The 101,930-nt window shown below is 43.4% G+C and overlaps 1 protein-coding gene and 1 pseudogene across 2 annotated transcripts; both read right to left on the reverse strand.

The window, feature by feature from the left end:
* Positions 1 to 4,486: 4,486 nt before the first annotated feature.
* sepsecs (Sep (O-phosphoserine) tRNA:Sec (selenocysteine) tRNA synthase) lies at positions 4,487 to 93,238 on the reverse strand. 2 transcript variants are annotated; one of them, XM_033026430.1, is made up of 13 exons: positions 93,233 to 93,238; positions 91,128 to 91,161; positions 85,376 to 85,494; positions 83,919 to 84,073; positions 77,149 to 77,267; positions 67,249 to 67,407; positions 61,314 to 61,467; positions 59,367 to 59,469; positions 47,361 to 47,490; positions 45,016 to 45,107; positions 19,213 to 19,306; positions 5,556 to 5,646; positions 4,487 to 5,268 (listed from the first exon to the last, which is right to left on the reverse strand). In XM_033026430.1, exons 3-13 carry the CDS (start codon positions 85,487 to 85,489, stop codon positions 4,950 to 4,952), a joined length of 1,530 nt encoding a protein of 509 aa, XP_032882321.1. In that variant the 5' UTR covers positions 85,490 to 85,494; positions 91,128 to 91,161; positions 93,233 to 93,238; the 3' UTR covers positions 4,487 to 4,949. The 2 variants fall into 2 exon arrangements, with proteins under 2 accessions (XP_032882321.1, XP_032882326.1); XM_033026435.1 differs by lacking the exons at positions 45,016 to 45,107; positions 47,361 to 47,490; positions 93,233 to 93,238 and having other exon boundaries at positions 91,128 to 91,439.
* On the reverse strand, positions 64,042 to 64,178 carry LOC116983642 (annotated as a pseudogene).
* Positions 93,239 to 101,930: the final 8,692 nt, after the last annotated feature.

A 101,930-nucleotide genomic window follows, 5' to 3' on the forward strand; every position in this document is an offset into this window, starting at 1 on the left:
AGCACAGAGACATTTAGGAAGAATATATTAAACATTTAAGTTATAGTACCCCATAATGTAAGTTCATTGTCATTTCTGTTTAGTGGATCAAAAATAACTTTTTATCAAGACTATGATATGTGGATGTTAAAGTATTTTTCAAATAATGTTAGACATATTATGGCAAAGATTTTGCAATGCTAACAAAAATGAATAATCTGAATCTTAAATACATTGACAGAAGAGGAGGGAATGTTGCATTTGTCTTTGATAGCGATCGAATAAGCAGTCGAACCGCTTGGGCACGGTGGCGCAGTGGTAGAGTTGCTGCTTTACAATGCTTGCAGTGCCGGAGACCCAGGTTCAATCCTGACTGCGGGTGCTGTCTGTACGGAGTTTGTATGTTCTCCGCGTGACCGCACGGGTTGTCTCTGAGATCTTTGGTTTCCTCCTACACTCCAAGACATACAGTTTTGTAGGTTAATTGGCTTGGTATAAATGTAAAATTGTCCCTAGTGTGTAGGATAGTGTTAATGTGGAGGATCGCTGGTCGGCACGGACTCGGTGTGCTGATGGGCCTGTTTTCGCGCTGTATCTCAAAACTAAACAAAAGAGCTTGGTGGGAATAGGAGACAATGGAGAGTTGCAAGCACAGGAGGATGAATGGGATTTGGTTTGAGTTAGCATTTCAACAGCGTTTTGAATGAGTCTGATCACAGAGCGAATGGAGGCAGGCCACGTGGGCACAACATCCCAATCTCAACTCAGATGGCACAGAAAATCAGGCAGATTCCTGTTATGTGCAAATAATGAAGCAAAATAAAAAATACCAGTGATGGTTAGAATTAGTTTCTCTGTTCAGGTTCCTGTATTGCAACACAGTAATCCAATGCCATCACAAATGTGGCGAGAGAGAAAGACTCCAGTTGTATTACAACCCACACTGTGACACAGATGCTGACTACCAGCACCACTTTTACTCTGGATATCTCTTGTTGTATTCCATCTGCATGTGCAGCACAATGATGCACATTGGCACTGTTTCAAAGCCCACAGTATCACTCAGATCCTTTATTACTAAACAGTATATGTTCTGATGGCAAGATATTGACCTGGAATCTTAATTCTGTTTCTCATTCCACTGATGGTATCCAACATGCTGAGTATCCCAGCATTTTCTGATTTTAGTTCAGGTCAGAGACTGCTTGCCTTCCAACATGTTTATTTCATTTTTATGGCACATTTGATGTAGCAAAACAGACAAAGATACTTCTTAGGAGTTTTGCATCAAGCAACAGGGAGATAATATTTTTCACAAAGCATTTGGTTGCAGAGATTGATCAAAGGGGACCGCTGAGGGGAGGGGTTTAAGGAGGAAATTCCTGAACACTGGCCGCAGCAGTTGAAGATCCAGTTGCCAATGATGCAGCAGGTAATTGCAGAGTTGAAGAATAGACTGTATGTACATATATATATTTTACTGTTCCATTATTCTATGTTTGCTCTTCTGGGTGAGATGCTAACTGCATTTTGTTGTCTCTGTACTGTACACTGCACAATGACAATAAAGTTTGAATCTGAATCTGAATCAGAAGTCAGACCTGAGCATGAAAGATATGGAAAGGCAGAAGATGTCTTTGAAATTCCAAAGATGAGGAAGGGTAAAGCCATAAAGGGTTTCCTGAGCACAGGTGAACTTCAAAATAAAAGTTCTGTGGCACAGGGAGCCTCTAGAGGTGGCTGGGTGAAAAGCACTTTGTGTGAGTCAGAACACAAGCACCACAAATTTACCGATGTCAAACAAGGGAAGCTAACTTGGATGATGCTCCAATAATCAAATGTAGAATCCAAAGATTGGCAAGGTTTTCAGATCTGGTGAACTGTGACTGAAGCAGAATTGGAAATCAAAAGCATTTTGGGAATGTTCCCTTTCATTTAGTTTAAAATACAATGCAAAAAATGGAACGACTACAGTAGCTTGCAAAAGTTTTCATACCCCTTGAACTTTTCCACATTTTGTCACGTTACAACCACAAACGTAAATGTCCCAACACAAAGTGGTGCATAATTGTGAAGTGGAAGGAAAATGGTACATAGTTTTCAAATTTTTTACAAATAAAAAACTGAAAAGTGTGGCGTGCAAAAGTATTCAGCCCCCCGAGTCAATACTTTGTAGAACCACCTTTCGCTGCAATTTACAGTTGCAAGTCTTTTGGGGTATGTCTCTACCAGCTTTGCACATCTAGAGACTGAAATTTTTGCCCATTCTTCTTTGCAAAATAGCTCAAGCTCAGTCAGATTGGATGGAGAGCGTCTGTGAACAGCAATTTTCAAGTCTTGCCAGAGATTCTCAATTGGATTTAGGTCTGGACTTTGACTGGGCCATTCTAACACATGAATATGCTTTGATCTAAACCATTCCATTGTAGCTCTGGCTGTATGTTTAGGGTCGTTGTCCTGCTGGAAGGTGAACCTCCGCCCCAGTCTCAAGCCTTTTGCACTCTCTAACAGGTTTTCTTCCAAGATTGCCCTGTATTTGGCTCCATCCATCTTCCCATCAACTCTGACCAGCTTCCCTGTCCCTGCTGAAGAAAAGCATCCCCACAGCATTATGCTGCCACCACCATGTTTCACAGTGGGGATGGTGTGTTCAGGGTGATGTGCAGTGTTAGTTTTCCGCCACACATAGCGTTTTGCATTTAGGCCAAAAACTTCAATTTTGGTCTCATCTGACCAAAGCACCTTCCTCCACACGTTTGCTGTGTCCCCCACATGGCTTGTGGCAAACTGCAAACGGGACTTCTTATGGCTTTTTTTCAACAATGGCTTTCTTCTTGCCACTCTTCCATAAAGGCCCGATTTGTGGAGTGCACAACTAATAGTTGTCCTGTGGACAGATTCTCCCACCTGAGCTGTGGATCTCTGCAGCTCCTCCAGAGTTACCATGGGCCTCTTGGCTGCTTCTCTGATCAATGCTCTCCTTGCCCGGCCTGTCAGTTTAGGTGGACGGCCATGTCTTGGTAGGTTTGCAGTTGTGCCATACTCTTTCCATTTTCGAATGATGGATTGAACAGTGCTCCGTGAGATGTTCAAAGCTAGGGATATTTTTTTATAACCTAACCCTGCTTTAAACTTCTCCACAACTTTATCCCTGACCTGTCTGGTGTGCTCCTTGGGCTTCATGATGCTGTTTGTTCACTAATGTTCTCTAACAAACCTCGGAGGCCTTCACAGAACAGTTGTATTTATACTGAGATTAGATTACACACAAGTGGACTCTAGTTACTAATTAGATGACTTCTGAAGGCAATTGGTTGCACTGGATTTTATTTAGGGGTATCAGAGTAAAGGGGGCTGAATACTTTTGCACGCCACACTTTTCAGTTTTTTATTTGTAAAAAAATTTGAAAACCATGTATCATTTTCCTTCCACTTCACAATTATGCGCCACTTTGTGTTGGTCTATCACATAAAATCCCAATAAAATACATTTACGTTTGTGGTTGTAACGTGACAAAATGTGGAAATGTTCAAGGGGTATGAATACTTTTGCAAGCCACTGTACCTAGTCATTTGGTTCCATTGTTCTCTTGCTTCTTTTGAACAGAGTTTGAGTTATAGCAAGATGTCGGATAGGGCGGGTCTTTTATTTGCCAGAAGTGAAGGTTTCTGAGGAGGCTAGACCTTTATAAAATCATGAGGGGCATAGATAAGGTGAGTAACCACAATCTTTTCCCTAGGGCAGGGGAGTCTAAAACTAGGGCCTAGGTTTAAGGCAAGAGGGGAAAGATTTAAAAGGGACATGAGGGGCAACTTTTCCACACAGAATGTGGTGCATTTGTGGAATGTGCTGCTGGAGGAAGTAGTACACACAGGTACATTAAAGGCTTTTAAAAGTCACTTCGATGGGTGAATGGATAGGGAAGGATTGGAGGGGCATGAGCCAGGCATATGGGACTAGCTCAGCTCAGCAGCTTGATGGGCATGGATGAGCTCGGCCAAAGGGCTTGTTTCCATCTTGTGCAGCTCTATGACTGAGTGGTTATATAGAGTAACGGGATTCTTCAAAAGCAATCACAGTCAGAAAATCATATTTACTTTCCTTTTAAACTAAATCTTAACTGCAAAAGACATTCCATAATGCAGAGAGAGGGAAAAAATCCACAATTTGGTCTGTATTCAATTGAGCCCCAAGAAGAACTAGGCTTCTGGTCTATAATCCTGTTGCAAAATGATAACTCACTTTGAGGGTGTTAACTCTGTCAGTATAGCCTGTTAAGTGTCTCAAGTGAAATGATGCCTGGCTCTTTTCCATGTAGTCTGCAGCGGATTTGATTTGACAAATGTCTGAAGAGCTGAAGCCCAATATTGCCCAGTGCAAAGGAGATAAGTGGTTTCTTAAGCAATTCTGGGCTACCAAATAATCCATTTGATAAGAAGAAATACATCATTCATCATTCCCAATCCTCATCATATGGAAGTACAGGAACTGCTCGTATTGAATGTATTGAATGTTTTTCGTACGCACCAGTTTTATATACACATATTCTAACAGTTTTTAATAAACAAAGGAAACTGCACAATGTTAAACAGAATTTATGTTTTCCACAGGAGAAAGCATTTATAGGATATTTCAGCAGTGGCAGTACAAATTCAAAAATACTATATAATATTCCAAATCCATTTTTTAATTTTGCCTTTCTTCCCTCTTCCCCCTGCCCCCCCAACACCCAATCCAAATTTCAGCTGCAATATATATATATATATATTAAACTGACAGCCAATTATTAAGTAGTTATAGATCACCGTAGTTAATTTATAGCTTCACCATTCTCGCCGGAATATGACAGAAGCATTAGCTCCTCATATGAATCAGAATCGTTCCACAATCCCACATCAGAATTATTTTTCAGACATGCACTTCGGAATGTTCACCTCTGAATTAAGCAAGGACGGTGATTCAATGGGTGTCAGACAGGCTGATTTACCATATCAGCCCCAATCTTTAGATTATTCTGGACGAATTCTGACAATTGCCCCATATCAGCGTCACTAGACTTTTCCAGCATTGCCGTTCCAGTTTCCATTTCTGCTCCTGAAATCACTTTCTCTTTCAGCAGGATCTTGAGACATTTGTCCAGTTTTTTAATAAAAAGGTCAACGTCTTGTTTTTTAATTCCAATGGCTGATGCAGCGTTCAAGTAAGGGCACTGATAGCAATTAGTGTGAGACATAAACCCTTGGAAAGTGTAGCCATTTATATCTTGTTTCGTGCCGACTGGAACAACTCTGGAGGGAAGGCAGAAGGAAACAATGTGGGTTTGTTTGACGTTGCTCAATAAGACCCCATTAAATTCATAATTTGAATAATATAACAAAATAGATACTGTATAATATTTTTAAAACATCCCTCTTCAACGAAAGCAGATTGGTGAGATGGCAGGGGACGGCTGCTATTTTAAAAAAATGACTTGGTGGATGAGGCTCGCATACCCAATTCAGACATTCATGATTCTCGTATGAAAAGGAAAACGAAGCTCAACTCAATAGCTGCATTGAGGGTGCCAATTACTCACCTGGCTCCAGATACCAGTCTGGTGAAAAGCATAGATCCAAGCTGAGTGACAGCCCTGTCACTGCGCTCATGGAATCTCTTCAAGGACATTGCTGAAATTTGCAGAAAGAAAGGGACAATGAGGACCTAGCACAGTACAGGCTTCATCACAGCTCTGTCTAACAGTAGAAAGCACGCAGGTGGGCTGAGGAATGGTTGATGGAACTTTATACAGAGAAATGTGAAGTGTGGCATTTTAAGAGCACTAACATGGGCAGAACCAACACAGTGAACGGTAGGGCTCTGGGGAGTGTTGTAGAGCAGAGGGATCTAGGAGCACAGGGACATGGTTCGTTGAAAGTGGCATCACAGGTAGATAGGGTAGTCAAAAAGGCTTTTGGCACCTTGACCTTCATCCGTCAGAACAATGAGTATAGACGTTGGGAGGTTATGTTGCAGTTGTACAGGACGTCGGTAACGCCACATTTAGAGTATTGTGTAGCAAGTAACTACAGATGCTGGTTTAAACCGAAGATAGACACAAAATACTGGAGTAACTCAGCGGGACAGGCAGCATCTCCGGAGGGAAGGAATGGGTGACTTTTCGGGTCAGGTCTGAAGAAAGGTCTCGACCCGAAACATCACTCATTCCTTCTCTTTGGAATATTGTGTTCAGTTGTGGGCACCATGTTATAGGAAAGGTGTTGTCAAGCTGGAAATAGTGTAGAGAAGATTTAGGAGGATGTTACCAGGACCTGAGCTATGGGGAGAGATTGAGCAAGCTAGGACTATATTCCTTGGTGGGCACGAGGATGAGGGGTGATCTTATAGAGGTGTATAAAATCGTGAAACTTACAAAATAGTGAAAGGCTTGGATAGGGTGGATGTGGAAAGGATGTTTCCACTGGTGGGAGAGTCTAGGACTAGAGGCATAGCCTCAGAATTAAAGGACGTTAATTTAGGAAGGAGATGAGGAGGAATTTCTTTAGTCAGAGGGTGGTAAATCTGCAGAACTCTTTGCCACAGAAGGCTGTTGAGGCCGTCAATGGATATTTTTAAAGCAGACATAGATAGATTCTTGATTAGTACGGGTGTCCGAGGTTATGGGAGAAGGCAGGGGGATGGGGTTAGGAGGGAGAGATCAATCAGCCACGATTGAATGGCAGAGTAGATAGCCTAATTTTGCTCCTATGTCCTTGTGAAAGAAATAGATAGGGTAAACAGACAGTCTCTTGCCCAGAGTAGGGGAATCGAGAACCCGAGGACATCAGTTTAAGGTGAGGGTGGGGGGGAAGATTTAATAAGAATCTGAGAGGTAACTTTTTCACGTAAAGGGTGGTAGGTGTATGGAATGAGCTGCCAGAGGAGGTAGTTGAGGCAGGTACTGTCACAATTTAAGAAACATTTAGACAGGTACATGGATGGAACAGGTTTAGAGGGATATGGGTCAATAGTGTGGATGGGACATGTTGGCCGATGTGGGCAAGTTGGGCCAAAGGGCCTGTTTCCATGCTGTATCACACTATGATTCTAAATACCGATATAGTAGACAGTCCCGACTTAAACTAAGAATTACTGGCTGTAATTCCATGGTTGTAGTAAATGTGAAACTTAATGGGGTTTTTTAAATGGTTTTAATGGTCAACCAAGTTGACAGCAACTTCTGAAGCAGCTACAGACATTTAAGCAAGGAGAACAACTTCTGGAGTAGCTACATGGACAGTTAAGCATAGAGAACATTGCATAATCTTTAGGAATCTGTAAACTGATGAGAAAGTAAAGCCCCTGTCCCACATGTGTCCTTGGGCACGGTAATTACGCAAACTCGTGGTCGCTTTGAGACGCAACGGTCCCGCGAAGGTCGCGCACGTCTTCATGCGCCCGCACAACCGCCTGGAGCGCATGACGTCATTTGAAGATGGACACAAAATGCAGGAGTAACTCAGCGGGACAGGCAGTATCTCTGGAGAGAAGCAATGGGTGATGTTTCGGGTCGAGACCCTTCTTCAGTCTGAATGAAGGACCTTGACCCGAAACGTATTCCATTGTTTCTCTCCAGAGATGCTGCCGGTCCCGCTGAGTTACTCCTGCATTTTGTGTCCATCTTCAATTTTCTTGGCCCCGCTCTGGGAGTAGAAGTGGGGGCGGATCCGGATCCGCAACGGCCGTGAGCCCCAGGCCGAGTTCGGCGATCGTTTGCGTGCTTCTGCTGCTGTTGGAGGTGACACGTTGCGTCGCGCCAGGGGCTTGGGCCTGTCCCACTTTGGCCGTCAGTTACGCGACAGGCCGGTGGCTCGCGAAGATTTCGTTCGCTACAAAATTTCGGAGCTCCGCGCGATATCGCGCACAACTCCATACCCCTCCGCGCTTCTCAGTGGGACCGGCCCCGCGCGGCCACACGATGCCCGTGCGCCTCAACGTGACAACGAGGTCGCGTAATTTGCATGCCAAGGACACATAAGTGGGACAGGGCCTTAAGAAATTTACAATAGGACTAAAACTATCAGTGTGAAACAATCACTGCCTGATGCCGAGGTAAGCTTTCACTGGTGTACTGATCCCTAACTGTAGTTTAGAAACCACTCTGGAACCTGACAGAAAAAACTATTTTCCAAAGTACATGTTCCAAATCATAATGGATTTTGAAAGTATTATTTAATATTTTAAACATAATAATGATATTTTAGCTTCTTTGTTCTATTAGATTTCCAAAACATGATCAGATACTCAGCCACTGAAAATGATCACAGAACTTGGATTCCATTGAACCAGTACTTGTCAGGGACCATTGCTTGGCAAGGGGTAATCCAGGACACCCACCGAGCTAACTCGATTTTTGTTGGCAGCTTTCTGCAAAGTCAGTAGCAAATCACTTCACCTTTGAGACACTGAATGGACACAAAACAACTTGACAGACATGGTGGAAAACATTTATCTCCACTCGAGATGGATGCTGAACTTCATGCTGAACTTCATCTACATCCTTTTTTGAATATTCAATTTATCAAAATGTTAGCATTTTAAAAAGGGATTGTGAAATGAAATAAATTAAATTTTGAGAAATTGAATATTCAAAAAATGCTGTAGATGCATTAACATTTTAAAACTGACAGAAGTTGTAGAAAGGGCATAAGATCTTGATTACTGGAGAAATCTGTAGGGTATGGATTAGATTCATGGACATCCTAAGTCCCATTAATGATTCCCTCTACCTTCACCTCCTTGGAGAATTTATCCTTGTTTTATTAAGAAGATGCAGGTTTAAAATAAATTTTCTAAGTTTAAAATTTTGATTTATAATTGAATTCAGTCAATATGAAACTAAAAAAATGCATAATTAACTTCTCAACAACAAAAAGTATCTGCAACGGATATTTTTATCTCATACACTGCACATTTGGCAGTGCTTCACAGTAGTTTTGACACTGCACTAAGATGAGGTTTGCAGTACAGCTGCAGCTCTCCTGGAATCTGTTTGAGATTTGTCAGGTGTGACACAACTTTGAGGGGGTGGTCTCACACCAGCTGTACTCAACCACAGGCATGGAAAAGTCTTCCTTGTAAAAAACATTTTAAAGCCCGTTGTGGTTGAAATAGCATTCATCTGGTAGTTTATTACATTTAAAGCCCGTTATTTAATGTTTCCAACTTCCCGACAGACAGGAAGCAGCATGTGAGGCTGGGAAAGCACATATCGGACCCGCAAACACTCAGCATAGGAGCACCGCAAGGCTGCGTACTCTCTCCTCTCCTCTCTCTACACCAACGACTGCACCTCCACAGACACCTCTGTCAAGCTTCTCAAGTTTGCGGACGACACAACCCTGATTGGACTGATCCAGGATGGGGAGGAATCTGCCTACAGACAGGAAGTGTCACAGCTGGTGCCATCGCAACAACCTAGAGCTCAATGCTCTTAGGACAGTGGAATTGATTGTAGACTTATGGAGAGCTCCTCCTCCCCTCACCCCACTCACCATCAACAACACCACAGTCACATCTGTGGTCTTTTAAGTTCCTGGGAACCATCATCTCCATGACCTTAATTGGGGGGCTACCATCGACTCCACAGTCAAAAGGGCACAACAAAGGATGTACTTCCTGCGGCAGCTGAGGAAGCACAATCTGCCACAGGCAATGATGGTCGAATTCTACACGGCCATCGTAGAGTCTGTTCTCACCTTCTCTATCATGGTCTGGTTTGGCTCAGCCACCAAGCACGACATCTGGAGGCTGCAGTGAATCAGCAGAGAAGATTATTGGCTGCAACCTTCCCTCCATTGATGAACTGTACACTGCAAGGGCCAGGAAGCGAGCGGGCAAGATCATCTCTGACCCCTCTCACCCTGGCCACAAACTCTTTGAATCACTTCCCTCTGGAAGGCAGCTCCGGACTGTCAAAGCTGCCACAGCCAGACATAAAAACAGTTTTTATCCACGAGTAGTTGCTCTACTCAACAGCCAAAAATCTGTAGCCTCCCTTTGATCTGGTATTTTGTTGGTTCACATGCTTGATCAATGGTGTTTTATCATTAATGTCTTATTATTATTAATGTTTAGTGTTTTCTGAGTCATTCGTAACTGTCACTGAATGTCATGTTGATACTTGTGGGCGGAGCACCAAGGCAAATTCCTTGTATGTGAATACTTGGCCAATAAACTTACTTACTTACTTCATTTAGCAAGGTGGCATGATTGCTGTTGGACGCAAATGCCATTGCAGCCAACTCCTCGCTAACATTATATACGGCGATAGCTGGGTGTGTCTTGTTCATAACTATGTAATCTGCTGTTGCCAGTTTCTACTTCTCATAATTTAGACAAACTCCAAGTGCACCATTTAAGAAAAACAAAAAACAAAGAAGTAGGGTTTCGACCCGAAACATTGCCTATTTCCTTCGCTCCATAGATGCTGCCTCATCCGCTGAGTTTCTCCTGCATTTTTGTCTGCCACTCGGTATTCAACTGGCTTAATCAAATTAGCATTAAAATAAACTGAGAAAACGAATCATTTTTAAGTTATAAATATGAAAGCTATGTACTATAATACTATGCTACAATGAATGTTTATATGGCAATCAAACTGGTATCTTAATGTCATAAAATTATAATTACTTTCTGGTATAATTTACACAATCCAAAGCAAAATCATCAGAGATGAAGCTTTTACTTTATTACTGCTGTGTTTAGAAAAAAATTAAATTAAAGCACTTCTCAGATGCGAGTACTTGAATTGATAAAAATCAATTAACAGTGAACAGCTGCAAAGCATCTTAAGTGCCACTATTATAAAGTGGAACAGCAGCATCACTCACTTCACTGGCAACACTCCTGTCAGTAGATTGAGATACAAGGTTGGTTTGCACGGAGCTGTGGGATGCGATTCTATACCAACAAACTGAAGAAGCCATTAGAACATCACAATGGTGAAGCAGATCACAACCACAGTTCCTTGTGCTACTACTGATTTCACTGAATTTTGGTGATACGCAAGAAACTGTGTGCAGTTTTGGTCTCCAAATTTGAGGAAGGAAATTCTTGTTATTGAGGGAGTGCAGCGTAGGTTCACAAGGTTAATTCCCGGGATGGAGGAACTGTCATATGCTGAGAGAATGGAGTGGCTGGGCTTGTATACTCGGGAATTTAGAAGGATGAGAGGATATCTTATTGAAACATTGATTATTAAGGGTTTGCACACGCTAGAGGCAGGAAACGTGTTCCCGATGTTGGGGGAGTCCAGAACCAGGGGCCACAGTTTAAGAATAAGGGGTAAGCCATTTAGAAAGGAGATGAGGAAACACTTTTTCACACAGAGAGTTGTGAGTCTGTGGAATTCTCTGCCTCAGAGGGCGGTGGAGGCCGCAAATGGTATGTTAGCATTCATAGCAAAAGGATTTGAGTATAGGACAGGGAGGTTCTACTGCAGTTGTACAGGGTCTTGGTGAGACCACACCTGGAGTATTGCGTACAGTTTGGTTTCCTAATCTGAGGAAAGACATTCATTGCCATAGCGGGAGTACAGAGAAGGCTCACCAGACTGATTCCTGGGATGTCGGGACTTTCATATGAAGAAAGACTGGATAAACTCAGCTAGAATTTAGAAGATTGAGGGGGGATCTTATAGAAACGTACAAAATTCTTAAGGGGTTGGACAGGCTAGATGCACGAAGATTGTTCCCGATGTTGGGGAAGTCCAGAACAAGGGGTCACAGTTTAAGGATAAGGGGGAAGTCTTTTAGGACCGAGATGAGAAGAACATTTTTCACACAGATTAGATTAGATTAGATTAGATTATTTAATGACCACACAGTCAAGCTGGTGGAATTCAGGTTCAGTACAGGATGTTACAAGGTAGGCTGATTCCCGTCAGACATAACATAAAACACAACATCTTACAATATACAGTTCATGCATGGGGAGGATATGTGCTGTTATCATAGTGTGTTCAGAATTCGGATTACGTGTGGGTAAAAACTGTTTTTAAATCGAGATGTCTTGGCGGACAGTGAGCTGTAGCGCCTTCCTGATGGCAGCAGGTGGAAGAAGTGGTGTGCTGGGTGGGAGGGATCAGAGATGATTTTCTTCACCCTTGACACAGACCGTTTGTGATGGAGTGATTCTATTGATGGAAGGGGAGTGCTGATGATTTTGGATGCTTTGTTAACTATGCGTTGTAATTTATTACGGGAGTGAGTGTCTAAACTGCTGAACCAGACTGTAATTGATGAAGTGAGCATGCTTTGGATGATGGCTGTGTAGAATTTGATTAGGAGGTGTTTCTTTACTCTAAACTTCTTGAGCTGGCGGAGGAAGAAGAGTCTCTGGTTGGCTTTTTTGTAGATGTGATTTGAATTGATTTTCCATTTGAGGTTATTGCTTATGTGGGTGCCTAGAAATTTGTATGAGTCAGTGGTGGATATGGGTTCGCCTGAGATGAGTAGGGGGGTCTTGGGTTGTGCCTTACGTCTGAAATCAATGATGAGATAGTGGTGAATCTCTGGAATTCTCTGCCACAGAAGGTAGTTGAGGCCAGTTCATTGGCTATATTTAAGAGGGAGTTAGAAGTGGCCCTTGTGGCTAAAGGGATCAGGGGGTATGGAGAGAAGGCAGGTACAGGATACCAAGTTGGATGATCAGCCATGATCATATTGAATGGCTGTGCAGGCTCGAAGGGCCGAATGGCCTACTACTGCACCTATTTTCTCTGTTTCATACATACATTTCTCCATTCCTATCCTCTGTCAATCCACCATTCTGTCCATCCTTCATTGCTAGGCTTGCCTTCAGTTATCTCTACTATAAACCCTGGCTTCCTCTTTCAACATCTTTGCTGCTGTCCTAATGTATTCTCCACCTTCATTACGTTTATCCCACAGTCCCCTCATCATTATTTGGCTATTTTTTTGTTTGATTAAACACTGGTGAGGCAACTTGTGAAATTAAAATTATATATATATTTTACTAATATCTCATTTCAGTCCAGAACCAGGGGCCACAGTTTAAGAATAAGGGGTAAGCCATTTAGAACGTAGATGAGGACACTTTCACACAGAGAGTTGTGAGTCTGTGGAATTCTCTGCCTCAGAGGGCGGTGGAGGCCAGTTCTCTGGATACTTTCAAGAGAGAGCTAGATAGGGCTCTTAAAGATAGCGGAGTCAGGGGATATGGGGAGAAGGCAGGAACGGGGTACTGATTGTGGATCATCAGCCATGATCACATTGAATGGCGGTGCTGGCTCGAAGGGCCGAATGGCCTACTCCTGCACCTATTGCCCATTGTCTAAACTATTGGGCCAAAACTTGGTTTTGCTGGTGTCAACTTGCCACCTAAAGTTATCCCATTCCAAAATACTGAGACCCAACATGGTAGGTTTGTCTTGCATAATACAATGCCATCGAGTAGACTGGCCAAAACAAGCCCTGCCCATTAAACCCTGATAATCATAAACCAGATCAAACCTGCTAAGGATTCTGAATGTGTTTGACATTCAGCAACAATAGACATGAAAAGAAATCTAAGTTTTTTTAATATTCTAAATGTAAAATAAGGATAATATTAAGCTAAAGTCAATGTATTTCTAAAAATATAAATTAACCAATTATTTTTCTCTCTAATTAGATGATCAGGCTCAGTGTTCGATCCAGATCGAGCCCGCTGCCTATCTGCTGGAAAATTGCAGCAAGTACTTGCTTGGTCACAGGACTTCATCAAACACCCAACTTCAGAGGGCAGTCAGGAAAATCCCAACACAGAGCAGCCAACAAGTTCAGGGTTTTATATTTGTGTGGGATTGCAAACGTCCTTACATTTACGGACCTATGTGCAAACGGTTCAGCACAGAACTGCCAGCATTTCCCAGCAAGTTTGGGCCAAGTCTATTCGTCAAATAGAAGTTGTGATTCATTGAAAAAAATGCCATCAATCTTGAGGCAGTGTTTTGAACACAGAAAAAAACTGCAGCTCAAATTGCTTTTCAATACGGACCAAAATTCAAAACGTGGGGCTAGAAATGGCTTTGCTACTGCAGTAGCTGACAAATGGTTCTGCAGGATCCATTAGTCTGTTGTAAAGGTCATAAAAGGATTGAGACCTGCAATAGGAAAGTTCACAGAAAAGTACTGGCATGTTTCTCTGCGTAACACTGTGCCGAATCAGACAATGCCGGTTTCAGCACAGCATTTCCCAAAGACATGCTGCAAGTTCTTGCGGCCGTCAGCTCTTATCTCATCGGAGTAATCTTTGCTGCCAGCTCTGAAAGGGACACGCCACAGTAAAATAAACAACACTCCTCCATCTTGAGGAGTGTTGCTACCAAATTAATTGTGGTTCTTTGGGGTGTGGAAATGAGGTTTAGTGGGGGCAAACAGGAGCCAAAGAGTCACATTTCCCAATGGATACGGAGGTATTCAGAAATCTGTACAACATTACTCCAGGTGTAACTAATCTTTGGAACTGTAGAAAGGAACTCCTGGGTCTTGCTTTAACTTTCATATGAAAATGACCACAGGAAATGCGTACCAGAAACTAATTGTCCTGTAACTTAATGCCAACACCCTCCAGGTTGTATCGCCAGGACAGTGTATCTTTAGAAATTATTTATCTATAACCTGAACGGTCAAATCAAGGACTTATGTCTTCATATTGATTAAATATTCATGTCACAACAATAATAGAGTCAGGTTCCAAATACATTTACTATCATCCATATTTATCGCCAATATTGCATATTATGAGTTCGTGCAGCATACAGAACTATTACCTAGCTGAATTGTGAGCTTGCAACTCTCTTGCAAGGATCCTAATGAATATGTGAATGAAGGTCAGCAGTAAAGCACAAACTGAACCAGGCCTTACCTTAGTTATATGCATAATGCATATCATAAACAGAGCGTCATATTCCTGGATGTAATTGTAAATCAATCCGTCACTTGTACAGCAATATTTTTGCATGTTATGTCAGAAATTGGGACAAACAACGGCTGTGACATAACATTATGCAGGAAAACAGGACAGCACAGAACTCCTGGGAAACACTAGCCTTGTTTGAAAATATTCATACACTGTATCCATATATCAAACTACAGTAAACCTTCACAATTATGGATGCTGGTTTAAACCGAAGATAGACACAAAATGCTGGAGTAATCCAGTGGGACAGGTAGCATCTCTGGAGAGAAGGAATGGGTGACGGTTTGGATCGAGACCCTTCTTCAGATTGAGAGTCAGGGGAGGGGGAGATACAGAGTGTAAGGCGTGAAAGGAGATTTCACAATGGAGCAGACTAAATGTGCAGGAAGGAACTGCAGATTCTGGTTTAAACCGAAGATAGACACAAAATGCTGAAGTAACTCAACGAGACATACACTTCCTTATCTCTGTATCTGCCCCTCCCCAGACATTGTGTGCCTGTATTCACAATTACGGACATCTATATAATGGATTTTGTTCATAGTGGACCAAGACGTCCGTCTGTGATGGCGGTTGGTGGGTGTCTCACAAATCAGCAGAAAGGTGGCAGTGGGCAGAGCGCGAACACTTGAAGAGCGTTGCATTGGGCATGGGTTTGCAGCGGCTGAAACAAAGCGAGGCCCTGGGGTGATGGATGCAGATGCAGCTACTGCACCTGCATCACCCTGACAATGCTAATTCGATGTATTCAAGAGAGAGTTAGATTTAGCTCTTAGGGCTATTGGAATCAAGGGATATGGGGAGAATCGTATATGGGGAGAAAGCAGGAACGGGGTACTGATTTGGGATGATCAGCCATGATCATATTGAATGGCGGTGCTGGCTCCAAGGGCCGAATGGCCTACTCCTGCACCTATTTTGGTTCTATGTTTCTAACATGAGCCTCCGTTGCCTGGTAACAGCGCAAGGCTCCCGTTGCACCGCCCCCCGATTCTGTCAGGTTACCCAATGAACTGGCACCACATGGCGTGCTTCTGGTATGTGGGAGTGGAGAGAGCGAGCAGCATGTAGAGGGTGTGAGTAGTGGCCTTGGTCCCGTTGCACCACGTGTGGCACTGGGGGCTCTGTGGCTCCCTGACTTGTGAATTCTCCCTGGTTTTCCCCCCATTCGTTGGACGCCACATTTCTTCCCACACAGCCGGGTTAAAATAGTTAATATTTACTCCTTCACTCGTTTATAGCAGACAATCGGCAATAACGGACATTTCTTTCATCCCCCGAACCCCCAACCTCTCCAGTCTGCTTTAATGTACAAGTAAACAGTGAGAAAAACACACATTGCTGTGTAGCAGTGACCTCTAGTGTAAAAAAACGAAAAATAAATAGAATAATTCTGACAAAACGTCACTATCAGGAAAAAATGGTAACTCTGTACAAAAGCTGCCGAACCTGACAAACATTTTCCAGCATATCTTGTTTATATTTCAGATTTCAAACATCCGAGGTACGTTATTTTTCCTCCTAGTGTTAACAGCTTTACTTATCACGCTGTTATGACTGCTTTAATAACCTTGTTTACTGTGGATAACTGCAGATGGAAAAAGATCCAGACTTATCGACTATAGACAATAGGTACAGGAGTAGGCCATTCGGCCCTTCGAGCCAGCACCGCCATTCAATGTGATCATGGCTGATCATCCCCAATCAGTACCCCGTTCCTGCCTTCTCCCCATATCCCCTGACTCCGCTATCTTTAAGAGCCCTATCTAGCTCTCTCTTGAAAGTATCCAGAGAACCGACCTCCACCGCCCTCTGAGGCAGAGAATTCCCCAGACTCACAACTCTCTGTGAGAAAAAGTGCTTCCTCATCTCCGTTCTAAATGGCTTACCCCTTATTCTTAAACTGTGGCCCCTGGTTCTGGACTCCCCCAACATCGGGAACATGTTTCCTGCCTCTAGCATGTCGAAACCCTTAATAATCTTATATGTTTCAATAAGATTCCCTCTCATCCTTCTTAACTCCAGAGTATACAAGCCCAGCCGCTCCATTCTCTCAGCATATGACAGTCCGGCCATTCCGGGAAATAACCTTGTAAACCTACGCTGCACTCCCTCAATAGCAAGAATGTCCTTCCTCAAATTAGGGGAGCAAAACTGCACATATAACACTCCAGGTGTGGTCTCACTAGGGCCCTACACAACTGCAGAATGACCTCTTTGCTCCTATACTCAACTCCTCTTGTTATAAAGGCCAACATGCCATTCGCTTTCTTCACTGCCTGCTGTACCTGCATGCTTACTTTCATTGACTGATGAACAAGGACCCCCAGATCTCATTGTACTTCCCCTTTTCCCAACTTGACACCATTCAGATAATAATCTGCCTTCCTGTTTTTGCCACCAGTGGATAACCTCACATTTATCCACATTAAACTGCATCTTCCATGCATCTGCCCACTCACCCAACCTGTCCCAAGTCACCCTGCATTCTCATAGCATCTTCCTCACAGTTCACACTGCCACCGAGCTTTGTGTCATCTGCAAATTTGCTAATGTTACATTGAATCCCTTCATCTAAATCATTGATATATATTGTAAATAGCTGCAGTCCCAGCACCGAGCCTTGCAGTACCCCACTAGTCACTGCCTGTCATTCTGAAAGGGACCCGTTAATCCCTACTCTTTGTTTCCTGTCTGCCAACCAATTTTTTATCCATGTCAGCACTCTACTACCAATACCATGTGCCCTAAATTTGCCCACTAATCTCCTATGTGGGACCTTATCAAATGCTTTCTTAAAGTCCAGGTACACTACATCCACTGGCTCTCCCTTGTCCATTTTCCTAGTTACATCCTCAAAAAATTCCACAAGTTTAGTCAAGCATGATTTCCCCTTGGTAAATCCATGCTGACTCGGACCGATCCTGTTACTGCTATCCAAATGTGCCACTATTTCATCTTTTATAATTGACTCCAGCATCTTCCCCACCACCGATGTCAGGCTAACTGGTCTATAATTCCCTGTTTTCTCTCTCCCGCCTTTCTTAAAAAGTGGGATAACATTAGCTACCCTTGAATAATGCAAAATAATAATTTGAAAATTGGAACTTCTCACTACTTCTTTGTACATTTTTCTAGTGTGACTATTTTGTATTTCCGGACAGTCCATTCCTTAGATCAAAGCTGTGCAATCTATGTTAATTCAAGTTCGAATAATGATGAGCTAATATCCTGCAGTCGCTTAATCTGAATTACTGAATAAATTGGGTTGTTATTGCTAGTGAATATACATAGAATATAGTATAGATTTCAAGGCAAGCAGACACAATAATAGTATGCTGCCTGACCCACTGAGTTACTCCAGCATTTTATGTCTATCTTTGGTGTAAACCAGCATCTTTAGTTCATTCCTACGCAATAAAGTAAAATAAAGTATCCTTTATTGTCATCCAGACTTTACAGTCTGAACAAAATTTCGTGCCTTGCAGTCATAACATAGAATAAAATAACAAAACACACAATAAACACAGATTTAACATCCACCACAGTGAGTCCACCAGACCCTCCTCACTGTGAAGGAAGGCAAAAGTCTTAAAGTCCTTGTCTCTTCCTTCCTTGCTCTCCCTCTGCGTTGAGGCGATCCAAGCTTTCGATGTTGGGCCCCACGCCGGGTGATGGTAAGTAAGTCCCGCGGCCGAATCCGAGCTCCACGAATGGGCTGGTTCAAACTCCGCGGCCCAGGGCGGTCGAAGCTGCCACCCTCCAATCCAGCGGACGAAGCTGTTGTTGCGGGAGCTCCAGAGAACAGATCACCAACCTGGGACCTGCGAGCTCCCGATGTTGTCGTCCACTGGGCCCGCGGCCGAGCCTCCGAGGCTCCGAAGTCGGGTCGCTGCCGCCGCAACGCCACCAGAGCCCCGAAGTCGGCCAGCCGCGTGTTGGGAAGTCCTGGCTCTGCCTCCGGAGCCTCGAGGTCGGTCCCATTTGGAGACCGCCAGCTCTGCCATTAGGCCTCAGCGCAGAGGGAGACGGTGGATACGACAAGAAAAGGTCGCATTCCCCCCCGAAGAGACAAAAAACAAGGTTCTCCCACCACCCCCCCCCCCACACCCACACACATACACAACTAAAATAAACTGAAATAAACTAAAACAACAGGACAAAGGAAACATTTAAAAAAAGACAAACGTTCTGCAGACGAGCCGCAGCTGCAAGGCAGCGCCACCACTTACATAATTTAAAATATATATGAAAAAAAAAAACAGATTTACCCAAAGATACAGGGTTATTTGGGGTCTCCAGAAGTCTTTCACCATGAGCTTCGGACAACTTCTTGATTTCACTGGAAAGATAACTGAACATTTCCTGCAAAAAACACAAATCACACTCATTAAAGTCATAAGTGATAGGAGTATTCGGCCCATCAAGTCTACTCCGCCATGCAATCATGGCTGATCTATCTCTCCCTCCGAACCCCATTCTTCTGCCTTTTCCCCATAACCTCTGACACCTGTACTAATCAAGAATCTATCTATCTCTGCCTTAAAAATATCCACTGACTTGACCTCCACAGCCTTCCAGATTCACCACCCTCTGACTAGAGACTTTTCTCCTCATCTCCTTCCTAAAAGAATGCCTCGTCGTCTACAAAATAATTTACAGGAATAACTCATAACTGTAACTTTCAATTAGGTTATGTTATCTGCCATCTTTTTTTCATTTAGTATTCACTCTACTGCTCCTGAAAGTTGACCTTTCTTTACTTCCACAGATGTTGCCTGACCCACCGAGTTCCTTCAGCAGTTTGCATTTTGCTCTAGATTCCAGCAGTTGCAACCTAGTGTCTGCTGAACAACTGAATGTCTACATAGATCAAACATATTGTCACCCTTCAATCACCCTTAACAAAAATTAAATATGAAGAAGATTAAGTAATTGTTCACAAACAGAAAATCACTGCCCAAATATTAGAAAGTCTGGAATTGTGAACTCAAAAGTATTCAAAGCTACATTGTCCCCCATGATAAAGCAGAAAATGAACAGGTAACTATTTTGACAACTGCTTACAAACTGATGTGTATGTAGCAACAATATCAGTAAGCTTACTGTGCATCGTAAATTAACAAAATTGAATTGTAATACATATACTTATTGATTCTTCTAACATGTACACTGATATATGTTGCAATGGAATGAAAATCAGATTGCATTACACCAATAACCCAAGGTATCAACATACACATCAAAATACTTAAATAAAAAGGATCAAAACCAGTCCTCTGTATACTTTTTGCTTTGCTGAATCTTTAGAATTCTTGCCAAGGTAGCATTTCCCAATTATAACACTTAATTTGTGACATTATACAAATTATAGAACATTGACTGTACTGTAGAGGAAACAGGCCAGGTCTGTGCTGAACATGATGCCAAGACCAACCCTTATCTACCTGCACTTATCCATATTCTCCAACTCCCTGCATATCCATGTACCAATCCCTTAAAAGTCATTGTCGTAACTGCCTCCCCTACCACTCCTGGCAGCACATTTCAGCCACATTTCCCTCGGTGCAAAAAACTTGCCCCACAAATCTCCTTTAGACTTTTCCCCCTCACCTTAAAGCTATGCCCTCTAGTATTTGATATTTCCATCCTGGGAAATAGCTCCTGTCAGGTTTTCCTCCAACGTTTGGTCTTGCAGAGAAGACAATCCAAGTCTGTCCAACCTCTTCCTCTAGTCAATACCGTTTAATCCAGGCAGCATTCTGGTAAACCTCCTCTGCAATCTTTCCAAAGCCTCCATATCCTTCCTGCATTGGGGTGACTAGAACTGCACACTATATTCAAAATGCAGCCCAACCAAGGTCCTATAAAGCTGTACGAGGACCTCCTGACTCTTATAGTCAATGCCACTATCTTCACCACTATCTACTGTGTTGACACTTTCAGGGACTTATTGACTTGGATTCCACAATCCCTTTGTATATCAATGCTGTTAAGGTTCATGCCATTAATTGTATATTTTTCTCTTGCATTGGACCACCAAAAGTGCAACACCTCACTTCTGAAGAAGGGTCCTGACCCAAAAAGGCACCTATCCGTGTTCACCATGGATGCTGTCTGACCCAATGAGTTACTTGAGCAAATGAGTAAACCAGCATCTGTAGTTCCTTGTTTCTGCAATACCTCACATTGCTCGGGTTAAACTCAATCTGCCATTCCTCCGCCAATTTCTGTAGCTGATTTATATCCCACTATATACTTTAACAGTCTTCCTCACAATCTGTGACCCTAGCCATCTTGGTGTCACCTGCAAACTTATTAACCAACCCATCCACGTTTATGTCCAAGTCATTTATATATATATATATATATATACACATATATAAATATATCACAAACAGCAGCAGTCCCAGCATAGATCCCTGCGGATCTCCACTGCTCACAGACCATCATCCGGAATATTACCCTTCCACCACATCCCTCTGTCTTCTATCAATAAGCCAGTTTTGAATCCATACAATCAAGTCGTAGTTTATCCCATGTATCTTAATCTTCTGGAAAAACCTGAACATGCCGGCCCTGAATTTCCATCAACAGTCCTTAAAATGACTCCCACCTGTCAGATGTGGACATGCATTAAAAACTGCTCCCAATGCACACTCCCGAGCTCCTGCCTAACATTAGTTTAACTTGCCTTACTCCAGTTTAGTACCTTCCTGCAAGGTCCAGCCTTCTCCTTATTCATGGAACAAGAAAACATGCACAGTCTTATTAATGTTTATTCCGTTTTGATGCATTTTCATCTCATTTTCTTTTATTCTCCCACCATACTTGGGTGAGGGAACTGCCCTGTTCTTGTGTTTGATTTTATGAGAAAGACCATTTAAACATCATTACTTTATTCAGATACGTTTATCACCTTATAAACCTCCTCACTTCCCAAATCATATTACTCCAACTTATTTATTTTTATATCTGCAGATTTTGGCAAAAAGTAGTTTTAAAGGCACCTTTCTTTAGATTTTCTTGATACCACATCCTAAACAATAATCGATGACAAAATAATTATCATAAATCTTTAAACGCATAATAAATAGTTCCTTTCCAGTACATTCAAAGAGGACAGTGCTTATTGTACATAAATACTAAAACAAATATAATTTTTAACAGTGAAAAAGTTGCTGATTATACTCAGAATGTGAGATTGCACAAAGTCATTCATATGCACTGGTCATGGAAAACAAATACTTTATCCATTCATGTATCATCATCTCCTGGTAAAACTTTGAGTACTGTTATGATTATTAGGAAAGTATGCATTCTTAAGCTCCGCCATACGAAAGCTGGTGTAAGGGCACACAACCATAAGTTCTTGTGAGCAAATTTCAAGGCTAAGTGCAGTTTGTTCCAAAGGTCATGTATGAAAAATATAAAGATTCCATCAGTTTACTCAGAAAGAGCATATTATTTTTCTTTTTTTAAGGTTCTATACCACCGGGTGGCGCCGCAGTGGCTGCCTCGCCAACAGTCTGTCTCGTCCTTTTCTTCTTTGTTGTTTTTTAGTATGTGTTAAATTGATGCTTTAGTATATCTTTAGTTTTGTTTTATGTGGGCGGTGGGGATTGGGGAAACTCATTTAAACTTTTTTAAATCTTGTACCTCGACGGAGATGCGATTTTTTTCCGTATCATATCTCCGTCCGCACTGCGACCTAACACCGTGGATCTGGCGGTCCTTGGTTAGGGACCGACTTTTGGAGCTCCACGCCGCAAGAGCTTCGACCGCCCCCAATGCAGGAGCTTCGATCGCCGGCTGCGGGAGCTTCGATCGCCCCGACTGCAGGTGGTACGACTGCCCCGTCCGCGGGAGATTAAGGAGGAAAGAAGATTAGACTTTATTGCCTTCCATCAGTGAGGAATGTGGGGAATCCGCTGTGGTGAATGTTTATGTTAACATTTATGTAGTTGTGTCCAAAGATCCTATAGCGGAGCAAGATGGATTACTCTCACGCAAACGTGTAGTACGCTCATGGGCGGATTCATGGGTGATTTTATGACCCATTTTAGCAACCTGCCCCCGCCATCTTGTTCCGCCATCTTGTTCCGCCATTTTGCTCCGCCCTCTTGCTTCCGGCCAAAGATTGGATCCGCAGCGGGGAGAAGGAGTGCGGGGCCCGGGGCAGCGGGGAGAAGGAGTGCGGGGCCCGGGGCAGCGGGGAGAGAGAGTGCGGGGCCCGGGGCAGCGGGGAGAGGGAGTGCGGGGCCCGGGGCAGCGGGGAGAGAGAGTGCGGGGCCCGGGGCAGCGGGGAGAGGGAGTGCGGGGCCCGGTGCAGCGGGGAGAAGGAGTGCGCGGCCCGGGGCAGCGGGGAGAGTGCGGGGCCCGGGGCAGCGGGGAGAAGGAGTGCGGGGCCCGGGGCAGCGGGGAGAGAGAGTGCGGGGCAGCGGGGAGAGGGGCATAGGAGGGGGGGAGACATTGTAGTGAGGGGGCAGGCGAGGGAGTGCCGGGGGGGGGGGGAGATAAGGCCTAGTGTGTGTGAAGTTGCGGGGAGGTTTACAATGTTTCTTATTTACAATGTTTCTTATTTAATGTCCCTTGTCTAGTCTGAAATAAAGTTCATTATTGGATCAGAAGAAATATAATTGTGTGTGTTATATGATTATATACATTTATATAATTTTCATGTATGTGTGTTTATAAACATTTTATTCTTTAACAAGAATTAACAGAATTATGAACTAACAGAATTATGAATCTAACCCTATATCACGCACAAAAACTTCCCCCGCAATGTCAATCACCCTGCGAGTCGGGTCGGTTCCGGTTACTACAAAATCAACTCAAACACTGCTTGTGAACCATTTTTAAAAAAATGATTTAAAAAACATTAAAAAAGACAATTACCAGAATCAAATTTTATTGTTGACAAGAAGTATGAACTGACAGAATTATGAATCTAACCCACACAAACTGTTGCCCCACAACATTGATTACACTGCGAGTCGGGTCGGGTCAGGTAGGCTCAGGTTACTAAAATGGGCGTGGAAAAATGCCCATGATCCCCTCCATAGCGTACTACACGTCAGTCTATTGCATTTCGCAGGAGTAGCCTATCTTGCTCCGCTATAGGATCTTTGGTTGTGTCTTGTTGCTTTTTTTTTGTATGGTAAATCGAATATCACTGTAACTTAAGGGTCTGTCCCGCTTGTGCGTCATTTGCGCGTAATTTACGCAACATAATTCACGTGATGTGCGCATGGTGCGCATTACGCGTGCATGGTGACATAGGCAGTGACGCGCGATTGCACGTGGCGCCCCAGGATTTTGGGATGTACAAAATTTTCACACGCCATCTGTATGACGCATAAATGACTCCCAAGTGGGACAGGCCCTTTAATTGGCACATGTGACAATAAATTACCCTTTGAACCCTTATACTCAACTTTGTATCTTAGTTGGCCAACAAACTTAACTGCAGGTCATTACATCAACCTTCTACTGTCTTACAATTTACATTGGCCTAGCAACTTTCATAACCAGCAATATAAACTGGTCGCTCAACTATCCCCGTCACATTCCGAGAATATTAAAAACCAAAACTTTGGTAACAGTTGTTCACTGAATTTTGGTTCTTAGTAGCAGTAATTATTTCTATAAATAGATTCGACTCCTTGCCCATAATATTAAAATAACTTAATCAATCATATTTTCGTTCATTCTTTGCAGTGCATTTCCGACAGTGTATGTTCTACACTGTAATTCAGAAACCGGTAATTATTTTTTTAATAAATATGCATTTCATTGCAACAGTTTATCGTTTCCACACTATTAAATCGCCATGAATTCTAAATAAAGAATGGTGACTGTCTGACTACAGGACATCTGTGTAAATGACGTCGTTAATGAACATTTAATGAGTCTTAGAAAATTAATCTAATTGTGCCAGTTTATCTTAATAGGATCCGTCCTCAAGTCAATCTGAATTGATCTCCTTTAAATAGGACAAAGATGATTGTTTATTAAGGACAAAGACTTTACTGAATACTAATTATACCAAAATGCAAGACAAACAAAAGAAAATCCTCTGTTCAATAAAAAGAAACAAGCTTGCAAAGCAGTAAGAGTAAATAGACATGCAAAAATCTTTGGATTTAGTTTACAGAAATATATCTTCTATTATCCATTGTCAGTTGTATGTTAGGACATACAGTATGTTCCGTGATATTTTAATCACCATTCAAGATTGCCAAATTCAGCATCTTGTGCCAAATAAAAGGTTTCCAGAGTTAATTTTTCAATGAGTTAAGCTGAAAGATGTGCACAGTTGTTTAATTATACAGAAATTGTAAATGAGCATCTAAAAGAACAGATTAAAAAATGTCGATATAAACAGGAACCGGTTGAAATCCTTCCTGCTGGCAAGTAATGCAAAAAGATAGTGATGAAAATCAAATAATATCTTCAGCTGACTGAAGTTACAAGGCACTTTGTAATTTCCTGCTCTTCTAATGCTGAAAAGATATTTATTAATTTGGATATTTTCAGGATAGCAGAAACTCTAGGTTCTTAAGTATGGCCAGTTGACTTAAACATGGCCCACTGTTTTCTTTAGCCAGGTTTCCAAACCAAAGTGAGAGGGGTAATCATTAGTAAATGGAGGGAAGTGAAGTAAAATGCTTCCTTTTTCATTAGCAGGACATTAGGGGGGAGAGAGCGAGGGGGGGAGAGAGAGGGGGGGGGGGAGAGAGAGGGGGGGGGGGAGAGAGAGGGGGGGGGGGAGGGACGGGGAGAGAGAGAGAGAGGGGGGAGAGAGAGGGGGGGAGAGAGAAAGGGGGGGAGAGGTGTGCATATATATATATATATATATCTTTTAGGTTGTTGATGAGTTCTGGAGGTTGTTGTTTCATGTTTTAAAAAGTTTAACAAGAGAGAGATGAACAAATACTGAGCTCAATCTAGTCATTGTATAATTAGGGAAAAATGCCTTTGCCGTTCATGGCCATGGTGAAGGAGTAATTGTACTGCAGCAGAACATATATATATATGTGTGTGTGTGTGTGTGTGTGTGTGTGTATATATATATATATATATATATACACATATATATATAAAATCTGTTATTCAATTCCGAATCTAGAAATAAAAATAATAGAAAACATAGAAAATAGGTGCAGGAGTAGGCCATTCGGCCTTTCAATATGATCATGGCTGAAAATTAACTCTGCTCATTTATCATCAATGCAGATTTATTGTTTAAATGAATTTAGGATGTATCGTGAAAGAATACGGATCACCCTGCTGTGTGGAATAATTAGTTGGCTTCTCATTTGCGAAGTCACAAGGCACTTGGACTTTAATCCAAGCTTTTCTGTATCTTTGGCAGACCAACGCGGCCCAGCTTGTACATATGCAGGAATTTATTGTGCAGCTTTAGCATCCAGGTTTTCCATCGGCCCACCATCACAGCTCAGTCAGGGATACTGTATGAATGCAGCAGTGCTGTGACAGCTGCCATTAATCAACAAACTTTCCACTGCATTAATCTTTTTTGTTGTAACTGTCATTTCTTTATCTTGTTGAATAAAAGATTATCTGCATCATACAAACCATTATGTATTCTATGTATTAAAAAAAAACATGAGACAATTCACCAGCAATAAGTCTATGAAAATCTCTTTAAACTCCAATTATCGGTCCTTCTCATGAAACATGAACCAAATAATTATTATTTCTCCTTGTTTCCCTTTGGATTTTTCATCTTATCTTTTCCTACAGATAGTGACCACAGAACATTAGTGATGCAGGCCAAGACCTATAAGAGAATGCTGGGAAAATATCACTCTCTTTACAGCTTTTCACTGTACCTCGGTAAACTAAACTGAAGCTTCGACATTGGCCAGTGATTTAATGGTCTCTGGTAGCTTTTGACATACACTTTTATGACAGAAATTAAGAATCAATTGGTTATTAACAAGGTGAGGTGGCTAGATTAGTACTGCCTGGGGAAATTGGGATAAAATTACTTTAGATCGATTAAATGCAAATCATCCATTTAAGTTGTGGAATCAGCACTGAATTTGTGACATCAGCATTTCAATTTTAAAACTGGCCGGGAATCATAAAACAAATTTGCTATTTAACTCAAATAACAACAATTGTACGATGTCTCCCTCATTCTTTTGCTAATTTTCTTCCGTTCTCTGTTGCTCATCTCATGAAGGCACCATCTTTATATCTATCTTGGTTCAGCAAGTCTCGGTAATGCAGCTCTGAGGGTGGCACGGTGGTGCAGTGGTTTAGTTGCTGCCTTACAGCGCCAGAGGCCTGGGTTTGATCCTGGCTACGGGTGCTGACTGTACAGAGATGTTCTCCCCAAGACCTCCGTGGGTCTTCTCTGAGAACTTCGGTTTCCTCCCACACTCCAAAGACATAAAGGTTTGGAGGTTAATTGGCATGGTATCAATGTAAAATGTTTTTTTAAATTGTCCGTAGTGTTAATGTGTGAGGATCGCTGGTTGGTACGTCCTGTTTCTGCAATTGTGGGCTGCATCAGTGAGGGAAGAGAAGCTGAATACAGAGGTGTAGTCTACGACTTTGTTGAGTGGTGTGGGCTGAAACACTTGCAGCTCAACACCGACAAAACTAAGGAGTTAGTGGTGGACTTTAGGAGGAGAGGAACACCCTTGTCCCCTGTCTCCATCAATGGTGTGGATGTGCAGTTTGCCAGGGAGTACAAATACCTTGGAGGGTACGTGGACAGTAAACTGGACTGGTCCAGGAACACTGAGGCTCCGTACAAGAAGGGACAGAGCCGGCTGTACATTTTGAGACTATACTGTCCTTCAATGTCTGCAGTAAGATGCTGCAGATGTTCTACCAACTGGGGGTAGCCAGTGTCATCTACGCTGTCGTGTGCTGGGGCAGCATGGCGAAGGCTGTGGACGTTAATAGGATCAACAAACTCATCAGGAAGGCTGGCTCCATCCTGGGGACGGAGTTGGATTAATCGGAGGTGGTCTTGGAGGTGAGGATGCTCCTCAAACTGCAGATCATCCTGAACAATACAGCTCACCCCCTCCATGACACACTGGTCAACATGAGAAGTACCTTCAGCAACAGACTGGTTCCATCAAGATGTAGGACAGACCGCCACAGGAGATCCTTCTTCCCCGTGGCTATCAAACTGTACAACTCTTCCCCTTCTGCCGTGAGGTAGACTGAGACTGACCCCTCTCCCCCAGATAATAATAACAGTGACTGAAGTATGATAGTAAGATGAAAGAAGGCTAGAACTACCAGATGACCTTAACGAGGGCTGGGAGCGGAGGGCACGTATACCCTCATCGTAACTCCTCATAAAATAAAGATCAAACTTCAAACTGGTAAGTTCTTGTTTAATCTTACTATTTTACTTCGGAGTCACGTGAGTGACTACGTGAAGATTTCAAAGCTCTGTGATTTCATGCCGAGAGAAAACAAGTCTACACAACCACAACTACCTCATTGACAAGAGGGAAAATATTCATAATGCATACAGTCATGACATAGATTTAAACATGCTGATGCTGTTAAATAACCAATAACAATAATCACATCTCTCATCCGGATGGAACCTATAACAGAACATAAAATAAATTGAGAATACCTCTGGTCTGGCAACGGGTTATTATAACATGTTTGAAATATTGTTTGTTTGACCACACTACAGCCGTTATGATGTGGTCCAGCGGAACATAATTAACCCTTGCTGCTGCTGTTATAGCAGCCCTGATGGAGCGAGATTCAGATCAGTATCTACTCCTGCATACCTCAACTCCGTTTTAACACCTGACAAGATCTGAGCAGATAGGTTCTTATAACGTCTTTTGTAACTAACAATCATAGTTAGCTCAGAGTCTCAAAGGCTCTTGGTGACCTTGACGTATTGTTGTATATGTGTGTCCCCACATAACGAGAAATCCCTGGGTATGTCTTGAGTTATTTTAAGACCTGACACCCCTACTGCTCTGCTTAAATTAATTATAGCATAAAATACTATGCATATATTTGCAGATGTAATCATCCTCTCCTGTCACAATAATGTAGCGAGTGACCTGTTGCGCTAACCAGCGTCAGGAGGATAACTACCTAATGAGGTCCGATCAAAGCTAAGAATGTAGCTGGAACCCCCTGGTTCAAATAGTGTTACACAATGTCAATCTCCCATACTGCATTGTACTTGTCCTGGGAAACCTGTGTAACAGATATCCTTTACTAACTCGATATCCGAGGTGAACCTAACAACTTAGACCTCGTTAGCTGCAGTTAGTCTGATGGAAAGCCCCTTGGCACAGTTAATGATCCTATAATTCAATATTGTTAAAGACCATTTAAATGAACTGCAATAACTCAAAATCTGTACCATTTTAAAATCTAACATGAGCATTAAACAAACGCTTCCCATCTCCTGAAGCAGCAAAATACCGCTTTTTGGTACCATTCCAGCACTGTGAATACATACAAAAATAGGCATGACAAACCCAAGCCGTAAGCAATCTATTGAGAATCTGTAGAACATATATTGATTTTATCATGCAACGGCTGATCTTTCAAGCCGCAGGCTGGACCAGCAAATTACGTTTAAATAACCATATAATGTTGCATTATTATTATTCCCGACAAATCGGGAATCAAACTGCATAGGCCAATTCCACAGCTGGAACCTAAAGTGACTCTTGATGACTATTCCAGGACCCGACTCATAAAGCAAATTTGGAGGAAGACATAAAAGACCATTCCTCATGCTTGTAGCGAGAATGTATCTTTCACCACTGTTATGCCACACATTTTACAACCTTTAATTAGCATGAAAACAATATATCTATATTCGGTGTGGTCCAACACCCATTCTGTGTTGTCATTGATCTGTACTTAATGATACTCCAGTGACAAATTAGATTATGTACCTTTTACAGGATCTTTTTCCTGATTGCACCCTCGTGCTTATCATATGCCACATCTTAGTGTATCAACATGAAGTTGAGCATGCCCTAATACATATTCACTCAATCACTCTTTAACCCATAATGCACAGGGTCTATAGATAGTTGATACCAATACTGAAGAGTTAATAACTCATTACAAATCTCCTGCACCTCAACTAGAGATGACATTCGCATGTTCCCACCTTAAGCCATAGCATCTTTTTTGCAATATAATGACATATTTATTGATCAACTACTGGAGCAATACTGAATACTGTTTGTCCATCATAGTGGCTTTCTTAGCTTCAGCTGGCAATAGCAATTTGTATTATCAATGATCTTCATGACCCTTATTGTTTGTCATTAAGCATGCTGTCAGTTCTCCCAAATGCACAGCTGCATCACATCTATTACATTGTCAGTTAATCTAATGAATAGGAACTCCTTTATAACCACAAGGCTGTTCCAGGGTTCTATTGATTGCAATCTATTGCCCAGGGCAGAGTCAAATGGCAACTATCCATTTGATAACAACCTAAGGGTACAGAGGGTAGTCGAGGCCAGTTCATTGGCTATATTTAAGAGGGAGTTAGATGTGGCCCTTGTGGCTAAGGGGATCAGAGGGTATGGAGAGAAGGCAGGTACGGAGAGAAGGCAGGTACGGGATACTGAGTTGGATGATCAGCCATGATCATATTGAATGGCGGTGCAGGCTCGAAGGGCCGAATGGCCTACTCCTGCACCTAATTTCTATGTTTCTAATGTACTGGATAGGAGAAACCAATTCCTCAATTAGCTTGAAACTGAGTGGATTTTAGTCAAATAGAGCATCAAAATATAATCCAGACAATACATCACAATTGTTTTTGAATTCTGTGTAGTCCTTTGAATGATTTATTGTTATCATACTGTTAACTTGCCTCATCATAACAATGCCTTCAAACATCTCTGATGATCATTGTACATGGAAAAACCCCTAGGAAATCAGTTTGATCACCCTTCTTTCTTAATGAACAGGCCACACCTGCCATCATTTCGAGTCTGCCCTGACAAGAACTCTGGCCCGGTTCTGATAATTCTCACATGTCCCAAGACAACTCTTGCCATAATTCTGACCTTGCCTTGAAAGACAATTCCCCATATCTCCGAGCCTGTCTCGAAGGCAACCTGGCTAAAAATACTGGACCTGGCTAAACACTCTTCTGGACAAATTCCAACCTTCTTGGAATACAAGTATTGTCCAGTTACCTGGTTAAAATGCCTCTGAGTAGATGACAATGTCTCAGTTATTTGTGTGTTGCCCAACCAATTGTAAATCTTACCAACTTGTTCGTGGTCACTTAGTTCCAGAGTAACTCTGGTCAGCTTAATGCTGCTACCAGCTTCAGTGAACTGCTTCCTGCCGATGAAGCCGTGGGGTGCGTTTTCCCCCTAAACTATGTGCTTCGCCCTTCAGGTTTTGCCTGTGGAATATGTCTCACCTGAATAGAATATTTGGCGGGTGGCTCTAATAGCGATATCCTGATAGCGGTGTTCACTGCATTGTTGTAATGGCAACCTTGCTGCCAGAATCGTACCTCTGACATGTGCCCTTCATTCCTTGAGGTATGCTCCACGCTATACTCTCAGCCTCCGCATCAGATTACACTGACCCGGCATGTTCTCCTCTTCCATAAGGGAGACATTAAGCAGCCCTAATACAAGGCGCTGCTGGCATGACCTCTCCAACAGGTCCACCCTTCAGGGTCAGAAAATACCCCAGTAAGCTCACCTCCTCCATGAGGGAGACATCATTGCAGCCCTTCTCCAGGTGCTGCTGCCATACATTTATACAAGGTGCTGCTGACACGGCTTAGAGCAATAAGTCGGCACTGCCATATATTCGGCATCCCCATTATGCAGCCCTGTTACAAGGCACTGCTGGCAAGGGCTCCCCATCTGCCCAACACTGCCATATCTCCTGAACTTCCACATTATTTATTTTTACCGGAAAGGAACCCTCCCGGCACCAGGACTGACCACTTGGGTCGATTTCCCCCATATCTTGGGGACCTCTGCGGTCTGGGCACCGCATAGCTGGTGGATTTCCACTCCCCCGGGAATCCCAGCACCCTTGTATATTACCGGAGGGAAAACCCCTACCGTCCCCAGGGCTGACCGTTCCGGTCCGTTTAACCCCTTTCCTGGGGACCCCTGCGGTCTGAAACCCGCATAATTACTGGATTCCCCTACCCGGGAACCCCAGCCTCTATATGTATATCGGGAAAAAACCTTCCGACACCCGGCATATATATTTATATCCCATCCTACTGGAGGTCCCCTCCACGGGAACCCCAGGATTAACTTTCATATCGGAGGGAAAAGCCCTCTATATTGTCGGAGGGGAAACCCCTTCCCGACTCCAGATCTACTCGTATCGGGGGGAAAGCCCTCACGGCCTACTGGAAATCCCCTTCCTCGGGACACCCCCGCATAAATTTTATTGTCGGAGGAGAAACCCCCTCCCGGCACCCAGCCTGCTGGCGGTCCCCTCCACGGGAAACCCCAGCATAAATATTCATATTGTCGGAGGAGAACCCCCTCCCGACTCCCGCTCTACTGGCGGTCCCAGAATAAATAATTATATCAGAGGGAAAATGCCCTCTCGCACCCGGCCTACTGGAGGTCCCTTCCCTGGGATCCCCAGCGTTTCTGTGCCTATCGGAGGGAACCCCTCCCAGCACCCAGAGCGCCTGTAAGCCACTGACCACCCGTCAGCGACCGACTTCGTGAAACCCGACAACCCAGCTACCCGCGCTTGCCGGCAAGAACCGAGGTTTCCCCACAGCCCATAGCTGGTTCCCTCGTCGGGCCTCACGAATCCTCCGGCAGGAAACCTCTGGAACAAGAGGTTCCTGCAGGGAATAAAACAGGTAAGAAAAACCAGCTTACCTTGTCTTTAAACTTACCGGGCTGGGGAGCTGTTGCCCCAACCGGTCGTCCTGCACCAATGCGTCTGACGTAATGACGCACGTGCGGCTGAACGGGCCTTCTTCACGTAGTCACTCACGTGACTCCGAAGTAAAATCAAATGCTAGACCCATAGCAATTTGATAACTATATAACCAAATTAGCATTTCAAAATAATTTCTGAATATAACTGAAAAATCTGCTCATATATTTCCTGCAAAAGTAAACAAATGCAAACACAGAATTTAAAGGAAGATTTATTGGATGACTAATCTGACATTTTAATGCAGTAAATCCTCTGTATCTATTGCAAATCTGCCTGTTCATCCGAATGTGAAATACCATTCTGGAAACAAACGTTACATGTGTACCTAGATTATATTCTTGAAAAAGGAAAGGAATAATTCTTATGATCTAATTTCCTCACAATCTAGCTATGGATATCTGAATTGTTATCAATTAATCAATTCATGACGGGAAAATCTCTGTTGTTGTTCTGGCTAAGTTTTCAACTTCTGCTTTTCACTGCTAATAACAGAGACAGTTGACAAAATATAATGCAGTCAAATTTTGTTTATACGGCAATGCAACGCTTAATTTTCTCATCTCAGGAATAGAGGAAAGACCCTTTGACCCTCCTACGCAAGAAAAATAGGTAAGGAATGTAAGCATGCAAACATCCTTGTCATGGCTTTCCTCAATGATTATATGTACAGTGCCCTCCATAATGTTTGGGACAAATGCCCATCATTTATTTATTTGCCTCTGTACTCCACAATTTGAGATTTGTAATAGAAACAAAATCACGTGGTTAAAGTGCACATTGTCAGATTTTAATAAAGGCAATTTTTATACATTTTCGTTTCACCATGTAGAAATTACAGCAGTGTTTATACATAGTCCCCCCATTTCAGGGCAATAGACAATAGACAATAGGTGCAGGAGTAGGCTATTCGGCCCTTCGAGCCAGCACCGCCATTCAATGTGATCATGGCTGATCATCCACAATCAGTACCTCGTCCTTCCTTCTCCCCATATCCCGACTCACCTGAATGCTTGCACACATGGCTACACAGGTGTTTGTAATTGCTCAGGTGTGTAATAATTGCCTCCTTAATGCAGATATGAGAGCCCTCTGAACCTAGTCTTTACTCCAGTCTTTCCATCACCTTTGGAAACTTTTATTGCTGTTTATCAACATGAGGACCAAAGTTGTGCCAATGAAAGTCAAAGAAGCCATTATGAGACTGAGAAACAAGGATAAAACTGTTAGAGACATCAGCTAAACCTTAGGCTTACCAAAATCAACAGTTTGAAACATCATTAAGAAGAAAGAGAGCACTGGTGAGCTTACTAATCGCAAAAGGACTGGCAGGCCAAGGAAGACCTCCACAGCTGATGACAGAAGAATTCTCTCTTAAATAAAGAAAAATCCCCAAACACCTGTCTGTCAGATCAGAAACACTCTTAAGGAGTCAGGTGTGGATTTGTCAATGACCACTGTCCTCAGAAGACTTCATGAACAGAAATACAGAGGCTACACTGCAAGACGCTAACCACTGGTTAGCCGCAAAAATAGGATGGCAGGGTTACAGTTTACCAAGAAGTACTTAAAAGAGCAACTGCAGTTCTGCAGAAAGGACTTGTGGACAAATGGAATTAAAATTAACTTGTATCAGAGTGGTGGCAAGAGCAAAGTATGGAGGAGAGAAGGAACTGCCCAAGATCCAAAGCATACCACCTCATCTGTGAAACACGGTGGTGGGGGTGGTATTGCCTGGGCATGTATGGTTGTTGAAGGTACTGGCTCACTTATCTTCATTGATGACACAACTGCTGATGGTAGTAGCATAATTAATTCTGAAGTGCTTTGACACATCCTATCTGCTCAAGTTTAAACAAATGCCTCAAAACACATTGGCCGGCAGTTCATTCTACAGCAAGACAATGATCCCAAACATACTGCTAAAGCTACAAATGAGTTTTACAAAGCTAAAAATGGTAAATTCTTGAGTGGCCAAGTCAATCACTCGATCTGAACCCAATGCTGAAGAGAAAACTGAAGGGGGCGAGCCCCCAAAACAAGCATAAGCTAAAGATGGCTGCAATACAGACCTGGCAGAACATCACCAGAGAAGACACAGAGCAACTGGCGATGTCCATGAATCGCAGACTTCAAGTCGTCATTGCATGCAAAGAATATGCAACGAAATATTAAACGTGACTACTTTCATTTACATGACATTACTGTGTCCCAAACATTATGGTGCCCTGAAATGAGGTGACTATGTGTAAAGCAGCTGGGGTCCAGTGCCCACTTAAGGGCCCTGGAAGCTCTGGGGTTTTAGATGCTCTCTGGTGCATTCTGAGCCTTATTTTGGAGCATTTTGTACCAAATTTATGACCAATATTTCAGGAATAATTTTGGTTGAGTCAAGAGCAATGAGTGGGTGGAATGGGATGATTGGGGTCATTGTTGTACACATTATTTTAAATCAAGAATTGTCCTTGTTTTAATAATCAAGTTGTACTGTTGTAAAATATTATGTAAAATGTTATAAAGGAGCATGCAAAAGCGGCAAATAAAATACTGTACGTTTTTGCAGTAAAGAAAACCTTTTTTTAGCAAATGTTTTGTCTGTTGATTTGATTGCCTGTTACTGTTAGACTGTGTTAGTGTGTGCAGTGCACCTTTAATGGTCCTCCTGACCTAACAACACATCACATCAATTTCAACATGGAATAGTGATGTGAATACAATTTGCATCATGAAAATTGAAGGCAAACTAAATGGTGCATTTACATTATTTTGACCACTTTCAAACTCCTATTTTACTGTCATACTATTATAACAAATTCTAGTTCCATGACGACTCATAAACAAGATCACAAATCACATTTTGAATTCTCAAACATAATGTGATTGTGAATAATTGCAGCTGCCAAGTTTCATATTTTGATGGCTGAAAATCTGTATTTTGTTGGGGAAATCGGTATTTCTCACATAAATGCAATAGAACGTACTACACAGAAACTGGATTTTTGAAAATCAGTATTTTGATGCAACCTCATGTATTCTCAAATATCAGTATGGAATAATGAAAATCAGTACTACTGAATTGTGAAACCAATTTTGAAAAGTGAATTTATAATTCTTGATTTTGATTCCATAACATATAAAAATATATAACATAACATAAATTTCACAATTCATCATATAGTTTACCAAACAATCAAACATGCTGGCATGATGCTGCATAATCATTCAGGTGCTCCTGGTAAATGTCACATAAAGGTGAGTAGCATGGTATGTACAATTTTTAAAAATCACCCAGTGTTACTATTGTTGAGCCATGCTGACTAGCATGACTGCAATGAGTTCTTAGTTCACTGTCACTTAGCACTTAGGCATGATGCTGCAATATCATTCAGGTGCTCCTGAATGTATATTGCCATTTACCACTACTTCTACTAATGCAAGGGGATTAATTGGCCTTAGCCTATATGCCATCCCTGGTTCCACGAATATAGCACCTCAGACCAGTTTATCTAGCATGGCAGTCCTCAGTTTGTCAAAGCATGTGTCGTTCCGCAGTACACTGATGTAGGTGGCCCTACTTCTACCTCTTCTTGCAGTGCCCTGTTTGGTCTTCCAAAGTGTGACTTTATCTTTAATGGCAGTCCTCAGTTTGTTTACACTGTCCAAGGTCTGTGAGATTCCGCAGCTAGTACACTGATGTAGGTGGCCCGACCTTTACCTCTCTTGCAGTGCCCTGTTTGGGCTCCCAAAGTGTGAGGGGATTAACAGACAGTTCAGGGTTCCTCTCACAGACTTTGGCAATACTCTTGGCAGACATAAATCACATTTTCCAGTTCAATTTTCCGAGAATGTAATTGTGCAAACCTAGTCATCACTTTGTCCAAGTCATGGGCAAAGTCATAGTGAATGTGCATTAAGGCGAGTGCAGACAGCCTGTCATTGCTCATGGAAGTCCTGGTGTAGTGATGCAGGCGACGGACACTCGTGGCAGGCCGCCATATATTGCCATTTAGCCATGATTCATGTTTTCCAGTTCCATTTTCCAAAATGTAACTGCACAAACCTAGTCACCACTTTGACCTAGTTATGGGCAAAGTCAAAGTGAATGTGGATTAATGCGATTTGAGACAGCCTGTCATTGCTCATGGAAGTCCTGGTCTTTGCTTCTTCGCTGATGTGAAAACGTGTTTGTCCTCGTTGGCTGGATTTTGATCCAGCCAACAACATGCCGAGCGAGATCGCGCCCACTGTAAGCATGCTGCCCGAGGTGAGCGTCTCTCTGCTGCTCAGGCTCCTGACCAAAGGTCCGGGCTACCTCCACAGTCAAATGGAGGGGGACAGGCAGAGTGCCGTGGATAGACTGGATGTCAACAAGGCCAAGTACTTGAAGAGCCAGACGGCGAGGGGGTGCAAAGTGGAGCCCAATGGTTTGGACAGCTCTGCCTCTGAGGAAGGCAGCAGCGGCGGCAGCGAGGCCAGCAGCAACACGAAGACTTACATGGCCTCCGGCAGCCCCCAGCACAGCGGGCAGCTGGGGCTTCCGCCTGACATTGTGCGTCGCTCCAGCTCCAAGAGGCAGCTCAAGCCCGACTCGCTGGTCATGTACCGGCAGAAGTGCGAGTTCGTGCGGGGAACGGCGGCTGCTGCCCGGCTCTAACGGCCGGGGCGACAAGCAGCAGGGGCCGGCAACGGGAGCAGCAATGTTGGAAGGGGGAGAATTAGCAGCGGGTACAGAGGTTGCAGAACCCCAGGGTGCACAAGTAACCACACCAGCAGCACTCCAGGGAGAAACAGCACCCTCGCCAGCAACACCCCATGGTGAACAAGTAACTACACCAGCAGCACCCAAGGGTGCACAAGTAACCACTCCAGTAGGATCCCAGGAAGCACCAGTCGCCACGCCAGCAGCATCCCAGGGTGCACAAGTAACCGTGCCAGCTGCGCCACGAGAAGCAGCAGCCGGTCGCCCCAAGGAGCCGCTCAAGCGGCGGGTTGGTGAAGGCGGATTACGGCCCTCGCACACCGACCTCAGCTGCCGCTTCTCCCGAGCCTGCTCGGGCTTGGACAGTTCCTTCGAGCACTGTGGACCCGAGGTCGAGGTGATCGAGAACCTGGCCAGGATTAAGTTTGCCGCTGACGCCGACTTCGAAAACATTGTCCTCAAGTTTCGCAGCATGAAAGGACTGTCCCACATGAGCGACATTTTCGGCGACAGCCTGAAAAGTGGTTGTCACGTCGTGGTCGGGTCATGACGCAGCGTGATGCTTGGCATGTATTGACGCACGGAGACTCCCTGTCGCCCCTGGATTTTGGAATGTTCAAAATCCAGGGGCGACATCTGGGTGTCTCATCATGTTGTGCGCCCTGTAACACACTGACGTATGCTGTCCTGCGGGTGAAGACCGGTTGGGGTTAGGGACCACAGATGGGCTGTAAAATATTCTTCCTTCAATGCATGGATTTTAAACATCTATATTACTAAAAGTAAGATCTTGACCACTTCCTGTTTTTCTGTTTCATGATTTTAGAAAAAACGGCTGTGATTTTTGACCAGCTTACTCAGAGTCCCCCTCCGCTGCGCAGGACAAGAGGATTTTTCCCATCGATGAAACATAAAAAAGTTATTAATGTTTTTAAAATGTTGACATTCTCTCTGCCGCCCCTGCTGGTGGGAGGGGGAGGGACTATACAACCCGGAAATGTTGTGCCTCAGTCAGTCTTTGCAAGATGGGGGAAGTGAGAGAGTCACGTCTCTCAGTCTGAGCTGTGAATAACACTGAACTCATGTCTACTACACTGTGAGTGTGGTTTTACTGACCTTGAGTGCCCTTAAAGTGGTTTGAAAATAAAAATGTGGTTGGGTTGAAGTAAAAGCACTGCAAATGGTTGGTGGGGCTTGAGTTGAAGTAAAAGCATTGCAAATGGTTGGTGGGGCTTGGGTTGAAGTAAAAAGACTGCAAATGGTTGGTGGCGTTTTGGGTTGAAGTAAAAAGCACTGCAAATGGTTGGTGGGGGTTTGGGTTGAGGTAAAAAGCACTGCAAATGGTTGGTGGCATTTTGGGTTGAAGTAAAAAGCACTGCAAATGGTTGGTGGGGGTTTGGGTTGAAGTAAAAAGCACTGCAAATGGTTGGTGGGGGATTGGGTTGAAGTAAAAAGCACTGCAAATGGTTGGTGGGGGTTTGGATTGAAGTAAAAAGCACTGCAAATGGTTGGTGGTCTAAACTTGACAATTTCCTGTTTGCACTGTATATTGATTTTAAATAAAACGCCACCACTTATGGCTGTGATTTTTGGCCATCTTGCTCAGTCCCCCTCTGCTCATCAGGTGCAGAGGATTCTTCCCATCAATGAAAAATATGAGTGTTATTAGTGTTTAAAAAATGTTGAGAATCTCTCTCTTGTCAATCACGCCATGAAGGCCACACCATTTCCGGTGAGAGGCGGGAGGGATTATAAAATCCGGAAGTGTGGGTGTGGCTCAGTCTCTGCATGATGGGGGAGGGAGAGGTCACGACTCCGTCTGAGCTGTGAATCAACTGAACACACTGAATGTCTACTGAATTGTGAGTGTGGTATTTTGAGTGGTTTTATGGTGGTTTCACCCTGCTTGAAATGGTATGAAACTGCATTTGAATTTGGTGGCCTTGCACCCTGCTTGAAGTGGTATGAAACTGCACTTGAATTTGGTGGCCTTGCACCCTGCTTGGTGGTATGAAACTGCATTTGAATTTGGTGGCCTTGCATACCCTGCTTGAAGTGGTATGAAACTGCACTTGAATTTGATGGCCTTGCACCCTGCTTGAAGTGGTCGGAAACTGCACTTGAATTCGGTGGCCTTGCACCCTGCTTGAAGTGGTAGCAAACTGCACCTGAATTTGGTGGCCTTGCACCCTGCTTGAAATGATAGGAAAATGGATTTGAATTTGGTTGCCTTGCACCGCGCTTGAAATGGAATTTCAAGGAATAGCTGTGAGTCAACTGCCAGCCCACCAGCCCGTGAATGAGCTGCCAGCACATCAGGCTTGAGGGACTGAGCTGCCACCCCAAGAATCCATTTGGCCCACAATGTCCATACTAGCCCTCTGGAGAGCAGTCCCTTCAGCCCACAACATCCATACCAGCGCTCCAGAAAGCCCCTCCCCGACAGGCCACCAATATTGGAATTGGTGGAGAGGTGGAATATTGCGTTGGGGGACCAGCCCTCCCGTGTGAACATGGGACCCAACGGGTCCCACTCAGTCTAGTTAATATATTAAAATTAATACAATAAAATCAATTGTGCAAATGGAAAGATGTCTTTCCAGTGTTATTTACAGATGTATTGGTCCCCTTCCAGATCCAATCACCATCTCTAACTTTTCACAGGGATGCAGTGAGTGTAGACCGAACTCCCCTCTCACCTCCACCCCCCTCTTCCCTCCTCCCGCCCCAATCCCTCCTTCTCCACTTCAATCCTTTCTTTTCCCAAATCATCCCGCGGGTCGGATTGGACCCTTCGCAGGTAGTTTAACACCCCCGATATAAAACAAACAGATTCCCCCTCCCCGCAACGCAATATTCCACAGCTCCACTCACCCAAACTAAGCCCGGGGCGTCGAGGCGATGCAGTAAAAATGGTGGCGATCTGATCCCGCCCACTGCGCTGGCGTGGAGAGAAGGCGTCATTTTGCGTCGCTACTGCGTCATCAGTTTCCCCCCAACTGCACAGGCGCGGATGGCTGCAAATATTTTTTTCCCAAATCATCCCGTGGGCCGGAACGAGAATTTCCCGAATTTAGTGTAAATTTCTTCAAAGTGGAAACACTGATTGCACTCCAATTTATTTTTTTTATCTCTGGATTTTTTTAACTCTGGGCAAAAAAAGGGGGTTCGACCACACCCATCGCACCCCCCCTTCGGACGGCCACGTTATGTCACCAGCAAACTCAGAAATGTAGTATTTGATCCCCTCAACTTTAAATTCATTCAGTAAAGATAAAAAAACAATGGAGAGGTGCCGCCTTGGAATCCTCGGGAAGATGAAGCCTCACTGCACCTTGCTCTCCTTGGTTCACAATACCACCCAATAGGATTCAGGAGCCTCCTTTGACAGGCAGAGTGCACCTCAGGGATGTTGAACTAACCAGTTAATGGGCAACATTGGAAAAGATCGAACCTCAGATATTGTACACCTCTAACCTCAAAATGAAATAATAACTTGTCGATCCTTGCAAAATATATCACCCAAAACATACATAGAAAATAGGTGCAGGAGTAGGCCATTCGGTCCGTCGAGCCTGCACCGCCATTCAATATGATCATGGCTGATCATCCAACTCAGTATCCTGTACCTGCCTTCTCTCCATACCCCCTGATCCCTTTAGCCACAAGGGCCACATCTACCTCCCTCTTAAATATAGCCAATAAACTGGCTTCAACTACCTTCTGTGGCAGAGAATTCCAGAGATTCACCACTCTCTGTGTGAAAAATGTTTTCCTCATCTCGGTCCTAAAAGATATCCCCCTTATCCTTAAACTGTGACCCCTTGTTCTGGACTTCCCCAACATCGGGAACAATCTTCCTGCATCTAGCCTGTCCAACCCCTTAAGAGTTTTGTAAGTTTCTATAAGATCCCCCCTCAATCTTCTAAATTCTAGCGAGTACAAGCCGAGTCTATCCAGTCTTTCTTCATATGAAAGTCCTGACATCCCAGGAATCAGTCTGGTGAACCTTCTCTGTACTCCCTCTATGGCAAGAATGTCTTTCCTCAGATTAGGAGACCAAAACTGTACGCAATACTCCGGGTGTGGTCTCACCAAGACCCTGTACAACTGCAGTAGAACCTCCCTGCTCCTATACTCAAATCCTTTTGCTATGAATGCTAACATACCATTCGCTTTCTTCACTGCCTGCTGCACCTGCATGCCTACTTTCAATGACTGGTGTACTATGACACCCAGGTCTCGTTGCATCTCCCCCTTTCCTAATCGGCCACCATTCAGATAATAGTCTACTTTCCTGTTTTTGCCACCAAAGTGGATAACCTCACATTTATCCACATTATACTGCATCTGCCATGCATTTGCCCACTCACCCAGCCTATCCAAGTCACCTTGCAGCCTCCTAGCATCTTCCTCACAGCTACCACTGCCCCCCAGCTTCGTGTCATCCGCAAACTTGGAGATGTTGCATTCAATTCCCTCGTCCAAATCATTAATATATATTGTAAATAGCTGGGGTCCCAGCACTGAGCCTTGCGGTACCCCACTAGTCACTGCCTGCCATTGTGAAAAGGACCCGTTTACTCCTACTCTTTGCTTCCTGTCTGCCAGCCAGTTCTCTATCCACATCAATACTGAACGCCCAATACTGTGTGCTTTAAGTTTGTATACTAATCTCTTATGTGGGACCTTGTCGAAAGCCTTCTGAAAGTCCAGATATAACACATCCACTGGTTCTCCCTTATCCTCTCTACTAGTTACATCCTCGAAAAATTCTATAACATTCGTCACTTGGATAGGCTGGGTGAGTGGGCAAATGTTTGGCAGATGCAGTATAATGTTGATGCAGTATAATGGATCCTGGTGGCGGCGCGACTCGTTGCAGCGGCTCCTACAGCCTGTCTGTCTTTTTTTTTATTTTTTGTCTAGTTAAATGTAGTGTTTGGTGTTTTTTAATACTGGTTTTTAAATGTGTATATGTGGGGGGCGGGGGGGGGGGGGAAACTGTTTGAAATCTCTTCCCTGTTCGGGAGACCCGACCTTTTCCCTGTCGGGTCTCCGTTGTCGTTGGGGCCTAGCACCGTGGAGCGGCCGCCAACCTGAACGACCCGGGGGCTCGGGAGACTGCGGAGGTGCGGACTACTCACCATCGTGGGGCTGGCCGACCTCGGCGCGTGGGGAGCGGCGGTGACTCGCTGCTGCGACTCGACTCCTGGGGCTCGGAGGCTCCAGCAACGCAGCCGCAGGTCCGGTGGACTGGGACATCGGGAGCTCGCGGGTCCGGGGGGATAGAGAGACCGCTTCCCAGAGCTCCCGCAACGCGACTTCTCCAGCCCGTGTCGCGGGGTTGGAACGACCCGGAGCGGGGAAGTACATCACCCGGCACGGCTTCGTGGCCGTGGGACATTACAGCGCCCGCCGGGGGCTCCAACTTCGAGACTTCTAGACCGGGAGCGGGGCCGTAAATCGCCCGGCACGGCCTAAAATGGCCGTGGGACTTATCATCGCCCGCCTGGGGCTTGGACATCGGGAGAGACATGGAGAGCAGGGGAGAGAAAAGACTTTTGCCTTCCATCACAGTGGGTTCACTGTGATGGATGTTTGTGTGAACTTAATTGTGTGTATGTCTGTAGGACATTGTTTTTGTTTGTATGGCTGTGGAAACAAAATTTCGTTTGAGTCTCACTGGGGCTCATATGACAATAAAATTTGTATTATGTATTATTGTATTATTGTAAATGTGAGGTTATCCATTTTGGTGGCAAAAACAGGAAAGCAGACTATTATCTAAATGGTGGCCGACTAGGAAAAGGGGAGATGCAGCGAGACCTGGGTGTCATGGTACACCAGTCATTGAAAGTGGGCATGCAGGTGCAGCAGGCAGTGAAGAAAGCGAATGGTATGTTAGCTTTCATAGCAAAAGGATTTGAGTATAGGAGCAGGGAGGTTCTACTGCAGTTGTACAGGGTCTTGGTGAGACCACACCTGGAGTATTGCGTACAGTTTTGGTCTCCAAATCTGAGGAAGGACATTATTGCCATAGAGGGAGTGCAGAGAAGGTTCACCAGACTGATTCCTGGGATGTCAGGACTGTCTTATGAAGAAAGACTGGATAGACTTGGTTTATACTCTCTAGAATTTAGGAGATTGAGAGGGGATCTTATAGAAACTTACAAAATTCTTAAGGGGTTGGACAGGCTAGATGCAAGAAGATTGCTCCCGATGTTGGGGAAGTCCAGGACAAGGGGTCACAGCTTAAGGATAAGGGGGAAATCCTTTAAAACTGAGATGAGAAGAACTTTTTTCACACAGAGAGTGGTGAATCTCTGGAACTCCCTGCCACAGAGGGTAGTCGAGGCCAGTTCATTGGCTATATTTAAGAGGGAGTTAGATGTGGCCCTTGTGGCTAAGGGGATCAGAGGGTATGGAGAGAAGGCAGGTACGGGATACTGAGTTGGATGATCAGCCATGATCATATTGAATGGCTCGAAGGGCCGAATGGCCTACTCCTGCACCTAATTTCTATGTTTCTATGTTTCTATGTCAGACATGATTTACCTTTCATAAATCCATGCTGACTTTGTCCAATGATTTCACCACTTTCCAAATGTGCTGCTATCCCATCTTTAATAACTGATTCTAGCAGTTTCCCCATTACCGATGTTAGACTAACTGGTCTGTAATTACCCATTTTCTCTCTCCCTCCCTTTTTAAAAAGTGGGGTTACATTAGCTACCCTCCAATCCTCAGGAACTACTTCAGAATCTAAAGAGGTTTGAAAAATTATCACTAATGCATCCACTATTTCTGGGGCTACTTCCTTAAGTACTCTGGGATGCAGCCTATCTGGCCCTGGGGATTTATCGGCCTTTAATCCATTCAATTTACCTAACACCACTTCCCGGCTAACCTGGATTTCACTCAGCTCCTCCATCTCATTTGACCCCTGGTCCCCTGCTATTTCCGGCAGATTATTTATGTCTTCCTTGGTGAAGACAGAACCAAAGTAATTATTCAATTGGTCTGCCATGTCCTTGTTCCCCATGATCAATTCACCTGTTTCTGACTGCAAGGGACCTACCTTTGTTTTAACTAATCTTTTTCTCTTCACATATCTATAAAAACTTTTGCAGTCAGTTTTTATGTTCCCTGCCAGTTTTCTTTCATAATCTATTTTCCCTTTCCTAATTAAGCCCCTTGTCCTCCTCTGCTGGACTGAATTTCTTCCAGTCCTCTGGTAGGCTGCTTTTTCTGGCTAATTTGCACAAATGTAGAAACCATGCCTTAACAGAGCAAACAATAAAATAAAAGCAATAATTTATAACAGGTTGATCATCCATATACGGCACTGAAATAACAAATTGGTTATCAAAGAGAGTGGAATGACAACGTAGGCATCTGTCCTGGGACACCATAAACTCACCTTTCTCTCTTTCAAGAGGCGCTTGTATCCATTCACACCAAGTGACAGCAAGGTTATGAGAGTATCCACTGAGGGTGAAGCTGAAGCTCGGCCTAGGAATATTAATTGGAAATATTTTTTGTGCTTAATTTAACCGCTTCTAAACAACATGCAGAAAATGGTACCCGGACGGGACGCCGAAGGATGAGAAGCCGAAGCCAAGATGCGGAACGGACATCGCGTCGAAAGGCCATGACGCCGAACGGACATGACGCCGAAAAGACACGACGCCGAAAGGAAATGACGTTGAACGGGCATGAAGTTGAAAATTTATGATGCTGAACGGACATGAAGCCGAAATGATAAATAGGTATGAAACACTTTTAAAAATCTATATTTGCTGCAGGAATTGTACCTTGTTACATTTTAAAATAGTAAAATTGTGCACCTTGTACGTCTCCGGGGACGGGATTGGTCCGACATCTTTTCAGTCATCAACAAGGGTCAGCGATTGGTCCAGACCCCCGTGTCTATCACATCACTGCCTCTGTGGCAATCGCAGTAGCTTGGAGTCACTGTCACCATTTTATAAACGCAAGCTCAATCACCCCCCCCCCCCCCGCCACCATCCCGTCTCCCCCTGCCAGTGATGTGATGGACGCGGGGGTCTGGACCAATTGCTGACCTTTGTCGATGACTGACAAGGTGTCGGACCAATCCCGTTCCCATAGAGATCATATCTGTTCGGCGTCATGTCCGTTCAGCGTCATGGCTTTTCGACGTCATGTCCGTTAAGCAGCTTTTCGACGTCATGTCCGTTTGGCATCATGTCTGTTCGACATCATGTTCGTTCGGCATATTGGCTTTTCGACGTCATGTCCGTTCGGTGTCTTGGCTTCGGCTTCTTGGCTTCGGCTTCTCGTCCATCGGCGTCCTGTCCGCACACGGCAGAAAGTATTCATCACCAGAACTTCAGTAGAGGCAACAAGCTTCACAGACCAGACCAATAAAAATCAAAATTCATCTTCTAGTAAGAGTCAGCTGATCTAAAGCTGATCTGGATGGCCAGAGACCCAGATGTTATCTTCATCCAGACTGCTCATCTGTATTCTGCAGTGTGGAAGTATTGAATGCATGGGTGTTGGATGTAGGTGTATCTGATCTACGCACCATATCCGGAAGCTGTTCCTCATCACCTTGAACTGAGGAATATACTTCACATCTGGCCCCTCAGCTTTATACCATTTCTTTGAATGGGTCACCAAGGCGGATGGCAAAGGTAGGTGGAGGTGAGCAGACACAAGGAACTGCAGATGCTGGAACCTTGCGTAGAACACACAGTGCTGGAGTAACACCGTGGGCCAAACAGCATCTCTGTAGAACATAGATAGGTGACATTTTGGGTCAGGACCCTTCATCAGGCTCAAGAAGGTCCCCAACCCAAAACGTTGCCCATCCAAGTTGTCAACAGATACCAAACCTACAAAGTTACTGCAGCACTTTGTGTTCTAGGTGGAGGCGTGGGTTTTTAACCATTAATATTAATATTTAAAATTAATTACATAAATTAGATGCATTTCATAGACGTTTTAAAAAATAATCATATGAAATGTATAAAACGGTCTCATCTAGCCATGGCAGCAACATCACTAAGAGATCAGGACTGGCATTTTTGTAAAAGGCATGGTTGTGGGATCAATACCAGTAGGATAACTTGAGAATAATTGGGCCCATTGTACAATATTCAAGGCATAACTTAAAACATAAGAATACAATTTAGAGCAGGGTGGGGCTCTGCCAATCACTCTCCATAATTATTGTGGAGACTACACAGAAACAAAATAGAATGAACTGTTCATTTGCTTTGGACTACTCACTGATGTTACAGAAAAAAAGCAGGAGAACAGAACGGACATTTGATAAGATGTCTATGAATTTTTTTTTTAAATGCCATTCCATCATACAATTTCCAACATGCCTTCCAAAGGGTTCTTTGGAACAGGAAAGAAGGTAAACTTATTCTGAGCTAAAAGTTTTATTTTAAATGGCAACATGAAAATAACGTAAACCCTTTTCATTTCCATTTACGATGATTATTATTAATTTTTAATAGTACTTAAGTATTCTTGTTGTTGCTCATTTCATCAGAATAGACAACAGTAAAACATGTATTTCCTCAAGGAACTCTGAACTCAATCTTATGAGTTCTGAATATATATTATATACTTAATCCATGTTCAGAGCCCTAAATCAAATTGAGATCAAGGAGCCTTAACGAGAATTTACAAAAGTGGATTTCCTCAACCAATCTGGAAATAAATAAAAGCTGGCCTTGCAGTAATTCTCATTATTATAACTGTAATTACCTGGGTACATTTTGCTGATTTCTTGTATGAAGATATCATCAAAACCAGCAACTATAGCGCCACCCACAGGAACCATGAAGTTCTTGTCCAAGCTTTGCACAAAGGCATCTATTCGGCCAACGCGGGCTGCCTAATTAAAGAAGAAACCAAAGTTAAGGCTGAAAGAAAACAAAATTCCAAAGTAACATTTAAATGTATCCGATTGGAATCTGAACCCTTCTGTTATATGTAGGAAGGAACTGCAGATGCTGGTTTTAACCGAAGATAGACATAAAAAGCTGGAGTAACTCAACGGGACAGGCAGCATCTCTGGAGAGAAGGAATGGGTGACGTTTCAGGTCACCCATTCCTTCTCTCCAGAGATACATTCTGTCCCGCTGAGTTACTCCAACTTATTGTGTCCCTCCTGTTATATCGTATATTAATTTAAATAACTCTTTGGTATTTTAAAGCGTTTTTATTTTTATAGAATACTAGACCAAGGGGGACCCGTTGGGTCCCATCCCTTCAACACATGGTTGCGGGAGGGCAGCCTGCGGCATCACACACACTAACCACCCCCGCACACACACACTAACCTTCCCCCCCTTAATATTATTCATTCGCAGGCGCGGCTAGAGAGGGAGGGAGGGGGGTAGAGAGATGGAGGGTAGTAGAGAGGGAGAGGTGAGGGGGTAGAGAGGGAGGGGGATTGAGAGAGGGAGGGGGGTAGAGTTTGAGGGGTGGGGGGGTGCACGTGGCGCCACAGGGGAGGGCTGGTTCCCGAACGCAATTACCACTCACCCATAGGTCCCAATACTCACCACTCCCTAGAGAGGGAGGGGGGCAGAGAGGAAGGGGGGCAGAGAGGGGGGGGGGGGAAGAGGGGTAGGGAGGGGGAAGGGGTAGGGAGTGATGCTGAGGGGGAGAAGGTATAGGCAGCACCTACCCAGGCCATAGAGCAGCACCAGGGCTTGGGAGGCTGCGGCGGACGTGGACTCGAGGGAGGCCACCGGAGAGCGTCGACCCGAGGACCCTGAGCGAGGTGGCGGGCGGGCATCGAGCCGAGGACCGCGAGTTCGGCCGCTCCAGTTAAGGCCCCGATTTCATCTCCGGGCTCCCCCTCCCTCTCTGCCCCCTCCCCTCTCTGCCCCCCCCCCACCCCTCGCTCAGCAGCAGCAGCAATGACAATATGTTAGATGACCAGACTCGCATGTACACCAACCATGTAATGTCTGTATAAAGCAATTGGTACAGCTACACGTTTATCATATTGTTCACAGTGTACTATGTTTACATATTCCGTTGTGCTGCAGCAAGTAAGAATTTCATTGTCCTATCTGGGACATATGACAATAAAACACCTGACAATTTAGTTCCTACAAATAGTGTTCAGTAACCTTTATCACACGGTTTAATCAATGAAAAAGGTGAGAAGGGATAGTTGTGGGGGAGAATCAATTAAAGTAATTAATATCACGTGATGAGATTGGAAATAAAAGGGGATATAATCAAATAATTAATTATTTTAAAGATGAATTTTATAAAATGTAGAATTGGTGCAATGCAGATTTCATCAAGATGAACGATAGGAGGACAGACAATGAAACACTTTCAATTTCAGGAAGCCAGTGCCAAAATTAAAAGCTCCTAGGTATGGTCTTGGCAAAGATTAATGTACATTTCCCAGTGCTGTTCCACTTATACTGCAGTATCTCCTTCAGATGCAGCAGTTTTTCATTTGCCACACACTCTGGGTCAGTTTGAGTGTTGTAGTGCTCTTCTATATACATTAGGAAATGGACCTAGAATTCCCAGATTCATTTCATTTCATATCTGGCTACTTTGGCCAGCGCAAAGGGGAACTTCACATTCCAATAGCCAGAGCTAGGTTTGAACTCGGCCCCTCGACAAATATTAACATTTTATTATCTCCAGTGGAATATCGGATCTATATTATTTAAATAATTCCAATAACAAGTGTAAAGAGTCCAAACTCACACAGGTTGAAACACAAGCATCTTTATTGTTCAGGTAATTAACTACTAAGCAGGTTATCACACATTCACACTGCTACTCTGACTGGTAGACAGTGGGCAGGATCTTTCACTATAAATGTTATAATTAGGCTAATAGTTATAACTACTAAGCATTCTGATTGGCTAACATGCTATACCCAATGCTACATCTCTTCTTCGACAAATGAAAAGTAGATGGAGCGTTATCACTACGATGAATACATAAATTGTTAAATGCAAAATATCATATCTAATAATATCGGCTAAACATAATCGGTTAAACTTTGATTAAACATAGTCGCCATATCTAACAGGTGGCTTGCTAACCCGCCCGGTCCTCGTACGGTAAGGAGCTGCCTCATCAATCTTTTCTTCCGAAAAGTTGAGGGCACGTTTGGGTGAGCCCGAGGGGCTCTGGGCTGAGACCGTAGGGGAAGACCGTCGCGGGGGTACCGGTGAACTGGTTACAAATGGGGAAGGGGGAGCAGACCGACATGGGGAGTGATGGGGAACAGCAGCAGCAGGTACTGGAACAGCAGGAACAGCGATCACTTTAAAATTCAGTGGAGGCACATCAGGACCCTGGAGCGCCGGATGTCGTTCCTTCACTGGAAGGAGGTGTTTGTTGATGGTTGCGTCTGTAGATGGTGCCGCCGACATCGATAAGGTAGGAATGTGGTTCCTTTGCGGGGCCATGGATGAACCCCAGTTTGGTGTGTCCTTTGTCTGTCTCCAAGCGAACCACTTGGCCTTGGATTAGTGGCTGAAATGATTTGCTGGTTTTGTCGTAGGCACGTTTCTGTGCGTCTCGATTGTATTGCACACGCTATTGAACCACAACAGGGCAGAAAACTTTAGGTTTTAAGTGATCCTGTGTCACTGGCAGTGGAGGTCTTCTTCGGCGGGACATCAGGCGCTGGGCTGGAGAGCCTAAAGTATTGTCTCTGGCAATATTCCTCAAGTTCAACAGGTCTAGGTAGATGTCAGATTTTGCCAGGTAGGAGCGTTCCATAAGTTTAGCGCTGCGAACAGCACGTTCGGCAAGTCCATTGGACTGTGGGTATTCTGGGCTGTTGGTGACATGTTTAAAGTTCCAGCGCTTGGCAAGTCTTTGAACTTTTGGCTGGTGAATTGTGCCCCGTTGTCAGTCTGAAGGCGGGCTGGAATGCCATGTACGGAGAAGTGCTGTCGGAATTTCTGGATGACTATTTCTGAGAAACTTTCAGAATGGAGAATTCTTCTTGTTCGAATGGATGTTGTTCGCTGGTAGAGCATGGTGCTCGAGATAGAGTGTCTGTGATGTGCATGTCTTTACCTTTTTTGTAGACGATGCAAAAGTCGAACCGTTTTTGCTGCATCATCATGCGTTGAAGCTTTGCTGGGGCTGCATGGATAGGCTTGCTCAGGATGGTAACCAACGGTTGGTGATCAGTTTCTACCGTAAAGGTTTTGCCGAAAATAAAGTCTTTGAATTTGGAGCAGGCAAAAACTACGGCAAGCAGTTCTTTCTCTAAGGTACGCAAAAAAGCTGGAGAAACTCAGCGGGTGCAGCAGCATCTATGGAACGAAGGAAATAGGCAATGTTTCGGGCCGAAACCCTTCTTCAGACCTTCAGTTCTTTCTCTATCTGTGCATAGAGCTGTTCGGTATCCGTTAGTGTCCTTGAAGCGTAGGATACCGACATGACATCTCCGTTGAAAGAGATCTGCAGGCTTGCGGTCGCTCATTCCTCCCACAATTTTATCACGAACTAGCTTATTTGTCAACTCACCAAATCTGCATCGAGAACTGATGTGTCTCAGGTCACTGATGAATCATTCTACAGGCTCGTCAGCCTGTTGCATCCGAGCAAAAAATCTTGTTCTCTCAAGGATTCTGTTAGACGGCAGGTCACACAGTTCTCTAAACATCCTTGGCAACACCATAGAGTTGTCAATAGATTCAGCTGGCACCAATACCTGGCCATTCCCATCCAGTTGAGCAGGTGAAAATTCGAACGAGTCAGCGTGGATCATAGCCTCCGGACCCGCTAAATTCAACAGTAGCGAAGCCTTCAAATCGTCGGGATCGTTTCGGTGAACGATGTGTCTCAGGTCACTGATATGACTGATAATGAGAGTAGTCCTTCCCAAACATTCGCCATCGCTTGAACACTAACGGGCTAGGCTTTTGACACGAGTTAGCCATGCCCTCAAGTCACAAATAAAACACGCAATTAAAAACTGGTAAACGAAATAAATCGCGGTAAACAGACGCGGGCGGGGTAGACCCGATTTTCTGACACCATGTAAAGATTCTAAACTCACACAGATTGAAACACAAGCATCTTTATTGTTCAGGTCATTAACTACTAAGCAAGTCATCACACGTTCACACTGCTACTCTGACTGGAAGACAGTGGGTAGGACCTTACACTATAAATGTTATAATTAGACAGGGTTATAATTACTAAGCATTCTGATTGGCTAACATGCTATAGCCAATCTACAACAAGGAACAAGAAAAAAAAGGGAAATAAAAAAATACAGATGCTGGAAGTGTGAAGTAAAAACGGAGAATGAATACTGAGCAGGACAGGCAGCGTCTGGGCAGAGAAACATAGCTAATGTTTCCAGTCAGTCGCACTCAATCAAACCTGTTCTTATAAAGCTCACTGGTTCATGCACAAACACAGTCTCTCTCTCTCCACAAATTGTAGCTGACCTGCCAAGTATCTGCAGTCCAAAAATGAGTCAGCAGGCTGATTCCTAGAATGAGAGGGAAATCTGTATCTTCCCCTCTATCTTCTGTACTTGAGTTTGGCTTGATTGTATTTATGTATAGTATTATCTGATTTGATTGGATAACATGCATAACAAAGCTTTTCACTGTACCTCAGAAAACTTGACAATAATAAACCTAAACCTGTCGTATCATGGACGACCAAATAAGTTGGATTTGACATTTGGAGTTAAGAATGAAAGTGATCTTATTGAGGACCTTATATGAGATCCTAAAGGGACATGACACGGTTAATGATGAGATGCTTCCACTCAAACGAGTCACAAATGAAGAGCTATTTGAAACTGAAGATTACAGGAATCGCAGCTGGCAAATTCATTTCACTTGCACTTTATGTGCAAGTGGCGAATAAAACTGATTGTTGATTGTTGAGTCCATGTAATCACCATACAGCAGCAATGATCAGCAAGTAGGCAGCAGAAGCCTGGGATGAAGCCAAGAGTGATCCTGACCATGACTTGAATGGGTAAAGCAGTCAAGATACAGAATTTCACATTTGAGGTCGCAGGTCTCAAAGAGAACAAAGATCACAGTTGAAATGTTGACTCTTTAAGTAGCACGAATACCAGGAGATAGGGTTAATAAAGCCCGGTTGTTCAATGTATAAATTTTAAAAAAATTATCCGAGTTGAAAAGAGACAGCACAGAAACAGGCCCTTTGGCCGAGATGAGTCCACACAGATCACGAATCACCCAATTACACTACTGGGACATTCTCAATTTCCAGATTCTATAACCTACACACCAGGAGCAATTTACAGCAAACAATCCACCTCTCCAACCATTATGACCACTTAGGTAAAAAAATGTCTTGCACGATTGTCGTGTCACTTGAATGAGTTAGAAAAGAAGAATGCAAGAGTCACCAAACCATACCAAAACAAAATGCCAGCTGTTGCTATGATGCCCAGAAACTTGTGCAAAAGGACCCTACACCAGGTTAAATCAATTTTCAATTTGACAACAACACCTCCACCACACCCACGGAGTTGATGATTGGATTTTTTGGACCATGCTGTTGGAACTCAGCTTAGCAGAACATTCTGGGAAATGCTATCAATTCCATGCCAAACTTCCAGCATTTCTCACACAGGTTTCAGTATTTAGAACTTCTGAATGAATTTGCAGACAACACTGGGATCCCGTAGACTGTGCTTGAACTAGAGTAGGGATTTACAGCAACATCCCAGCATAAACACCTGAAGATTTGCTTTTGAACCCTTGTTGGGTTAGATTCATTTGTTTGATTCATTTTAGATTCAATTGTTTGATTTATTTTAAGAGCTTTTGAATGTTTCTTAATATCAAGGATTTTAGAAGCACTCAAAGTCCTTGACAGGTTTAAGAGCCAGATGTTTCAAGAGCTAGGTTGCTCGAGAATGTCTTTCTGCAGCAAATCACAACCAGCGGATCGAGTACAGGATCAGAATCTTTAATATACAACCTCCGTGTTACAGAGCGGTTTCGTTCCTAGAACATCTGTTTTGTGATTTTCCACAATGTGATCTTGCTTTTTCCATTGAATCCCATGTTACAAATGGAGATCCAACCCCATGGGATATTTTTCTTTCATATTTAGCCTTTGTATTCATATGGCAAAGTAACCAACCCATTTTCGTTAATTAACAGTCGAGGCCAACATTCGATGTGGGGGATGGACAAAGCTCATGGATTCAGAAAGGGTTTAAGGAAGTGGGAATATCAGGGAAAGTGATGAGATTGAGAATCTGTTTCTTTTTAAATTTTATGTTGATTATGTTATTTAGTTATTGCAACATAAATTGTATTCTACATCTCAAATTTTTGGGCAGTGATTTGTGGATTTGTGTAAGGCCAAATTTCCATTACCTGAACTGCCTTAACATGGAGATCGCATGAATAGATAACATATTTTTCTGCTTAGCTACAAGTCTCAGACTGCTGATATCGAGAATGTTACATGACCCTCCTCTGCAAATCTCTCAATTATTTTAGTCTTTAAATGTCCCAGTTTGCGCGGGGCCGGTCCCACTGAGAAGCGCGGAGGGGGTATGGAGTTGTGCGCGGTATCGCGCGGCGCTCAGATATTAGTAGCGAACAAAATCTTCGCGTGCCACCGACCTGTCGCGTAACTGACGGCCAAAGTGGGACAGGCCCAAGACCCTGGTGCGACGCAACGTCTCACCTCCAACAGCAGCAGAAGCAGGCAAACGATCGCAGAGTTCGGCCTGAGGCTCACGGCCGTTGCGGATCCGGATCCGCCCCCACTTCTACTCCAAGAGCGGGGCCAAGAAAATTGAAGATGGACACAAAATGCTGGAGTAACTCAGCGGGACCGGCAGCATCTCTGGAGAGAAGGGATGGATGATGTTTCGGGTCAAGACCCTTCTTTCAGACTGAAGAAGGGTCTCGACCCGAAACATCACCCATTGCTTCTCTCCAGAGATGCTGCCGGTCCCGTTGAGTTACTCCTGCATTTTGTGTCCATTTTCAAATGACGTCACTCGCTCCAGACGGCTGTGCGGACGCATGAAGCCGTGCGCGACCTTCGCGGGACCGTCGCCTCAACGCAACCACGAGGTCGTGTAATTAGCATGCCAAGGACACATATGTGGGACAGGGGCTTAAGAAACTAGTTCCAGCCATCAAGTTTTAGAATTATCAAAGAATTATCAGATGTATCACACCCTCTTATTGTCCAACACCCCATTAATCTGCCCGTCTTGTTGCCCAGTTCCCAATCAGATTAAAAAGAAGGATCTTGAACACGATTTTCATAATTTATTCATTTAATGGCGATAAGATGTATGAGCTCATCTAATGATATTTGGCGTGCTTGGCAACAGAAAGACAATTGAAAAGATTACTTGGATTGCAAATATTCAACTGTCATAAATCAGCATCCTAACTCTCACTGCCATTTAGGATAGATGATTACTTTTTATCTAAAATGTGTTAGTGATAATCATAATACAATATCAAACTAAACTAATAACAAGTATACTTAACCCAGGATAGTTTTTAAATCAGCTGATATTTTTTTAACTATCTGCACTTATAACCTGAACATCTGCTTTGCAAAGATAATTACATCCATGTTCTATATATATTTTTAAATTGGTTTCGCTTCCTGAAGCCTTGAGTTGTAAATCTAAACCAAAACACAAAATACTGCTTGGTTGGAAGTCGGTTAGCACAAGTGGTTATATCACACTTACCTTCAGTAGCAGTTGCAGAAGCAGTATTTTATAGTTTCATTTAGTGTACAATTGAATTCAGAGAACTAAAGTAATAAAAGTACTTGGAACTCAGAAGTAGTTATCTTAAAGAATGCTGATTAAAAGCATATTATTCAATACAATATAATTTAATACAAATTAAAAACATATAAAGCCAATATATGGCAGGAACTATTCAGGTGCAAGTGCTTCTCTTTCCTACGAGCATCGAGACATGGTTTAAACTAATTAACTACCTGACCTTAACAACAGGATTTGTGAGGATATATCTCCTGTTGCTTTCCATCTTTCTCAGTTCTGATGAAGGGTCTTTGACCTAAAACATTGTGTATTTATCCTTTTTCCACAGATGGTGCTTGACTGGCTGAGCTCTTTTAGCATTTCGGTTTTTGAGCCAGATTACCAAAAAGAAAATCTCTGTATAAACTCAAACTTTCTGACCCTGCACAATCAAAATTCAGCTTACTTATCCCTTTCTTGAAATTATTTAAAAGTTTTTCGTCATTCAGACAACAACACAACTGTTGAAGATAAAGGATGGATGATCGGATCCGATCCGAAACATCACCCATTCTTTTTCTCCAGAGATGCTGCTTGACCCGCTGAGTTACTCCAGTACTTTGTGTCTATCCTCGGTATAAACCAGCACCTGCAGTTCATTCCTACACATAACTTCTGAAATTGGGTTCTGAAATTGTGCACAAATCAACTGGCCTCACTTCATCAGTTTACTGTCCCAATATGCAAACTTCCATAATTTCAATCCCCAAGAAAATGAGTGACCTATCTCAATGACTACTGCCCGGTAAGTCTAACATTGACCATAATGAAGTGCTTTGAAAGACTGGTAAAGACCCCCATTTTCACCAGTCTGGATGGGCTAGTGTTCAGGAAAAAATAGATTTTTGGAGGATACAAGATCTGTTGCACTACATTCAGCTCTGAATCTGCTTGACAATAAGAACACCTATGTCAAGAAGCTATGCATTACTACATCACAGCCTTCAATACCATTAGCTTGTCCCTGAACTTCTGGACCTAGCCCTTGGCCCTTCCATTTGCAACTGGCATCTGGACCTTATTAGAATTGGTCATAAAACTTCCTCCACCCTTACCCTCAACTCTAATGCTCCTTAGGGTTATGTGCTCAGTCCCTTGCTTGATTCCCAGTACATCCATGAATGTGTGGTCAAGAACAATGCCCAATTGATCTTTAAGTTCACCGATGATACCACTATTGTTGGCCAGATCTACAACAACAATGAGACAAAGTGCAGGAAAATAAATCAAGAACCATACACAAAATACTGGATGAGCTCGGCAGAATAGACAGTATCTGTGTGGGGAATGGACGGGTGACGTTTCCGGTTGGGGTCCTTCTTCAGACTGAAAAAGATTGAGAAATCACAAGTTCTGAAGAAGGGATCTGATACGAAACATTGCCTATCCATTCCCTCCACAGATACAGCCTGACCCATTGAATTATTCCAGCATTTTGTGCTTTGTTAAAAAGGATCATAAACCTTGTGTCATGGTGTCAGGCCAACAACCTAGACCTAGACCTAGACAACATCAGCACGATGAAAGAGTTAGTTGTGGACCTTAGAAAGCGAGAAGGATGAACACAACCTTGTCCTAATCAACAGGGCTGCTACAGAGATGGTCGACAACTTCAAGTTCCTCGGCATCCATATCACCAGCAGCCTAACCTGGCCCCATTACACGACGATCAACAAAGCACATCAGAGTATTTATTTTCATAGGCACTGACATCTTCTCGAACTTCTATAAATGCATAATAGAAAGTATTCTGGTGGGGTACACTTCAGCTTGGCTTGGCGACTGCTCTACTATTGACCACCTGAACCTGCAGAGAGTGGAGAACACTGCCCAGTCCATCACTGGATTGTCACTTCCTCCCAGCCAGTCCATCTTCACAGTGCGTTATCTCAGGAATGGTGGCAGTATCGTCAAGGATACCTGTCACCCTAGCCTTTCCCTTTTCTCACTTCCACCTTCTGGGAGAAGAGACAGGAGTTTGAAAGCTTGGACATCCAGACTCAAGAACAGCTTCTTTCCCACCAAGGCCACTGAATCCTGAGCCATTCACCTCTTTCGGCCCCGCTTCCAGAAGAGCCACTTCGTACTATAACATTTGATTCTACCGTGTTTCTGTTATAGTACTTCAATATTCTATTTCACATCTCAGGTTTTGCACATCTTTACAGCATTCTGCTGTTTTACACTCATCGTTGTACTTATTGTTGTATTTATTATTATTGTGTGTATACTGTTCACTTTGTGACCTTCATTGGAACAAAGAACTTCATTGCACCCAGGTGAGTAAGTAAATAAGTTTATTGGCCAAGTATTCACATACAAGAAATTTGCCTTGGTGCTCCACCCACAAGTAACAACATGACATACAGTGACAGTTACGAATGACTCAGAAAACACTAAACATTAATAATAATAAGACATTAATGATAAAACACCATTGATCAAGCATGTGAACCAACAAAATACCAGATCAAATGCTACAGATTTGTGTATCTACAGATAGAGCAACTACTCATGGATAAAAACTGTTTTCATGTCTGGCTGTGGCAGCTTTGACAATCCGGAGTCGCCTTCCAGAGGGAAGCGATTCAAAGAGTTTGTGGCCATGGTGAGAGGGTGGGAGGTCAGAGATGATCTTGCCCGCTCGCTTCCTGGCCCTTGCAGTGTACAGTTCATCAATGGAGGGAAGGTTGCAGGAATAATCTTCTCTGCTGATTGGACGATTCGCTGCAGCCTCCAGGTGTCGTGCTTGGTGGCTGAGCCAAACCAGATCATGATGGAGAAGGTGAGAACAGACTCTACGATGGCCGTGTAGAATTGGACCATCATTGCCTGTGGCAGATTGTGCTTCCCCAGCTGCCGCAGGAAGTACATCTTCTGTTGTGCCTTTTTGATTGGGGTCGATGGTAGTCCCCCACTTATGATCCTTGGAGATGATGGTTCCCAGGAACTTAAAAGCCTCAACAGATGTGACTGTGGTGTTGTTGATGGTGAGTGGGGTGAGGGGAGGGGGAGCTCTTCTAAAGTCTACAATCAATTCCACTGTCTAAAGAGCATTGAGCTCTAGGTTGTTGCTATGGCACCAGGACGCCAGCTGTGACACTTCCTGTCTGTAGGCAGATTCCTCCCTATCCTGGATCAGTCCAATCAGGGTTGCGTCGTCCGCAAACTTGAGAAGCTTGACAGAGGTGTTTGTGGAGGTGCAGTCGTTGGTGTAGAGAGAGTAGAGGAGAGGAGAGAGTACGCATCCTTGCGGTGCTCCTATGCTGAGCTTTTGCGGGTCCGAGATGTGCTTTCCCAGCCTCACATGCTGCTTCCTGTCTGTCAAAAAGTTGGTGATCCACTGACAGAGGGGTTCAGGCACAGTCAACTCAGAAAGTTTGGAGTGTAGTAGCTCTGGCACAATGGTGTTGGATGCAGAGCTAAAATCAACAAACAGGATCCTCGCATAGCTCCCCTGGCGGTCTAGGTGCTGTAGGATGAAGTGCAGGCCCAGGTTGACTGCATCATCCACAGATCTATTGGCCCGATATGCAAACTGCAGAGGGTCCAGCAGGGAGTTGTGATATTTTTCAGCTTGGCCAGCACAAGTGTCTTCATGACTACAGAGGTCAGTGTGACAGGCCTGTTGTCATTAAGACAAGTAATCCTTGCCTTTTTGGGTACAGGGACAATAGTGGAGACTTTGAAGCAGGCAGGGACTGTACATGTTTGCAGGAACTGGTTAAAAATGTCTATATGGACCAGTGCCAGCTGTTTGGCACAGAGCTTGTGTATGACAATCAACATATTTAAATCTAATCTGGTCACAAACTCAAATATTCAGATTTCACTAATGATAGTGGAAAATCTACAAAGAATTTAAATAACACCCAAATTAAAAGCAACTTATTTTCACCAAATATCTTCTGAGATTCATTAATTTTTTTAACTTTGATCTTGTTACGTACCTGCTGAATGAGGTGCATGCACTTGGACAACTGTACTCCATAAGCATTATTGACTATGTGAGGGACATCATATTTTGCACAAATCTGAGCCAGTTCTTCCAGTCTACAAAAGAAATACAAGTACGCTCACCAAAGTCAACACAATAACAGTCAAGAATGTCAGATAAATCTATACACTAACTTGGAACATTAAAAAAAAACCCTGTCAAGACTTAACTCAAGCATTGTTGAAATAAGCACTAGACCATAACTTTTTTAAAGATACCGAATCTTCATGTGTGCAGTGAAACTGACAAGAAACGCAGGGGAAAAAACCTTTGTAATGGAAACAAAGACATTCTGATAAGCTCAAACTATACCATTATTAAAAGAATAATTAAGTAATGTAAAACATGACTGCCAGAAAGGTATTTCAAATGGGGCTCAAGAAAATAGGACAAGGATTAATTGAAAAAATATGGGTCAAAATGCAGCAAATTTATCAGAAACATAAAAGAGCATAATTCTTGCATTCCTATCCACCAGCTCTATTGCAATCCCAATTGCAACATTTCCCACCATTTTATTTATTATCTTTCCTTCTTCACTGAAGATGATTTTTATTAACTTTCCAATGAAACAGCTGGTTAAATACAGTTGTTTATTTAGGTTTCCAGCTTAATCTTCAAGCTGTGCCGAATCAGTTGGTATCATCTTTCCAAATGTTAGCGGTGTAAAATGGAGAACTATACCAGTGCACATCCCCCATCAGTACATCCAGCTACAAGGACAACAAGCAAAGCCAGAACACATCTCAACTATGATTGATTTCAATCAAGCAGAACGCCGAAACATGCAGTCAAAAAACATCTTCAGTTTCGTACTTAACACGACATTACAAGTGGCTCGAAGGTAGACACAAAATGCTGGAGTAACTCAGTGGGTGAGGCAGCATCTCTGGAGAGAAGGAATGGGCGACACTTCGGGTCGAGACCCTTCTTCAGACCGATGTCAGGGGAGGGAGCGGGACAGTGATAGAATTAAGTCGGAGACAGTAAGACTAGTGGGAGAACTGGGAAGGAGAAGGGGATGGAGAGAGAAAGCAAGGGGCTATCTGAAGTTAGAGAAGTCAATGTTCATACCGCTGGGGTGTAAACTACCCAAGTGAAATATGAAGTGCTGTTCCTCCAATTTGCGCTGGGCCTCACTCTGGCAATGGAGCAGGCCCAGGACAGAAAGGTCAGATTGGGAATGGGAGGGGGAGTTGAAGTGCTGAGTCACCGGGAGATCAGGTAGGTTAAGACGGACTGAGCGGAGATGTTCAGTGAAACGATCGCCGAGCCTGCACTTGGTCTCGCAGATGTAGATAACTTGACACCTGGAACAGCGGATACAGTAGGTGAGGTTGGAGGTGCAAGTGAACCTCTGCCTCACCTGGAAATAGTTTTTGGGTCCTTGGATGGAGTCGAGGGGGGAGGTAAAGGGACAGGTGTTGCATCTCCTGCGGTTGCAGGGGAAAGTACCTGGGGAGGGGCTTGTTTGGGTGGGAAGGGACGAGTTGACCAGGGAGTTTCAGAGGGAAAGGTCTCTGCGGAAAGCAGAAAGGAGTGGAGATGGGAAGATGTGGCCAGTAGTGGGATCTCGTTGGAGGGGCAGTAGTGGGATCTCGTTGGAGGGGCAGTAGTGCGATCCCGTTGGAGGGGGCGGTAGTGGGATCCCATTGGAGGGGGCGGTAGTGGGATCCCGTTGAAGGTGGGTTACAGCTCACAGCCATTGAACAGAATGAGGAAAATGGGAGAAAATAAAGCAAAGCCCCATTTATCCCTCCTTCACTGACCACATTTGAAGGTTTAATGAGGGCATTTGTGTCACTGGGCTAATAGTTATAAACTGGATGCCCCTATTTTGCCCAGCAGTATCAGCTAAATTATACAGCGCAATTAACAAATCAGAAACAGGTTTGTTTACCTGTCAGGAGCCCTTGGTGCAAAGCAAGAAGTAGTGGAATGAACACAGAGGATATTTTCTGCCCCCAGCTGTTGGATCTTGCTCTCAACACTCTGCAGGTCTGTGCGTAATTCATCTCCCTCAAGCAAATTCTCAATCACGACAGGTTCAAAACCTGACGTAAAAATAAATCCACATGGAAATGACTAAGATCAGTTCCAAAACATTAAGGAATATTTTACATCTCACGTGTCCATATGATGCAGAAACTCAGTGTATCAATGACAGAAGCAAATTATAAAAAGGAGAAAATTATATGCAAGCAAACATTTTTGAAAAATTGTACTCATGAATCACAATTGAAAGTCACAGACATTCGAAATGCATTATAAAATGAAATGTCAGCCTAGAGCCTAGGGCTACTATCAATGATACATCTATTTTAGTGTAAAAACAGAAACATTGCAGTTGTAGAATAAAGGTTTGAGAACAATGATTTTCAAAAGGTCGCTGACCTGACACCAACACCCTTTCTCTCTCTCTATGGATTGTGCCAATCTGCCGCATATTTCCAGCAGCATCTGTTTTCATTTCAGAATCCCAGCTTTTGCAACACTCCTTTAGTTCAGTACCACATTGCAAAATAGGTTTATTATTCAGAGGTGGTTTATTTTGTTAACAATATGTTTTGCAGATTTGGCAGTCCTGTTAGGGATAAGGGAGAGAGAAAGTAGGGAACTGTGGACCAATTAGCTTGACATCTGTATTGGGGAAAAATGCCAAATCCTTTATTAATTTACTGTAACAGGGTATATGCAAAATAAATGAGTGGCCAGAGTCAACATGGATTTACGAAAGTGACATAGCATTCGACAGATTGATTAGGCAAATAAATTGTACATCGCCTTTATTGCGAAAAGGAGTTTGAGGTTGTAAGTAGTCAGGTGTAAGTAGTAAGGTACACAAAAATGCTGGAGAAACTCAGTGGGTGCATCAGCATCTATGGAGCGAAGGAGATAGGCTAGAGTCAACATGGTTTGGCAGTAAGTAGTAAGTTGTAAGGTGAGACCAGTGAAAGTGGTGCATTTGGCGTTTTAAAAAAAGGCTTTAATACAATGCTACATTAAAAAAATATTAAATTAATTTAAAATGCATGGTTGTGTTCAGAGGCACTCGAATGTCAATTAAAGTTAATATGTAGACACAACAAGCAATTAGAATAAATAAATTGTACATTGGCCTTTATGCAATCAGGATTTGATTACAAAGGCAGATATATTGCTCCAATTACACAGGGTCCTGGACTTATAATATGTGTGTGTACGTGTGGGTGTGAAGTCCTGAACCAAATGATAGAGATAACGCAGCAAATGTTCACCAGATTGATCCCTTGGAAGGCAGGTTTATCATAGAAGAGATATTCAGCAGACTGGCCTTCTGTCTTGTGTTAGAGGTAATCTCACTGAAATACACAAAGTATTTTTCAGACCTGACAAATTAGTGCAAAGTTAATGTTTCTCTTGGCTGACGTATTGAGAAAGCAAGGCTCTGAAAGCAAGAGGTCAACCAGACAGATAAAAATATAAGGTGATATTTTTTCCCGCCCCACACAGAGGCCAGTGAACCTACATGTAAATATTGTGCAAGCACTATTGCTGCGTACATTCGGGACACAGATTGATAATTTTTAATTATTAAGGAAATGAGGACATGGGTTGAGAGCAGGAAAGTGGCATTGAGATAGAATTTCAGCCATTCATGGACAGACTGATGTGATGGGCCAAACATCTACCCCTGCTTTTATTTCACATGTTCCCAAGTTCACAATGGGGGTGCATCATTGTTCTTGGATCTTTTGACTTCCATGGCTACACTCAAGGATGTTTCCAATCCATGCACAAATTGGATCCTTTGATTAGGGACGTCAGAGCGCAGCATATTAAATACATTTCTGGAGTACTCTCCCAGTGCTGAGCTTTGTGAAGTGCATGGAATGCATAATGTGGTGCACCATGACCAATTTCCAGTAGTTTCCCATTGTGATTAGCAACACAGAACAGTACAGCACAGGAACAGACCCGTCGGCCCTCAATGTCCGTGTCTAACTTGATGCCAAGTTAAACTATTCTCCTCTGCGTGACGGTGATCCAAATCTCTCCATTCCCTGACCTTCGCCCTCTTCCTCCGATTGAACGGCACGTTCAAACTGCACATTTCAGTGCTTGCAGCGCCGGAGACCCGGGTTCAATCCAGACTACAGGTACTGTCTGTATGGAGTTTGTACCTTTTCCTCGTGACCTGCGTGGGTTATCTCCGAGATCTTCGGTTTATTCCCACACTCCAAAGACATACAGGCTTGTAAGTTAATTGACTTGGTGTAAGTGTAGATTGTCCCCAGTGTGTGTATAATAGTGTTCGTTTAGTTCTAATTTTAGTTTTTTAGGTTAGAAATACAGGCCCTTCGGCCCACCGGGTCCGTGCCGACCAGCAATCCCCGCACATTAACACTATCCTACACACACTAGGGACAATTTTTACATTCACCAAGCCAATTTACCTACAAACCTATACATCTTTTGGTGTGTGGGAAGAAACCGAAGATCTCGGAGAAAACCCACGCAGGTCACAGGGAGAACGTACATCTCCGTACGGATCGAACCCAGGACCCCCCCAGGCGCTGCATTCGCTGTAAGGCAGCAACTCTATCGTTGCGCCACCGTGCCGCCTTTAAAAAAAATTATTTGAGTGCGACGTCACAAATTCTGCAGTCGAGTATCCCACATTTGGGGGCATCGCAGGCGTCAGCACACCTGAAGTGCAATTGGATAGCCTCGTCCTGGGAGATCGGCCATTGTGACCATCAATTCTCCCCTGCCAGGTAAGTACGGGGATCACAGGTTGGTGCAGACTCGGTGAGCTGAAGGGCCTGTTTCCGCGCTGTATCTCTAAACTAAAACTAAAAACTAATAAACTGAATTTCATTTTGGCAGCAGAGTTTATGAAAATGTGTTTGTTAAAGTTAACATCAGGATACCATCCTGCGTAAATGTACTAAGTTGTGTCGTCCAAAGTCTTGGATTTGATTTCTGATCACTGTTGATATGGGCACTTCCAACCAGCCAATAAAAGCTGCCCTTTGCCCCCTGCGATACAAATCACTGCATTATGATTCATGCTGGGAAATACAGGTGTTTGACTATTGGGCAAAATATGTTATGCATTACAGAGGACTGCATCAACAATGTGGGGGGTTGGCACAGTTTTAAACCTTGGTGTCAGGAACAAAACATTTTACAAGGAAAATATTGCTTTTCACTGTTGGCTAATGTATGTCATCAAGCAAGAGGGTGATGGGCTAAAGAGAAGAGTTGTGTTAGGATAATAGTGTATTTTTGGAAGATTATGTTTATGTGAAAAAGATTGGAAGATGGTCTGAGCACGTTGAATGAGTAAAATTGAGAAGCAATAAAATCGGAACGTTTCTGTAGGAGTTCAGTTGAGTTTAGAGATAGAGGGCGGAAAAAAGACCTTCGGCTCACCGATTCCACGCCGACTTGCGATCTCCATAAACTAGTACTATCCTACCCACTAGGGACAATTTATGATTTTTTTTGCCAAAGCCAATTAAACCACAAACCTGTTAATCTTTCGAGTGTGGAAGGAAACCAGAGCACCCGGGGAAACCCACGCAGATCACGGAGAGAATGGACAATCTCTGTATAGACAGCATCAATTGTCAAGATCGAACTCGGGTCTCTGGCCCTGTAAAGGGCCTGTCCCACTTGGGCGTCATTTGTACATAATTTACAAGTCATAATTTACGCGTCATGATGCACGACGTGCACGTCATGCCGCGTGTGATGCGCGCATGCTGCGCATTACGCGCGCACGGTTCGTGGTGCCCTAGGCAGGGTCGCGCGCGGCGCCCCAGGATTTTGTGATGTTCAAAATCTTTGCGCGCCATCTGCGTGACGCGCAAATGATGCCCAAGTGGGACAGGCCCTTAAGGCAGCAACTCTACCGCTGCATCACCTTGCCACCCCAAATGCATCCCTTAATGCAAAAAGTGAGACCACTTATATTTTAGTGATGGAATGGATCTGTAGTTGGGAGTTCAACTTGGAGATAAATATAATACCAAGGCCCTTATTGATCCGATTCAGCATCAGATAGTTGACAAGAAGATGAATTGAATTGGTAGTTTGCTGAGATCAAAGAAAATGGCTTTGGTTTTCCAAATTCTTATTGAACAAAATTACAATACACCCATTACAGACTATCAGACAAGCTCAGTGTCAGTGAGAGACTGCGAAAGGGTTGATATAGATGGATGTGGTGTTGTTGGCTTGCATGTGGAACATTGATGCCCTTGCAAGTAATTTAATATACAACTATGAATACAAGGCCAAAATGTACCAAGACATTACCATGCCGACCAAATTTTACTCGCGGAAAATCTTTCAACAAGCTGAAAATGTTTCCGCGACCTAGCTGAGGCCACGAGTATTCAGGACCTTCCCTCAAGCATGAAGGAGAGTTACAGCGACCTCATAGGACCTCCTAGGACCACGTGTCGACCATGCTGCGAGTTTGAAGGTCGAAGACACTCTTCTAAACTCGCAGATTAGGTCGCCCGTGGGACAGCCTCTTAAGTATAGCTTTGGTGAGGGTGCAGAAACGGTTCACCAGAATGTTGCCCTCATTAGGGGGTATTTGGTTGTTGGAGAGATTAGGCAAACATGGATTGTTTTCTCTTAAGTGCAGGAGGTTGAGGGGAGTTTATATTAAAGGGGCATCGAAAGAGTGGATGCTCTTTCTCAGCATGGAAATGTCAAAGACTAGAGAGCATCGCTTTACGGTGAGGGTGCAAAGTTGAACAGAGATGTGTGTCTTGCCTGGATAGAGTGGATGTGGAGAGGATTTCCACTAGTGGGAGAGTCTAGGGCCAGAGGTCATAGCTTCAGAATTAAGGGGCATACCTTCAGGATGGAGATGAGGAGGAATTTCTTTATTCTGTGAATGTGTGGAATTTCTTTATTCTGTGAATGTGTGGAATTCTTTGCCACAGAAGACTGTGGTGGCAAAGTTAATGGATATTTTTAAGGCAGAGGTAGATAGATTCGTGATTAGTATGGCGTCAGGAGTTATGGGGAGACGGAGGGAGAACGGGGTTGAGAGGGAGAGATAGATCAGCCATGATTGAATGGAGGAGTAGGTGATGGTCCAAATGGCCTAATTCTGCTCATTACTTATGAACATACAGAGGGTGGGCCTCTAAAATGTGCTGCCAGAAGTGGTGGCAGGAGGTAGATACAATAGTGGAGTTTAAGATGCTTTTAGAAAGGCACATGGATATGCAGAGAATTGAAAGATATGGATCACATGCAGGCAGATGAGATTACGTTAACTTGCATCATGTTCGTCATAGACATTGTGGGCCAAAGGGCCTGTACTATTCTAGATAGCAGAGAAGATGAAGGAGGACAAGAGGTTGAATAAAGAGAATGTCTATAATAATGGCTACTTTATTTCACCTTCATACAACCATTGTTCAACCACTGCCCACCTCCGCCTTCTCTGCTACTTAGACTAAATTGCTTTCTCCCTTTCTAAGTTTTGATGAAGACTCTTTGTCCTGAAGCATTGGCTGTTTTATTTCCAGATGCTGCCAGGCCTATTGAGTATTCATAATATGTTTTTGTTTTTAGTTCCTCTACACAGGACCACTCTAAAATATTTACACACAGCTCAGAAGCATTGTGATAAATCCTTGGAATAGAGAGAAAAAAAGGAATCAAGGCGGAAAAAGTCATTGCTCTCAATGAAATTGTTAAAAGTAAAAAGTGACAGAACATAAATGACAGAAGTAGAAACAAAAACAGCCAGGATAGTAAATCTACAATGGGGAGAAATGGATGCTCAGGAATTGTTTAATATGATAATGTGAACTTTGTACCTGCTGTGATCATGGATTTGAAGCACGATTTTTGATCAATCCTTGGCCAGATGATAAACTTTGCTTTAGGTCTCCGGTGGCGTAGTGCAAGAAAGCAAAGAGTCAGGCTCATCCCTGTTGCCATTGGAACCACAAAGCAGCTCGAAACACTTCGGACACCTGAGAACACAAGAGACTCACTGTCAGCACTTTCTGATGTGCAGAACATGAACTAAGTTGAGCAAATTAGAAATCTGAAGGATATTGTTTAATGATTCAATTTAGTCACACTGGTATTTTGTTTAAAAGTGCCTGTTAAAATTGGGTCCAGAATGGAAGTCTGGGCAATATGCAAAATACTTGTTTATTAAGACCAAAGTGAAACAACATTCAAAACTAGAAGAATCACAAAAAACAAAACAAATATAGAATTTCCTCCAGTAAGGACCAAGTTCATATTAAAGCCAAAAGTACATGACTTGGAAAAGTAGAGATAGAATGATCCAGCGGCACCACTGGACTTCAGGCATATTCATTTAACACAAAATTAGAGCAATCGCAGCATGTCTTGTCATTACAGTCATAGAATGTCTTTTTGGTAGGGAAGCAATCCTAAATTTGCATCAAACAAGACTTAGAACACACCTGTTCAGTTATGATCAACATATTTTTTAACATGTTAGAAGCTTTGAAGAGGGTCCAAAACTACGATGTAAGAACTGTGAAATGTAACCATTGTAAAATTTTATGTGATGAAGTTAAAAAATAATAATTGAATGACATAGCATATAAATGGCTGCACATGCCTGTGCCAAATCAACTAACTGGGATTGAAGGAGAAGCTTTGAACTTGCCTTTGTGCGATTGATATGTTGAATTCTCTAGAGTAAACTGGACATGGACAGGAGGATTGATGGGCCAAATCATTATTTTATATTCCAAGTTTTGTATATAATGTGACGCTCCAAGCAGTATGTCGTCAGAAGGTAAAGTAAATCAATGACAGGAGCCAAATTAGGATGGTTACCGTCCTATTAGTTTTTGAGTGGTGTACTTGTGATAATTTAATAACTTTGGAGACCTGCCAACAACTTTCTCTATTCAGTAAGGCTCAGTAATTGTTGTGAAAAATGCTGAATCTGGTTATGCACATGCATCAGCATTATTACAATCTCAGATTTTCATTAACCCTAAAAATCTTCACTGATGAAGGCTCACAATTTGTCAAATAACTGTGAAGAGATTGTATAATGGATGGTCCTGGACTCATTATCCACCCTCCCTCTGGAGTGGTGCATTGTGGCTACAGAACACATTCCTCTGGCATATTCTGCATGTCAAAATTGCTTCCACGATACCTCCCTCCCAGCAACTATGTCCTCTGGTCCTTGATTCCTCAACTCTGGGCAAGAGATTCTGTTCATCTACCCGATCTATACCTCTCATGATTTTATACACCTCTATAAGATCACCCCTTATCCTCCTGCGCTCGAAGGAATAGAGACCCAGCCTCCTCAACCTCTCCCTATAGCTCACACCCTCTAGTCTTGGCAACATCCTCGTAAAGTTTGTCTGAACCTTTTCAAGCTTGACAATATCTTTCTCATAACATGGTGCCCAGAACTGAACATGATATTCTAAATGTGGTCTCACCAACGTCTTATCCAACTGCAACATGACCTCCCAACTTCTATACTCAATACTGACTGTTGAAGGCCAATGTGCCAAAAGCCTTTTTGACCACATTATCTACCTATGACTCAATCTTCAAGGAACAATGCACCTGCACTCCTACACCCCTCTGCTCTACAACACTCCCCAGAGGCCTACCATTTACTGTGCAGTTCCTGGCCTTGTTAGACGTCCCAAAATGCAAGACCTCACACTTCTCTGTATTAAATTCCATCAATCATTCCTCAGCCCACCTGGCCATTGATCCAGAACCTGCTGCAATCTTTCACAACCATCTTCACTATCTGCAAAACCACCCACTTTTGTATCATCAGCAAACTTGCTCGTCTTGCCCTGTATGTTCTCATCTAAATCATTGATGTAGATGACAAACAGTAACAGGCCCAGCACTGAACCCTGAGGCACACCACTAGTCACAGGCCTCCAGTTCGAGAAACAACCTTCCACCATCACCCTCTGCTTCCTTCCATGGAGCAAATTTGCAATCCATTGTGCTATCTCTCCTTGCATCCCATGCAATCTGAGATCATAGATCCGATATTGCTGTCTAGATTTAAGAAAAGAACAAATTAAATGTAAATTGCAATGAAAACTTAACTTTCAAGATCCTTTCCTGGTATCGCATGACCATGACTTCAAATCATAATATTCTTTTAACACCAATAGCCAAGTACACCCTATCCAATGCTATTGTGGGCAAGTAGAACACAAAGTGCTGGATGAACTCCGTGGATTTGGCAGCATCTGTGGAAGGAATGTATGTTTCGGGTTGGGACCCTTCTTCAGACTGATTGTACAAAGCTGCAAGAGAGGTGAAGATGGGTCAAAACCTGACAAGTGTTAGATGGATACAGGCGAGGGTTTTTTTGATTGGCAGATGGATGGACAAAGTCTAGAGATTCAAAGAATACAAAAGTGTCAAATAAGGAGAGGTGAAGTGCAAAGCTGGAGGAAGGGACAGAGGAGGGAGAAAAACCTCCTCTGAGAAAAGAGGGGGGGTGGGGGAGTGAAAGCATGTTACCTGAAATTGGATAATTCAATGTTCATGCCATTGGGTTGTTAGCTACCCAAGCTGAATATGATATGATGTTCCTCCAGTTTGTATGTGGGATAATTTGGCAATCAAGGAATCCCATGACAGAAAGGTTGGTATGTGAGTGGTAAAGGTAGTTAAAATAGCTTTCAATTGGTAGATCCAGCAGGCCTTGACAGACCAAGAACGATGTTCATCTTAACGGTCGCCTAATCTACATTTGGTGTCGCCTATGTAAAGGACGTCACATTGGGAGCACCAAATGCAGTAATTGAGATTAGTGGTTACGTGAACCCCTATATCTCCTGGAAGGGATGTCAGCGAGTCTGGATGAAGGCGAGGGAGGACGTGTAGAGACGGGTGTTACACCTCCTGCGGTTACAGGGGAAAATACTCCTGCACTCTCTTAACATAAATGAGTTAACTATTGTGAGAGAATAGCAGGGCTGCTGCAGTTGAAATAAAATGCCCAACATTTGCAGGTAACAAAATTATTAAACAAATAATACTAAAGTTAATTGATTTCTGACATAAATTAAGTGAAGCGCATTCATTTGAACGAACATAGTTCTGGTTGCAATGATCTATCTTCCTTCATACTGCAAAGGCCCTTTGAGCAATTTCCTCACGGCACAAACTTCCTCCAGTGAGTTGCTCTGAAATTCCTTCCTGTAATTATACGGGGAATAATAACCATGGAAAGTGACTCTCAAATGTAATGGAGACTAGGTGTCTGAACAGATTAACAGTGGTGGACTACTATTCCACCAATTCATCAATTCATTTTTTTCTCTTTTTGAATGCTCAAATTGTATTGCTATCAAAATGAAAATAATAGGCAGATTTGACATATATTCCCTGACCAAAATAAGCATGAGCAATAGACACAGACTTGATATGCCGTGAGGAATTTGAACAAAAAGGTTTTTGCGACAAGATGATATAGTGATCATTGCAACCGGAACAGTTTATACAAAAATGAATGTGCTTCACATACTTTCTAAGTCAAAAACAAATTTACTTTAATAATATGTTTAATAGTTTTGTTTTATTTGTTTTTTAGTGTTTGTTGCAGGTAACAACACAGAGCTCAGAAGGTTATTATGCAATAAACAGTTGCAGGAGGCAAGTCTGTATCTCAACCCTCCTGGAGAATAATATTGATGGTTAAGCTTTAATCATGTGATATACAAATTATATGTTGAAGGCATAGTATCCTTCCGACTCGGCTATTAAGCTCCTAAATGCCTTGAATAGGGATATAACCATATTTTTTTCTTTCCACAAAATTTATGATACAAAGGAATAAATCGTGTTCACTTTCATACCCATTGACTTTTGAAAACCTGAAGAATAAATATTGAGCAGATAAATGAGATTCTCCCTTCAGGGCCAGGAGACACAACAGCTTATACAGTTAGGATACATCTCTTCCGTACAATACATGAAAAGGATGCCCTTTAAATACAAAATAAACCTGGACAAAACAAATTCCCAGTGCTTATACACTGACAGCAAAAAACTATCACAACTCAGCACAATCGGAATTTAGTGCTGATATCATTTAGAAATGATTAATAGAATTTGGGAGATAGACAAAAATGCTGGAGAAACTCAGCGGGTGAGGCAGCATCTATGGAGCGAAGGAACAGGTGACGCTTCGGGTCGAGACCCTTCTTCAGACTTGGCCCGAAACGCCACCTGTTCCTTCGCTCCATAGATGCTGCATCACCCGCTGAGTTTCCCCAGCATTTTTGTCTACCTTCGATTTTTCCAACATCTGCAGTTCTTTCTTAAACAACAGAATTTGGGACGACTCAACAGGAGAACATTGTCCTGTGATTGTGGATGAGGTGCATTTCTGGGGCGTAGTAAGCTTAATTTTCACTGTAAATGGATGAGTGACTGAAAAATAGACAATAGACAAGAGGTGCAGGAGTAGGCCATTCGGCCCTTCGAGCCAGCACTGCGCCATTCAATGTGATCATGGCTGATCATCCCCAATCAGTACCCTGTTCCTGCCTTCTCCTCATATCCCCTGACTCCGCTATCTTTAAGAGCCCTATCTAGCTCTCTCTTGAAAATATCCAGAGAAATGGCCTCCAGAGAATTCCACAGACTCACAACTCTCTGTGTGAAAAAGTGTCCTCATCTACGTTCTAAATGGCTTACCCCTTATTCTTAAACTAGGGCCCCTGGTGCTGGACTGAAATAAGATATTAGAAAAAATATGTATATAATTTTAATTTAACAAGTTGCCCCACCAGTGTTTAATCAAACAAAAAAATAGCCAAATAATGATGAGGGGACTGTGGGAGAAACGCAATGAAGGTGGAAAATAGATTACGACAGCAGCAAAGATGTTGAAAGAGGAAGCCAGGGTTTATAGTAGAGATAACTGAAGGCAAGCCTAGCAATGAAGGATGGACAGAATGGTGGATTGACAGAGGATAGGAATGGAGAAATGTATGTATGAAACATAGAAACATAGAAAATAGGTGCAGGAGTAGGCCATTCGGCCCTTCGAGCCTGCACCACCATTCAATATGATCGTGGCTGATCATCCAACTCAGTATCCTGTACCTGCCTTCTCTCCATACCCCTTGATCACTTTAGCCACAAGGGCCACATCTAACTCCCTCTTAAATATAGCCAATGAACTGGCCTCAACTACCTTCTGCAGCAGAGAATTCCAGAGATTCACCACTCTTTGTGTGAAAAATGTTTTTCTCATCTTGGTCCTAAAAGACTTCCCCCTTATCCTTAAACTGTGACCCTTGTTCTGGACTTCCCCAACATCAGGAACAATCTTCCTGCATCTAGCCTGTCCAACCCCTTAAGAATTTTGTAAGTTTCTATAAGATCCCCCCTCAATCTTCTAAATTCTAACGAGTACAAGCAGAGTTTATCCAGTCTTTCTTCGTATGAAAGTCCTGCCATCCCAGGAATCAGTCTGGTGAACCTTCTCTGTACTCCCTCTATGGCAAGAATGTCTTTCCTCAGATTAGGAGACCAAAACTGTACGCAATACTCCGGGTGTGGTCTCACCAAGACCCTGTACAACTGCAGTACAACCTCCCTGCACCTATACTCAAATCATTTTGCTATGAATGCTAACATACCATTCGCTTTCTTCACTGCCTGCTGCACCTGCATGCCTACTTTCAATGACTGGTGTACTATGACACCCAGGTCTTGTTGCATCTCCCCTTTTCCTAATCGGCCACCATTCAGATAATAGTCTACTTTCCTGTTTTTGCCACCAAAGTGGATAACCTCACATTTATCCACATTATAATGCATCTGCCATGCATTTGCTCACTCATCCAGCCTATCCAAGTCACCTTGCATCCTAGCATCCTCCTCACAGCTAACACTGCCCCCCAGCTTTGTGTCATCCGCAAACTTGGAGATGTTGCATTCAATTCCCTCGTCCATATCATTTATATTGTAAATAGCTGGGGTCCCAGCACCGAGCCTTGCAGTACCCCACTAGTCACTGCCTGCCATTCTGAAAAGGACCCGTTTACTCCTACTCTTTGCTTCCTGTCTGCCAGCCAGTTCTCTATCTACATCAATACTGAACCCCCAATACTGTGTGCTTTAAGTTTGCATACTAATCTCTTATGTGGGACCTTGTTGAAAGCCTTCTGAAAGTCCAGATATAACACATCCACTGGTTCTCCCTTATCCACTCTACTAGTTACATCCTCGAAAAATTCTATAAGATTCGTCAGACATGATTTACCCTTCATAAATCCATGCTGACTTTGTCCAATGATTTCACCACTTTCCAAATGTGCTGCTATCCCATCTTTAATAACTGATTCTAGCAGTTTCCCCACTACCGACGTTAGACTAACTGGTCTGTAATTCCCCGTTTTCTCTCTCCCTCCCTTTTTAAAAAGTGGGGTTACATTAGCTACCCTCCAATCCTCAGGAACTACTCCAGAATCTAAAGAGTTTTGAAAAATTATCACTAATGCATCCACTATTTCTGGGGCTACTTCCTTAAGTACTCTGGGATGCATGTTGGACCATTACACTGTCAAAGGATTTGAAGAGTGTGATTATCTTTGTCAGGATCCATCAATAAGGAATGCAGACGGATGAGTAAATAAAACATGAAGGTGTCTGGTATTGGGAACAAAAGGATTGTCACCTTGTCGGCCCCATGCCAGTTCCCGGTACAAATAGCATCCTGGTTCATATGATAGAACCAGGCACCTGAAATTCACGACAACAGCACAAACAACTATTCCACTGTACATGCTGCTAAATGGGAGTTATAGATAATTAGATGTATTAATTAATTAGATAAGTTAACAGATGTGTACTACATAAAATAGCATGGTTACAATCTCCGGTCTGATGAAGTGTCCTGCCCTGAAACATCACCTATCCATTTGCTCCACAGATGCTGCCTGATCCACTGAGCTTCTCTGTGAATTTGCTCAAGTTCAAGTGAGTTTATTGACATGTGTTCCTGATAGGACTATGAAATTCATGCTTTGCTTCAGCACGCATAACATAGTAGGCATTTACTACAAAACAGATCAGTGTGTCCATATACCATAATATAAATATATACACACATGAATAAATAAACTGATAAAGTGTAAATAACAGATAATGGGTTATTGATAATTAGAGTTTTGTTCGAGCCAGGTTTAATAGCCTGATGGCTGTGGGGAAGTAGCTATTCCTGAACCTGGTCGTTGCAGTCTTCAGGCTCCTGTACCTTCTACCTGAAGGTAGCAGGGAGATGAGTGTGTGGCCAGGATGGTGAGGGTCCTTGATGATGCTGCCAGCCTTTTTGAGGCAGCAACTGTGATAAATCCCCTCGATGGAAGGAAGGTCAGAGCCAATGATGGATTGGGCAGTGTTTACTACTTTTTGTAGTCTTTTCCTCTCCACGGCGCTCAAGTTGCCGAACCAAGCCACAATGCAACCGGTCAGCATGCTCTCTACTGTGCACCTGTAGAAGTTAGAGAGAGTCCTCCTTGACAAACCAACTCTCCGTAATCTTCTCAGGAAGTAGAGGCGCTGATGAGCTTTCTTGATTTGTATAGGTGGTAGCCAAAGATCGAACAGCAGCAACCATTTATATAATGAATCATTAAATGATTAAAAAAAATGCTCGATTTTTCTAATACTGAACACCTCTCCAATTTGATGACCTGAATATTTTGCATTATTTTTAATATCAATTTTAGCTGGTAAGTAATCTGGGTGTTTGAAAATGTGGACAATAGTTGTTTAATGTTTAACAGCTGTTTAATAGTTGTTTAAACTAATTTTCCAGCCAATTAGTGAAAGGAAGACAGTTTTCGCAGAATGCTTTAAAATAGTTCAATGAGACAGATTATTTTTGTTTGGACTAACAGATATATAACAGGGTAATTTTTTGCAGAAACCAGCAAGTCATTAACAATAAGCATCTTGACAAGTCTAAAATATTATTAAAACATCACAAGTACATACACTCAAGAACACCATGATGTTAGAAATCCAACTGTTAATGCAGAATAATTTACAACCATGTATATTTATTTTAGCATTGCTGACACATTTCCCTCTCCCTGTAAGTTTGGATCCTCTTTACTCTTCAACCTACTTTCCCAAAGATACAAAGTCCACATTAATTACTGTTTCAAACTCTAGAATTAGTTGGAATCTGGAACGCACAGCCTGAAGTGGTGGTAGAGGCAGATACCTCCACACCATTTATGAATCATTTGAATGAGCACTTGAAACAGTAAGACATATAGTAGGCTACAGATCAAATGCTGGTAAACGGGATTAGTTTAGATGTGTGCTTGATGGCTGGCATGGACCCAGTGGGCCGAAGGGCTTATTTCTGTGCAGTATGATAACCCAATGCCACCAGTGGAATGAAAATTTAGAGTAACCAGCAAGTGGTTTGCTTACCAATTTTTTGTGTGTGCTACATAACTCAATTTTGATTAAAAAATATCAAACTACCAAGTGAAATAGCAATCTTAGAATTTCATGAAGTCCACTATTTTCTTTATTGATCGTCCATGTGGTAATGTACAGAGCACCCAAATACACATCCATCAGCTCACTACTGTGCAACCATTGTCCAAGACCACACAAGACATTTAGGTGTGTGTGTGAGGCTTCCTTCTCCATTACTCCCTAAAATGTTCCCAGCCTATTGAAATCTATCTTTGTGGCTCCATTTGAATTAAATACATATACACCATTAGTGGTTTTGGTTCAAGACCCCAATGCCACGCAAAGACATGACCCCTACCATCCCTCCAAACCTTCATGCAAATCCACACGTTCTTGCCAGATCACAATTAAATGCCTCATATTTGTCTTAGCTCTGTAAAAGTGTCATGTGATGCTGTCAGCACAGGAACACACAGGTGCCCCACTCTCACTATTAGCTTTCACTCCAGTTCACCTCATCCCTCCTGACAACACCTCAGGCATGATGCCATCTAATCCCCTCCCATAATTGGTGAGCTCTCAAAGGTAGACACAAATGGCTGGAGTAACTCAGCAGGACAGGCAACATCTCTGGAGAGAAGGAATGGGTGACGTTTCAGGTCGAGACCCTTCTTCAGACCCAAAACGTCACACATTCCTTCTCTCCAGAGATGCTGCCTGTCCTGCTGAGTTACTCCAGCATTTTGCGCCTACCTTCGATTTAAACCAGCATCTGCACTTCTTTCTTACACATTGGTGAGCTCTCTAGATGCCTGAAAGCATTTTTTGTATTTTTCAAGAGAACAGCAATTTTCAATGAGCCACACGATGACTTCTCGGACAGCGAGCCAGAGAAATGAAACAGTCTGACATACTTGTGGGAAAGTGGCTGCAATCCTATTGGTAAGAAATTTACTCGGCTGTGCCGATGAGATATTAAGTTACTTACACAACTGGAAAACACTCTCTTCATGACTGCCATCTTATCCTATTTACCAGTTTTACTGCAATTTTATGGCCCAGGCTTAAATAATGTATATCACAATCCAAAATAAAAATCACCTTCTAAAACCTAGACAAACTAGAGCTAGATAATCATTTTACACTTAAAATGTATAATGAACAAAAAATATTTTTGTAGACGTGCATATTTAATTACAAATGATAACATTAAAACTATCACAGCTCATTTTTTCTAAGACAAAGTCTGTAAGATAACGCAAATGTTATCAAACCTGCAATTCGAAGAATGTCCAACACAAGAGAGTTTGTTATTTTATTCAGGAGGCTGGATCCTGCTGCTTTAGGCTGAATAGCTGCAATATCACCTGACCTTCCAATCCCATGCATCAACCTAAATTAAATGGCAGAGAAAGACAAGTTAATATTGTAAAGATGTGGTCATGTAGTGCAAAAAATTATGAATACATATATTTAACAATTGTTTGTAATGGGAAAATACATTTCATTATTCAATGAATTTAACTCAAAGTTAACTGTCTATTGTATCTCTTTAGCCCTTGATCTGTTTCCAAGATTGAATCACTTATGTATTTTGCATCTTTTGTTACCCACTTTAACCAAGAGTGTTTTCATATCTTAGATCACTTTTTTGAGGTAAGTTTCATCTTTCTGTATGCCTAACCTTGCGAAGCTCACCGCCTTTTATTTTACAGAAAGGAGCCCTGGAAAATGGATTTAACTTAGGCTTTCATTAAAATTTCATTATGGCTTTTGAAATTCTTAAACTAATACATCATATTTCACTTTACATGCAAATATTCAAAAAATGCACATCAAAAAGTCATAACTTCTTCCTGGCTCTGCGAGTTGACAAAATAATAATAAAAATAGCAAATCCATTATCAGTCTAATCCTAAAAAAATATTTTTAATACAACATTATGGGGAGAAGAATAGGAAGCAACCTAATATCTGAAAAATAAGAGTTTGAACTAGATTGAAGAGCAAAAGGACCTTGAAGAATTGATTTATAAATCACTAAAGAAGGCAACACAATTCAATAAGGACACAATGAAAGAAAAACTGGCACTGGGGCTCATCTCCAGGACAGATTTGAAAAGCATGCAAGTCTGAAGAAGGGTCTCGACCCGAAATGTCACCCATTCATTCTCTCCAGAGATGCTACCTGTCCCGCTGAATTACTCCGGCATTTTGTGTCTACCTTCAAGTTATATTAAACTTGTAACAAGCCTTCACACTCTCTCAATTCTTGGGGGAAAAAAATCTGCAAATGCTGAAAGGCCGAAATCAGAGCGGTAAACAACATATATACTAAGCTGGTCAGGCTGCATCCGTGGAGTAAGAAAGCAAACCATTAAACCAAAGAACACAAATTTATCTAATGGGATAGTTGGTAAGCCAGGACTCGAAATTAGCGGTTGCCCGGGTGCCACTGACCACTCAAAGCGCCGCCGGGCAACCTAAACACCGAGTCATTTTTCCCGCTTGGCAACCAGATACTGGTTTACACCGAAGACAGACACAAAAAACTGGAGTAACTCCGCAGGTCAGGCAGCATCTCTGGAGAAAAGGAACGCAACGTTTTGTGTCGGCGGTGATGGCTGTATTGCGTGGGAAAGATACTAGGTGCGGGGTGAGGAAGAGTCGGAGCGAATAACGGGCCCCGAACAGCGGCTCCATCTCCTCCTCCCGCCCGCCCTGATAGCGGCCGCTGCTTGCAAACCCGCTAACGGCGCTTTCAATACAAACCCTCCCGCACGCCGAGGCAGGGAGGAGGGAGGGAGGGGGAGGCCTCGGCGTGCGGGAGGGTTTGTATTGAAAGCGCCGTTAGCGGGTTTGCAAGCAGCGGCCGCTATCAGGGCGGGAGGGGTGCAGGAGGAGGTGATGGAGCCGCTGTTGCGGCCGCTGCTGCCGCTGTACGGGACCCGTCATTCGCTCTCTGAAGCAGCTGCAACAATAGATACTATAGCTATAGGATCTTTGAGCTGCACCGCTCGGCCCCGCACCTTGCTGTTGGCTGGCGGAGGAGGGAGGCGGTGGCGAGGAGTTCCCAACGGCCAAGGCAGCGGGGCGATGTTGTCCGAGGAGCGCAGACCCTCCTTCCTGCATACCTCGCCCCCCTTCTCTCTCTCTCTCTCTTGTACGCCCCCTACACCCCCCCCCCCCTTATCCTGGGACCCCTCCTCTCCATCCCGCACTGATCCCCATCCCGCCTCTATTCAGTCCTCACTGACATCCCCTGTGCTCCCCTCCCCATCTTCCCCCCCCCCCCCCCAATCTATTCATCCTGCGCTGGCCACCCTATCCACCTCGCATTGATTCTCCTGCCCCCCCCCCCCCCCCCCCAATCCATCCTACACTGGTCCCCCAATTCATCCTGTACCTACCCCTTTCCCATCCATCCTGCACTTCTCCTCCATCCATCCTGCACTTCTCCTCCATCCATCCTGCACTTCTCCTCCATCCATCCTGCACTGATCCCCCATCCATCCTGTACTAATCCACGCATTCATCCCTTACTGACCCACCCTCCATTTACCCTGCACCTTCCCCTCATTCATCCTGTAGTGATCCCCCATTCATCCTGCACAGACCCTCCGATCCACACTGTACTAACGCCCCCCCCATCCCATTCATCCTGCGCTGAACTCCCCCCCCCATCCATCCTGTACTGATCCTCCCATTCAAGAAGAATGGGGGGAACAGTCTGAAGAAGGGACTCGACCCGAAACGTTGCCTGTTTCCTTCGCCCCATAGATGCTGCCTCACCCGCTGAGTTTCTCCAGCACTTTTGTCTACCCCATCCATCCTGTACTGAACTCCCCCATTCAACACCACTGACATCCACCGTGCTCTCCCCTCACAATTTTACCTACTCCAACCAACACGTACTAATTCACCTGCCTCAATCCATCCATTCTGCACCGACTGCCTTCTAACCACCCCCCCCCCCCCCCCCCCCCTCCCGCCATCTATCCACCCCGCACTGATTCACACCACCCCCCCCTCCCTGACCCTATTGTCCTGGAAATGTCTTCAGAGCGAACATTGACTATGTTTGATAACGGAATGCAATCAAATGTGTTTTAATTCCCATTATTTGTTTTAATCCATAAAGATGGATTAATTAAATTGTGAACACGTGAAACATTAAAACCGCAGTGTTCGATTGTCACTGCTGCCATTGACACGTTATTACAGAATTCATTTTAACGGCAAATCAATGCTCTTAATATGGAGTATCAGTACTGTAGTTATTTAATGAGCAACATTCACAACTATACGTACGCATATATGTTACCATGGTCCAGGATTTATTGACACAGGTTGATCATATGCTGATCATACGCTGAATAATCCAACCACGTTTTTGTTTGGAAGTGGAAAGAACAAATAGAAACATAGAAACATAGAAATTAGGTGCAGGAGTAGGCCATTCGGCCCTTCGAGCCTGCACCGCCATTCAATATGATCATGGCAGATCATCCAACTCAGTATCCCGTACCTGCCTTCTCTCCATACCCTCTGATCCCCTTAGCCACAAGGGCCACATCTAACTCCCTCTTAAATATAGCCAATGAACTGGCCTCGACTACCCTCTGTGGCAGAGAGTTCCAGAGATTCACCACTCTCTGTGTGAAAAAAGTTCTTCTCATCTCGGTTTTAAAGGATTTCCCCCTTATCCTTAAGCTGTGACCCCTTGTCCTGGACTTCCCCAACATCGGGAGCAATCTTCCTGCATCTAGCCTGTCCAACCCCTTAAAAATTTTGTAAGTTTCTATAAGATCCCCTCTCAATCTCCTAAATTCTAGAGAGTATAAACCAAGTCTATCCAGTCTTTCTTCATAAGACAGTCCTGACATCCCAGGAATCAGTCTGGTGAACCTTCTCTACACTCCCTCTATGGCAATAATGTCCTTCCTCAGATTTGGAGACCAAAACTGTACGCAATACTCCAGGTGTGGTCTCACCAAGACCCTGTACAACTGTAGTAGAACCTCCCTGCTCCTATACTCAAATCCTTTTGCTATGAAAGCTAACATACCATTCGCTTTCTTCACTGCCTGCTGCACCTGCATGCCTACTTTCAATGACTGGTGTACCATGACACCCAGGTCTCGCTGCATCTCCCTTTTTCCTAGTCGGCCACCATTTAGATAATAGTCTGCTTTCCTGTTTTTGCCACCAAAATGGATAACCTCACATTTATCCACATTATACTGCATCTGCCAAACATTTGCCCACTCACCCAGCCTATCCAAGTCACCTTGCAGTCTCCTAGCATCCTCCTCACAGCTAACACTGCCCCCCCCCAGAAATTGCATTAATTGCAATGTGTAAAAAGAGTTGAGATACTGTCTTATAATTTTGATGCATGTCATTGTGGGATATATCATGTCTTGATTGGTGAATATGTTTAGTTTGTGACTTTATTTGAAGCAGAAATAATATGTGAATGCTTCATTGAGTATAATTCCGATTGGTAATTACGCACTTTGTCCGAGCACATTATCGCACGCGTCATCCAAGCCATCTTAAATGACCACCTAAACTGTCATTTGGCAACCTAAAAAGCTGCCAAGGTTGCCCGGCTGGCAACAGGGGAAAAAAGTTAAGCGAGAGCCCTGTAAGCACATGAAAGAGAAAGGAATAAACAGGTATACTGTAGAAACAAGGAACTGCAGATGTTGGTTTACACAAAAGGACACAAAGTGCCGGTCAGGCATTTTTCAGTGGGTCAGGCAGCATCTCTGGTGAACATGGATTTGTAACGTTTCGGTTTGGGACCCTTCTTCAGACTGATGGTGGGGGAGGGGTGCTGCAGAAAGCTGGGAGCGAGGTATACTGATCGGGTTCAGACAAAGTGGGATGAAGGTGCTCTTGTGGACAATGAATGCCTACTTAGAGCAACTACTTGAAAAAAATGAGCAAGCTAAAAAATTACCAATTCTAAGGCAGAATTACAAATGCACAGGATGGTATTATAACATTTTCTCTATTCTTTAAAGAGATCAAGCTTGACTCATGGATATTGCAACTCCTTAGTTGCTCTCTCAAATTCAGAAGAATATTCACACTCAATTCCATGTTTCAATTATCTCACTCAGGAGTTAAAGCAATCACAGTAACAAATTAAATTTAGAGTGTATGGTGCATGACTTGTTCAAATCGCTCATTTATAAATGTTCACCAACAACAGGCTATAAAAGATTAAAAAGGAGCAAATTGCATCACTGAGCACTGTAAGCAGATGGATTATGAAAGGTGATAACCCGGGTGCCAAAAACATCACTACTTTGAACTCCCAAACAACTTAATTATGTTCTTCAAAATAAGACCATCTCCTGTCAAGTTATACAAGGGAAAGTCAAGATCAACAATATTATGCAGGGGCCGCGGAGTGTTTTTGAAGGTGGGGGGGGAGGGGCGGGGGGGCTGAGCGATCACTGATCACTGGCCTTGGGGGTACCCAGCGAGGGAGTGGAGCGACCAAGTGGAGGGAGGGTGTGGGAGGGGTGTGAGTGAGTTAGGGACTTTTTGAAATTTGATGTATTAAAATCATGTTTTAGTGCATTGTAGAAGTATGATTTCAATGATTTTTGTTGGAAGTATTTTTAAGATCATGTCGGGCCTACATGAGAGATGGGAGCAGGTGATTATTATTTTTGTTATTACTCGACCTCCAAAAACTGGGGGATAATAATACAGGCCATCCCCCACCTCATAAAGTGGAGGGGGGATTTATAGGAATGAGCAAGGAATCTGAGGGGTAACTTTTTCCACATAAAGGGTGGTGGGTGTATGGAACAAGCTGCCAGAGGAGGTAGTTGAGGCAGGGACTATCCCAACATTTAATAAACAGTTAGACTGACACTGGAAGGTAAGGACTAGGGGGACTAGTCTCTGTTGCGACTAGGGGGAGGGGGAGCAAGGAGCACGAGTGAGGGCCTCATCTATGATGGGAGAGGGGAACCCCGTTCCCTAACAAATTAGGACATCTCGCATGTCCTGGTATGGAACACCTCATCTTGGACGCAGAGCCGGTGTAGACGGGGTAATTGGGAGTAGGGGATAGAGTCTTTGCAGGAAGCAGGGTGGGAAGAAGTGGAGACGAGATAGTTGTGGGAGTCAGTGGGTTTGTAATAGACGTCAGTCAATAATGTATTTCCTGTGATGGAGACTGAGATCAAGAAAGGGGAGGGAGGTGTCGGAGATGGTCCATGTAAATTTGAGTGCAGGATGAAAATTGGTGGTGAAGTTGATGCAGTTGATTAGGCTAAACGCAAATTGGAGACCTTTCTGTCCTTGGTCTCCTCCATTGTCAGAGTGAAGCTAAACACAAATTGGAGAACAACTTCGTTCAGCCCGCCTGAACCAACCTGACCTCCCGGTTGCTGAACACTTTAATTCTCCTTCCCATTGCTACACAGACCTTTCTGTCCTCGCTCTCCTCCATTGTCAGAGTAAGGCGAAATGCAAATTGGAGGAACAGCATCTCATATTTCGCTTGGGCAGCTTACAGCCCAGTGGTATGAATATTGATTTCTCTCCCTTTAGGTAGCCCCGGCATTGCCTCTCTCTCTCTCTCTCTCTCTCTCTCTATCCCATCCCCACCCAAGTCACATTTGCTTCTCACTTTCACTACAAATAGCTTGTTTCCTTTATCATCGTTACTTTTTTGCATATCTTTCATTCATTGTTCTTTATCTCTCCACATCATCGTCTATAGCTCTCGTTTCCCTTATCCCTAACCAGTCTAAAGAAGGGTCTCGACCGGAAATGTTACCCATTCCTTCTCTCCAGAGATGCTGTCTGTCCCGCTGAATTACTACAGCTTTTTGTGTCTATCGTCGGTTTAAACCAGTATCTGCAGTTCCTTCCTACATGATCCATGTACCTGTGTAACTGTGTTTCTTAAATGTTGCGTTCTTTATTTTATGTCAGAATTTATGTTCAGGACAATGCTACGCTTTTAGATTTGACAAGTATCTTTAGCTATTAAAAACATAATAAGATCTTACCTGTAATGTCTTCGAGCAACCAGGCTTGAGGCCACTCTACCTTCCCTCTCTCCAACTCCACAATTACCAAGGAAGTTATTACTATCCATAATAGCCAGCTCGTGTAGAAAAAGCTCAATAGTGTTCTCATCCCATTCATCTTCTGGGCACTTACCCTAAGGAAATTATGCCACAGATTTTAATATCTCACATGGGCTGTAAAATGCTTTCATAAGTTGTGGAACACTTAATACAGCCATATTTGTCACAACACTATCTGGATTTATGTCTTCAAGGAATGCAATTCCCATGCTTCTCATTTATTCTATTTTTATTTTCCTTTACCAAAGTAAAGAATAAAAATTAAAACGGTCCTAAAGCAGTTGCAACAAAATACAGGCCACGAATATGGCTTATAACAGAAAGAGAAGCCTAAACACTCATGTTTTTCATTTAAATCCTAAGGTTGCATTTAATAACAGAAATTGGCAAATCAGTCCCTCCTGCCTGTTGCACATTCAATGATATACAGTACTAAACTTCCACTATTTGCCTTTGTTCAGTATCCTACACAAATAGCAACTTGATCTTAGATTCACCATCCTTTTTTTATTCCAATCAGCATTAACAACACTGGAAGTCTATCTCACTATCTTCCTGATTTTAATGTTTCCCTTGACTTACACTATCAATGGATTGAGCTTCTTTCAGTCCTGTCAATTCAATTTCCCAAGCACCTCACTTCAATCACTTGTCATTGTTTGATATGTTCTGACTTTATACTAATTAGAGGAGCTGGTAAATTGGCTGACAGTGAGGAGGATGTTCCAAACCTGACACTGGGTATGCCTCTGTGGTCTGCAAATCTAGTGGTTAGATTGAACTTCTCATCTCCATGTTTACTTATTCCACCAGAAATGATCATTGTAAGTATACTTTAAAATATATATTTTTAATCTCAGCCTTTCCTTTAGTACTGTTAGGAATAGTTATGAAAATAAATGTGACATGATTCTTAATTTACTACCTAAACTGCGGTAGTCTGCATTGAATTTAAATAAACATTCTGGTATTTACATATACTAAAATATTCCAAAGAATTAGGTCACAAATTAAGTCTTTAAAAGAGCTTAGCATGGTCTCTGCAGATTCAGAGTATGAAATTCAAACAAAACATTGCAAATTAGTTGGTCTCTATACTGTCACAAACAAAATAATTTGTGAGTGTTCACATAAATAAGCTTCTCATTGTGAATAAATTAACAAATTCTTTAGATAGTCATTTAAAACCTTAGAAATTAATACAGGGAGAAAGCTAAAGGTGGAGAGAAGAGAACTTGATAGGTTCCGAGAAAGCTTTTAGAGAAGAGATTTTTTGTTGTTTTTTTTCTTTTGCATATGATAAAATGTGCGACAAGTTTTCCGACAAAATTAATTAATTATACTTGCAAATCATCAATTTAAATTATTTTCATTACCTTTTCTATTAATAGCCGAATTAAGTGTTCATGTGTGCGATGGGCCTGTAAACCTTGTCGAATGTATGAAGGGGAGACTATCTTTTCACATAGAGAGAAATTTTCCGTATTCATCCCAGCTGTTGAGGCAAAATAAAATGTTTTAATCTACACGGCATTTTCCAGTAATAACATTTGAAAGAGAAATAAAATCATTGAAACATGACATTCTATACTTGTAGCAAACTCTCAGAGGCAATTATAGATATGCAATAAATGTTGGCCTTGTCAATGATACAGAAATCCTGTGGACAATGAAAACCAAATGGAATTTTACATACATCATGCATTTGGTACACACAGTACATATGTTTACTATTCTCAAGCTTGTTTAATTTTCATTGATTATTGCCTTATTACCATGAATATTCAAAATAATGTAATATACTCAACTAATACAGGTGAAATGTTCTTTCGACTGACAGATGACCTTCCTGAAATTTCCATGAGAGGATTCCCAAAATGATAGCTAATTAATCACTAATGGGCCTGTCCCACTTAGGCGATTTTTTCGGCGACTGTCATAGTCGTAGTAAGTCGGTGAAAAACCGGAGACTGGACCCCCCCTACGACAATGTCTACAACAACCTACCACTTAGTCGACGTCAAGCTACGGCAAGCTACCGACAACCGGCGACCCATTAGGATGCCCACCTACGACAACCTACGTCCACCCGCGACAAGGTACGACCCAGTCGGCGACAACTGAAGACAATTAAGTCGCCGGTACCTGTCGCCGGTTGACGTAGGTAGTCGCCAATAGAATTCACCGGTCAGCACCGGCGACAACCTACGTCACCTGCCGACAACCTACGTCATCCTGGCGACAACCTACGACAGCACCTACGACAGAAGTCGTGCTACGCTCATTGGCGTCAAGCCAACTGTCGCCGACTGTCAGCGAAAGGTTTTGAACATTTCAAAATCCAGCGGCGACCAGAAAAATGCTATGATTCTTTGGGCGACTGAGGATACTACTCACGACCATACATGCGACACCCCGGCGACAGCCTAGTCGCTTGTAGTCGCCTAAAAAATCTCCTAAGTGGGACAGGTCCATAAGTATTGAAATGTATCCCGTGACTTGCAGTTTATTGAATGGGAAGTGACATACTTATTAGTCAATGTTTTTTTTCTTTTATTTATTCATTTGAAAATGTCGGTCTCTTTCTGAAAATTCTTACCTACAATAATTAACCAAATGAGTTATTTTAATTGTTTAATTGTGAACCCCAAGTTGTTAAGCTGGAGGCATGTGAAAATTGTAAAATGACGTAAAAAGACAAACTGTTGGTCTAACATGGATTTAACATGGACTAACTGTTGGACTAACATGGACAGTCAACATGGATTTGTGCCTGGAAGGTTATGTTTGACTAATCTTCTTGAATTTTTTGAAGAGGTTACTAGGGAAATTGATGAGGGTAAAGCAGTGGATGTTGTCTATATGGACTTCAGTAAGGCCTTTGACAAGGTTCCACATGGAAGGTTGGTTAAGAAGGTTCAATTGTTGGGTATTAATAGTGGAGTAGCAAGATGGATTCAACAGTGGCTGAATGGGAGATACCAGAGAGTAATGGTGGATAAGTGTTTGTCAAGTTGGAGGCCGGTGACTAGTGGGGTGCCTCAGGGATCTGTGTTGGGTCCACTGTTGTTTGTCGTATACATCAATGATCTGGATGATGGTGTGCTAAATTGGATTAGTAAGTATGCAGATGATACTAAGATAGGTGGTGTTGTGGATAATGAAGTAGATTTTCAAAGTCTACGGAGAGATTTAGGCCATTTGGAAGAGTGGGCTGAAAGATGGCAGATGGAGTTTAATGCTGATAAGTGTGAGGTGCTACATCTTGGCAGGACAAATCAAAATATGACGTACATGGTAAATGGTAGCGAATTGAGGAATACAGTTGAACAGAGGGATCTAGGAATAACAGTGCATAGTTCCCTGAAGGTGGAATATCATGTAGATAGGGTGATAAAGAAAGCTTTTGGTGTGCTGGCCTTTATAAATCAGAGCATTGAGTATAGAAGTTAGGATGTAATGTTAAAATTGTACAAGGCATTGGTGAGGCCAATTCTGGAGTATGGTGTACAATTCTGGTTGCCAAATTATAGGAAAGATGTCAACAAAATAGAGAGAGTACAGAGGAGATTTACTAGAATGTTGCCTGGGTTTCAGCACCTAGGTTACAGAGAAAGGTTGAACAAGATAGGTCTTTATTCTTTGGAGCACAGAAGGTTAAGGGGGGGACTTGATAGAGATCTTTAAAATTATGAGAGGGATAGACAGAGTTGACGTGGATAAGCTTTTTCCATTGAGAGTAGGGAAGATTCAAACAAGAGGACATGATTTGAGATTTGAGAGACAAAAATGTAGGGGCAACATGAGGGGGAACTTCTTTACTCAGAGAGTGGTAGCTGTGTGGAATGAGCTTACAGTGGAAGTGGTGAAGGCAGGTTCGTTTTTATCATTTAAAAATAAATTGGATAGGTATATAGATAGAAACTCAAACAGGTCTCACTCCCCACCAACATCCTCAGGACTTTTTACAGGGGCAAGGTGGAGTCTGTACTCACGTACTGCATGAACACGTGGTACTCCAACTGTAACAGCTCAGACAGGAAGTCTCTGCAGAGTGTAGTGAGGGGAGCAGAGAGGATCATTGGCGTCTCGCTACCCTCGGTACAAGAACTGTTCCAGAGCCGCTGCCTGAAAAAAGCACTGAGCATAGCAAAGGACAGACTGCACCCCCTCCACACACATCTGGATCTCCTGCCATCAGGAAAGAGATACCGTAGCATCAAAGCCCGTACAACCAGACTGCTAAACAGCTTCCTTCCACAGGCTGTGAGGCAGCTAAACAGTCACTCCACCTGATTCTGCTGCTTTTGCACTGACAAGTTAATAACTGGCACCGAGTAATAACTCTGGCACTGGCTCAGGCCACTTAAATCAGCTGCCCTTGACATTTTATGACTGTTTTTACTTGTATTTTAATGTTGCTGTTTTTACCTGCACTTTTTTTTTAAACTATTCGTACTGTTTTATCAGGAACTGGATTGTTTTTTGTTTTTTTTTAATTATTTTTATTTTATGCGTGAAATGTTTAAGGTTTTATGTGCGATGCTCCGGTATTCCCTAGGAAACGTCTTCTCATTTTGCACTACACAACTGTTGCTTTGCAAAATGACAATAAAGGATGATAATAATAATATATGGACGGGAAAGGAATGGAGGGTTATGGTCTGAGTGCAGGTAGGTGGGACTACGTGAGAGTAAGTGTTCGGCACAGACTAGAAGGGCCGAGATGGCCTGTTTCCATGCTGTAATTGTTATATGGTTATAAGGTTATAATTCAGCAGGTCAGGCAGCATCTCTGGAAAATGTGGATAGGTGATGTTTCCGACTCGTGGTCTGAAGAAGGGTCCCAACCTGAAATGTCACCTATTCATGTTCTCCAGATGGTGTCCGGCCTGCTGAGTTACTCCAGTACTTCGTGTCTTTTTTTTGTAAACCTGCATCTGCAGTTCCTTGGTTCCCACTATAGACTTGTTTGCGGTACAGGTTTGATAGTTGTGGTCCAGGAAGCACTATGAATAATAGTGCATCTTGTCACTGGCACATACTTAATGCATGCAACATTGGTGGAGGGAGTGTGTAGAGGTCCAGAGGTGTAGAGGCGTTGTTCTAGATGATTAATTAATCAAAAGATACAGCATGGAATCCCTTTGGCCCAACGTGTCCATGCCAACCATCAATCACCCATTCCAACTAGTTCTGTGTTGTTATCCCACATTTGCATCCACCCCCTACACTCTAGGGGAAATTTACAGAGGCCAATTAACCTACAAACCCACGTGTCTTTGGGATGTGGGAGAAAACCAGAGCACCCCGAGAAAACCCACAAGCTCACAGGGAGAATGTGCAAACTGCCACACAGACTGTGCCCAAGGCCAGGATCGAACACAGGTTTCTGATGCTGTGACGCAGCAGCTCAACTAACTGCATCACTATACCTACTCTGATCTTCAACTTGTTCATGCTGCATCAATTCAGGCAATAACAAATATTCTATTATCCTCCAGCTATGTTGTGAAAGGGATGAGAAGATTCTGGGAGTGAGGAGATGATTCACCAGCTGCAAGGTACTTGCTAATGTTATAGTCACAGTGTTAATGTAGTTGGCCTTGTTACAGTTCTATGACTGTTGTTAATGCATTAATGGTGCAGTAACTTCAAGCGAGGCTCACTTAAACTCAAAAGCTGCAGCCTGATTTGCTTCAATCAGCCAAACGATTTGCAAGAGAAATGTGACGTGTTTATTTGCTCATTTATAAACTAAACCTTGGAAAGAAAGTTAAATCTTATCTATCTCACACTAAATATTTATCAAAATAATGCGTTAATTATGGTCCCCTTTTCAACTGAAAAATGCTGTTATTCCAGTTGGAGATGTAAAAATAAAAAATATTGGTGGAGAGAAAGAGTTAATAATTTTGGGAAAGGATCTCCCATTATAAAAAAGCTCATATTACAGGTATCGGAATATATAACTCCTGATGTTCCTACGTTTAATTGTGTTCCACTTACTATGGGGTTAACCTGCTGATTAATAACAAATCCTGCTTTATTAAACAATTAAAAGTAATGAAAATAAGGAAAGAAATGTTACGGCAAATGTTCCTTGTGATATGACTTTCATCACACTACTTTTTCGGCATGGAAATGTTTTATGGGCCGAAGTTAAAAACAAAACATTTCTATGCATATAACACTGTAAATCTGCCGGGCCGATCAATTATTGTAATATTTGTAGAAACAAGGATTTGTAGATTCTGCTTTACACAAAAGACATAAAGTGCTGGAGTAGCTCAGCATTTGGGATAGGTAGCATCTCCGGAGAACGTGGATAGATGTCGTTTCGGGCCGGGATCTTCCTTTAGACTTGATTGTAGGGAAGTTGGGGTGAAGAAGAAAAAAAGCAAAGATCTATGATCTTTGGGAAAAAAAAGGCAATAGGGGGTGATAGGCATATGGTTGGACAATGGACAGAGATGGGAAAAAAACAGGAGGTGTTAGACAAAAGTATTGAAGAGATGCGAATTGTTAAATCAAAGGAATGTAGACGGGGGAATGGAAAAGTTACACGAATGTGACATTTGCGATGGTTAATTTTAATAGGTAGACAATGCTGGATTTTAATGAACCTTGGCGATGTTGCAGTGTTGTCGAAGCATCATCGGCAACTTTGTGCACAAGTGGAAAGTCATCCTAGGGTGTGAGTCGCGCGCACAGTGTAATAATTGTCTGCAACAGGAACATTTCTGCTGAACTGCGCTCCCAAGAAAAGCCCGGGCAGCTCGTAGGCCGAGAGAGACCTCGGAGGTAGCGTAGCCCCGGCGGGAAACCTTGCAACTCACTCACGCACGCACGGACCCAACTCGGTGGATGAAACACGCCGCCTTTACTTTCGCATTAAGCTATGCATTTTATTACAAAATATAAATAGGTCCTGACACTATGAAGCCTGATATAAAAATATAAACGATTGCACTCTGCGTTTACAGGCAGAGATTAACCCCGGAAGAGAAATGTACAGACTTCACACGCATAACAGCAGGCAGGCAGGCAGCAAACACTCCGAGACCTGCCCAATATATGTATCCAACAGCACAGAGTGGATTGCCATGTTGCCCGCTCGCTTCTCACCAGTTTGTGCGTTCGACTTTGCTGAAGGTCTCGCCTCTCGATCCCTTCGGGAAAGACCGCCTCCTGCGCTAGAAGGATCGATCACATTGCCGCAGGCATCGTTTGCACAAGGGAAGTGCAGTATTATAATCGCCTTTAGGATGAATGCAGGGTTGCTGAGGCGGGCCGGGGTTGTACTTCAGCGTTTTATTTCCTAGAAAGCTATAGGATACTGACCCACCATCCTATAACAAAACTAATGCACGTCCCGGCGTCGATTATTTGCGAATTGAGACCAGAGGCTTGGTCAAATCACAACATTGCATCAAGTGTGATAGACACAAAAAGGCGGAGTAAACTCAGCGGGTCAGGCAGCATCTCTGGAGAGAAGGAATAGATGACGTTACGGGTCGAGACCCTTCTTCAGACTGAGAGACAGGGGAGCGAGGAATGAGAGATACAGACGGTGCTTCGGCCAAATTAATGGAAGTTATTGCAAAAAGCAACGATAATCAAGGAAATGTGGAGCCCACAACAATCCATTGTTGGCTGTGGGTTCGGTGATTCCCACAGCCAACAATGGACCATTTCTTTCTAACCTTTTCTCCAGAGATAATACTGCCTGTCCTGCTGAGATACTGCTTTTTGTGTCTATCTGCAGTTTAAACCAGCATAGTTCCTCCATAGGTACACAAAAATGCTGTTGAAAATAAGCGGGTGCAGCAGCATCTATAGAGCGAAGGAAATAGGCAAAGTTTCGGGCCGAAACTCTTCTTCAGTCTCTCCTTCGATTTTCCAGCATCTGCAGTTCCTTCTTAAACAATAGTTCCTCCCTACACCTTACATCAAGTGTCATTGGCTCAAACTAAAATGGACACATTCAGAGAATTCAGGATGAATAGGATTGGGAGAGTTGTTGACGAGATGAATTTTCGCATTATGTTGTTGAGAAATAACAGGCAAATAAGAACTGGGGTAGTGTGGTAGAAACGTAGAAAAATAGGTGCAGGAATAGGCCATTCCACCCTTCGAGCCAGCACCACCATTCATTATGAACATGCCTGATCATCTAAAATCAGTACCCCATTCCTGCTTTTTTCCCCCATATCCTTTGATTCCCATAGCCCTAAGAGCTAAATCTCTCTTCAAAACATCCAGTGAATTGGCCTTCGCTGCCTTCTGTGGCAGAGAATTTCAGATTCACAACTCTGGGTGAATTTTTTTTCCCTCATCTCAGTCCTAAATGGCCTACCCCTTATTCTTAAACTGACTCTTGGTTGTGGACTCCCCCAACTTCGGGAACATTTTTGTAGGCATCTAGCCTGTCTAATCCTTTAAGAATTTTATATGTTTCGATAAGAGTCCCTCTCATCTAAATTCCAGTGAATACAAGCCCAGTCGACCCATTCTTTCATCATATGTCAGTCCCGCCATCCCGGGAATTAACCTGGTGAACCTACGCTGCATCCCTCAAATAGCAATAATGTCCTTCCTCAAATTAGGAGACCAAAATTGCACACAATACTCCAAGTGTGGTCTCTCAGCTGGGCCCTGTACAATTGCAGTAGAACCTCCTTGCTCCTAAACACAAATCCTCTCGCAATGAAGGCCAACATGCCATTAGCTTTCTTCACTGCCCGTTGTACCTGCATGCTTACTTTCAGATAGTTAATATTTCAGGTGGAAGACCCAATGTTTACTTCACTTCCCATGAATGCAACGTGACATACTGAGTGTTTCTTACATTTTCTGGGGGTTTTTAAATTTTGGATTTCCAGCATTTGTATTTTTTTTTAATATTCAGAACCTGATTTGAATTGTAATAAATGCAACATAAATTTGGATGACCTCAAGAGCAAAAAATGTAGGAAATAAGCAGAAGTGTATTAATGTCCAGTAGCCTCAAAATATGAATAGTTTGCCAGTAGATAATCTAAAGTAGGTCATATTTATGGTGGCATTTTGGGTAGCTACAAAACCCTCCCTTCTTCCCTCACCCCCTCCTTTCCTTCCCCCTCTCTCCCCTGTGTCCCCTCCAATTTGCTCCTCTCCTTCCACCTTCATTTCTTCCAAAGATTCTATAGCGATTTCTTCTTCCAGCTTCACAATCCACAACAGTTAAATACTTTTGTCTCACACTTAATTTTTCATCTCTGGCCTTTGTCCAACCATCTGTTATCACTCCCCCGCTCCTCATCAACCTATTATCTGCAGGCTTTGTCCTGCCTCACCTCTTCTTTCTGCTTTCTTCCCACTCTCTTCCCCCCCCGAATCCGTGCGACGAAGCGTCCTGACCCAAAACTTCACCTATCCATGTTCACCAGAGATGCGGCCTGACCTGCAAAGTTATTCCAGCACTTTGTGTTGTTTTGTGTAGCATTATACACTTGGAAGTAGGGGGCCTTCATACTAAATAGTGCAGAGATCATGCTTGAAAGGATAGGATCGCTCTGCACTCTTGATTCAACACGACTGGACAAACATCCTGTAAGGTAGGGCAGTCAACAGGCAGCAAATAATCAGATGCTGTTAAAACATTCAAATTAAAATATTTTACCTTAGACAAAAACATCTTTGCTTCATTTAAATTGCATAAATTAAAAAATAATAAGAGTGATTAATGATGGACCACACTGTTATTGAGTTGGGCAAAAAACAGTGTTGGAGGAACTCAGCAGCGTCAGGCAACATATGTGGACTGAATGGACATACAACGTTTTGGCTTGAGACCGGGGGGGGGGTCAAGAACCAAGGGGAGGGAGGAGGGACCATTGGGGCAAAAAAAAGGGTTACTTGTAAGATTGTTGGCATCGTTTACGTTGCAAATCTTTGTATGCCTAGGCATGCAAAACAAAGCATCTCTGTGTGACTTGTCGCATAACCATATAACAATTACAGTACGGAAACAGGCCATCTCGACCCTTCTAGTCCGTGCCGAACACGTATTCTCCCCTAGTCCCATATACCTGCGCTCAGACCATAACCCTCCGTTCCTTTCCCGTCCATATAACTATCCAATTTATTTTTAAATGATAAAAACGAACCTGACTCCACCACCTTCCCTGGAAGCTCATTCCACACAGCCACCACTTTCTGAGTAAAGAAGTTCCCCCTCATGTTACCCCTAAACTTCTGTCCCTTAATTCTCAAGTCATGTCCCCTTGTTTGAATCTTCCCTACTCTCAGTGGGAAAAGCTTATCCACGTCAACTCTGTCTATCCCTCTCATCATTTTAAAGACCTCTATCAAGTCCCTCCTTAACCTTCTGCGCTCCAAAGAATAAAGCCCTAACTTGTTCAACTTTTCTCTGTAACTTAGTTGCTGAAACCCAGGCAACATTCTAGTAAATCTCCTCTGTACTCTCTCTATTTTGTTGACATCCTTCCTATAATTAGGCGACCAAAATTGTACCCCATACTCCAGAATTGGCCTCACCAATGCCTTGTACAATTTTAACATTACATCCCAACTTCTATACTCAATGCTCTGATTTATAAAGGCCAGCACACCAAAAGCTTTCTTTACCACCCTATCTACATGAGATTCCACTTTCAGGGAACTGTGCACAGTTATTCCCAGATCCCTCTGTTCACGTGCATTCTTCAATTCCCTACCATTTACCATGTACGTCCTATTTTGATTTGTCCTGCCAAGATGTAGCACCTCACACTTATCAGCATTAAACTCCATCTGCCATCTTTCAGTCCACTCTTCCAACTGGCATAAATCTCTCTGTAGACTTTGAAAATCTACTTCATTATCCACAACCCCACCTATCTTAGTATCATCTGCATACTTACTAATCCAATTTACCACACCATCATCCAGATCATTGATGTACATGACAAACAACAGTGGACCCAACACAGATCCCTGTGGCACCCCACTAGTCACTGGCCTCCAACCTGACAAACAACCATCCACCATTACTCTCTGGCGTCTCCCATTCAGCCACTGTTGAATCCATCTTGCTACTCCACCATTAATACCCAACCATTGAACCTTCTTAACCAACCTTCCATGAGGAACCTTGTCAAAGGCCTTACTGAAGTCCATATATACAACATCCACTGCTTTACCCTCATCAATTTCCCGAGTAACCTCTTCAAAAAATTCAAGAACATTAGTCAAACATGACCTTCCAGGCACAAATCCATGTTGACTGTTCCTAATCAGACCCTGTTTATCCAGATGCTTATATATATTATCTCTAAGTATCCTTTCCATTAATTTGCTCACCACTGAAGTCAAACTAACAGGTCTATAATTGCTAGGTTTACTCTTAGACCCCTTTTTAAACAATGGAACAACATGCGCAGTACGCCAATCCTCCGGCACTATTCCCGTTTCCAATGACATTTGAAATATTTCTGTCATAGCCCCTGCTATTTCTACACTAACTTCCCTCAATGTCCTAGGGAATATCCTGTCCGGACCTGGAGACTTATCCACTTTTATATTTCTCGAAAGTGTCAGTACTTCCTCGTCTTTGAATCTCATAGTTTCCATAGCTACTCTACTTGTTTCCCTTACCTCACATAATTCAATATCCTTCTCCTTGGTGAATACCGAAGAAAATAAATTGTTCAATATCTCCCCCATCTCTTTTGGCTCTGCAGATAGCTGTCCACTCTGACTCTCTAATGGACCAATTTTATCCCTCGTTATCCTTTTGCTATTAATATAGCTGTAGAAACCCTTTGGGTTTACTTTCACCTTACTTGCCAAAGCAAGCTCATATCTTCTTTTAGCTTTTCTAATTTCTTTCTTAAGATTCTTTTTACATTCTTTATACTCCTCAAGCACCTCATTTACTCCATGCTGCCTATAATTATTGTAGATCTCCCTCTTTTTCCGAACCAAGTGTCCAATTTCCCTTGAAAACCATTGCTCTTTCCGATGTTTACTATTTCCTTTCAACCGAACAGGGACATAAAGATTCTGTACTCTTAAAATTTCACCTTTAAATGTACTCTATTTCTCTTCCACATCTTTCCCATAAAACAAAATGTCCCAATTTACTCCTTTTAAATCCTTTCACATCTCCTCAAAGTTAGCCTTTCTCCAATCAAAAATCACAACCCTAGGTCCGGTTCTGACCCTCTCCATAATTATATTGAAACTAATGGTATTGTGATCACTTGTCCCGAACTGTTCCCCAACGCATACCTCTGCCACCTGACCCGTCTCATTTCCTAACAGGAGGTCCTGCACCGCTCCTTCTCTAGTAGGTACTTCTATGTATTGCTGCAAAAAACTATCCTGCACACATTTTACAAACTCCAACCCATCCAGCCCATTTACAGAATGTGTTTCCCAGTCTATGTGTGGAAAATTGAAATCTCCCACAATCACTACCTTGTGCTTACTACTAATATCTGCAATCTCCTTACATATTTGCTCTTCCAATTCTCGCTCCCCATTTGGCGGTCTATAATACACCCCTATAAGTGTTGCTACCCCTTTCCCATTTCTCAGTTCCACCCAAATAGCCTCCCTAGACGAGCCCTCTAATCTATCCTGCCAAAGCACTGCTGTAATATCTTCCCTGATAAGCAATGCAACACCTCCACCTCTTGCCCCTCCAATTCTATCACACCTGAAGCAACGAAATCCTGGAATATTTAGTTTCCAATCACAGCCCTCCTGCAACCATGTTTCACTGATCGCCACAACATCATACTTCCAGGTGTCAATCCAGGCTCTGAGTTCATCCACCTTTCTTACAATGCTCCTAGCATTAAAATATACACATTTAAGAAACCCACCCTCTCTTATTCTCTGTTTATTGTCTTTTTCTTCTCTCTCCCCTACATTTTGGGTCAGAGTGCTACCATTCTCTGCCTCCTGCCTCACACACTGACTGCTAGCTTTCCCAATTTGAGTCCCTCCCCCCAACCATACTAGTTTAAAGTCTCCCCAGTAGCCTTTGCAAATCTCCCCGCCAGGATATTGGTCCCCCTCGAGTTCAAGTGCAACCCGTCCTTTCTGTACAGGTCACACCTTCCCCAAAAGAGGTCCCAATGATCCAGAAACTTGAATCCATATCCACTGCACCAGTCCCTCATCCACTCATTTATCCTCCACCTCGCTCCATTCCTACTCTCACTATCGCGTGGCACAGGCAGTAATCCTGAGATTGTTACCTTTGCAGTCCTTCTCCTTAACTCTCTACCTAACTCCTTAAATTCTTCTTTCAGGACCTCTTCTCTTTTTTCACCTATGTCGTTGGTACCTATATGTACCACAACCTCAGGCTCCTCTCCCTCCCATTTCAGGATTTCTTGGACACGTTCAGACACATCCCTGACCCTGGCACCAGGGAGGCAAACTACCATCCGGGTCTCCTGTCTGCGTCCACCGAATCGCCTATCCGACCCCCTGACTATAGTCCCCTATTACAATTGCCCTCCTCTTCTTTTTCTTACCCTTCTGAGCAACAAGACCGGTCTTTATGCCAGAGGCCCGGCCGCTGTTGCTGCCCCCAGGTAGGCTGTCTCCCCCACCTTTACTCAAACATGAGTACTTATTTTCAAGGTGTACAGCCACCAGGGTACTCACCAGTCCCTGCCTCTGCCCGTTGCCCTTCCTAACTGTGACCCAGTTTTCTGTCTCCCGTGGTCTTGGAGTGACCACCTCCCTGTAACTCCTATCTATGACTTCCTCGCTCTCCCTGAGCAGACAGAGGTCATCAAGTTGCTGTTCCAGGTTCCTAACACGGTCCCTTAGGAGCCCCATCTCGACGCACCTGGCGCAGATGTGGACGTCTGGAGGGCACTCAGACTCCATGACCTCCCACATCTGACATCCAGAACAGTAAACTGCCCTGGCCCTCATTCTCCCCCTTAACCGAATACAATAAAGCCTTACATGTGACAATAATAGTATCTCATCCCATCTCTTCTTCAGACTGATGGAGGAGGAGGAAAGCTGGAAAAGAGGATGGGGCAAGTGTTAGGTGGCTGCATTTGATGGGAGGAGGGTTTGATTGGAAGATGGGCAGAGGTAGCGACAAAGGCTAGAGGGGAAAAGGAGACAAAAGGGAGGTACGGAGAGAGGAGTGAAATGTAAAGTCGATGGAAGGATATGTGTGTGAGGGGATGGGAGATAAAAGGAAAACGGGGGACTGGGATGGGAGGGGTGGGGGATGAGTTTACTGAGAAGGGGAAAGGAGCAGGGTGACCAGAATGGTTGGAAAAATGTGTGGAAGGGCTAGTGGTTGGGAGGGGAGGGAGAGAGAGATAGGGGGTCAGGAGAGAGGGATGTTACTTGAAATTGGAGAATTCAATTGAATTTGCAGACTACCCAAGTGGAATATGAGGTACGGTCCTTCGAGTTCACATATGCACTTACTCTGGCAGTGGAAGAGGTTAAGGACAGAAAGGGAATGTGGGAATAGGACTGTAAGGTTGGTATTGGAGTGGCTGGTGTGTTGCTGGAGGCCAAGTCCATCTGATCACTCAGCTCACCACAACTGAGCTCTGCCTCTGGATGTGTTCAGTCCAGCACCAGATAAAGGTGCTGTCCATCTCACCTGTACCTCCATTGTGGACGTTGAACTTTATCAATAGATCTGATGCACTACAATGCTGAAAACCACACTCTGCATGCATCCCCTTTGTTCTATCAATTGTATTGAAGTTTGACTTGATTGTATTTATGTGCAGTATTTTGGTCTGATTGCAAAGCTTTTCACTATACTTCGGTACATGTGACAATAATAAGCCTAAACCTAAAAGGATATGCTGGCACACTGCAACTGTTATCTATGGAATATTTGGCCAATTATCAACTTAATCTGCTCCAATGACTTTCTCTTCACAATATTTAATTGGAGGAAATATTTGGTCATCTAAAATCAGAAGCACAAGAGGGATTAACCAAACGAATGGTCACATGTAATTGGAAGTTGGTGTATTCAAGTAATGACAAAAATATTACTGATACATGACAGGACATTCTTAAATCTTAAATATATAATTTCTATTTCTCATTTCATCATTAATCCGGAGTTCCCCAGAGACAGGTTTGGAAAAGAAGAATGACGTAATCACAAAAATGTATCTATCTGTGGATGTTTGAATACTGTACCAAGGAGAAATTCTAAAAATAGACAAGAAACCAGATTGGTAGATACACCAACAGAAAACTCAATGCTCATTTAGGAGTGTTCAGCAATTGCTTATTAATATTTATCTCAGAAAGGAATTCACATTATAATGGGATTTTGTATCTTGCAAGAAATTGTGCAATTTCTATAACAATTTCTTCGTGGTTAAATCAAAATGAATTATGATGAGCCTTTTGGAAGCAGTGTAATAATAAATCTATTATCAGAAGGTAGTTTTCCACAAAAGTACTAACAATAAATGTGCAACTCCTTTCAAAAGCCTTTCTGAATATGATTCTCAAATGTCAATCAAGTAAAGCATACTTTATTTATATATTTAAAAAATACTAAAGGTAGTAATGCAGAACATTCAAGTTAACATTATCATAACAAGCATTTATTTCTTATTACTCATCATTCGTGTCTGAGGTGTTATCATTCATTTTTAATCTTGAATAAATTATTCATGCACTTTTAACCCAGATTTCTACTAACATGATGGGAGGATCCTAAACCATGAAGTGCATAGAAGTGCAAACTACAGTGCTGCTGGAGCACAGCTGCAGAGATTTGGGTGCACTTCTGAACATGGGTATTATTGGTGTGAAGTTTGCACATTCTGTCATCACCTGAGTTTACTCCAGGCCATAAGTGGGAAAGACACTGATAGGTGTGCTCATTGAGGCTGCAATGACTTAGTAGGCCAAATAGTTTCCTTCTGAATCAATAGGAATTTTTTTCAATGAAGCTGTGATATTCTACCGTGTGGCCTGTATACTGACATGACAAATTTTACAGGGATAGGTTTAGGTTTATTATTGCATTTTGGCGGTCTCAAGAACGACAACTGTAGTTTGAAACTGAACTTTATTCGAAAGCGGTTTTCAATACACAGGTTCTCTAGACACGTCGCGCGAAAACAAGCAGCCCCTCCCGAGTCACGTGACCGTGGCATCTGAACGCCGGGTTCGATACCTGTGTGCGCCAGCAGGCGCCGCTACATGCCCCCCCCCCCCCTCCAGAATCCGTGGTACGGAAACGCACGGGTAACCGGACGGTTCGACCGGAATGCGTAGTCCGAGGTCGCATAACAGTAGGGACCGTCAAAACAGAACCGGAGGGATGCGAAGAACGCGAACGAGCGTAACAAAGGGGACCGGAAAAACATGACCGGGGGTAACAGGTGCAGAGGGCGGTAAAACGGCCGGTGGACGACCTCTACGCCGCGGAGTAGCCACTGTAACTGGGCTATCCTAGTCGACGTGTGCTGCCTTATGGCGGCTCATGGAGACGAACTCCTCCTTGCCACCCATGTCCAACGTAAACATCGAGGCACCAGTACTCAGCACCCTGTACGGACCCTCGTACACCCGCTGTAACGGCGAGCGGTGAGCATCTCTATGGAGAAAAACATAAGCACAATCCCGTAACATAGTAGGCACATGCACCGCAGACGAACCATGCCGGGAAGTGGGAACTGGGACCAAAGCGCCCGCTCGCGAAGGTCACCTAACAACGCCGAAGCCGGGACCCAGGGGACAGGCAGGAAAACCCCGGGAACTCGCAAACCCGATCCGTAAACCAGCTCGGCTGTGGAGGCGTTGAGGTCCTACTTAGGCGTGGTCTTGATGCCTAAGAGAACCCAAGGCAACTGGTCGATCCAATCTGGGCCGGTGAGTCGGGCTTTCAACGCCAACTTGAGGTGCCTGTGGAAACACTCAACCAAACCGTTGGACTCGGGGTGATACGCGGTGGTCTGATGCAGCTTTGTGCCATACAGCTGCGCCATAACACTCCACAGGGAGGACGTGAACTGGGCCCCACGATCGGTAGTGATATCGAAGGGAACCCCGAAACGAGCGATCCAATTTGAGACAATGGCCCTCGTGCATGCCTCAGCGGAGGTATCCGTTAACGGTATCGCCTCCGCACACCTGGTAAACCTGTCCACGAAATCCTGTATGGGCGGGCGCACGTCTCTGTACCTTGGAAATCTGGCATGGGATGCAGGAACGGGCCCATGCTGCGACCTTCTTCCTCAACCCATGCCAGACGAACTTCACCGTGACCAAGGCAGAGGTGGCGCGAATGGACGGGTGCGCTAGGCTGTGGATAGTGTCGAAAATCCGACGCCGCCAAGCAACCGGAACAATGGGACGGGCTTTGCCCATGGAGATATCGCTAAGGACTCGCACGTCGGCGGCGCTGCCAGGCACCTTAGCCAGCTTGAGACCTGATTCAGCATTGCGGTAAACTTCCATACTGGCATCTGCCTGTTGGGCAGCAACCAGCTCCTCATAATCTACGCCTAGATTTAGCGCTGAAACTTCGAGCAGCGCTGGACGGGACAACGCGTCAGCCACAACGTTCAGCTTCCCTGCCACATGCCGAATATCGGACATGAATTCGGAAATGTAGGCGAGGTGCCGTTGTTGTCTGGCAGACCAGGGGTCAGATACCTTGGTCAAGGCGAACGTGAGTGGCTTGTGGTCTGTGAAAGCGGTGAAAGTGCGCCCCTCCAGGAAATAACGAAAATGGCGGATCGCTAGGTAGAGTGCCAGGAGCTCCCGGTCGAAAGCGCTATACTTAACTTTGGGGGCTGAAAAATGCCAGCGGCACCCAGCAACTACCTACGCGTTGTTTGAGGACGGCGCCTACCGCGACGTCGGAAGCGTCCTCAGTGAGGGCCATTTGGGCTGACGCCCTAGGGTGTT

This window comes from Amblyraja radiata, chromosome 1 (assembly GCF_010909765.2).
Source record: "Amblyraja radiata isolate CabotCenter1 chromosome 1, sAmbRad1.1.pri, whole genome shotgun sequence".
Classification (NCBI taxonomy): domain Eukaryota; kingdom Metazoa; phylum Chordata; class Chondrichthyes; order Rajiformes; family Rajidae; genus Amblyraja; species Amblyraja radiata.

What these genes read in the sequence shown, in the direction of transcription:
- sepsecs (XM_033026430.1), bottom strand. Translation starts at nt 85,489, where the DNA reads ATGAATACGGAAAATTTCTCTCTATGTGAAAAGATAGTCTCCCCTTCA. An exon ending in TTCGGCTATTAATAGAAAAG is followed by an intron (nt 84,074 to 85,375) that starts GTAATGAAAATA and finishes TAATTTCCTTAG; the next exon opens with GGTAAGTGCCCAGAAGATGA. An exon ending in AATCAGCAAAATGTACCCAG is followed by an intron (nt 45,108 to 47,360) that starts GTAATTACAGTT and finishes TAATATTCCTAG; the next exon opens with GCCGAGCTTCAGCTTCACCC.